Below are 143,460 nucleotides of genomic sequence, written 5' to 3' on the forward strand. Positions count from 1 at the left end.
TAATAAATACTGTTTTGAAGACCATTTGTTGACACATGGAGGTTTTGAATGTGCCAAATGTGATTTTGCAACTAATACTGAAAATAATTTTAAAAACCACTGGTTAATACATCAGATTTCAAAAGAATTTAAATGTAGCCAATGTGATTACGTAACTAGTAGTAAAGGCTATTTTAATACTCATCTGTTAACACACAAACGTTTGAAAGATATAAAATGTAACCAGTGTGACTATGTAACGAATAGTAAAGGTTGTATTAAAGCTCATGTGTTAATACACAAGATTTCCAAGGATTTAAAATGTGGCCAGTGTGACTATGCAACCAATGATAAATACAATTTTAAAAGCCATCTGCTGGTGCACGGTACTTCCAAGAACTTAAAATGCAGTGATTGTGATTACGTAACCAATAATAAACGTAGTATTAAAACACATGTGTTAATACACCGGGTTTCCAAGGATTTAATATGTAGCCAGTGTGACTATGCAACCAATAATAAAGGCAGTTTTAAAAACCATCTGTTAATACATAAAAGTTCAAAAGATCTAAAATGTACCCACTGCAATTACACAACCAATTATAAAGGCAGTATTAAAGCCCATCTGTTACTACACAACAGTTCCAAGCATTTAAAATGTAGTCAGTGTGAGTATGCCACCAATAATGAAGTCCGTTTCAAAAATCATTTGTTAATACACAAAAGTTCTAAGGATTTTAAGTGTAGCCAGTGTGATTACGTCACTAATTACCAACAGAACTTACAAAGGCATCTGTTAAGACACAAGATTTTCAAAGACTTTAAATGTAGCCAGTGCGATTATGGAACCAATTTTAAATACAAATTAAAATCTCACCTTTTAATACATCAAAGTTCTAAGCATTTAAAATGTAGCCAGTGTGATTACGCAACCAATAATAAGAGCAATTTTAATAAACATCTGTTAATACACAAAAGTTCTAAAGATTTACAGTGTAGCCAGTGTGATTACGCCACTCATAATAAAATCAATTTAAAAATGCATCTGTTAAATCACAAGATTTCCAAAGATTTAAAATGTAGCCAGTGTCATTATGAAACCAATAATAAGGGAAATTTTAATAAACATCAGTTAAAACACAAGGTTTCCAAAGATTTAAAATGTAGCCAGTGTGATTACGAAACCAATTATAAAACTCTATTTAACAGACATCTGTTACAACACAAGACTTCCAAAGATTTTAAATTGTGCTGATTGATGGAGCATGAGGTTAGTTAGGTTTAATACCTACCTGTAAGTGTACCAATTGTAATTCTATTACTTTTATGATTTTCCTGGTGTTATGGGTGCATCAATTGCAAACATGTAGCCATTAAACTCGCCAGGAGAGAAGGCCGGTCACAGAACACTTGGTGCCGATCTACAATCGTTTGCTTTAATATGAAAAGCATAAGATTGTAGATCGGAATCGGGTTTTCCGTGACCTGCATTTTCTCAATATAAATTACCCACAGATCGAAAGGGATACTATTCTATAACACTATAATTGGTTTAATAGGAGATATTATTAATAACTTATCTGCGCGCTGCTCAATAAACAAAGTTAAAGTTAATACAAGAGTAAAATGTTTTTATAGGATTGCTTTCTATTTTGCAACATGTAAGTCCATGTAAGTGTATCATCATGTTAAATTTTTTGTGTTTTTCTTTACCATTCTTATTGATATGCAGTAATTAGGTACGTACATTCATTTTATCTTTCTTTAATTTTTTTATGTTCTAATGCAGTAGGTATACGCTTCTATTTTTACTTTTATGATTGTTTATATATCATCAGTCTGTTGAACAATATAATATTAGCCATTTGCGGTGTTGCCACTTTTTAAACGTATAACAAGTGCACAGCAGTACATGTACAATGACCAAAATGACTTAAACTGTACATCTTCCTGTGGAACACCGTAACTTATTTCAGCTTAGCTATAGTAGTTCTAAAGTCACTAGATATAGAAAGTACCGCAACCATCCGCCATTTTTGGGCAAATTTGCTGCCAACTTAAAAAAATTGACAAATAAAATCTGAATAGCTGTCATTTTTTATAACCTAACTTCATAATACTGTCATGTTTTATAAAAATATGTACAGATATCTACGTTGAGATAAAAGGGCTAAACTCCGTACAATCTGCGCATGCGAAAGAAACGTCAATGTTGCAATGTTATTAATTAAAATGTAGGTTAGATTATTGTTTTCAATGTTTTCATCACAGGCCGTTATAATGAATAAACATATTCGTAAATCGTAATGTACATTTAAACTCGCACTTTTGAGGTTGTATACCAAGAGCCATGTTTCCCTGCAGCAGTATAAATTCCGAAAAGGACAGTATAAGCCCTATGTTCACAAATCGTAACCCAAGACATTTCAAATATCTACGAATCGCTCATAAACCGGACGGCTACTACGATGATAAAACTGGAACGCTCCTACTGGCATAAATATACAAATTTGCTTTCCTACCGCCTCCAATAAGATAGCCCGATTGTAGATGGCAATCGACACAAACAGGCCGTCACGTAACTTCATTGCTCGTGCATTACTTCAACGGACCCGACACTCACCACTAGCACGAAGGAATGGGCCATCAAAACCAGGCTGTATAAGACCATGCACCAAGTCATTGGCGTACGTGAATGTCACACGGTCACGTCCCTGCATTCAATTTAATGTTTGCTACTTGTAGATTTCAGTTGTTCGTACAAAGATGCCTTGCAAGCAGTCCGACAGATTTTATGTGCGATTGCAAACCCGAACACAACGTCAGTAAGGTCGCAAAGTTTCTAATGTGCTTCAAGATTTCAATTTGAAATTGCCAATTCACTATAACTAAGGTGCCCTTTTTATTATTGTGTAGTTTATTATTTAATGTTTAAAATATTGGTAAGCAATAAAAAGTTTACATATTTATCAAATTTATTGTTCTTGAAACCCATTAACTTCTTAAAAAATCAAATAAACGGTTTTTCATGCAATCTAGAAATTAGTAAAAAGCACCTTTTTTGGAAGAACCTTTGAGAACAGGGAAGCATCTCGGGAAACTGAACGTAGGGCTTTCTATCACTTCATTGGAGCGACCCAATACTCAGCCTTCTCTTTACAGAAACTATGGAAGCACAAGTACAAATAAAACTTTATTGTAAATTATGCAGCTATCTACCTAATAGGTACACAATTTAAGATCGATTCACATTATCTGTCAAGTCAGATTATATCCCACGGGTGTGGTAATCTTTCTCTCGTCCACGGCTCTCTTGACTACTCCGGCTCAGACAATTTCAAATTGAAATCTTGGAGCACGTTAGAAACTTTGCGACCTTATTGCCGTTGTGTTGGGGTTTGCAATCGTATATAAACTCTGTCGGACCGCTAGCAAGGCATCTTTGTACGAAGAACTGAAACCTACAAGTAGCAAACATTAAATTGAATGCAGGGACGTGACCATGTGACGTTCACGTACGCCAATGACTTGGTGCATGGTCTTATACAGCCTGGTTTTGATGGCCCATTCCTTCGTGCTAGCGGTGAGTGTCGGGTCCGATGAAGTAATGCACGAACAATGAAGTTACGTGACGGCCTGTTTGTGTCGATTGCCATCTACAATCGGGCTATCTTATTGGAGGCGGTAGGAAAGCAAATTTGTATATTTATGCCAGTAGGAGCGTTCCAGTTTTATCACAGTAGTAGCCGTCCGGTTTATGAGCGATTCGTAGGTATTTGAAATGTCTTGGGTTACGATTTGTGAACATGGGGCTTATACTGTCCTTTTCGGAAATTATACTGCTGCAGGGAAACATGGCTCTTGGTATACAACCTCAAAAGTGCGAGTTTAAATGTACATTACGATTTACGAATATGTTTATTCATTATAACGGCCTGTGATGAAAACAATAATCTAACCTACATTTTAATTAATAACATTGCAACATTGACGTTTCTTTCGCATGCGCAGATTGTACGGAGTTTAGCCCTTTTATCTCAACGTACAGATATCTCCAAACAGGTGGAACAATCCCTAACATTAAAGTTACTAGAATCTGGTAACTTCCGCCATTTTTGGGCAAAAATCATGCGTTCTCTCTCTAACACACGAGCCCAATGGAATGCGGTACTTTCTATATTTAGTGACTTTAAGTAGTTCAAACGTAACATCATAGTTCTATACACCAGTTTTTGAATTGTAGTTCTATTTGAAATGATTTCCTTTCTCTTCGTATGGAATGTTTAAGTTTTTCTCTGCAATTACATCCAGTGGGTTTTCCTTGCTATAAATAAGTAATTATAAGTACATTACATAGCGCTTAATCACGGCGTCCTTAATATGAGAGGTAGATAGTTGCATTAGTTAGTAATTATTTTGCTTTGTGGCAAGCGGAATTGCGTTTTGTGGTTTACTTTTTTGTGAGAGATTATCATGGATAGTATTATTAAAACAGAACTACAAGAAGAAGATGCGGAGGTCAGCTTGGAAATTAATGGACAACATCAGAAACAGATTGACGTGAAGCAAGAGGAGGATATAAACTGCTTTCTTAATGGCCAAGAGTTTACTATGAATGAAGGACGGGATTCCTGTCGGATGCAAAGAAAACGCAAATCTGATAGTGATGCCAACAACTTGAATTACCAACTTTTAAATCAACATCAGCTTAGTAACATTACAATGCCACCCGGCACCACAATAGTTTTTCTACCATTTGTAATACCTTTAGCCTCTTCAAACGGTTACAGCACGGAGTCTGTTTCAAATGAAAACCGACACAGTGCTAAGAGAAGAAAAGGTAACAATCCCACATTACAAGACATTGTAGTAATAAGTGATGACGAAGAAAATCACCTTTTCAATGAAGATTTAAGCTTAAATCAGGAGTCCAATTGTAGAATGGAAATAAACCGATTCGGCAATGATAGCAATAACTTATCAGACACGCATCATCAATCAATTGGTGCAGCGACAGTTTCTTCAAATAGTGGTCATTTGGGTGGTCGTAAATCAACAATGGACAATGTGAATTTCCACCGTTTACCTGAGCTTAAGCAAGAAGCTGAAATTAACTGTATGCTTACAGACCAAGATTTTAGTATAAATGAAGCACAAAACTGTAGCATGCAGAGACACGGCGAAGAAATTGGGTCACCCTTGGATCAAACCGGCCAAGTTTCAAATGATGCCACTGTGGCACAAATGTCGACTGTTTCAGATGAGCAACACTTGAATGATGAACAATGCGAAAACACAGTTGTTGAAGACGAGAATTTAACTTCGAATATCGGCCAACGAGTTAAATGCCATCACTGTAGCTTTACAACGAAATGGAAGACCAGCTTAATCAAGCATATAGAAGGACGTCATCGTTTGTACGAATTTAATTGTGCTCATTGTAGTTTCACGACGAATACAAAGTGGAACATAATTAGCCATATTCAGTTTCTTCATCCCCACGATTCTTTAGAAAATTTGAAATGTGACAAGTGCAAATATACCACGAAGCGAAAGAAGGGGTTAATGTTACATATGCTTACTGTTCATGGTACGAAACGGTATCGTTGTCAACAGTGCAGCTTCACTACAAAATATAAGTCATGTTTAAGTAACCATGTGAGGGGACGTCATGGTGCGGAGAAATATTATTGTCAGCAGTGTAGTTTCGTCACGAATGCGAAAGCTAATTTGGCAAGGCATGTGCGTGGACAACATGGTACGGAAAAATATGACTGTCAACAGTGCACTTTCACCACGAGGAATAGAAGAAATCTAAGCCGTCATGTGAAAATGCATCACTGTAAAGAAGGAATTCCATTGTCCGCGGAAAGAACTTTGACCAGTTGACAATAGTTGTTTATATGGGTGTCATCAATGACTGGAAATAACATTTGCATGATTTATGACCTGTGGTACTAGACAAACTGCAATGACGTTTCTGTAATCTGCCTTATAAGTAAGTAAAGTACAAGACAACTGTAAATATCTGCTACTATAATAGCTAATTGTAGTTTTATATTCCATTTTAGACAAATATGTTTATTGTATAAATATTGATGGTGCAATTATATACTTACACATATAGATCTTTCGTAATACCAAGACCTGCCTGAATGTCTGTCTGTGTTCTCACTTTCTCAGCACAGACCCCTAATTAGTACACTAGATAGAAAATTTTTCGGTTTTTTTGCAATAAATTCAGTAGTGTGCACCATAAAATTAGGTTGATGATAACTCAAGGAGAAACCAAACCCAGTCTGCGAAAAATAAATCATTTACCATTCCACTGCCTTAATATTATGCCTAAAAATGCATCACACCTCCCTGAACGTATGCAATCCAAACTACACGTACCGCAATGAAGAACCATGAGTTCAGTAGATCGAATAATGAGGGCGCCACTAAAAAAAAAGAAAACGTTGCAACAAGACGTGCATCCTTAGACCATATAGTACATGGACTGCTATTCGCCCTATGCTTTCAATACAAAATGGATGGTCACGGATAGAGGGCACTGTAGTCGTGGGTTGTGGGTATGTGAATCTCAGGGTAAACTAAAGTCGTGTAAACACCACTAGGATCGTTTAATTAGCAGATTTATAGTAACCGCGTAGTAGGGGAAGCTTTAAATACTCTTCATTATTTGCTATACGCTATACAAATAAGAATAAGTTTGCTTTTTTTGGGATATCTAGGCGATTAATTAATTGACGTTTGTTAATTTATAGGTTGACAGTCTCAAATCGTGCCTCATCGGACAACTTCGGGCAGACTCGTTTACCCTGAAACTCACATAGCCAGGCGATGTCCTTGACCATATTTTAGTTACAATTAGCAGTCCATGTACTATATGGTCTAAGCGTGCATCTCATGCATAGACATATGAGTATTATGTGTATGATCTCATGATACAACTCTGTGGTACTAACTGAAGGACCAAAGTGACAAAAAACAAATTAGCGACATCTGGCAGATCTTTGCATCTGGTGACAAGCTTTTAAAGCCATGAAGTGATTTCCCGCTATCCTATTCGATCTAATTAATAAAATAATATCGATAAAATTAAAAACACTTGAAAATCTTTGAGGAATTGAATTTATATTCAATGGTACAAGCACAGAGTTGTATACAGGGTGTAGAAAATGTTTACGCACCATAGGCACTTCAATGCTAATTTCTTTATATCGAAATATTTTCTTCCCTAATTAATTTAGAGCAAAGTTGTAAGTAGATTTCTTGTAGCTTGAAAAATTCTGCGTCTGCTCATGTTCTCATTTATTAACGAGCTCCTCGCGAGTTTATAATTTTGCGGTGTCTGTCCGTCCGTTAACACGATATATTTCGATAACGAAGGGACCGATTACGATGAACTTTTGTAGGTGGATTCTTTATCAAATTTGTAGATCGGAGTTCGTGAATTGGCAATGTAGCCCAAAAAATAAATTAGGCTTTATCGGTACCACTAAAAAACATTTTTCACTAGCTTTCCAACGATGTGTCACATGTTGCCATTTAGGATTTTTGAAGGGGGGGGGGGGGGGGATTATCACTCTTAACGTCAATTAGGTACCCGAAACAACACTGTTTCTCTATTTACTATATACAGCTTTGTGCATTATCCTTTAAAATACAATGCTGTTATTTTAAAGCTCAGAGTAACAAAATTTCTTACTCTGAGTTTTGTCACAATTCTTATATTAGCAACTATTTACAAATCATTTATTATTTGTGCCATAATCACAATCAGCACATTTAAAGTAGGTGTTTAGAAACGGTATGTTTTAAAAGGTACTGTTTCAGAGAAGGTTTATATATTTTGTCCCAAAATCAATGGTCACATTTAAAATCTTTAGAGACTTTATGCTTTGAAAGATGATGTTTCAAATTTCGTTTAACATTTGTCCCATAATCACAATTAGCACATTTAAAATCCTTAGAACTTTTATGTTTTAAAAGATGTCTGTTAAAGGAGTATTTGTTGTTTGTTCCATAATCACAATCTGTACATTTAAAAACCTTAGAAACTTTGTGTATTAAAAGATGTAGTTTGTAGTTGCCTTTAACATTTGTTCCATAATTACAATTAGCGCATTTAAACTCTTTAGAAACTCCGTGTTTTAAACGATGTTGTTTGAACAGGTGCTGTTTAAGAGAGCTTTTATATTTCGTTCCAAAATCACAATTAGCACATTTAAAATACTCAGAATCGGTATGTATTAAAAGATGCCGATTAAAGTTGGCTTTATCATTTGTCCCATAATCACAATCAGCGCACTTAAAATCTTTCCAAATTTTATGATTTAAAAGATGTCGTTTGAAATGGTGTTTGATATTTGTCCCATAATCACAATCGGCACATTTAAAATCCTTAGAAACAACTTTATGTGTTAGTAGATGTCGTTGGAAAGTGGTTTTATCATTTGTCTCATAATCACAATCAGCACATTTAAAATCCTTCAAAACTTTATGTTTTAAAAGATGTCGTTTGAAGTGGTGTTTGTTATTTGTCCCATAATCACAATTGGCACATTTAAAATTCTTAGAAACATCATGTTTTAAAACATGTTGTTTAAAGTTGCTTTTGCGATTTGTCCCATAATTACAAGTAGCACATCTAAAATCCTTAGAAACTTTATGTATTAAAAGATGTTGTTTAAAATTACCTTTAACACTTGTCCCATAATCACAATCCGTACATTTGAAATCTTTTAAAATTTTATGTTTTAAAATGTGTTGGTTCAAGTCATATTTATTGTTTATCATATAACCACAGTCAGAACATTTAAAATCCTTAGACACTGTTTTACACGGAGTTAAAAGGCGACTTTGAAAGTGTAGTTCTTCATTATCAGGAGATTTAGAACACAGTGTACTAATGGTAATTTCGTCCTTTATTGTCACCAAAGCTTCGTTGTTTACTGAAATGTGTTCCTGAAGAAAGGAATGGATTTCTTCTTCTTGTTTTGGTTCAATTTTAATGAGTATGGTGCCATCATCTCCATCCATACCTAACAACAAAAATGTTGTAAATAAATGTGTTAAAATCTGTTTTATCAAAAATCTATTTTGGTATTAAATAATACAGACCGAGATCCCAGGGCAACCAGACATTACTTACTTCCTGAGTAACAGAATTTGTTGAATAAGGTGTGCACTACGCCACTAGTAATTATTTGGTTATAATAAAAAAAAATTGTTTAGGTTAAGTTATAGAATAAATCAAATAAATGCAGAACAATAAATTTTATGAATAAATGTAAAGTATATAATATAATATAAATATATATAATCTAGTGAGTTGATCTTTGCTTTAAATAAATGCTAATCGCTAGCCCAGCTGGTGGGTGTACCGTGAACTAAAGGACAAAATTCATAGGAGCGACATCTGGTGACAAGCTTCTAAAGCCAATGATTTTTGGTCGGGATTAAATGAGTTGATTTAAAATGCCCCTGGCTCCCGGACTACTAGTAGTGCTTGGCTGCCAAAGTAAAGGGCTACCACTCAGAGGTCGTGGCGACGTACTATTATCCACACTGCACTCCCAACGCCACAGTAATTATTACATATTAAAATATACATTGCTCGAAAATGAGTTTATTATTTGTGCCATAATCACAATCAACACATTTGAAATAGATACCTACTACTTATGTGATCAAAAATGAGTACATAAACTGAACTTTCAAAAGCGACTCGACAACTCATTTTTGATCGCCCGTTATTTAGAAACGGTGTGTTTTAAAACGTGCTGTTTAAGAGAGGGTTTATATTTCGTCCCAAAATTACAATGAGCACATTTAAAATCTTTAAAAACTTTATGTTTTGAAAGATGTCGTTTGTAGAAGAATTTAACGTTTGTGCCATAATCACAATCAGCACATTTAAAATCTTTAGAAACTTTATGGTTTAAAAGATGATGTTTCAAGTTGCGTTTAACATTTGTCCTATAATCACAATCAGCACATTTAAAATAACTAGAATTTTTATGTTTTAAAAGATGTCGGTTAAAGGAATATTTGTTGTTTGTCCCATACTCGCAATCAGTACATTGAAAATCTTTACAAATCTTATGTGTTAAGAGATGTTGTTTGAAGAGGTGTTTATAATTTGTTTCATAATGACAAATAGCACAATTAAAATCCTTTGAAACCTTATGTTTCAAAAGATGTTTGTTAAAGGCATATTTGTTGTTTGTCCCATAATCACAATCAGTACATGTAAAAACCTTACAAACTTTATGTACTAAAAGATGTTGTTTGTAGTTGCCTTTAACATTTGTCCCATAATCACAATCAGCACATTTAAAATCCTGAGAAACTTTATGTTTTAAAAGGTGTCGTTTAAAGTACTTTCCAACATTTGTCTTATAATCACAATCACCACATTTAAAGTCGTTAGAAACTTTATGTGTTAGAAGATGTCGTTTGAACATGCTTTTATCATTTGTCCCATAATCACAATTAACACATTTAAAAGATTTAGAAACTATATGTTTTAAAAGGTGCTGCTTAAGAGAGCTTTTATATTTCGTCCCAAAATCACAATTAGCGCATTTAAAACCCTTATCATCTTTATGTGTTAAAAGATGTCGATTGAAGTTGGGTTTATCATTAGTCTCATAATCACAATCAGCACACTTGAAATCTTTCGAAATTTTATGATTGAAAAGGTGTTGCCTAAAATAATATTTATTGTTTGTCTCATAATCACAAAGACGACATTTCAAATCCTTGTAAGTTTTATGTTTTAAAAGATGTTGTTTAAAGCTGCTTTTATAATTTGTCTCATAATCACAATCAGCACATTTAAAATCCTTCAAAACCTTATGTTTTAAAAGATGTCGTTTGAAGTGGTGTTTATTATTTGTCCCGTAATCACAATCGGCACATTTAAAATCTTTAGAAACTTTATGTTTTAAAAGATGTTGTTTAAAGTTGCATTTATTGTTTGTCCCATAATCACAATCGGTACATTTAAACTCTTTAGACACTGTTTTACACTCAGGTAAAAGGTGAGGTTGAAAGTCAGAGTGGTGCCGTACTTCTTCATTATCAAGAGATTTAGAACACAGTGTACTAACACCAATTTCATCCTTTATTGTGACTAAAGCCTCATTGTTGACTGAAATGTGTTCCTGAAGAAAGGAATGAATTTCTTCTTCTTGTTTTGGTTCGATTTTAATAAGTAGTGTGTCATCCTCTCCATCCATACCTAACAACAATAATATAAATGAATGTTAAAAATCGGTTTTATCAAACATCTATTTTGGTATTAAACAATACAGACAGAGCGAGATTCTAGGGCAACCAGTAGTTTCTGAGTAACAGAATTTGTTAAATAACGACGCCACCAGAATTATTTGGTTATAAAAAAAACTCCTAATAAGGTTACGTTTTTTCTCGTTGAGAATTTCAGTGTGAATACAGGGTGTTCTTTGAAATATGATGTAAATACCGAAGGGACTAAAAGCACAGTCTCACTTTCTATGTAGACTAAGTTCATATAAACATAGGTCCCCAAACGCTGCGTTATCGATCTACAGGGTGTTAAAACTTCAAGATTTTTAAGTTTTTTCTTTATATCCTGCAGTTTTTGAGATATCTCGCTCAAATTTGAAATATAAGTTACGCTGTAGGGCTTACATCATTGGTCGCGTCAATGGTAGTGAGAATCTACAGGGTGTTGTTTTTTCAAGGATCATGTTCAATTTTCCACCCCTAAACTTTTTTTCGGTGCACCACTGGTAGATTGTGAAACAAAAATTTAATTTTCTGATTTGTTTAGAAACCAAATTTTGCAAACTTCTTCGGTATGAATTTTGAACAACTTTAAAACCTTTGCTGCTGGGTATAGGGAAATGATATCAAATGACGAAGATTTTCATGTAGATTTAAGGTGCTCTATTTAAAATAACTAAGTTGCTATCCATTTCTGATAATATCGGAAGTGAAACAATCATAATGTTTTTTTTCGATTGATCATGAAAAACTATGTTGGTGAGAGTTTGAATACTTTTAGGGTTTATACAATGGTTTTAGGTAACGGTTGGCATGAACATGCCTCGTATATGTATTATGTTTTCACGACATAGTGGATCAGCGCGCCTTTCGCATATGAAGTGCTATGTGGGCTCTTTCTCCCCCTGGTCGAAAGCAAATATTTTACGTAATATTTGCTGTGTCGGTAAGTCTGGATCAAATTTTTATTTATCAGAAAAACTGCATCGTTAAAGGTGTTGTCCCCTTGCCGCCTGGTACCTACTGATTGTGATTCTTCCGCTCCACGTTGGGGGCCACTTGTTGAAAGATGGAATACAAAACTCTCTTCCGCACAAGACTTGCTTGTGAGATTCTCGATGGTGCACACTCACACGGACGTACATGCAATACACATAGAAATGGCAAAGTAAAAATGTGACATAACGTACATGTACTGGATTCCAATAAGCGAGATATAGCCAGGGGTGGATGGGACCGGCGGAATACCGGGAACTTCCCCGGTGGGCCGGTAGGATCCATGAGCGCTTTGGGGCTGGCAGCATCACTCAAACGAAAACACAAAACAGAGAGAGTGCCAGGCTGCGCCGCCACTTGCAGGGAATTAATTTAATTTTTTATTGCAAGAGCGAAGACAGATGTGACGCAATCTTTCCGGGAAATACGACGTGTTTGTTAAAGAACATTTTAGAATACTCGGGAGCCTTCCAGAATGAACGGCGTTTGCTATATAAGCAAATCGAATTGCGTTTCACTCAGTTCCAATTTCAACGCCGAAGTAATGAATAGTTCGCGCTTATAATTACTGTTATAAATTAATCCATTTTAAGAATTACACATTAATTAATTGATTCTTATTCTTTCGTAATGCTGATAATGTATAATTTCGATTAAGGAACAGATTGTGCAACAATAATCTAGAAGCATTTATGTTGTTGGGAAATAATTATCAACAATCAGTGTTAGAAAAAGCATAAATTAGGGCGCATTGAGTACCCCCTCCCCCACCCGCTAAGTGGGCCGATACTCAAGTACATTTCACGGACCGGTTCATATGGTTCCCCTCCGCCCCTGGATATATAGCTATATATGCGCTTGAGGTGAGCGAGACAACTATACGTATAGCATGCTTTCGATATTCAATGGGCACCACAGATTTTCGATATTTTCATCCGATTTGCACGACCTGTAAATCGGATGGTAGGTCGAACAAGTACGACTCAGATCGGTTTGCTTGATATGACCAAAGAATAATTATTATTATTAGCATAGGCATAGAGTAAATATTTCCTATAATGCCTAAAATCCTATTAGTTACTGTTTGATATGAGTAAGAAACTTTGTAACTTGTAACTAACTATTTCTAAAGTCTAAACCCCAAACGAGGGAAGGAGGTGGGCGAGGGTAACTTGATTTCAGGGTATTCAGACCATAACGCCGTAAACGAGTAAAGCGCAAATCAATACAGTTTTAAATGCCTTGTCCGAATGTAAATCCAATTTCAGCGGTTTGAACTGTTGCGGATTGCGGGTTGTGATGTAACATTCACCCCCGCCGCGCCCTTTCTTCCGTTCCGATATAAATATCTTGTGCAGACGTACGCCAGTTAAAATTCAAAAATAGGAAAGGTAGACGTTCATTAATTTTTTTTAGAAAGAAAACTATAGAGAAACTCGCGTGCGTGCGCTCCTATAAATAACAGCGACCGAAACTACTGTGATTGATGGTAGGCATAAGTTTGGCGTAATTGATTGAATACGGGCGGAGATTGCGCAAATACGAAAAAGAAATATTAATAACGAAGTAATTTCTGGTATAACACTTCGAACGGGCACACGCGTTGAAAATGTAGAAGCAGATGTGCGGCTTTCATCTCGTCAGTGGGCGTCGCGACGCTGCAGCAACGACGGCGTTGAGCACCGCGACGATGGTGTTCTCCAGCAAATTACCTCACAAATAAAATTATGTGAGTAAACATTCGTTTAATTAGCTCCTTAATTTTTAGCGCCGATTGTGCACCCCTGTTAGAAAAAGTGCCAATTACACACAGTTCGGCAAAGTGCGTTAACCCCGTGTCATTCTTAATTTTTTTTTCGCACTTGTCCTGAAGATTTTGTTAGGCGTATTAGAAATCAATGACGCATGCAGTATTGGCGACCCAATTGCGACGATTCATTTATTTCCAAGTGAAACGCGTGTCTTCAATGGATCGAGCTTATCGTTGAGACGCAAATATTGATCGCTGGCTGGATGCTGTGTCCTTGAATTTGCAACTTACCTAGAGATTGATTTTTAATTGCGATTGTCATTGACCTAATTCGCTTGTCGGCGATATGCATTATTGATTTCTGAATTTGAGATGAAACGGTTGCATCCCATTCAATTAGTAACATTTTTCAGGCTAACCAGACGCACAACACTTTTTTTGTAATGGCCATTCAAATTTTGGACGAAGATCATTTTGCCATTAGCGCAATTGTTACCGTATCAATGCAGCTGACATTCTTTTTGATAGCAGCCACATTTCAATTAGATAAGTTAACCGATTTCGCTGGCGGAATTAATTTTATCACTCTGGCGCTGCTCACATTCTTTCTAGGACAAGGCGGAAAGGTATGGAGTGGTACCTAATGGTAGTTGCGAACTTGTCCAAAGCTGTTTGTTTCAGAAATCGTATGATAGTCGGCAACTCATGGTTACTGTTTGCGTATGCCTTTGGGGCGCAAGACTATCCGGCTACCTTCTGTACCGAATATTAAAAATTGGGAGAGATAAACAGTTTGATGATAGACGAAGTAACATAATACGTTTTGCAATTTTCTGGACGTTTCAGGTGAGCTTGTGAAATCTGCGTTCCCACAATTTAATCAGAAATAGAACGATAGAAGAAATTTTTACATGCTTCTTTTACCTACACGATCACTTAATTTTTTATTCCGCAACTGAAGCTGACAAAATTTCTACAGAAATAGTTCTATTCGATACAACATCCTATTCAAAATAAATTTACACGCCTCTGGATGCTAAATAAAATGTAACCCACACAAAAGAATGGTATCTATATGAACTTAAAATTCAATTTTTCAATTAATCAGAAAAACATTACCAATATCTTTGGTTTAGGTTCGCTTATCACTCATAAAAATACACAAATTTGTTCACGGGATAAACTCCCCGTGGGTCGACCAATGTTAAAATGGCTTTGAGCGTAAATCTTTTATACAAAATCCCCAAAACGATCGATTCCTATTGTTACACAACGCAAAATGTTCCCGAATTGACAGTTGATTTATTAGCTGAAATTTAGCTTATTCGCTGAATTAACTTACAAATGTGCCGCAGTATGAAAATGTCAAACTACTTAAGGATTTAACACCCAACAAACTCACGAATTAATTGTTTTCAACCTTTTTTTGCGGTTGCCACATTATTCAAAATCTTATTGGCACCTCATATAAACAAAATAGGTGCACAAATTTGATTGATAAACTGGTCTTTTCACGCAACTAACCACTCCAAATATAGCGCAATTAAAAATTTAACCACCACGCCTTCGTGGCGACAATTTATTTTTACTCAAATACGCTATTCTAACAATACAATCAAACGAATTTGTTCGCGTACGTTTTAAAAGTTAAGTGCCCCCTTGAAAATTATACCAACCGGCCCGTCAACTTCGTTTTGCATCAACCAGTCACTTATTATTAGCTTACTTGCAATAGCAAATCGTCACAAATTTAGAAAGCACACCCGACAATAATTTCGTCGAAATGGCGGCACAGTTTTTTCGATTCATTCCGGCAATTAGCTGCAACCACGTACGATACCGCAGCTAACAGTTCTTTCGTATTCTTCGATTATACGAACTCGTCTTCACTTTCAATTGAAAATAAATATTATACGTGCTTTCGAGCGCGTCTGATAAAGGTAAGGTGGGTTGACTACGTGTTAAAAAGTGTGCAGTTCAATAATCTGACGATTTGAGCGTAACGTGAGAGAGTGGGACGGTCATAAACTCGCAAAACAACGGTACCTTAACATTCTCGAGCGCGTTAGAATTTTTAGCGCATTTTTGAAAAAAATACGCTATTATATTCGTTATTGCTGGCAGGCCGGCTGTCCGCGTTAGATCTCCACAACTACAATAGCTAGAGACTTCAAATTTTCACTAAAAGCTTTTGCTATAGTGTAGATGTGCAGGCACTAGTCTATTTTGAGTTAGATTACTTGTGAGATCGATAATTGAAGAAAATAATTTCGATATGGGTTTCGGAGGTGATATAATTTTACCGTTAGATAGCGCTACTAGTATAAAAACTTATTATTTACTTTGTGATTTGTTTTACAAAATGAAGACGTACCGTCTTGAAATTAAATAAAATTAATTATTTAACGCAGCCAAAATTACTCGTGAGATCGATAATTTTAAACTTCGCTAATAAAATACCGACCTGCATTACCAAAAATGCGCTTTAATCATGCATATGCTGATTTACAACTTGTTTTATATTTGGAGGAACGTTATTAAAGAATAACAAAAGTAATATTATCTGCCCATTTTCACTTCACATGGAATAAATCGTCAATGACGTACTACTGTGTCCAAAAAGTACCCGTAATTGCGTTATAAAAATGAAAAACCTCTATTTATTCATCTAAATGTATTTCATTGCCTTTAAAGTACTCCAAGTGGAGCATATACACTATCATGTGACTATTTCTTCGTATATTATTAAAAAAGTGTAGCGCGCCGCCCCGCCGGTGGAGGGATGTACATCATATAACTTTTCTTTGCCGTATCTACAATGAAAATTTTCGCTTACTTACATGATCACTTGGAGATTTTCACGCAAGCTCCCGAATGAATATCAATTGTTAACAATCGGCAAACAATCAGTCTATATAAGTTGGGGTAGTGATTATTTGATTAAGTAAACTACGCACGGACCGGTTATAGAATCTATTTGAAAATTATTAAAAGGTCTACCCGTCTATTATATTAATAAATACCAGCTAGGTGACCTTCTCCTTAGACATGGCAGCAGGTATAGAATTTTAGCCCCAACGGGGATATGGCATTAACGACCTGCTATCAAAGTGTGCTTTTGACTCTTAACGCAAATACAACTGCACCTGTTGCAGGCAAAAGCAAAAGTGACGCAACATTACAATGAACCGGCATGAACCTACTTCATTCATATAAACGACTAGGTTGCAGATATCAAAATGAAACCTTAAATTCTTTCTTGCGGACTGAGAAGTTTTCGTATACTGATCTTTGATGATGCGCAAAAGGTGTGACGTCGCACTATATTTAGTTGACATCCTCTGATTTCTTCCTCAACCGGAAATGGTTTCTATTGTTGGTTTAGTGCTGACGACGCCAAATCTTGCTTTTGGTTGGCGATTATGTGGCTCGTAACCCCTTTTCGCAGTGAATGCAAGTCTGGCGCGACCTAACTCAGATTCGAAGACACCTGTTTGAAGTCCTTTCATTGCGAATCCGAATACTCCGAGTATAGGTGCGTAGGTATTAAATAAAAATAAAGCACATTTATTCAAATCATATTACTCGCTTACGACAGAAATGTATTGAACCATTTTTGGAGGAAATTTTATCAGTTTCGGAGCAGGTTAAGAGTGGGATAAGTGATTGTTTCCGAGAAAAATGGTACCTTTAACCTACTTCCTGTCCTCCTACTCCTCTAGCTCCCACCTCGCTCCTCCTCCCCAACGTTGGGGACTTCCAACAGAAACGTCTTCCAGCCTTCTGGTACATTATCTAATTTAACCAATTTTAGGCAGTTTGGGTGTACGTGGTAAGTTTACCGGTGATAATCATCAACTCACCGCGCCATGCAATTCCACTGGCACCTCGCACGATGACCACTCTGGATTCGACCGGTACAGGTCTTTTTGTGATTGGACTTTTGGCAGAAACGTACGCCGACTTGCAAAAATTCTCCTTCAAGCAGGATCCTCACAACCAAGGCAAATGGTGCAATGACGGTAAACGGACACTCACGAAACGAAAGAGAAACTATAAGCTTGTTGTAGGTTTATGGAGATTGTCCAGGCACCCCAATTATTTCGGCGAAATTCTTCTGTGGTGGGGAATTTTCGTAATATCCTTAAACGTCTTGGATGGAATCGAATGGATCGCCATAATGTCTCCTATTTTTACAACCTTCATTATACTATTCCTGTCCGGAATTCCATTGCTCGAGCGGTCTTCCGACGATAAATACGGAGAGTAGGTGATCAAATATTGTAGAAAACGAATTAAGTTGGATTTATTGCAGCGATTCGGAGTATCGATACTACAAAGCTTCGACCTCTCCGCTTATTCCTATACCGCCCGCAATTTATGTGGAGGTACCACAATTTTTGAAATTCATACTCTGTTGCGAATATCCGATTTACGATTCGGTCGACCTGCGAGGGAAAAGGGTGAAGGGGATAAGCGAGTCAATTAGTGCATCCTTAGGACCGGCGCAAACCTAGCCGTGCTCATCACACGGTTAGCAGTTTACGACCGACCTTTGTACTTCCAATTACGTTGTTACTTTAAGAGAACATATGTCCTTTAAAGAAACGAAAGACGTACCGAAAGTTGATGTTTTAGATCTACAGGAAACCACCAATGATATATTCTGTGTGTCAAATGAATTAATCATCTAAGAACCTATAGTTGAGTTTTCTACTTAGAGCCAAACCGTTTTCGAAACAGGAGCAAAAGTCAGAAATAGGTATTATAGTTCTTTTGCAACATTTGAAGATTTGTTAAATGTTAAAGTGGAAGGAGAAAATTACATGAATGCAAGATGCCAAGCATCACTCAAAAGCCTTCCTTCCTTTACTCTTCACATTCTCCTAAAGATATACTTTAGATTTTAGGCGTTTTTGTTATTAATCTTATTCTATCGAGAGCCCAACTGAATGACCAACTTTTTCACTGAAAGAACCTACTCCTCTTTGTGTCTTTGTGTATCTTGCACGACTATAATTATGTCAGCATTTTCGCAGATATTTGAAACTCTTTTGAGTAACTTACACCGTTTCTCTTGGAAACATGGCTTCTAAAGCTACAACAATTATAATGACGGTGTTCTTCCAGTTTTTTGTGTGTTATTCAGTTTATCTTTTCTCAAAAATATGTAAACGAGCATATCCGTTCGCAACTATTGTCTGTGATTGAAATTTAAACAGGAGAGCACGCTCAATTGAATAGTGGATTTGTTAACTCTCTCAAATGTGACATCAACACACCAACCAAAACTATTAGTGCAAGTATTTCATGTGTTCAAATTGAAATGAATCAGTAAAGTAACCCTACGTGCCATGGGAGCTAATCGCGAAAAATTAGTTTATAAGTATAATGTTATTATGGCGCATTAGAAACACTTATTGGGTAACATTTAACTGAACTATGTTATAAGAATATATGATTGTGATTAAAAGCAGTAATATGACAATATGGTGTTATTATATACCTATATACCTATTCCCATCTCATAAATGACAATGTCTGGAATCGCCCCCCATTCGGTCCACTAGATAAATAAAAAATATCCACTTGAGCGGTCAAGCGCCATGTCCACAATAACTGTAGGATTCTCTCCAGGCCTACAAAAGCCAATCGAGCGGGTAAGCAAACAATTATTAACATCAGGTAAGTACGTACATACAGTGCGCGGCTAAAATATGGAACAAATTCATTTAAAAATCAGGTGTTTGATTACAAAAGATGCTCGCACACGTTGTGATAATCGACCATTATGGTTAGGCAACACACCTTTACATCTGAAACAAAAATATGATACGGTCTGTATATAACCAATCTACCGTTCTGCGTAGATGTCGAAAACTAGGGGATTTTTAGTTTTCTAACTCAATGGGATTTTCGTATGATTTTCGTAACGAAGCTAAAAATAGAGGGTGCAGAATGAATAAGATGGCGACGGTGTCGACGGAGGGCATCACGCGTTCCTGGTTTTTCTTCTTCATTATTTTGGTTGTGGTGTTTTTCTAAAGATGTGAGCTACTTCCGGGGTAGGAGCGTGCCAATGTTGAACGAAAAGTCTTTTCGTTCAACATTGGCACGATCCTATTCCAGATGTTGCTCGCATCTTAAAAAAACATAGATTGTAAATTGACACAAGGTGTGCTATGACCGGCAATCTTTCCTGGCGAGAGTTATACTGATAAATTGCATGTACCTAAATAGCATCAAAATGGGCATGACTTTGTTGGTGAAAGTTTGACATGACTATCTCTTTTCGTTCTCGAGTTAGACAAGGAACATGCAGACAGACGGACAGGCAGGCGGGCAAAACCATCATACAAGGGGATTTTTTTCCTTTCAAAAATTCCCTGACAAATTGAGTTTAAAACAGCTTAAATAAAACAAAATTAAAAGCAGTTCTATGTACCTTGATAACGCTTGGAGAAATATCGAGCACTTAAATACAAAGAGCACAAAAACACAAGAAACATCTGCTTTACAACAAGACGGGACAACCTCACCCAGTGGTCGCAACGACACTACCCTCTGGCTTCCTCCGTTCTAACGCAACGTTAACGCGAACTTAGTTCACGCGCAACAAATAGGGTTTAATTAATTAATTGTAAGGTGTGTTGCCCTATCTATGGGGGTATATCATCACATATAATACTTTATTCGGCGATAATGCGTATTATCAGTCTGGTCATCACGTATTCTCTGCAATGTTTCCTCTATTGTTATATGGCAAAATTTTAACTTGTTTAAAAATCTGCTTATGTATAAGAATAAAATGGTCTGGGCCTACAGACCATTTTGTATTTTTCCCGTAGGGATTTTCTTTCTGCTCTGTAAGGGGTGTTGCCTAATCGTAGGGGTATGTCACTACAAAACTAAACAAGTTAAAAAGTAATCGTAAACGATTTGCAAAAAGCGCATTTCCACTAGTATTCATTTCCTATTTGTAAGATGCTACTTCCGTTAAAATCCGGCCACAAATATGAAAGATAGCGTTGCACATGCGCAATCCATTTTTGACGCGCTACTTCAATTTCTGTTTATAAGAAGAATTTCATTTCAATGCTTTTCTAAATAAGAAAGTTGGAACTGCGCATGTGCAAATCTAAATTTTGAAACTAACGTTAGATTTTCCTTTGTTCCAAGCGCCTATGTACCAAATTTCATTTAAATGTTTCCATAGATAAAAAAGTTGGCACTGCGCATACGCAAATTGAAACTGGTGTTAGATTTTCCTTTATTCCAAGCACCTATGTATCAAATGTCATTTAAATGCGTCCATAAATAAAAAAGTTGACACTGCGCATGCGCAAAACCAAATTTTGAAACTGGCGTTAGATTTTCATTTATTCCAAGTGCCTACGTATCAAATTTCATTTAAATGCTTCCATAAATAAAAAAAGTTGGCACTGCGCATGCGTATCAAATTTCATTTAAATGCTTCCATAAATAAAAAAGTTAGCAATGCGCAATTTGAAACTGGCGTTAGATTTTCATTTATTCCAAGTGGCTATGCGTCAAATTTCATTCAAATACTTTTATAAATAAAAAAGTTTGCAATTCGGTTTATAAATGCGAAAAGGGCACTGTGAATTTTGAATCGATCGACTCAACTTTTGGCATTGCGTATTATATGGCTAAAGCTATGCCCATATTGAATTTCATGCAATTCAGTTCATAACTAACGGAGATCTAAAAGAGATCGGACATTTCTAAACAAAATTATCGTTCACACGGACAGATAGAGAGACAGACAGACAAGGGAACAGACGGACAGACCAACAGACAGACGACAGACAGCAATACGAAATTATAAACGATCTCTAGGATCGTTAATAAACGGCAAAAGTGTAAAATTATGGAACATGTAAAAAACGGTTTGTTGGTTTTTTTGCAATAACTTTTTCAGCAATAAACGCAGAAAAAATGCCTTCCTTGGTGCAAGCCTCGACACCATAACGAACAATAGCTCTTAAGATAAAGAACTAGTAGCGTCTCATCGAACGAGCGGACGGACGGACGGACAAACTGGCCACAATAGCGCATTTTTTTATTTTTGTGGAAATGCGCTAAAAAAACAATAATGGTCCCAAAATTGGTCTCTGCGAAACACCACTTTTTATGGGCAATCTTATCCAAAGTATGGGTTATTTAATAAAACGCTCTGCGCCCTGTTAGTAATCAACAGCTTGAGTCTTTAATATTATAGATATGCATTAGCTGGTTTACCAACGTGTTATGAAAGACCTCGACATCTGGCCTGGATGATCATGAATTAAAAGGCGGTCTACAGCTTTTCATGCGGCAATCCAGGGACTAATGCCCCTAAAATCCGTTTCAACGTTCGTAAGCTCGCCCAGCTTTGGAGTAGACGTAAGAATATCGAAAGCTCTATAAATAGCCTTAGCTTTCGTTGAAGGATTACGGCTGTCTGAATACCACTGTTCAATGGTCATCAGGGTTACCGGAGCTATATCAAACAACTGCTTCAAAAGTCTCTAGCAAGTGTCAGCAGTTTGACTTAGGGGTGATTTCACATCCTCTAGTTTGCCTGGTGGTGTCTCCACGTATTTGGTGCCTCGATCCCGTAGGTATACAGGCACTTTAGATGGGTACTCTAAGTGGAGTGTGAAGTTTCAGGGACCAAACGAGAGGTCGCTGGAGTGCTGACTAATGCGATTTGCTGATAATAATAATCGAAGCGTATTGTGTATTGAAACATTTTATTTACAAAACTATTCACGATGACAGACTAATTGAGACAGAAATTCGACGAGGGTACGTGTTGGTCTACCGGACATGCCAACGCGTAGATATTCAAACGTCTCCCCGTCCGACCACTTCGTGCCAAATGTATCCAAATGCAACCAATCCCCGCATGGCAAGAATTCGTGCAGGAAAGCCGCCGCATTGCATAGTCCAGCGGTGTGACCGGGCCCTCGTCCGATTGTTTTGGTATCGCAATTTTCAAATGCGCGAATCGACTCCTTGTAGCAATTCCAGAGGGGAAATCTCCAAATTCGATCTCCCGTATGCATCGAGGCAGCCATCATGTAGTCCCATAGCGCTTCTGAATTACTAAAACCGATTGACGAGGCGTCGCCTAAAGTTTCAGTGGATTCCGGGGTCATCGTGCCGACACTTATGATAAACCTAGGCCAAAAGTTTTGGGCGTATACCAGCGCGTCCGCGAGGATTAGACGTCCAGCGCAGTCGGAATCTTGAATAAAAATGCTTTTCCCATTCATAGCTTTCACGATGTCTCCTGGTTTGAGGGCGGAACATCCTGTCATATTTTCACACAGCGGTATTAAACATCGAATGTTCAAAGGCAGTTGGAGTGCTGCCACCGCTCGACTTGCAGCTACAATACAGGCGGCTCCAGCCATATCACCGCGCATCAGCGCTTGATCCTTGCAGCTTTTTACACAAAGCCCCCCACTATTGTAAGTTACTCCTTTGCCAATCAAAACGACCGGTCGTTCATCTTTAGATGCTCCATAATAACTTAACTCCATAAATATGGGAGGTTCGCAAGATCCTTGAGAGGCCGCCAGAAATGCGTACATTTTTTGAGTTTCGGCCCATCCCTTCACTTTCACCTCAACGTTAACTCCAGATTTGCACAAGACTTCTACGGCGTTTTGCGCAAACGATGTTGGCGTCATTAAATTCGCGGGCGTATCGGTCAGTTGCCTTGCAAGATTTTGTGCGGCAGCTTTCTGTAACCCTATCTGCCACCCTGTCCAATCGCAGTCGTCGTACAGCTCCAACTGTGGAATAGACATTCTATTCGTCTTGTTTTTCTTTTCTTGATACAACCACACGCCCAACGCGGCGCCCTCGGCTGCAGATTCAGCGTGTCCGAAACTCTCCACCATTACCTTCGTAATACGCATGCCTTGTAAAGCCTGACATCCGACTGCAGCCGCAATCCTGATAGTCTCCTTGCCCTCATCAATTTGCTCGAACACATCGTACCCTTGACACTCCTTCCCCAACCCAACCAACGCGACCGCGTGATACTCATCGTCCAAATGATAAAACAACTTCACCTCGCCTCTCTTCGGTAACGGCCCCACGTATTTCAGCGTGTCAAATAATTTACAATTTACCAGCCGATTATACTTTTCGGCCGCGGCCGTAAACTTCCCGGGATCATCCGGTTCGTCCGGATCACAATAAATTCCTAGGAGGACGCCCTTCGTATATTTGGGATCGGCGCACGGGTCGTCCACCCTTTTACACGCAATCCGGCGCACGTAATTTCCGGCTAAATTGAAACATACCCTTAACAATTTTGGTGACAGAAATTTTTCCATAACGTTCTACATGCGAGGCTAAATGTTACACCATCGCTTCAATTTTCATATATCCATTTACCAAAATAACTATAAAATGTCAAAGTGTTGACGTATAATTAGGTACCTAATATTCGTAATCGAGTATTCGAGATTTAGATTGAATACGTGCAACAGTGTTCCGTACATTGTACAATGAGTGTTCCGAGTGTTGAATTGAAATGGATTAAGTCTATCTAGAATTAAGAGGTGTGCTTAGTCAACTCGATACTCTTAATGAAGATTTCGGTAAGGAATCGGGAAGGAAGACGATAGCTGTTAGGAATTACTTCCTTTGGTCTTGTCTTCAAGTACTTAATCTAAGAAAGATCTACACGAAATAAAATGACTGTCAATCTACTGCAGATTCTACTACCCACCTCCCGCAAGTTCACTCATACCATCTCTAGATCAGAGTGTCGGACTACTTCTAAAGTAAAAGAGCACGAAGTGGCGGAATAGGGTACTAACAATAGTGATGGGTTACCTATCCGCTGGTGAGGTGAAAACTTGAATATCTCGAGAAGTGAGAACAAGTAGGTACTTGCAAAGGTAAAATGAAGGGTAGGAGACGGGATGTATCGGTCGGTGGGGCCAAATGGTCAAATCATCGGATTTATGGCTCAGTGGTAGAGCATTGGGTTATAAATCCGGAGGTCGGGTGTTCGAACCTGGATTGAGGTGAATTTTTCATCTATGGCGGAGATGGAAATTACTTTAGACCAGTTCCGAGCATTCTACCGGCTACTCCGAATTAGGTTTTCCTGCAGTTTTCCTAATTCGTGAGGTAAATACAGGAGTAGTATAGACCAACTTAAGACCTTCTGCAGAGGCACTTCTAAATAGCATTATGCGGGTCACTCTGTAATTGGGCGCATGCCTGTTGAGGGCCCAAAACAAGAGAGGGATAATAATAATAATAATAAATATGAATAAGAATGGGTTGCCCGGTTTCCGTGAGATAGTAGTTGCAAAGTGGAAGCGGATGGTGACAATAAGCCATGTATCAGTCGGAAGGGCCTAATCCTAATACGCGAATATTATTTTAAAAGGGTCGAAATTTCAAATTCGAATACCTGGAGAACTTAACTGTCGAAAGAAGGGAAAATGGAGAATAGGGGCAATGTATTCGCACGTTAAGATCGCTTTTACACGGGAAGATACAGTCCCCGGATACCGGGTATCTCAGACACACTTGAAACATTGCGTCTTATGGAGCCGTTCACATACGCATACTTCCCGCATACAGTATCGGCGACTCAATTTTGGTCTCGATAGTCCCAGTCGCCCGGCGATTTTTCGATTTTGGGGGACTGATGGGGTATTGATTCATTGCAACTGATGTTTACATGAGGAGACTTTTTTCATTAACCCAACTGGGAATGGAATTCATTTTTGTACGCAAGAAACACGAAGACCAACAAGATCTGCGCAGCTATCAAAAAGAATCAGTACCGAAACCGGAACCGATTGCATTTAAAGTACCGGAACCGTTTTGAATCATTTATGATTAGGCGAACCAGTACCGGTACCGTTATGATTAATGCTAAAAAACAGTATTCTTCGGTTCCCTCTTCTCTGATTTTTCCACATATAGACACCACATGCATGATGCAAGAACCCCCCTACCTCTCCGTCGCGACGGTTTTTAGAACTGGCAACACAGTGCGAGGCAGGCGCTTATCTCTAGATACTAAAAACGGCCTGATTTTTAGTCAAAATGCGCGCCGATTATCCCTCTTGTCTCCCGACATACTTTTATTCACGTTTACTATGAAGCGGTACATTTTCCTATGTTTAACGAAATCCAAATTAATAATAATAATAATAATAATAATAACAATAATGTGCAGTAAATGTATTACAAATACAATGGCGGTCGTGAACACGTCGTTGCATAAATGTTTGTTGTTATTTTGTGTTATTTAATGCAGGTAGTAATTTTTGCATTTCTTTATATCGTATTTGCGTTTTGTATGCCGCATTTTATATTTTTGTGTGTGTTTGAATCTTTGTTTTTGAAATTTACTTGGTTTAACCGCAATGCAGAATCATATACAGTGAGTTTTTTTTAAATGCGAACATAGGAGTTTGCATGCAGTGTAATTTCCCTATGTTCGATTTTTAAAAAAACACATCAACCTATCAGGTGTGCGCGGTTCACATTCCCAAATCGCGCAACTTGTGTGACTATATGAACAGCAACTATAGTCTTTATGATGAAGAGCACTCGGTAAGATTTTTTTAAAGAAGCCACGTGAGGCCATAGCAACTTTAAGATACATTTTTCTTAAACTTACGATAACTTGACCTCACAGGCCACGCACTGACACGACAACTGATTGTGAACCAACCAATGAATAAAGAATACCAGGAAGGAGCATCAATCAAGTTGTATACGAGAGAGAGTGCGACGGAAGTCGGCCATTTGCAAAAGCCACTTATGAGTCATTGTTGTTGTGGCTGTTGCAGTGACATAAAAAGAATGGTTAGTTGTTGTGCTTGTGGTTGCTCCAAAACAGAAAAAAATAAAACTTTGGGAATTACATTTCATGTGTAAGTATTGATACCAATATTATTTTTACATAGTACATGTAAATTTACAAATTTTTTATCGGAATGTAGTTTGAGGTTAAGCTGAATTTATAGTTCCGTACCCGCAATGCCGTACCGTAACGTTTGGAATTAAGCCGGATTTATAGTTCCGTAGCCGTAAGACCGTAAGAACGGAACCGTAAAATCTTACGTTAACGAAAATAATAAGATTTATAGTTCCGTAGTGGCAAGTGCCAGCTTGCGCATTAGCGCGTAACGAATTCTGTCATTGTATGTCATCTGTCAGTAAGAGTAACGTGCATTTCAAAATAATAATAACCAACAAAGTGTCAATAATTATTGTAAATAAACGAAACGAACGTCAGGATAAACTCAACTGTTTGAATTATCCGAGTACTGCCGACGACAAACGCGTTAGCACGATTTACCGTAAGAAATAAGATTTGGGCATTTCCTACGTACCGTAACCGTTCTAACGCAACGTTAACGCGAACTATAAATGTTCACGCGCAACAAGTAGGGTTTAATTCCAAACGTTACGGTACGGCGTTGCGGGTACGGAACTATAAATTCAGCTTTAAACGCTACTTGTTGCGCGTGAACATTTATAGTTCGCGTTAACGTTGCGTTAGAACGGTTACGGTACGTAGGAAATGCCCAAATCTTATTTCTTACGGTAAATCGTGCTAACGCGCTTGTCTTCGGTAGTACTCGGATAATTCAAACAGTTGAGTTTATTCTGACGTTCGTTTCGTTTATTTACAATAATTATTGACACTTTGTTGGTTATTATTATTTTGAAATGCACGTTACTCTTACTGACAGATGACATACAATGACAGAATTCATTACGCGCTAATGCGCAAGCTGCCACTTGACACTACGGAACTATAAATCGTATTATTTTCGTTAACGTAAGACTTTACGGTTCCGTTCTTACGTTATTACGGCTACGGAACTATAAATCCGGCTTTAGTTAAACAAAAGTCATAGGCGGAGTAGACACATGGGGGTTTAGATTGTTTTCGTGTAAAATTCTTTATAATTGTATCCTTCTACAACTGTAAGGTAGGTACGCCACTGGAACAGGAAACTACTGTCCGCCATTTGCAAAAGCCATCGCGGTCGCACGTATATTGTTGATATGCTTCTTCCTGGTATTCTTTATTCATTGGAACCAACCTTCAATTATTTGTAGGTCATGTGCACCTGGTATCCTACTAATTTGATCTATTCAATACATAAATGAAGAAAATAAGAAAATAAATAACGAAAACAATTATAATAAATGTCCTCCTTGACATTCTAAGCAATAACCTAACCGATTTCGTAATTAAATTGGACGCCGGTATTTTTAAAAATATGACAGCTGTCAATTGTATCTACTACTCATTTGAACTACTCAATAGATTGATGTGTTTTTTTAAAAATCGAACATAGGGAAATTACATACAAACTCCTATGTTCGCATTTAAAAAAAATTCACTGTATGTGATACCGTTATGTTGTTGTTTGTAATTGTTTACGTTTTTGGTGTAATGCTTACTTAATTTATGTTTATTAATGTTGATTACTTGGTCTTGCCCCTGAAATAACATTCATATAAGTTTTGATCATTTTATTTTAATATGTGGATATTACCGATTCGTTTGATGTGTGTACTGACTTGTTGTTTGTTACTAACAATTTTCTCCGTGAATGAAGCAGTCACGAGGGTGGAAAAAAAACTGTAGTCAAAATTGAGTTACGACACCTAATTCCGTGATTGTCTTCGACATTCAACTGTAGGCTCGAAACCTCGAAACCAGAGGGCGGGTTACCTATCTTGCAGGAGATTACGCTAATCAAAGCTCTTCAGTTTAGAATATATGTGCGATAAATGAGTAGCGATTCAATAATTTTCACATATCTTGTTTTAGTTGAGTTTGCCTACAAGGCCATGTAATTTTCCATCTTGCAAAACAAAAGGACTTTATTGCACCAAAGATGAGTCACGTTCTGTGTATTTCCCCTTTCTTAGAATCTTGGTACCTGCTTACCTGACCCATATAATTCTCATAACTTGTTTTTAACCTTTTGTTACCTCTTGAAGTCTACATGCTACTTTTTGTGATGTTATAATTTTATGTTACGCATCCACATCATTACAAAACAAAAAACACAATTTAATATTAATTTGACGGCTGGTTTTTTTTTATTGGTAAGTTCTTTTTTCCCCACCCTATTTCTATTTTTATTCGGTGAACTCGGTAAACTTCCTATAGGCTACTTTTACATGATTAATGTCTCCTGAAAGACGCCTAATTTTATGCAACCAAAATAACATCTTGAAACAAAATAAAGATCTGGCTGTCATATTAATATGATTAATTTGAATATTGTTGCTTTAGCTTTACAGAAAATAAATCTCTTACGCTCGTTTAACTGTTATCGGCACTATACCAATTGGAAATATCAACTTTTTCTTTAGTTGAATACATCGCACACGAACATGACAGGCAGATCCTCATTTGATGTAGGCCGGTAGTTACTTTGGTTGCATAAAATTAGGCGTCTTTCAGGAGACTTTTTATCATGTAAAAGTGGGAAATCTGTATACTTCTACATGAATGTCACTGTATATGAGTACGTACATAAATACTAACTTGGAGCGAAGATCATGTGTAGTACGTATCATCCTGGCTTGCAAGTTTTTATTGACTGGCATTTCTAATACAATTGCGAATGAAACTTCATCCTAGAAAGTGTAGGTACTAAAAACTAACATTGTACATATGTAGGAGAATGTCATACTCCCTTTAGCCATTGCATTCCAGCACCCTAATTTCAATGAAAACCACTTTTTTACATTTCTTTTATTTTTTCTAACTTTTGAGTATTAAAAACAAAACACTGGATATAAAATACATGAATATATTAAAATATTACATTTACAAAAACTAGTTACAGACATTAACACATTTTACAATTCTTCAGTCTTCTTGTGCATTAAAATCCATGGATGACACAAGATACCATCCAAGTCTAAACGACAATTAGGATTAACGACTAACAAACTCTTAATCAAATGCTTAGCACCTTCAGACACATGAGACGGAAAAGTAACAATAGCTTTACTAATCTTCCTATAAGTGTCATTGTAAGATTTCGACTCGAACGGTGGCCTTCCCACTAAAAATTCGTAACAGAGAACGCCTATACTCCAGAGATCGACTTTCTCATCGTGAGTTTGTCCGTTTACCATTTCGGGAGATAAATAATCTAGGGTTCCGCACAGTGTGGTGCGTCGTGATGACGGCGCGTGTACCGACCATCCGAAGTCTGCGATTTTAATTTCGCCCTTAGAGCCGATTAGTAGGTTTTCGGGCTTAATGTCTCTATGTATGACCTTCTTTGAATGGCAATATTTTACGGCGTCCGTTATTTGAGCAATATAATTGGCGGCTGTCGGCTCGGAAAAACGTTTATTTTCGGAACCCAATAGTTCGTTATAACATGCACCTGGAAAGAGTCGAATAAGATACTGTGTCCTAAAATATCTCATTTTGTGTTATTTGATTGAATGCATTTTTAGAGCTGTACGTTTCTTTAGAAAAATGAACTCTCTCATACAGATTCCAATAAAAGGTAAAAATATGCTCCAAAAATCCATTCAGACGGTTTAATTGGAGCCGATGTGAATGTCTTACCCTTTGGTGCATATTCGAGAATGAGATAAACCCTAGCGTCATCGTGGAAATAACCGTACATTCGTAAAATATTCGGATGACGCAAATGACTTTGAATTTCCACTTCTCGTCGCACTTGGTGTTCGTTATTGCAACTTGTGATCGTATGTTTAAAAAGTACCTTTAAAGCTACAATGAATTTAGACTTTTTTTCTCTCGCTAAGAACACATTTCCAAACTTTCCCTTTCCTAAAGGTTTTCCGATATCAAAATCGGCTAGTGACCACTTATGCCGCACTTCACTATCTGCTTGCTTTTCGCTTGTTCTTTGTGTGGACACGGCTCCCACTTTTGCCTCCGACATTTCTGGACAATTTTTCACTACCTTATTGGTATCCTTTTGGGTATTTAAAGCTTTTAATTTTATATTCGGATCTATTCTACTCTTGTGCACAGTTTTCCCTTGATTGCCTTGTTCACGTGGATTAGGATTGCAGTTTTCTTTATCGACGCTACATGCAGACTTTGGCTTGTTTACAGCTGAAATTTGCGCTCTTTGGGACATATTTTATTTTTTTGATAAGAAGAATTGTCATCTGTTCACCTTTCAAATCGACCGTTTAACGGTTTTTCATTCGATCAAATTCGTTAAGGTTCGTGATCGTGTGCGATCTGTCACTGCTCTTATATACAGGGTGTAACGTACGTATATAAGTATAGTGGGTTGCCTAACAATCATATGCACGCATTTATGTCGTACTTGATTAATAAACGTTACAATGATAAAGTGTAATTATTCGTGATAAACACAAGCATATTATATCGTGTGAACATTAAGCGAAAAGATCAAGCTTAGTTAATTTGTAAGTATAGAATCAAAAATTAATAACTTAACAACAATCGCCCAATGTCTAGGATAAAACCACCGAGATCACTTATTATCGGGGTAGATGCAGCCATAAATTGGAAGAAACTGGTCTAAACAGTTTCAGTGGTATGCGGTTCAATTGGATGAACATTGGAAAAAAATTCAAGCGGCGATAATAAGAAAAGGGCACTTAGAGAGGCGTATTGTAGCGTAGTAGTGATAATATTGACAAAGTATGGAGAATGGAATGATGCATTAAAAGGTAACTATTCGTGTAAATCATCAAAAATTGCTAGCTAAATTGAGAACTGGTGTAGAAGTTAACGTTCTGTGAAACGCTCGGCCAAATGTACCTAAGTAATAGATCGAGAAAATTAAACCTACCAATTTCATCTGTTTGGGTTTAGCATTTGACGCAATATATACAGGGTGTGAACAAATCGAAAACTTTTCTGAAAATGGTGGATCAAATGTAATTAAGGGTTTGGAGACTCAAAATCGAAACTATACCTATACCATTGATTATTATGTATAATCGATGCCTACACCAACAAAACTTCATTTGCAATACAACGTCAAACGTGGCAGCAATTTTGGAACTGATTCCGAATTAACATCGCTCCTTGACATAGCCGCTCAAGACAGCTGTATATAGAGTTTATAGTTCTAAAATCAACATAAATTCTTTTGTAAGCCCAGGAGTAATCCTCAAATTTTGTTTTGTCAGTCGCGACCTCTATTAATCTTCACAAATACTACACTTTCCTGCATGTTCAATCACTGAACACTCCCATATGTGTTTGTAAAATTTTGAAGTTTTGTACTTGTAGGTTATGTTAATTCGCTTCTCTTATATATATGGTTCTCAAATGATTATGAACTTTTGGTAAACAACAAAATGCACTTTATTTTGATAGGAAAAGATGGTAAGAAATGAATGATTATGCAATTACTTAATTAATAACCTTTTAGGTGCAAAGTTTTATTTGCTACCAAACACTTCGTATACTGTCGGACGAAAAGACTGTGATTTACTAATTGTGAGGGACGAGTCAATTAGTCGCAGACATGCGGAATTAGTAGTAACGGTTGTTGTTGTTATTTAAAATTCCCATTTGTTATGTTTTCTTTTTACAGAATGACAAAGTGAGTATTATGGACGTTGGTTCGCGATACGGTACCTTTATCAACAATACAAAACTTACGATCAATGCCAGCTCAGTATTACAAGATGGTGCTACAGTCAAATTCGGAATGCTCCAGTCGATCTATAAGTACGTAGTTTACTGTGCGCCTTAATTCTTTTAATTCAGAATAGATTTCAAGCGGTGTCAATAGTGAATACGACCTCCGGAATTAAAAGCGAACACAAAACTCAATTGAAAGACAATATGGTGACTCTCGGTGGACTGCTGGTGCAAAACTGGAAAAAGGACTGCAATTATGTTACAGTGGAAGAGATGATGCTAACAGTTAAGGTCCTTTCCGCCGTAATAGCCGGCGTTCCCATTGTAAATGTGAGCTACTGGGATGACTATGTCAAGTGCGTAAAAGCGCACGAACCGCTTCCCGACGTTAAGAACTACGTACCGAAATGTTCAGAGGTGATTATCAACGACAATATCTCATTTGAGTACAAGGAGGAAAGAAGAGAGCTGTTTAAAAATAAACTGTTCGTGTTTCCCAAAAAGAGTGATAATGAGAAAATGGTTGGTTTAATTAATTTAGCAGGTAATGACCCTTATAGTTGTCCTCTGGTTTTCCTTGTCATTCCCTAGGTCTTTCTTTATTTTTTTTATAACTTCCATTTATACCGGGCACCTCGCCGGGCACTTTCAAATTATCTTCTTTTTTTATTTCACTTCTCTATATTTGATTTGATTATAATTTTGTGGATGTGTGATAGTAGGTATTGTAGTTTCCCAATCTGTTAGGATCTTTGTCACACTGTCAAGGTCATAGCAATTTTGCAAAACCTTTAGCAATTTTTTTAGTGAAACAGACTTAAAATACTATTTTAAAGCTTTTTATTCAATGACCATAATATCCATTTATTCATTTATTTAAAAAAAATAGTAATATATGGGTCTTGCTTTTACTAGTGTGAAGTTGGGAATAACCGGTCAGTGAGGTATACAAAGTATACCTTACCGGTCAGTAATCTGTTTTACATATTTCATATTACTGTAGCAATAATGCTACGAGAAATGTCCAAAAATATGCACATTAACTGGTGTTTTGACACTAACTACCCTGAATGTTGCGACACAAACAACGTCACTCCTTAGTGAGGGAATCCCATTCGCCAAGGCCGCGACCTTGTGACGTCACCAAAAAAAAAGTTCAGTTTCAAGAATTACTAGGTGTTTATTACAGGTGGTGACTCTGTGTCTTGGGATACGCATCCTGTAAGTGTTGATGAAATAGTGAACGGGAAATCAAAGGAGTATATAGTCATGCAAATGAGTAATATTCATGACAGTATTCAACTAAGTCAATTATTGACGGATTTTGTGCATAATTACACAAAATTGGGATATCGAACAATTCCCTTAGCAGAAATAGCATTGGCTATAATTAAATGTTCTTGTATAAAACATTGCAATCCGAAATTTAAACGAAAAACGTGCGTTTTTAAGACCTGCACTGGACAGGTGATATGCAGGTATGTATTAGCATTCCATGGATGTAACTAGTGAATCGGTAAATTTTGAAAGTGATGTTGGCATGAATATGACTGAAGCGTCAATGGAAGTAAACTCGCTGCCGAACAAAGAAAATGACTTGGAGTATAATGAGAAGGAGAGTAAACGAATAAAGGTAGACAATTGGTCATCTGAAGAATCAAAGTATAATTGCTTTTTGTGTCATTCATTTATCTCAATCACATTTTTTAGGGGAAACATTCAGAAGCCGGTTGCGAAGAAATCCCTGTTTACTTTTACTCACTCCAACATCTTAACTGCGAATTTGAACTCTTTTTCATCTTTTTTTGTTCAACATGTTTCTCTTTCTTGCGCCATCCTTTTGACTTCGTTTCAGTTTATGCCCCCTCCTTTTAATTGCTTGTCCTATTTATTCTTCCCTTCTTACCTTTTATGTTTGTTAATTTCATTTGTTTGTTTAGTTTTAAATGTTTTAGTGTGCTATAGAATAATTATTTGAATAACTTTGTTTATTTGTGTGTCAATTTCTATTGCGTTTTTTTTTGTTTTTGCTTTGTTCTGTTTTTTTGTGTTCAACAATTGTTCTGGTAGTAGTTGGCTGTGGTTTTCTCTATGTGGCATGAACGTAGGGTCGCTGGTAAGTTTCTGTCGTGTGATGTCAAGTATGAATGGTAACCATACATACATTTTTGAGGGGAAATCATACCTGGACCAAATGTTTAACCCATCCCGTTGTGCCCTTTTCTGGCCCGAAAAGTGAATTTACGAGTTTTGAAAATAATCGCGATATCTGGGACCTGGAACGTCAAATTCTCAAAATTACGCCCGAATAATTTAAGAAGCGGAAATGTACTAAAACGGCACGGGATAGTAGCTACGGCCCCTTCTGGTGATCTCGTATATGTTTCGCTTATTGTATCAAAAACGCCAAACCTTGGTCGTCTTACGAATTCAACCGCGAAAGTGATTTCATTTTAAAAGCGACACAAAGGTCGAACTTCCACCCACCTCAAGGGAGGGGTCCGACGATCATTTAATAATCACAGTAAGTGTTGTGGGTGTAGCGACAAGTCAAAGAAGTTTCCCCAAAATGTTACGAGTTAGGCCATTATAAGCGGGACTGTAAGAATTTCAAGTTTAAGAGGAGTCCGGAAGGGTCAGCGTTTATTAGCCAATCGGATATCGTCAAATCTGCGGATTCCCCAAAATGATTGGATCGCAGATTCTGGTGCAAAGCACATGACCATGAACCGTAATTGGTTTTCTACTTTTGAGGTGTTTTTCCCAGAAAAGTATGTTCAAGTCGAAAACGGTCAATTAATGAAGGCAAGGGCATTGTCAACATTGAAATGATTGTCAATGGTAAGGCCAAAAAGGGTAACCTTAAGGATGTGATTTAGTCTTAAGCGCTATTAAACGGTTCCGCAAAAACACTGTAAAGACGAAATTGTTGCAAATAAATAATTGTTAAAGTCATTAGTCATCACATACCATCACCAAGGAGAGCTTAACGAGCCTTTCGCATTACTACCTATTTCCACATTCCATTGAGCTAGACTACCCAACTTAAAAAGCGTCAACATTTTAGAAGTATAGTAGTTCCAATGTTCAAGGAGGAAGAGGCGTCAATCCGGGAAGCATAATTTAAGAAGGTACCTATTGTTAATTACTGCTAATTTTCATTTATTTTTGAAAAAGTCAAGAAGAATTAATTTTTGTTTAAGAATTCCAATATCAAGAGAAATTTGGTTGAAGTCATTTGTTGGAGAATATTTTTGCTTGGATATTAAACGGTACTAGTTTGTGTAAATTGTCTCATTAAAGCTTGGGGGTATCCTGTTTTAAGAAACATTGTTATTTAAGGCCCCTTTAAATTATTGAGAAGGTCCATGTAAATCGATATAAACTTAATAGCTGGTTAAGTTGTCTTTTATTGTGCGGAATTCAAGTGTATGCAGGGTGTAAACGGAGCTACGGAACGCGATTTTTCTCGGAAGTTATTAGAGATGCAAAAAATCTTTCAAATAAAATGTTTAGTGTTTTTAGTAAACTACATAAATTAATGTAACTCTGAAAAAAGAATTTTCGGAAATATACCTACTTTGGACCTTTTTTTAAGAGTACGTCCTGTATATTTTTATAATTTTTGCTTTAAAAAAGTTTCATAAGTTATACCTTCTAAACTTAATAGAATTCAAGAGATTAAAGAAAATATGAAATCAAATGTTGGTTCAATAGCCAGCGATTATTTCAAGTAAAATTATTTTAATAATTCTATTAAGTTTAGAAGGTATAACTTATGAAACTTTTTTAAAGCAAAAATTATTTTCTTCCAAATAGTATAAAAATATACAGGGCGTACCATTTCAAAAAAAAAGGCAAAAATAGGTATATCTCCGAAAATTAAAATATTTTTTTTCTCATTTACATTCATTTATATAAATTACTAGAAACACTAACAATTTTATTTGAAAGATTTTTTTGTATCTCTAATTGCCGAGAAAAATCGCGTTCCCTAGTTCCGTTTACACCCTGTATATCTTTAGATTCTTTATGGATGTTTGAGATAAGGGAAACTACGTGGCAACGGCGTAAATCAAGTTAAGAATAGTGTAAATCGGGCATGTCAAACTCATTTATCATCAAGGGCCATTTTAAAGTTTCCACTTATAACTGAGAGCAACATCATAAAAAAGTTCACATAAACAAATTTTGATTTTTTTATTAAGAAAATAATACAAAATATTTTTTAAATGCAACACCCTGTATTGTATGTTAACGTCAATTTTGTTGCATTCATTTTCGTGATTACATTAATGTATCATCCTATATTTATTTACTTGAAATGACGTGTACTGTCAGCCATTTTTGTCGATTGGTATCGACTGCTATTTAGTTACAATGGAGACAATAAACAAAACGAAATCTCCCAATGGCCTAGTATTTAAAGAAGTAAAAAAGTTTTTTATTGTTTCATTGCTAAAATTAAAAAAAAAATAGGTTGTGATAAATCAATGTAATCAGGAAAAGGAATGATAAGAAATTGACGTTAAGATATACAGAGTTTTGCATTTACTAAATACCAACTTTGGGTCAAACCTCAAAAATTTTTCGTTTTCACCCTCTATCTCAGAAACAAATGCAGCTAGATTGGTTCTGTTTGTGGTATTATACGTTTCACAAAACCGCAAGTCTATCTTTAAAAACAGCTGAGATACACTGCAGCAGTCTCAACCAAAATAGGGCACACTGTACCTACAATTAAATTTTATAATTTACAAAAATCGTGATTGGCCGCAGGTTTCAGAACGGGGGCCGCATGTGGCCCGCGAGATTTAAATTTGTTTCTTTATCAATATGTTGGTGTTTCTACCACGATGAAGTATTTATTGCCTACTATCGAAGGAATTAGAAATTAAATGCAACAAGTTCACTAAGAGAAGTTCAAGGTTTGTTTCAAAATATATACGTGCCATAACGGACGGTCAAACCCTTTATGTACAAAACCCTATTATATTATTTAAGCAACCTTGGGTCTTAAAATAAAGGTCCTGTTACACCACGCTCGTTATGCTATTACGCTGTTTCAGTTCTTGAAAATATAAATAATAATTGCAAGCCATATTTTGCGATAACTATTAAACGCAGACAATCTGACTAGAACAATTATTGAACGCACGTTATTTCTAAACATATCTACTTGTGATCAATTCCCATTTTTCTTCTCTTTGGGATTTGGGCATTTTACAAGAGAACAACTGATGGAACAAAAAAGTGAAAAATGCTATAAAAAAATCACAGAAAAAAAACTAAACAAACTATATCTATATGCCCAAAGGGCGCGAAGTTCACAAAAAAGATATCTTTTTCGTGCTCTTCCACAATTTAATCCATATGTATAATGTATATATTTTTTATATTTTTTCTATGTATTAAAGTGTTGTTTACACTTAAAAATAAATCACCAGGTACTACTGCCATAGTTTATAATTAATTTTTTTCTAGCTTATGATATGTAAGTTGTATTTGTCAATGGTGCTCCATACGAACTCTGTCAGCTTTACCTGCACCATTACCATGATTTGCTTTTTCACAATTGTTTCTATCATATGTTTGAGGGTTATTATATCTCATCTATTTTTATCTTTCCGCTTGGTTATTATTATCTTTTTCTTTTCTAATCCGTAAGTTACAGTTACTAGGAACCAGCCGAATTTTCATTCATATATTGCTTACAGGTGGCGACTCTGTGTCTTGGGATATACATCCTATAAGTGTTGAGAAAATAGCGAATGAAGATTCGAAGGATTATATAGTAATGCAAACAAGTAACATTAATGACAATATTAAACAAAATCCATCGTTGGCCGATTTTCTGCACCATTACACGAAACTGGGAAATCGAACAATTCCCTTACAAGAAATAGCGTTGGCGATCATCAATTGCTCGTGCGAAAAAGACTGTAACCCGAAATTCAATCGAAAAGCGTGCGTTTTTAAGGCTAGCACTCAACAGGTGGCGCGCAGTGAGGCGTGTTTGGCTATGCCCACGCAGTCGATGGATGTAATGAGCGAACAAGTAAATTTTAAAAGCGAGACCGTGATCCCTCAGTCTTACGATGTTGACATGAACGTAACCAATAAAACTGAGCTTAGTGACGATGTCGTATATGAAGAGACCACCGACGATCGTAAAGCGGTAGTGGTAATAAGCGATTCATCGTCCCCTGTGAAAAGAGAAAGTGACTCGAATCATAACGAGAGGGAAAGTAAACGAATTAAAGTTGACGAAAGCCTTAAAGAAGACCAATCGGAGACACTCCAAGAGCAAAAGTAAAATTGCATTTTATGTCATTCATTTGTCAATAGATTTTTTTAGGGTAAACACTCAGAAGCCGGTCTCAGGAAAGTCCCTTTTCGCTTTTGCTCACACGAATATCGCAGCGGAAAATTCAAATTCGAGCGCGGTAAGTTACATCTTTTACAACACATTTAAAGATAGCAATTTCAGATCATCAATCCTTTTTCACGAAAACGCAAAGCGGAGCCGAATGTCCAGGCAAACTCGTCAAAAGGACAGACTGGTGTAGATAACGCAACCTCGCCCGTATCAGGTAATAAGGTGTTGAATCCCTTTTCGAACCTCTTCCAAAAACAATCGACAAACATAGACCAAAGGCAGACTGTGGACAGTACGAAGGTGACGTCGACACCTAAACCAAAACCAAAGGGAAGTGTACCCGCAAACGAGCTCAACAGTTTAGAGGTCGACTTCTCGGCAATTCCCGTCGTCGACAGCGGGCTTGAAAAGAGTTTCCAATGGTATACGAGATCGGCGGACAAATCAATGGATTCCACAACCAAATCGGAAGATGATATGGACGAAGATATGTTGCGTTTTATTAATTCATTTAAGGATGCGATTATCGTCGAGACCGAGGATATGGTTATTAAGAAGGAAAAAGTTGTGGGGAATGGCGTCAGTTGTTTGAGTGATGTGACAAACTTTAAAAGGTTTAAAAAGGTATGTACAGGTACATGTACGACAGGTAAGTAAGAGGGTAGTTTTTCATTGTACACCGCGTTCATTCAAGCTTGTCCATTTTTGACTCTGCTGCTAATAAATTTCACATATCTTTCTCACAAAAGCACTAGTATTTTAAGATTTCGAAAAATTATCCTATAGCCTTATTATCGAATTTTCAACTTTTGCAACTCAATAATATGTCCCTTTTTTCCGGTCCATATAAAAATATGAAGTTGATGATGGTTTCTCAAAGACGAAACGTCGCCTTGAAAATTTGCGAGTATCATCTTGTAGAGCTTAAAAAGTGCCTATGAGGAAATGTTATTTTAAATATCTTTGCAAGCCGAGTCAGAAAAACAAATATGGTTAATTTCGGATTTTTTCGAATATCATTTCACTAAGCCTTAAAATACGCAATTTTTTTCTAATTTAACCAACTTTGTATTTCTTATCAAACTGTATATTATCCTCCTTTGAAATTGTTGTTTACAGCTGTAGAGGGCAAGTGCCCGGTGGAGTTCAGAACCACCAGATGGCTGTCTTGCACAACGTGAAAATAAATCTGCCTGAGCAAACGATTGGTGGTTGGGGAATTTGCCTGAATTGCTACTTTTTGACTTTCGCTTAGGCAACAGAGTTTACAGCTAGGGAGATACAACTTTGAATTTTTGGTGTACACCCCTCTGCATGAATTAATATGAATTAACGTGAATTAATTTGAATTAACATGAATTAATCTGAATTAACGTGAATCAATTTGAATTAACGAGAATCAATTTGAATTAACGTGAATTAATTTGAATTTGAATTTTTGGTCTACACCAAAAATGGTACTTGTTTCCCCCTAGGTTTACAGAATAAAATTGCCAAATTTTGGCATATTTTTTTCATATTTAGGACACATTGCGTGTTTGTGAAATCCCCCTAACTCTAATTAACTAGCGCGCACCGTTTTATCGAAGCGCTGGGCGCCGTCCCTAGGTGATCTAGCTTTTTAAAATTTAGTACACAACGAAAAGGAAGTGCCTTTACTTAATGCCAATATATTACGCTTTTCTAGGTTCAACCGTTACACAAGCAAAAGATTATTATTCCCGAATCGAAGTATGTGAGCATCGTCTGTAGTAACAATAACGAAGGGGAGGAATACGTTCAAGATTTGGCCGAAGAACAAGAAACTGACAATATGGATAGCGAACCTATAAGGCCAGTCGGAAGGCAATACGTGTTTTAGGTCGATTGTATTTTTCCTCAATAATTCCACATGTTTTCGCCCGAGCCTCCAAGATCTGTGTTATCAATGCGCGTATTATGTTTTGTATGTTTAGTAACTGTAAGACAACTTCGTGTATTAAAATCTTTGGAACGTTTGCTGTTTTTAATCTGTTTGCCTTTGTATATTGCTACTGATAAGTTAGTGATTAGCTGAATGACTGAAAAATCTGAAAGAAATTTAGATTTTAGACACAATATTCTAGATTATCCATGTTTGTTGTCCCTTACTTACTTTGGAACATTCTGCTTCAATTTGTTACAATATTTTTGTAGAAATTTAATGTCAAACTAAAATTCTGAAGTTCAATTTTTAAAATTTTTGTATATATGGAAGTAGGCTATAGATATTATTTTTAATTCTTATCATTACTCATAAAGATTGGCTTTGAAAGTTAACAATCTTGGCAACGTGTGCATTAGGTCCCATTTTTAGATATTGAAAGGGTTTTTGATAACACCTCTAAAATCTATCAAAAGATGTGTTGAAAACAGGCGATTGTGGAACACAGGAATATTCATACTGCTGCTAATCAGAATGTACCATAAGGGGTACTATCCCCCCCTGTTGTGGACGACTTATTGCAGGCTCCAGAACACAGCAGGATTGAAAACTATAGGTTATGCAGATGACATAACTGTAATAGTCTGTGGAAAGCTTGAGGGCACCATGTGTGGCAAAATGCAAGGGGCCGTTAAATTGGTACAAAGGTGATGTGAGAATTAGGAACTCTCTGTTAATCCAACAAAGACCTCTTTTCCTCTATCGGGGGGTCTAACGTAAAAAAAATGTAAAACCTATCACTATGTATGCTGCATTGGTGTGATGGAGACGAACCGAGGCACAAGAAGAGTTAAACTAAACACTGGAGACCCTTTTAAATCTACCGTCTCTACACCTTGCGGTGAAGGTGGAGGAAATGAAAGGGGTTTACAGATTAAAAATAAACTGATGAGGAGGGGTATTCAAATTACGCAATTCTTGATGAAGTCCAAGGTATTGGAGAGATTCCACCCTGTATATACAACCTATGATAATGCAGATTACCCTAACGTTTCTAAGTTATTTTATATATAAGTTTACTAAACGTAATTTATTCACAACAAAACATAGATTCACGGACCTCACACATCCGAATCTGGAGGAAACATGGCGCATCAGCCAATAAAAAACATTTTTTTTCTGTTTTTATTACAATAATGATACGTGTTGGTCCCAACTTAGATGGTATCTGTAAATTAACAGTCTTCGCCTTGAAGAGACAGTCTCAGACAGGGGGGGTAACGGTAAGTAATTGTAATCACATTAGTTACCACACCTAGTGCTGGGACTGTTCTCGAATCTCAACTGTAGGTTGGGAAATCCCGCACGAGAGCCCATTGTTACCTGTCTCAGGAGCGAGATTCTGCTAACCAAAATAACTCTTCGGTTTAGAATCTTTGTATGATATATGAGTTGCGATTCACTAATTTCTAGATGTTCTGTAGTTTTAAACGTTGAATTTGCCCTCTAAAACTATGCAATTTTCCATGTTTCTTTTATCAAAAAGGTTTTATTGCACCATAAGATGAGTCATCTGTTGTACAGCTACCTATATGTTTTGCTACCTGCTTGTGCCCCAACCAGTTCTTTGTGAATTGATTTATATTTATCATGCTTTTATTATCAAACAATTGTGACAAATTATGTCTTATACATTGATAACAGTTCACTATTTTTCATTCGAAATTATTTATCACTATTAAATAACTGATCAAAATGCAAAGACATTCAAAATAGCCAATATATTGTTTTATTTTGTGTTCCTTTCTTACGACACTTCAGGTCATAGCGTTGTTTACAACTACCGTAATAGTCCGAGAGCTGGTAGACATATTTTTGGCTAGGTATTTGAGGCACGCTAACAACTTGTCCAAATCTTCTCCAATAATACCCAAACACAGAAATGCAGACCTGGCTGGGGAGAAGCGGGGCTAAATCAACCCCTTATACTTTTAAAGATACAAATTAAGTATGCCAGACCATTTAGTCGGGCCTCACACTTTGCCAGGTGCCTTCAAAACTTGAAAGAAGATCTATTGGCTGTCATACACCAGTTGATCACTTTTGATGAAACTTATTGGAGAAGCATTGGACAAGTTTCCAGTGTGCCTCAAATACCTACCCAAAAATGTCGTATCAGCTCTCCTACTATAAGGGGGCCCTGCTTTAAATGTTTGATTACGTGCCACTTTCTGGTTTCAAATTAAAGCGAAATCCGTTTGGCTTTAGGAGAGAATAACCATTTGATGTAAACCGGGTTGATTTTATTTCCGTGTTGTTCTAGCATGGCAATGACAAGCACTATCGAATGCAAAGACGCCTACTGTACAAAATGGGTCTCAAATTAGACTTTTTGTATATATAGTGTAGGGGATACAGATAGGAAGAAACGCCTCTCCATCTGTGTCATTGTGAGGCGTATAATACTTCAAGACTCAGACTCCTGATGATAAAAGAAGGAAGATGCGCCCAGTGATGCATAAAAATGCTTATTTCAATGTTTCTTTTTAAATTTTCGCTTTTGAAAATTATTCCATTTAGATAAGCTGTTAGAAGTATATACATTTGGTCCAGTTTGCTTTATTTAAAAAAAAAAAGGCTACATCTGGTCGTTTGCGATAAGAAGTTTTGTCAGGCAAAAATTAATTAACGCATGTGTTCAGGAGCTGCCATAACAAAGGCGCAGGTGTAGAATTGCGCATTTCATGTGGGTACGATTGGCACGTTCCGTCGTGATTGGCGATTCGTAGATGATTTTATGGTGGAATTCGTGTTTCTTTAAATACCTGGAAACAGCTAGAAAACGAGGCTGCTGCTAGAAGGTTAAAGAGCGTGTAAATTTGTTTACGCTAAATTCTTGAGCAGTCAGCCCTATTTGTTTGACGCAGTTGATTTTTATAATTCTGTGCAGAAGCAAGATCATTAAAGTGGTAACGATTTAACGCGTGTTGTTCGATTGCACAGCGAGGAATTTTGTTAAGGTTGTCTTCTTATTAGGTTAAAAATTCTTACCGTTCGAACAGCCACCGAAAATTCTTAATGCCAGTTTTGTTCGCGATCTAATTCTGTGTTATAAAAAGTGTTGTGCGCCTAGTATTGCAAACCTTGTACGACCAAATTATTTGATTAAGAAAAAAACTGTAAATTTAAGATTTCTTTAATTGTTAACCGCATATGAGCAGGGTAATAATTATCTTCACACAAGCTCTCTCTCTCTCTCTCTCTCTTGTAGGGATTTTGTTCATTTGTTTCGGAATAAATGTTTCTCATTGTCAATCAATTAATTGTGTGTTTATTCGAACCCATTGCATGATCCAGCTATACTCGGTAACATGAAATGATATTATCTATTGTAAATAACTTTCAATCGCGGTAGTAATAGGAACTTGAAATGCTTTTATTTAAAAAAAATATACCCATACATGTCAACATATCATTAGAATATTTAAAATGTTAAGTATTTTAATTTTGCACTATTTAACCGAATTTTGACTCATGTCACAGAAAGGAATAAAAGCCGGCAAAGTCCCCAGCCGAGGTCTTACAGGTATACAAGACGACATGCTTTCCACTTGAACTCTATTACCAACTACTAGATCTTTATCCAGTTTTGAGTCATCATAATATCGCAGATTTGCATCTGATGCTAATGCACAATCCAAAGCAGTATCAGAATGCTCAACTTTCCTCTTGCCAACTTTATGCTTCACTTTACCCTGCAAGGTTGGAAGAATTAGTTTGGAATTGTTAGATTTTCTTACCGCAGGTCCGTGAGGGTAATGACAGTTGCTCTTCGAGCACTGTCCAGAGCGTTCATAATTAGGGCACAAATATTCGTGCCGTTTTTCGCACTGCAACCGAAAACACAAATTAATTGTCAACTACACGAGACAACAAACCTCAGCGGCCTTTCTACAAAAGCCTTCGAGGAAATCCTTACAAATCTCTGCTTTACTGTTGATTTTCACATGCAAATATGGGCAGTCGTCCTTCGCACACAACCCTTCTAGGAAAAATTTACAAGTCGGCATTTTCTCTGCGGACACCTTGTGCGATAGGAGACATTTACTGTTCGTACAAGCACCCTGTAGAAACCTACGACAACTAGATAGAAACTAGAAATCAAACTCGACAAAAATACCTCGGGCAGAGCGAGATTTGGTCCGGATTATGCAACCGAATACACTTTCCAGAGTCTTTACCTCTACACTTGCCAAACTTATGGTAGAGCGGGCAGGGAATATTCGACTTTCTTAACTTGTTTGTCAACGTATTTATACTTCTCTGCTTTGCTTGACTAAAAGACATACATGTTTACCATTTTGTATACAAGTAGTTCCATTACCTTAATAACGCAAATTTTTTATGCATATTCGTTTTCACATAAATATTTGGTTCCTTCTGTCTAAACGCCATTCTGCCAACATAAATGGTTTTAAATGAGGGCTTCGGTTTTTCCGTTTGGTTGTTCATGAGGGTCAGCGTATGGTGTCCAGAATCCAACTTATATTTTTGACCGCGAATTGTTAAGATTTGAACCTTCAGAGCACTTCCTACAGTCCGCTTTCTTTTAACTTTGGTAATGTTACGCACATGACTTTTTTTATAAACCAAACCGTTTCCAGTTAAATTATTTTTAGAGTAAACGTTTGGCACTTTTAACTTATTTTTATTAAAGGAGAAATGCTTCAATTTGGTGGCTGGTGACCGATTATCGATGGCAAATTTGTTTTTGACTCTGTTGGAAGGATTAGCTCGTTGAGTTTTTGTAGAGGCTGTACTTCGAATTATTTTGTATTTGCTATGTATAGATGACCGACGTTTAGAGTGCAAACCACTCTGAGTATTAGGAGATCGTACAATCTTCGTAGGGGTGGATACTACCAATGGTTGCTTTTTCACCTCCTTGTTTGCTACTACCTTTCCGTCGTCTACTAAAACAACTGTTCGGTGACTGTCGCACTTTTGCTTTATGACATTTGGATTAATATGTATCGATTGATTGCGTAAGAATTGTTTGTTAATGTGAGGTCTGACGATAGCTGCATTCACGAAATTTGGATTAATTAGCACCTTTCCTTGGTTTTGTCTCAGATTGTTCAGTAGCTCTTGCTTAACATACATAAACCGTTGACCCTCCATTTGGTGTCTTTAATGTTGCAAAGCAGTAGCAGGAATCGCTTAAAAGATTCAGGAAGCATAAAACATATTCAAAAATAATACTAATTGAAAGACATACCCTTTCTTAAAGAATTATTACACACGCTCTCAAAAAATTATCTGCCCTTACAAAAATATGCAACCTTGAAATCAATAACAGTATGAATGACGTCAACTAGTGTCTCCGATATGGCGATAATGTACAGAGTGCGTAAGAACAAAGAACTTGTAAGCCTAGAATTTGTATAACAAAGGTGACAAGCTTGCTTATCATGTCGTATGAAACATTTTTATCAATCCACTTAAATGGTGAATACGTATGAACTTTTCCTTCAAAAGTGAGAAATATACCTCTATTATGCGCTATTTAAAGAACATTTTAGTTTAAATATACCTACACATAAACTGCAAATATGAATAACGGATTTCAAAATATATTAAGTGTATGATGATTTGGACGGTACTGGCGATAACGATGATTGTAGGAAAAGGGTCATTGTCATTGAATTATTATCCTTTTACTGGGGGGTTTTCACTATGTTGCATTCTACCCCAAAAACGCGTCTGCTTGGCCACTCTCATTAGTTTTTGGAAAAGCACCATCGAATGTAACACCCGGGGGGGGGGGGGATGGTGTATGGAATATCCACCAGCACACGAAGATTTTATCTTTATGGCCATACAATATGGTCTCATAGTCTCATTGAATTTCCCCTTCTACCTACCTATACAGGGTGGTTCCTATAGTACCTGCCACCGTTTGGGAGCGTGTAGGTGGTGCGTAGGGGAGTATTTTGATATAGGACACTTGGGGTCGGAAATCTAAAATAAGGGTGCCAGAGCCAAATTTACCTTCTGGAATTTCGCGCCTGTAGGTAGGCAACCCAACCGGCGGCGGTGCACACGGAGCGATCTCAGGCGGCGATGTGTGGCTGACACTTGATCAGAATTTTGTTTAAACCCACGAAATCCCGTCTGCAACGACGCGTATCAAGTGAATAAACACTATGGCACGTTTCACTAACACGGAATACGCGGACATGCACTTCATGTACGGATTGGCAAATGGTAACGCACGAGCTGCACGACGAGCGTACGCTGAGCGGTATCCAAACCGTCAGTTACCCTGCAGACAGGTCTTTCAAGAAGTTCACTTCCGACTGTGCGAGACAGGGCAATTGCAGGTAAGCTGACGGAGGCTTAACTTTACACACAGATTCGTGATGCACATCGATACTTGGGGCATTTAAGCACCCATTTCGAAAAGTTTGTTTGTTTACACCGACCTCCTCCTATTTCGCAGCCCACTAGCGCCCGTGATCGCGATCGCCCGTTGGTAAATGCCTTAGAGGAGGATGTGTTGGAACGTTTCGAGGCAAACCCGCGTACTAGCACTCGACTTGTAGCAGATCAGGTGGGTTGTAGTCAACACACAGTGTGGAACATCGCCAACAACAACAACTTACACCCCTGTAAGTTTAAGAAAGTGCAAGAGTTACGGCCGGGTGACCATGAAAGGAGGCTGGAATTCTGCAACTTAGTCGTCCAGGAGGAAGAAGCTAATCCGAACTTTCTGAGGAGCGTGCTAGTTACTGACGAGAAAGGATTCTCAAGAGAGGGGACCTTCAATCCTCGTAACAGCCACTACTGGGCGGAGCACAATCCTCATGAAACGTTTACGCGAGGATACCAGGACAAGTTTTCTTTAAACGTTTGGGCTGGCATCCTGGGGGACAACCTACTGGGGCCTTACATCCTCCCTCCGCGTCTAAATGCCCATAATTACCTGATTTTCCTGCGCGAGGTGCTACCAGAACTTTTAATGGATGTTCCAGTGAACTTGTACTGGGACCACTGGTTCCAGCACGATGGGTGCCCTGCTCACTACGGGCGGCAGGTGAGGGAACACTTGGACCAAACCTATCCGGACAGATGGATCGGCCGTGGAGGTGCGGTGGAGTGGCCTGCCCGCTCGCCCGACATCACCCCATTAGATTTTTACTTGTGGGGTGTGATGGAAGCGCACGTCTACGAGACTCCCGTCGAATCCGAAGAGGACTTAATTGCGCGCGTCGTCATGGCCGGAGAGGCTGTTCGCCAGGACATAGGAGTCTTCACGCGAGTTCGAGGGGAGTGGTTGGCTAGATGTAGGAAGTGCATTGAGAACAACGGTGGCCACGTTGAACACTTGTAAACGTTATTGCTTTTGACTGTCGTTTTCCCTCCTTCCCTCCCATGTCGCTTCCTCGCGCTAACTCGCTCTGCATCGCTCCGCGCGAAACGTCGGTCGGTTGGGTTGCCTACATACAGGCGTGAAATTCCAGAAGATAAATTTGGTTCTGGCGCCCTTATTTTGGATTTCCGACCCCAAGTGTCCTATATGAAAAGACTTCCCCTAGGCACCCCCTATACGCTCCCAAACGGTGGCAGGTACTATAGGAATCACCCTGTATAAAGAAGTAGATGAAAGCTATTTACGCATATGTACAAACTCCTTATATCTGATACAATTTATAGTAGCCACAAAGTAATATGTATAATTAACAATAAGTTTAAATTAATTTTATTTACTGGGAATGTATAATAAATACACTTTAAATGTGTATATCATAATTTTCAAAGACAAATCGACGATTTTAGATGCCATATACTTCCTTTCAAATGAAATGAAAGATTCCAAAATCAAACTAAAAATAACCAGTATCTTGTGAACACTAAGACATCCAGAGATCAAAATTAAATAAAATTAAGCCATAAGGTTTTGTCTTTATTTAAAATATAAAAGATTATATTACAAATTATTTTGCTTTAACCGCCTTCTTAGGCTTGGCTTGTTTCTTATCGGTTTTGGGTTTGGCGTCCCCCTTTTTCAAATATTTTTCTCTCTGCTTTTTGGACATTTTATGTTTGCCATACAATGTACCGTTTTCTGCAGCGATATTCTTCATACGGTTGAACACACGCGTACGCATCTTGTTCCTAATTATACGCGCTTTGCCAAGTTTAAAACGATCAAAGTCGGTAAGGGTCTGCCTCTAAAATTAAAATGCCAATTAGTGGAAATTATCGCAAAGCAAGCTATGATAATGCAACAAGCTATCAGAAAAAAAAAGAGGGCTTCATATATGTATCAGACGGCAATTCCTATCGTTAAGGATCATCATACATTTAATAGAAAGGGAACAAAGAAGTATTAGTAAGTACCTTTTCTTTTGCCAAAAGTTTTTTGGCCCAAGTAGAGTTCGCCCATCTCTCATTTACATTGTATTTGGCCCACGCCTTACGGACGATTGAAGTGGGAGCGGTGTACGGAAACTTGATACGGAAGTTTGTTAATTGTAACTGATTTAATCGCAATCCTCCACGACGTACTCCCGTTTCCGGCCCATCAATCAGAACCTGAAATGCAAATCTTATAACTTCTGATCTCGCAACAGGAGGCCGACGTGTTGTTAAAGTTTTCAGTACACAATAGGCTTCATATATGTATCAGACGGCAATTCCTATCACTAACTGTATCATCATTTAATGATACTTGTTAAAATACGACCGCAATGTATACATACCCGAGTTTGATCGATGACATCAATAATTGAGACCAATTTTCCTTTGGAAGGACCATCGGTGATTAGGGCTATACGACCAGTTTCAACAAACCTCTTGAACGGCTGAAAAAAAGTGAAATTAATATTTTGCCTTGTTGGGGCATGTGGTGGCACGATAAAAGTGAGGTTATTGTCGGGGTACCATTCCATTTACTTATTACAGCAAAGAAAAAAAACTTATGCGTTTATTATTACTAATTGTACAAGCTATCACTAGAGTTTTATTAAAGTTTTTATTTAATTTAATAAGAAGAAAAACGCTAAGAACGGTACCTACCATGTTGCGCGGAAGTAAAAGAACTTTTGACAGTTCCGAGCGCCACCATTCATGTTTGTCGAATTAGCAGTAAGTCAAATCATTATCTTCCAAATAAAAATATTAGTTTGAATGTAATATGTTTTATAAATTCAACTACATAAATTATGCTTTAATTTCATTTAATACAACGACAATTAATATAAGTTAATTTCTGCTGTCTATATTTTTGTTAATCATTGTATTGACTATGAATGTATATGTACATGGTGAGTCCAAAGATTGGTAAGTCCGAGACGTTTTTGAAGCGCCTTTACACGGAGCGTCGCATCCGCGCGACTTCCGCTACACAGTAACGCGCGCGGCTCGTAGCGCGAGCTCTTCACATGGCGTAATTTAGAAGCACCACCCCTTAATTTTTCCGAAATATGATCGCTTTAACGCTGATAAAAAAAGAAAGAAATAGACTGGTCATTGAATACTTTATCCCTTTTTGGCGGCAACGGATCTCGAGATGTGGTTCATAAACAGCTAGTTGTAATGAAGTAGTCGTATGCCGAAGATTGGGCTGTGGTAATTGTCCACTTCAGTTTCCCGGAAATAATCGTGAACAACGCAAGCCCTAAACAAAAGGCGGGCGTTAAACTAGGTAGCCGATTCATTAGTTCATTGACTTTCACACCATCTATTGAAATTCAATTGATGCGCGCAGCTCCGCTCTCTATCTCGCTTCCATCTAACTTTTCTTGCCGGTAAATATTGGGTGCAAAAGATGCATAGACAAAGCACATGTCTATGAAAAGATGATACAATTTCTCCTGCTGTTATCAGCACGTTTATTTGGCATTTATACGATCTAAGATAGAAATTAACTAAGTATTCCTTGGAGGGAGTACTGCATGCAGTTCGATTTTACACTGTATATGACTATATGTTGTTCCTTCATCTCGTGTGGAGTGCAACTCGCTTATGTCTCTTAGCATATACGAGAAGGCGGATCCTTTAATTTGATGTTTCTCTGTATGAGTCGTATAACTATATAAGTAGTACCTACTCGCGCCACCTGGGTCTGGTCGACTGCTACCAAGAGTCGAAAGAACGGCGAAACGTCCATATTAGGACACCTTACTAAATAGCGAAGGACACAAGCACCTGAGGCAGGTATATACCACACCACCTCGCGCTTATAGCGAGGAACCGTGATATTGTTGTATATTTATTTTATTACATAATACAATGGTTGTATCAAAGAAAATGATTAAAACAGCCTTTGAGTTGGGACTGCGAGTTAAGGGAAGGGAAAGATAATAGGAGAATTTTCCAATTTTCATGCATTGATCAGTACTTCCCACAAGTTGGCATTGCACACATCTGATTTTTACTATAGCGATGTTGTCCTTTATTAGAAGCATGTGGTTAAAATTTTAAAAAAATCTAAAAAAAAAAATTGACTGCGTCTGCGCACGCGTATAATAATCGTCAGGATTTTTATTTTTTATTTTTATTGGCTTCAAGCTTCCACATTCAAAAATAACGAAGTAAATATATTTAAAATTGTAGGAGTAATTTACCCCTCTGACGAACAGAGAAAACAAGTGCAATAGCGCACACAGGAGAAAATATTAAGGTAAAAGAGAATATTCCGAAAGAAGAACAAAGAATTATACCAGACGGTAATATATACAGCTTATAAAATATAGACAAGAGTACTAAAGAGCAAAAAAGAAGAGCAGACCAAGATCCAATGGAGATAGGTAGGTGGTATTGGAAAATATAAAAGCAGAAAGCAGAGGACTTGACATTAAAAGATGAATGAAAGGTTATAATAGAAAAACAATTTTCCCTGAATTTAATCAGTATTATCTCATTCTATCTTTGATGGAATAATGAAGCAAAATGACAAACATAGCATACAATTATAATCCAAAATGGTATGGTGGCTTTCAAATTAATCAATGAAACGATTACAAATTATATCATCCACTGTATTTGTTAGTTTGATTTTATAAAATCTATTATAGGTTTTACTATCGCTGAGTACATACACAACATGTTTTTATAAATGTATACAACCGTTATTAATTTTGAATTAATAAATTAACAAAGTTTCGACCTACAAAATATTGCAGCAAGTGTACTTAAGAAGTTTTTGCACGAATGGCAGCACGTTTTGCTGTAACGGCCTAAAAAAAGATTACAATAAGTAAAAACGGCTAAAAGAACGAAAATGAAAATTTACCTGAAAACCGGACTTGATGCTTGTAACGGAACATCTCGATCCGCACGTTTCGCACTGTAGGAAAAAAAGTCGCGTGTCTTTTTGTAAAATTGTATCCGGCGAACGACACGTGTGACAGGTCACGTATTCTTTTATATATCTTCTCAAGACGTTCTCAATTTGTTTCTGTTGAAATCGACCTTTAATAATCAATTGGCTATTTCCGTCCACAGATCCACTAGTACCCAACTCGGCAAGCAAGAAATCAAGTAAATGTTTCGGCTGCCGATGAAGCGTTTTACAAATTTCCGTGAAATTCGCGAAGGAAGTCTTTTTCGTTCCAATTTTGACAACCTGCGGAGGTCTCATGACGAATTTCTGCTTCTTACCGGCTACCATATCAGGATTTTTATCTCTCATAATTTCAAAAACTCGGTTTAATAGCTCGTCGTACGTATAATCTCGATCGGAACCCGTCCACGAGACCGTAGAATCTTCAACTGCAACCAAAATTTGGCTTAGTAATTGAAATGTTAAAATGCGCAGCAAAGAAGCGCTTACCGGCTTCGGGGATACTTTCCACTAAATAGCAGCATGTGTTAGAATGTTATTTGTTACGTTTTAAAGTTAAATAAACGGAAACTCACCATTTTCCTTATCATCTTGCTTATCATCAGCTTCGGCTATGAGCTCATCTAAATCTTTCTTCTTTTTCTTCTTCTTCTTCGTTTTACTGAAGTCTAAATCGAAATTGTCATCCATTATCGAATCATCTTGGTTCGTGATGTTATCTAAAGCGGAATCCTCTTTATCCTTTCCATCGGGGAGAGTACTTTCTAATTCTTCCATATTGAACGGTTTCTTCTTCTTTTTCTTTTTTTTACTAAAATCTAAGTCGATATCAACATTATCGTCAATATCTTCCTCTTTGTTATCGTCTGCCACATTATTGGAGATTGAGTTGTTTACATTTTCGATGGCATCCCCAGAGCCTTCTGCTAAAGCCGCATCGATATCAAAAGCAGTCTTCTTCTTCTTCTTTTTCTTTATGAGAGTAGGATCGAACATCTGTACAATGCAAATTATGTATTAATTCGAAAAGACTGGATGACCAGGGGAGGTGCTTAATTAAAGGTAATTATAACCTATACTTACCGCATCTTCTTCTGCCATTTTTTAAGTGATTATTTTTAAACTGTAGCAAAAAAATTAGTATAGCAAGAATATTTACGAAATTGTACTAAATTCAATATTGCATCAGCCAAAATTTTTCCATATTCATTTGCCAGTGCCACATGCGGTGCTCTCAAAAACTGGTTTGTAACTTTGGAGATCGAAACAGATTCAGCGCCATCTATCCAACCCATCCAACCTTTTTTTTTCGGAAGACTGTACAGGATGCCCGGTAAGTTTTGTGATGCGAAGTGATTATGAGTGTCACACATTTAAAATGGAGAACGCTAAGGAAAATGAACTACACAATGAAGCATTTGGTAATGAAATAAATACTTAATAAATAATATAAAGGCATAGCCATAGAAAGGCACAGATTGCTAACAGAATGCATTTCATGAATAAAAGCCGCAGTACACCATCCAAGGACGTGGGTGGGGGCGGAATCCCGGAACGGGAGGGGAAAGACAAGGGGGGTCCGGGGGTCCTTTTGATTTGATTTGATTTTGAAAAAAATACCTTAAAAAGTATAGGATTTAGTGGTTCTGGACCGACAATTTATATGTAAAGAAATATTAGCTTGAACTACTGGAAATGCAAATATTTCAAAGAAAAACAATATTTTGCCGATCACAGTCATTTATAGAAAATCAAGGAATTACCTATTTGGGAAAATTATATCGCAAAATGCAGGGAATGAAACATACAACTCTGGAATTATGAATCAATACTACACAATTACTAAAGCCCTTTTTGATATTACATCAAAATTTCAAAATTAATATACCTACTATTTACTCGTAATTTTTTTCGTTTGATTTATTTAAAAGAACATTTATTAGAAACTCAAACTAAAATTGAATGAGCAAGGTACATTTTTTGTGAAAATACAAATAAAATATTGCCTTGTTAAAGAAACTGGTAAACGCAGAAGAGTAGTTATTCTTGAACTCGAAAAGCACTGGTGGAATAACCTACAAAATAACTTACTGACCAACTCCGCTGAATTAGGTACACATTTTTGTGTCATTTTGTTCTCCCTCTCGGTGGGCCCCCACCGCCCCCCCCCTTTAATCCGTCACTGACACCATCATAAATTACATGTATTTTTCATGAATTTGGAAGAAAATGCCAATTTTATCATGTATTGTCACCGTGAATTTTTACATTCAATTTTACGCGTCATAAATTGAATAAATGGGTTTTGTTCTATTTTTGAGGGTCATTGTCATGAATTTTTAGATGAGTGGAGTACATAGACATATGAATATGTCTATGCCTTTGACATGTAGGTAATGACTGAATATTGGTTTTATCTTCACCTCTTGCAATAAGTCTGTGAAAATATGCCACCTTTCGAAGCTAATATTTTGTTTAAGTTTATGTCCGAGTATGTCGATGGTTGCTCTGTTAATATTAAGTTGTTATAATTTTATGTTATGCATCATGTCATTACAAACAAGTAATTTTTCTATATAATATAATATTAATTTTTTTGCTGTTTTTCCCAACCTATTTTTACTCAGTGGGGCGCTAAAAATCTACAATAATTAATAAACAAACTTTTTGAGTGTTTTATTTTGTGTTCTTTCCTTACGGTACTTTAGGTCTTACGTTCTTTACAACTAAGTACGGGGGTGGCCGGTAGTGGCCCTGCCTGATGTTTGATCACGTACCACTTTTCGATTTCCAATTTCAGGGGATCCGCGTTAAGCGCGGTTTAGACGCTACGATAAATTGTAACAATTTATCGTAACGATCGAATCGTTACGATTTATCGTTGCGTGTGAACAGGGATTGTAGCGATTTATCGGAATTGGAATTGGATTGGATGGTTGATGGCGGCCGGCTTCAATTTCTGCGAATCGTAGCGATAAATTGGAACGTGTAAACAATAACACCGATTTATCGCTACGATTTGTGATTAATGTTGCCAACGTGAACCATTTTTGTATCCATTTGGGCTACTTATAGACTGTCTCTAGCGCACCCAAAAAAAATATTTAGCGACACATGGCTACTCATAAATCATAATCGAGATTAAGAGTCTATTGTAAGCAAGCAATGTAAGCAATAAAATGCGAGTGTAATTTATATTAGAACCAAAAGACAAGTTGAAAAGTAAAAAAATAAAAACTGTATTAAACCGTGATCGACAATGAGATTGGAACAAGAAATCGTTACATTACATGTAAACAGTACGCACTCTTTCGATTTATTGAACGATAAATTGGACAATCAGATCGTTACGATTTATGGAAGCCAAGATCGTAGCGTCTAAACCGCGCTTTAGATTTTGGAGGGAATAGCTGTTCCTTTGGTCATTTCAAACGTTGCCGGTTGTTTTATTTTCGTGTTACTGTAGTGTGAAGTTAGCGTACAAACTAGGGATTAGGTACACTCATTTATTGTTTAAAAGTGCTCAAAAATTACTATCGCTGTTGAACATAATATTCATTTTGGGAATAGTTTTAATGAAAAATTGGCACTGGAAAAACCCAGACCGCGCGCCCTCAACGACGCGAAGTTACGCCCCTGTCTGCAATGGATCCACTGAAATTTCTCACACAACAAAGTGGTGTTTTCTTACTTTAATCACGGTCAAAAACCTGTGTCTGTGTTGTCAATTTCAGCTGTAGACAGCCAAAAATGTTTGCCAAAACACATTGGTTAATTTAAGTGTTTATAACATTTAATTTTTTTTGAAATAGCGGTAATTGTGCTTTCAAAAAATGTTATCATCTTCATATCATTTTGTTACAAGGCTGGACTGCAATACAGAAATGTGAGTATTTCAATTTGGGGCACCACATTTCACATTATTCTACTGTATTATTTGCAAATAAATAATTAGGATTTCCTTTTTGTAAATGTAATAAGGCTCCAGTGATTATACAAGTGTAGAGCGTGTTACTGTTAGGTTTTTCTGGAGATTATTCCATTTTTCCTATGCTTCTAAAAATACTCAAAATTAAATAAATGCTTTTCACTTTGAAGGGAATCATTTGGTCTCTACAATGCTAGATTAAAATATCCGGTTTATCAGCAGTTGATAAATCTTTGTGTTGCAGACCTCTTTAAAATGTTTGGTTTATTTAATGGAGCCTTCTCCTCACCTTCCGGCTCCGGTTATATACCGGAAATGGAACAGATCATTAGCCAGCTGGAAAGGGGAACACTAGTCACAAAGTTCTCTTGGCGGAGAAAAGCGGAACGTAAAACTTTGGCTATACGTAGAGAAACCAGGCAAGTCGTCTGGAGTAAGACGGTCTCGGGCGTGAAACCCTCTTTTGACGGGTTCGTAGATTTAAGAGAAATTAAGGAGATACGCATAGGAAAGAATTCTAAGGATTTCGATAAGTGGCCTGAAGATTCTAAAAAAATCGACAACGCCAAATGTTTCGTCGTTTTTTACGGATCTGAATTTAAACTTAGGGTTCTAAGCATCACTGGTACGTATAAAACCCATTGGTTCTCCAACCTAACCGAGACTCTACAGCGTTCTCGGAGAAAGAATGCGAATTGTGGGTGAAAGGTCTTAGGTATCTCGTTCGTGACACGATCAACAGTCCATATCCTTTGCAAGTACAAACGTGGCTTCGGCGAGAGTTTTATTCAATGGAAACTCCCAGAGAATCGTAAGGACCGGCATTTATAATTAATTTAGTGATCATTATATTTTTAGGGTTTCCCTGAAGGAAGTCAAAGGTTTTTTACCGAGGTTAAATTCGAAAATACCGACTAACCGATTGAGAGAAATCTTTAATGAAGTCGATACGAGGAAGCGTGGAGAAATCGGATTTGATGATTTTGCCACTTTGTATCACAAAATCATCTTCGATGAAAATGTAAGTTAGGATTCCAGAACTTTTTGCGTGCGTAAATGCAGTGTGTACCGGGTGACCCAATAAGACTGTTCCTCAGCCATATCTCGAGAACCGTTCGTCATATGACTTAGGGGTAAAAAAAATTATTTGGTAAATCGGTCATGAAGAATCGCTGGAAAATATTTTCAAGTTTTAAAAATGACCAACAGATGGCGTAACTGCCATCTTAAATTTTAAAATTGCATTTTCTTTAAATTTCGCATAATGAACTAAACATTTTTTTTCACATTTTTAAAGAGAACCAGTGTATTCTATAATTTTCTTAAAAACAAAAACTCAGTTATTTCAAAAACAAAGATGGTGTGGGGCGTTCAATTGTTTTTGCAATAACCTGCTTTAACTTCTTAACCGTTTGACCGATTTTAACTGGTGTGGTTGAAAAGAGCATTCCTTGTACAATGAGAATCAACCAAAATATAGTTAATTTAGTTGAATCCTTCTCCACCAGGGGGCTAGTTTTACCACTATGACTCAAAATGTTTTGCATGTTACAAATCTAGCACAATAGTTTGAAGGGAAATGGACCCTAATCTGTATACTTGGAAGAAAATTACACTTGCCACTTGATTGCAGATAATAAAGAAAAATCAAAATATTTATGTATATTGAATGAGATTAAAGTCTTTGCTAATATAAATTTTACTTCAAATTCCAGTACTAAAGTCGTACCTAAGTGGCAACTCTTTTTGTCACTCCCACGCTTGAACATAACTACAAACCATTTTGTACAAACAGTTCACAATCTTAAAAATAGATTATATTGAACTCAGCTGTAGGATGTTTATTATCTAATGTTAAATTCTATACCAAATTTTAATTCCTCCTAAATTGGCCTGTACATAAAGTATACTGACATGTGGACGTTTTTATTGGTATCAGCACCTATAGTAATAATGGGTCATCACACATGCACAACATATTTATACACACCGTATAACTAAACTTTGCATTCATTCAAGAAATATTATCACTTGAATGAAATCCCCAACTAATTAAAAAAATAAAATTCAATTGTAATGACTGAATGCAATAGCAATTTGTTTCATGCAATTAATTTTCACAGATGGGTTCCTTTAAGGATATTATGATTACCTTAAATAAACATATGCTGCAATGCAAATTCTTAAAGATAACGGACCAATACAATTGAAAAAAGTTAAAGTAACTTACAATCTTCGCTGAATAGTCCTTGTTTTCTTTAGGTTGTAAATAGTCGACCCGCCTTTAAAAAAAGGCTCCCTCCATGAAAAATTGGAAACTGGATCGCTTTGGAGTGATACAGTAAAATTTATCAATGCCATCTCATATCTGATCCAATATCAATTAATTCTAGGCGTCTCTGACATCGACCGCATTAAAAACTTGCGTTAAATTCTCGAAGATATAGTGGATATTAGGGCACAAGAATTTAAAAAAAAATCCAAACCCTGCACACGCTAATTTTTCCGCTTATTAGCGTAACATAACGAAGTTGGGGTAACGCTTATGTGCTCGATTGTCCGTCGTCTGGCTGTCTATTCCGTAGAGATCTCAACCCCTGGGCCACCTAAAGACTTCAGGTGTTCTCTAATTTATAGCTGCTATGGTCTATATTTGTCAGTTACTCATAATTTACAGTTGTGTTACGCGGCAACAACCCACGAGTGGGTTTTGAAACATTTTTATTTGAGTTTTTTCGTGCGCAAGATACGATGTAAGCGTCTCCGGCAATTTCGAGGTGCGTCACTGAACGTTAGGTGAATTTCACTTTCCCCGTGAAACAACTGAGTTAATATCACTTGCGAGGAAACGGTTGGAATACGTTTACGCGCTGGACTAGAGCGAATGACCTTTATCGGACTATAATTGACACTGGAACTGCGTTACGCCCCACGCTGGGCGCCAAAATTTACAACGCCAACTTGGCTAATAATCGAGGCAGACAAATGCGAGGATATCTGGCGCAAACACCCTACCTCACGTTTCCCTTGTCGCTTTCGCCTAGAATATGTCAACAGCGCACCCCTTTATCTCTAGCTCAGTGGAGCCGAATTGGGTCCTCGTTGGCCAGAGCCTACTATACCTAAGTAAAACGAAAAATACCAAAAGAATGTGGGCGCTACCAGCTATGATTTCACACCGCTGCTATATCTGACGGAAGCTGGACCGTAGATAGTAAAAAATCTGGCAACAACTCTCAAACTCCCAAAGGGACCACACACGCACAAATATTGCCAATCAAAACACAAGCGTACAGCTGACTAGCCCTTGTTTATTTACAGCCAGAACCAACAAGCAAAAACAATAGATATATATCCTATTAATAAGTATGTATGTATGTATTTATCATAGCGCGATGCGCACTATAAATCTATATTAGCATTCTTGCTTTTCAAGTGCTGGTTTAGTGAAAATCGCACATTTTATTTTGTTTCCCACTTTCAAGTTAATTTCACAACCCTTCAGAGTTCAATCCAACTAAGTGGGCAGGGGTGGTTAACCCTCGGACCCAGAGGCCTTCCATTCCCTGAGTACTTGTGTCAATAATATCATCTTTAACAAGACATGGTCAAGTTCGATTTCTCGAAACTCGACTCCTGTATCGGAAAATAGCAATCGACCTTTTACCAGAAAGAGTGGAATCCGAAGTTGTTCAAATGTTATCTACCTAATCCAAAAATATCACAGTTAACAACAATATCATAGTTAAGCAAGCAATCAAAATTTGACCAACAATACTATTATGTGGGTCGCCGAATTAAGTCAGGCAACTCCCCATCCCCCCTTCATTATGAAACCAGAAACCCGCTCGTGTGGCACAGTTCAGTTAAAGCTGGACTGTGGTGTTAAGGGTCCCTGGTTCGAATCCAGGTTCGGGCGTGGATATTTGTAAATGTATAGTGGGGTGGGTTGGTAGAGCAGCCTTGGCTGAAATCCCGCCCACTCAAAAATAAAGGCAAAATAAAAAATTAAATAAATGCATAAATATCTTACCTTTATCCCGTATGACTTCGATAGCGATCTTTGTACCGCGTAGTAGGGAACTATATCTGCCACAACAGCGCACCAAAACCCAGTACGCAGTACGATTTGGTTATACCTGACACAAACATACAAAATAGTACCTAAAAAAAGGTATTGACCCGGACACGAAATCACAGCAAGTTAAATGTTGACGATTACCAAGCATGCACACTATTATTTGCAAAACCCAATATACTTAGTATATTGTTTAGCAAGGACAAGAAGTGAGTTTTCGCTGACAAGTCAGAAGTCTATTCTGTATATTATCTTTAACAAACGATATCGTAATGGTACCGACAGCTACATTCAGTATCACTGTTATATGTTATATTTCATACAGAATGGAGAAAGTCGTTGCTGAACGATAACCGCTGTGTAACGACATCGTTACGCTTTAGAGAATAGGCCCCTTAATACTTCAATTTAATCATATGTCAACTTGACATAAATGCGGTCAGAAACAAGGATAGTATCGATAGTATTATCGAAGAATGACGCAAACTCGTAAGAGACGCAATTAGTACCTAAGACCCCATACTATATCTGGAGGTACGAACGCGCTATAGGTATTCATTAGCGCCGCCTACTTTTTCAAACCGACCAATCATCGTTGTTGCATTTGGTTATGTAGACGTAAACACGTGTAGAATGTCACGAACGCATGTCGATAACTCGTCCCATTCTCTCCAGTCTAAGGCGAAAATGAGTTTTTTTGACGTAAGCAACATTGTTACAGAATATCCAAGAAACGTTCGATAGATACACATTATACTCTGCAAATTTAAAAACGGTAACGCTACAAGAATTTCAGAGTTTCCTAATACAAGAGCAACTGGACGAGTTAGGAAACGACGAGCGTAAAGTATCCGAATTTATACGGGAATTTTTGAAGGTAAGTGACCTGCTGTCTGGTATTAAGTTAAAAGCATTGTTCGTAATAGGACCCACAAAGAGACGTACAGGAACCGTACTTTGCAATGGCGGAGTTTCTAGATTTCCTGTTTTCTAAACAAAACGATTTGTGGGATACCTCGAAGGATATCGTCTATCAGGATATGACGAAACCGTTAGCTCATTACTACATCTCCTCGTCGCATAACACGTGAGTCTCCCCATTTGGTCGTTTGCGGTGTACCTAAATATGTTTTTTTTTAGATATTTAACGGGCGATCAGTTCTCGAGCGAGTCTTCCGTAGAAGCTTACGTACGTTGCCTTCGAATGGGTTGTCGATGTATAGAGTTGGACTGTTGGGATGGTCCCGACGGTATGCCCTTTATTTACCACGGTCATACTTTGACGACGAAAATTAAGTTTCTCGACGTTATACGTACAATTAAGGAGCACGCATTTTCCACCTCCGAGTATCCGGTAATATTATCGATCGAGGACAACTGCTCTCTGCCCCAACAAAGGAAAATGGCTACCGCTATGCAAGTATGCTTACCATTTTTACTTTCGGCCTTAAAAATGTGGGCTATTTTCGCAGGAAGTTTTTGGAGATATGTTGCTGACGCATCCGATGGAAAAAAATGAAAAGCAGCTTCCATCGCCCTTCCAATTGAGGCGACGTATAATTTTGAAACACAAAAAGTTACCAGAAGGTCAGGACGAGAGCTCTTTTATTATACGGAACGATTCGAATGAGATGGACCTTCGAAATTCCATCAAAAATGGTATCATGTACATAGAAGATGCTGTCGACCACGAGTGGAGTCCGCATTTCTTTGTGTTGACCCAAAATAAATTATTCTACACGGATAGTTATAGACCTGACCAGGTACCGTGACTTCGTATGTATAGCAAATGTTTCAATGCTACTTGTAGGATTCAGAGAGGTCAGAGGACGAAGATGACCCGATCACATCTCACCGGCCGAAAAGTGACGTACCCAATGAAGAATTGCACTTTAGTGAAAAGTGGTTCCACGGCAGACTTCCGAAGGGTCGCGAGGAAGCCGAACACCTACTGGAAACTTACTCGCACTTGGGGGACGGGACGTTTTTAGTTCGTACTAGCGTAACATTCGTCGGCGAATACTGTCTGTCGTTCTGGCGAAACGGTTCTGTTAACCACTGTAGAATTAAGTCTAAGCAAGATAAACAGCAAACGAAATATTATTTAACAGACACCAAGTATTTTGATAGCTTATACAGTTTAATTACGCATTATCGCACGCATCCCTTAGTTACGGCGGAATTTTCAATTACTCTTCAAGAACCCGTCCCGCAACCAAATAAACACGAAGGGAAGGAGTGGTATCACAAGAACACCAGTCGGGTTCAAAGCGAAGAAATGCTGAAGAGGATCAGAATGGAGGGGGCGTTTCTGGTTAGACCGAGCGAAAACGGTGCCAATTCCTACACTATTAGTTTTAGGTAAGTATCAAATACCTTTATTATTCTGATCTAGTTTATATTTATGAATTTAACAAAAGGTTACAACATTAACATATTGCAAATAAAATTGTAAGTTAAGGTGGGTTCATACCTCTCCGTTTATCCGTTGCGTTGATCCGTCAAACGGATAGTGCAATTTGTTAAGGTTCATAGCAATCCGTCCATATCGTACGTTTACAAGGTATAACCATAACCTAAATTTTATTTTGTACTGTACCCATCGTGATCTTCAGTACGTAGAAACTACTATCCGATTATCACCGCGAAGAACGTAATAGGCGAACACTGTTAAATTTGCTCTTAAACGTCAACAATATAACAAACATAACCTTACTCTTGTTAAAAAACGGACCAACGGAAACGTAAATGTTAAACTTCAACAAACTTTCCCGTTGTAAATGGACGACGTACGGTTTAAAAATTTACTGTGTTCTGATTGGCTAACGGACAAACGGAAACGAATAAACGGAGAGCTATGAACCCACCTTTAATGAGTTTAGACAGGGACGATAAGTGCACGCTTGATTTCTTTCAGAGCGGATAAAAAAATCAAACATTGTCGAATAAAATTGGAGGGTCGCCTCTACACCATAGGGAACGTCGAATTCGAAAGTCTCGTCGAGCTGATTAGTTACTACGAGCATCACCCCTTGTATCATAAGGTCAAACTGTGCTATCCCGTCACAGAAGAGATCGTGAGAAGGATTGGTCTGGTAAGTGAATCATTTTCTAATTTTAAGTTGTAAATTAGAACAAGAGTTTTTGCAATTTTTATTGGGTAAAATGAAGTACAATGCAAGGATCGCGCGCAGAACATGTAACTAATTCAACTTTCCACAAAAATAACGCGACCTTGAACAGTCTGAGAATAATAAGCACTTATAATGTGCTTTCGCATTGACGTCCGCGATTTTTTAAACGATAGAACAAAATTTCATAGTAGTTTCTTGTACATGTACAGATTAAATGTCATCTCATCTGTTAACGCCGTCTTATTTTTTGAATTATTACTATGTACGTTAGATGGAGTACCTAAGTGTGGCTCTGTTAACAAATAGAAAATGCTAGTCAATTCACTGAGGCGGGTGGACTCGTCGGACACAACGGACGCGCCATGAAATACTATTATTTAAATTGCATTGAATAAAAAGTTAAGAAGCCTAACCTTATGGAAAAGATATAAGATATAAGATTTTGTCACCGACATGATATTATATATGCATTCGATATATTTAGCCAACCTTGATAATAAGGTGGGTCAGGAAAACTTATACGAGGTAAGGTATCATGTTGCCGATCTCGTGAATTCCACTTATTATTTGAAATGAAGATATTAGCGTACCATGCTAACTATACAGGGTAGCGGCACAGCGTTAGGATGGGGTTTCATTATGAGAAAAAAAATTGTAAAGGAAAAAATTCTATACATTTACACGTAGAAATCAGTGGGGTAGAAATAATTTTGATACCACTACAACTATTTTTTAATGGAGGCAGTATTTTATATTATGGTTGTTAAATGGAGTATTTTAGCTATTCAGCGATATAAAGTTGTTTTTAAAATATTGGACAAATGTGCCCAAAAACGAATTTTATACAGGGTGAGTTTTTGTTTCATTTTAAACATTCTGAACATTTCTGAATCCGTAAGACATAGAGATTCGGTTAAATGAGGAAAGAGTTGTCGTTTTAAGAGCTTAGTCAAGATATGCTTTTGTTTTTTGAAAAAAATTCACAGTTTACTAGACACTAGACAGTAGATATGAGCGAAAAATAAATTGATGATGATTTTTCTTTTAAATGTTGTTGAATCGTTAGTATTAGAAATACAATAATATGCAAAGAACACCTTCTGCAGAGGCACCTCTAAATAGCATTATGCGGGTCACTCTGTAATTGGGCGCATGCCTGTTGAGGGCCCAAAACAAGAGAGGGATAATAATAATAATAATAATAACAAAAAATTGTAGATCTTTTTTCGCGTAATAAGATCTTTTTAATAATTTCCATTCTTCTTTTATAATTTTCGAATTATAACGCAAACTTAAATTTTTTTAAATGGCAACCATGGTTGCTTGTGACATTTTTAAAAATTATTGTTTTCCATGGCATGATACGATTTACTTTGAATAATGCACTGAATATGATTATTAATTTAACTTTAATAGTACATTTTCGAAGATGGCCTTTAAATATGTTAAATGTGCCACAGTTACATTATTACCTATCTCACTTGATATTGTTTTCCATGGCAAACTGTTTTTATTTACCTCTCAATAATACGAAAATTCCTGCAGTGCGTTTATTTATTAACGTACGTTTAGCAAGCCTTATATCACTATAAAGAGAAAAATTTTTCCTTTTCAAAAATGTCAAAGCCAACTATGACTACCATTAAAAAAATTAAAGTTTGTGTCGTAACTCAAAAATCGTAAAATATAGAAGGAAAATAGTATGTTTATGATATTAAGCATTAAAATGTCTAAAACTTTTATTCGTGTCATTTTGTCGTATTTCTAATACTAACGATTCTACAACATTTAAAAGAAAAATCACATAATCTATTTTTCGCTCATATCTAGTAAACTGTGGATTTTTTTCAAAAAATAAAAGCATATCTTGAATAAACTCTTAAAACGACAACTCTTCCTCATTTAAGCGAATCTCTGTCTTATGGTTTCCGAAATCCCAATGCTTAAAATGAAAAAAAACTCACCCTGTATATAATAAACAAGCATGCCATAAAAATAAGTGAACATGAAAAACCCAACGTTTGTGCTATTTTTTTAAATTACATACCTACTCTTGAAATCGGGGCTCTGTGACTCTGCGTCATTGATTTATCAATCAATTTCATACATATGGTAAAACACTATAGCATCTTTCAAGTGTGCGAAATCGATAAAAAAAACTTGCCACTTAGGGCCACAGGGCACAAACGCTTGATTTCAAGTGTATGTTCTATAATTCTGTGCACGCGAGTTACCATGTACACAGACGGACGGATGGGCGGACCGAGAGACGACAGAAAATCATGAACTTGCTTTTTGTCGCTCGTCAAATGTCAAGTATCACTAACTGTGATTTATTCCGACAAAAGGTCTTGTTAACGTGTAACAGATGATCAACAAACCTTAAGAACACGTTTTGGATCCTTCCACTAACGCGAGATTGTATGTTTCCCTAATCACCAGTGGCGTAGCGTTGGGGGAGGGGCGGTTCACCGCGGGTGTCACTTTAGTAGAGGCGGCACGGTCATGCCTGCCAATAATAATATTCCGGGCGCTTTTGAAAATAGCTAATGTAGGAGACCATACAAAAATCGTGTGACATTTAAATTTTGATTTTGTAAGCAACGACGATGACCATCGACGGACTTGAAGAGGCTTTATCTGACAAAAACTGAGGCGAAAATACACAACGAAGATACTCCAATCTTTTAAATGCAATGTCTATCAAGCAATTCAAATATCATTATCTTCCTTGATTCTTGCGTTTCTAGGTTCGACTTCAGGAGCAGTGTTGGGTAAATCTTTTTTACAGCATTACAAAACAATTGAAAAATACGCTGTTTTCTGTCTGTCTGTCTTTATTGTAGTGTGTGTGTTTTTTTTAATAAACTATAGGGAACTCAAAATGTTCACCAGCTCCTAAAATATGTATATAGGGCGGCAAATGTGGTACGCTACGCCACTGCTAGTTACTGCCATCACAGATCTGTGCTACTATGAATATCGACATGCATAATCATAAATCAAAACCAAAGAAATAACTAATCCTTTTGTCAGTAATTCTGTTTTACTGCCTAGTTCGATCACAGTAGGCATATATGTGCAGTTTGGACACCTATCGCTACAGATCTACACTGAATTAACTGAATAATGGAACATCAGTGCACTTCGCCCTCATCACTTTCAATGGAATGTTTGAAATCTAGGAGTCACTAATAGAACCAGGGATACTTACTGTCAATTTAATCGAGCACAGTGCTGTGCATGGAAAGGAAAGCAACGCCTAAGTAAAACCATTGACTAAAAACACTATTTATTCAATGGCAAAACCGAGGGTAAAACTGAAAACTCAATCAATGCCCTAATACAATAACAATATTGTCCCTTTAAAACCAACTGCACTGTAATAATTTATGGCATAAAAACACTTTCTCTCTTCCAAAAATTAGAGGAAAACACAATCGTTCACTAACATGTCCTTGTGGACGTATTGTCCGATAAGCAAAGCAGTGATTTGAATCATTGGTGATTTACGAGACGATTTTTAAGTGAATAATCTGCATATGTAAAGATCTAAATGGATTTATACGAGTTGTGAAAAACATACAATTATATATCTGAGGTGATTCAACCTAGATGTTTATGTCACTCAAGCTACCTGTTAAATGCTGATTCGGTAAAGAAAGCACATCCGCAGATAAGAGTTAAAGAGTTTAAAAGACTTGCACAACGACCTGAAAAGCGCGCTACTGCTGCTCCGCCTATAAGTTGTGGATGTAATACGAACAAATTCTGACTGTAATAAAAAGTGGCGCCATCTATATTTCACTGTAATTTTTTAGGGACAAATATGTTCGCCACATTTCTGCAACTGCACGTACTTTTTGTGGTAAGAGGAATAGTTTTCTCTCTTTCATGCTGCGAAACTGGATATGGCGTAGACAGTGTAGGAAATATTATTCTTTTCTGAAAGTGAGGAAGAAAGTATAGAGTTGTAGGAATACAAAGGATATGAGCAATTTTCGAAGAATTAGAAACATTCGAAATATTCTAAAGGTGAAGAATTAAAGGTTTGAACAATTTTAGGAGTCGGAATGATTTGAGGATTTTAAGAATTTGAGGAAAAATTCTGAAAATCAAAAGAATCTGATAAATTTGAAGCATTTCCAAAATCAGAAGACTTGAACAAACAAAGAATTCAAAGAAATTTGAAAATCTGAGGGATCCTCAGAAAATGATGAATCCAAATACAGAATTCGGTTACTATGAACACGGCGAGACAAAATTACATGTTCATTATAAAAGGTTTTTCGTTATATGTACCGTACCTAATAAAAGTTTGTTAAATATGACCTCCCAGAAAATGTATAAACTCGTCCCTCACAACTAAATTGGAATCCACAAAACATAGGTTCAATCGCCAGAAATCATTATAGTGGAAATTGCAATTCGAACCTCATGGCTTTCGCCCTACTTGCTTAACGTGTCGAACTAAGGCGCACTTGTACTCGAATGCGAATAAGGACATTGAAAAACAAAGAACATGCTTTGCGTGGAAAATTCCACCGACATGTGGTGTCATAATTTAGGTATGCCAGCGAATCTCAAACAATTAATTACCGTGACCGTAAACCAAAAATAACTAATACGTACTTACGAAAATAAACTGTTACAATGTATATAGTGCTATTTATTAAGAAGTAGACATAGGGATTTACGTGTATTGTTTTTCATTTTGTCTACTTTTATATGACAAAATCCCTTCTAAATTTATGTATCCAAAATAACTGCTTAAAACAGATAAAGATCTGACTGCCATATTAATTAATTTGAATATTGTTGCTTTGGGTTCCGTAATTTTATTTCCTTCATAACTTGCATAATCGACATTGCAGTATCTAATCAAATTTGCATCTCGCAAATGTCAATTTGTAATCTACAGCTTCATCAGATATCGAAAAATGCCTTTAACTGCTTACCCATGTGCGCTTCCTGGAGGGTGGGTAATACGACTAATAGCAGGACCGGATATTAGGATCATTTACTCTTTAAGGTATTTAAAATTTCTTTTTAAATGATTTGTGTCCATCGATCGCATGTGCGTAGTATATTGTTTGTGGACCTTGAGCACCTTTCTTTATTTTCAGCAGTATTAGTTCTTTGTGTATGTCGAATAAATTAATTTTGTTTGTCAATGATCAACTGTGTTTTATCGAACCCAAATTACGACCCAGGATGTAAGAGTTCTAAAGATTAATTTTCTGTTCATACCCGGGATTATGTTAGGTGTTTAAATAAAAACTTGTTATATAATTCTTTGGAATTGTGAGGAAGCGGTCAAGGCGGCTGAGTTTCTCATTCATAATTAAATTTAAGTCAATGTCGAGATTTTCGTTTCTCCTCTTGATATCCGTTCTTAAGATATGAGGAATTATCACTCATCTCGATAAATGGCAAAGAAAGAAGGCAGTAGTGGGTAGAAGTTCGATTTTTTTCTTTGAGATTACCGTTCATTATCATGAATGATAAAACCAGGTTTTAACTCCCCCTCTCCCCACCCCACCACAATCCGGAAATTGTTTATTATCGTTTTCAAAATAAGTATACAAGGTCATGTAAAAAATTATCGGACCTAATCTAATTTTTTTAAACAGGACACCCTATATATTTTAATCTAAAAAGATAGCATGCTAGATTCTTGTTTAAAAAATATAACATTAAAAAATTCAAAGTACTTAATATTGATTCAAAAAAGATTTTTTGAAATATGAATTTTTTTGTATTTTTTATTTTTTTAAAAATATTTTTAATATCATCTTTGGTGTGTTATATTTTCGAAAAAAGAATTTAATGTTGTCTGTTTAGATTAAAATATACAGGGTGTTCCATACGTTAGGTCCGATAGGTTTTTTACTTGATTCCATATTATTTAATATTTTGAAAACATCAGATGATGCATCACTCATTACAAAGAAAGTTTGGGAATAAACACATTTGCCATAACTTAATAAACAAAGAAGTTCTAGGCTTGTATCTAAAATTGAAAAATACACTTTTGTCCATAACTCAAAAACATACATCAAGGTCCATTTTTTCTATTACTCATAGTTCCGTCCTGTCCCCGGCATGTTTGAGGAGGGCACCTACCGTTTGCGGCGCCCGGCGAAAAGTCAATGTGTGTAATTCAACCTAAGGTATTCATTTTTCAACTAAACATTTATTTCAATTAAAAATTATAATAATAATACGAAATGAATACATGAATTGTTTATAACAGCTTAAACGTACTCATATAAATAATTGCACTAAACCGACCCCTACAACCCGCCAAGGTTTGCTCGTTTTACCTAATCATACGAAAATTATATACAAAGATTCACTTAGAACTAGAGTGTATTAGTGCAATTGGTTACATTATGTGCCGATTAAAATGATTTTTAATCATTGAAGAGTTAGTGAGGGACTTAAATCTACTGAACATACATTTAATGTGCTGAGGTAGAGAGTTAGGAACAACTGTTACAATTACATGATACTAACTACGATTTGTTTACATTTCCCGGAATGGTTAGGGTTCTGATCATGTGAAACATCGGCACGTACGGTACCGGCACCCTTACGGTCAACGGTTGAAGTGGTTTCGGATAGTAGGCGTACGGATCGAATTCCCAAGGGTAACGCTTTAAAATTTCGACGCCATCTGTCGGGTACTGTATGGGAATGACGAACTTCATTTGTTGCTTCGCCGGGCTCTCCTTTTGCGCAGAGCTGTATTGGATTTCGTAATGGGGTGTGATTTTCTGCGTAGGCAATGGCGTCGAGGTAGGTGGCGCACTTGTCGTCGTTTCGGGTACTTGTGGGAGATATTGAGAGTTTAAATCCGGACTTCTGTACCAATAGAGTAATTCTTGTCCGTCATTTAAAACCATTTTCTGCAACATCACAGGTTCTAGTTGCACGTATTTGATGTCGGGCGATGGGAAAGCTTGACCATTATGAAGCTGCGCAGGCGGGGGGTTACCGGTCCTGCTCGTGAATACATTCACGGAATTTGTGTTCAACTCCAAATTGTTTTTGTGACTGCTGCTGTACTGGTAAGGAAACAGTTGGCTATTTACAGGCTGCGAAGCATTTCGTGTTATGTAGAAGTAATTAAATGGTCGTTGCTGATTTGGCGTTTCAGTTGTTGATCTGTCGTGGTTGTGTGTTTTTGGTTCACTTTTTTCCTTTTCTTTTAGTTGTTCACATTTTTTGTGTAGATCTTCGACGGTTTCATGTTGAATTCGCGTGTTGGGATCGCTTATTTTGTCTTTCTCGCTCGATATAATTTTTTTTATTATATCGGTCTGATCCTGAACTAATTTTTGTATTGTTTTGTTCTCATTTCTATTCTCATTGACTTTTCCAATATCACCCACATTGATTAAAAATTTTTCTGGGGTGACCGATGTTGTCCATACAGTGGGCAGTGTAGTGATAAATATCTAAAAATAAATAACAATTACGAATTGCGTTTAAATTCCAAAATAATAGTAATTCATAGATGAAAATTGTACTGCGCAATCGCTCGTAAGTATGTAGGTAATTTTAAAAAGAAGGAACTCTAAAGTCATGGTAAATTTTAGCAGAATAAGTTCTCTATTTTATGTGTATTTTAATAAGAACTAAACTGGGGAAGTTATTTATTGATCTATTTGGATATTTATCGTATTAAATTTTCAGTTTTTGATGCTTCTCCCATTTAAGTACAAAATTGTGTCAGCGCCTTAGGAGTAAGATTATTAAATTTTCAACATGATCTTTTTATTACGCAATCGAATCCATAGAATTGCTATTCATTTTTATTATTATTATTAATTCATTACCCCACGTCATGGGAAGCGAACTAGTATTTTGTTGTACGTAGAATAAGGAATAATTTATTTATTCCTTTATTTAATATAGGCAGCCATTTAGTAAAGTTAACGACCAGATTCAGCAGTGATTTCCTGTGTTAATGGAGATTGAGTGGAATTGCCTTTTTTAGGCAAAAAAGAACAATTACAAAGAGTTTTCATCGCTTTGAAACTAATAATGTAAGGTAAATTATTTTTTTTATTGAGCTAGTTTTAACACGGCAGAAGTGGATCCAGACGGACGGACAAAACGCAAACAATAGCGTATTTTTTTAATTCTTAAAAAATGCGCTAAAAATTAATTTTGGAAAAATTATCCATTTTAAAAACTTAACAAGAACTGGCCTGTCAAATAAAGGACACAGTTTGTTTGAGGTACTTGCAAGCTCATGGAGACTGTTTGCGACCATTAAGTGCTCTTGAAAATAAGGTAAAACAGTTATTGGACCTAATCTGATTTTTTAAATGGAACACCCCGTATATTTTAATCTAAAAACATAGCATATTGATTCACTTTTCAAAAATATAACACTAAAAAAATCAAAAAGGATTTAAAGAAATTAAAAATTCAAAAAGGAGTTTTAATCGTTTGAACTATTTTTTTAAATATTTTTTTAATCTTATTGAATCTTCTTTTTTTTTAGAAAAAAAAGGTAAATAAGTTAATTACTTCATTTTTTCAAATGAAACATCGATTATATTTTAATTTAAAAACATAGCATATCAATTCTCTATTCAAAAATATAATACCAAAAAATTAAAAAATTTAATATTGATTCAAAAGATTTAAAAAAATTTAAAAATTCCATAAAAATTGTAATCATTTGATCTTTTTAAATAATTTTTTTTGTCTTTTTGAATATCATGCCTGGTGTGTTATATTTCTGAAAAGAGAATTTACTGTTATCTTTCTAGATTAAAATATACAGGGTGCTCCATTAAAAAAATGAAATTATTTACCTGACACCGCGCAGTATCCTTTTTTGAAAATAACAGATTATTCAATAATCATTATACAGAAACTTTTCTAATAAACATTTTTCTGTATCTCTTTTAACTGAGAAAATATATGACTATTCTGAAATTGCGAATTTTTTGATATTACTATTTACAGTTTGAACTAAAAAGAGCACAGGACGCCTATGATATATGTAAAAACCGTTTTTCAGTGAATTTTTTGAAAGAAAAAATGCCCCTTATGTGATGGTTTTGCCTGTCCGTCTGCTCCTTGTCTAACTAGAGAACGAAAAGAGTAGACGCTGCACGCGGACAAAAAAATTTCATTAAAAATTTTTTAGGCCAGTACTTAGGAGTAGACAAACATTAAAAATGAAAAAAGGTTTTCGGCCCAAGGCGAGTAACTATAGTGCATTTTCCATGAATTGGTCAGTATTTCCCGAAAGGTTATAAATATTCTTATCAATAAGAAATTTAGTATTTTGCGAGCTGCGCATGCACCCACTCGATGTTTGAAGTCTGCGATATGTCTGTCTTTACTAGAAGAATCTAAAATTTCAAAACCATATCTTCATAAATAAGAAAGTTCACAGAATTCAAAAAGAACAAACTAAATATCTTGAAAACTGAAGGAGTCTAAGACCTCGGACCGACGGGAAAAGTGGCCATAAACATGGAAAACCTAGGTAGAGGTGCTTCTACACTATGTCCAAGATAAGGATGTCTATCATGGAGAATTCGGAAACCATAGAAGATACGACTATGGTTAAATAAGGAAAAGTTGTGCAATTAAACTCGTATTATTATGCTGCAAAAAAAGAGAACCTTCGATTACTTCTGAAGATATGCCAGAAAAACCGAAATTTGCCGATTTTGTTGTTACACTTTTTGAGCTACACAAGACAGCCTTGAGTGATTTTTTATACAACGTTTCGTTTAGGAGAATTTATCATCAACTTTATTTTTTTATATGGCCCGTAAAAAATTACATACTTACTGTATTAAGTGTATTTTCCTTGTTAGATAAAAAAAAATGTTTATTACAAAGGTGTGTCACTAATGATTGTTTAATAATCTGCCGTTTCGAAACTAAGTATACGGGGGAAGATAAAAAAAGTTATGGGAACTAGCCTCATTTTTTAAATGGAACGCCCTGTATATTTTAATCTCTATAGCACTTTATATTCTCTCTTCAAAATATAACAAAAAACCAATATTGATTCAAAAGCATTTAAAAAAATGTTATAAATCATTTGAACTTTCATTAGAGTACCATGAAAGATAAAACCAATCTCTATCACCCCCTCCCCCCGTTTATCCATTGATCTGGAAAAGGAGTCGCGAAGGAGAGCTATAGTTTGTAGAACCTAAATCCTTTCGATGAGACCTTAAATTAGAGAAGGTATACCGCAAAATTCGTGAAATTCTATCGATTCTTGTTTTATTTTCAAAAACTCGTTTTGAATTTGTGATTCTCATGTTGAAAATATCGAATTTGGTCGAAGGCGATGTACAAATGTACTCGCGTACAAGAAAAGTGGGACTTTATATTTGGGGTATGAACCCAAAAGCTTAATTTAGCTTATCTTTTACTCAAGTGAACATTTTGCATGTAGAGCACTTGTGGTTTGAATAAAATCGTACAGTGACTAGAATAATTTAATCAATATTTTAAAAACGGCACAGTTTAATGTTTGTTTTGACTAAAATTAGATCAATGGTGAATTATGATCAAAATTAACGATCGTATCGCATAATTTAGAGAGCGCACGGCTTTACGCGAAATTAAATTCGAATTAGTAACATTTGGTACCTAACTTATGAATTTTTAACCGCGATACCAAATTTTTGTGCAAATACCAAAACATCCCAATAAAATTGCTACACGCTTCAGTTCAAAATTCGTAATTTTACTGCAGAAACTTACCAAAATAAAAATTTTGCGAGTCATTGTCTTTATAACACTGAATCGGTTCTTGTTCTTTAAAATGCACCTGAACAACTAAAGTCACTTGTTACTCTGCCCTTTAAAAATGTACTGTAAAACCTGTTCCGAACTAGACATTCCCACAATAGATTTAAAAATCAGTGTCTGTGACTCCCTTTACAGTTTTTTCACCCTAGATTGGTATGCAGGTCTATTTAATTCTTTCCCCTCTTCGCTTCGAGAAACATCATCCAACCATCTATTAAGCGAAGGGTGCATAATGTTCCATTAGGAAAGTAATTTTGATACTAATGACATTGTTGCACTAAATCCCGATCGTTGAGGGAGGCATCGATTTTTTTTTTCTTTTGATACAACGGGATCCATTTTCTACTGATGAAATCAAGAATTTTAAACGCAACGGTCGTAAACCTTTTTCTTAATGCGTACTTATCTGTAACTAATCAGAATTAGAATGTTAACACTATTGTCAGTTTTCCTACTCTCCACTTAAAGTTAATGTTTTTTGTGCAGGAAAATGAAGATGCTAATAATTATAATGGAACTCCGGCGTATATGGATCCTACATCGTTCTCGTCTCCCAAGGTAAGTTAACATTCAAAATTTGCAGCTGATTTTCTCACCACTGCCGATCGCACCTTATTACTACGGAAGGAACGGGGGGCGCAAACAATTGTCCCAAAGCGTGAATTTTTGCTCGAAAGTGTATCGCGAACTTCAAAATTTTAAGAATGCATCACGCTGAATATTTTTTAGCGCATTTCAATAAAAGTGCGAAAAACGAGCAACGTGTTGTTGATCTTTCTGTCTTTATACAGGATGATTCATGTAGCCCGTTCGTTAGAAGTTTTTAAACTTGCAGTTGAAATATAAACTTAAATTTTGATTCACAGCCATACTCGACCATTGCGAATTGAAATAAAATAATCTCAAGATGGCGCCGCTTCCGTAAATAGCAGAAGTTTTTTTTAAAGAAACATACCATTTTGTATTTTTTCATAAATGCTCCATTGTATTCTGAATTCAACGCACCTATTTAAGATTTGCTTGCGTATCTGTTATAGTTTTTGACATATGTCAATTTTTGAGAGATGCAAGGGCCATTCAAAAATTCTCTCAAAATCTCTTGCTCTGAATCCTTAAAACTCCAAGGAATTTTTTTGAGTGACCGTAAAAGTCTTAAAAAAAAGTTTCCAGAGCAGCTACGATTTTTCAAAATTACCAATAAAAAAAATGTCAAATGGCCACTTTTATTAACATTCTGTATGCCTATACCCACCATAGTTTTTAAAATATTGTCATTTTTTGAAAGAAATATTCCTATTTATTCATTAGATGTGGTAAGCTTTGGAAGCAATCATTAATTTCATTTGAAATGTCATTCGGATCAAATGTCAAACAATATTATCTTAGTAACCACATATGTCTTTTTCTCTATTAAACCGTTTACTCAAAGAATTCCGTAGACTTTAAGGATTCGATTGTAAAAAAAGAGCACGAATTTTAGAATGGACCCTTGCATTTTTAGAGAAAAATGGACATAAATGTCGAAAACTATGACAGATATGTACTTAAATCTTAATTGCGTTGAATTCAAAATAAAAGAACGCATTTAGAAAAATATAAAAAACGGTATGTTTCTATTTTTCGATAGAGTGCTTTTGTATTATGATATGGTTGAATATTCTCCACATAAACATTAAAAATATAGCTTACAGGGTGTTTCTTTAGATCCAAAGTTACAAAAGTTCATATTAAAAAATCGCACTTTTTTTAAATGAAACACCCTGTATATTTTTCTGTCATCATTTAGCTCCTCCAAAAACCTTTAACTTTTGATAATAATGTCCTATACCTATCTACCTACCTATTGGTTTTCCTGGTTTTTATATTCTAATCTTAAATAAGTTATATGTAATTTACATAATAGTGAGGTGGCCATGCAAACAAAAGGCAATTTTTATCTGCCTCGTTCAAAGCTAAAATCATATTTATTAATTCATTTTTCTAATAATTCATTTAAGTCTACAAAAACTGGAGAATAAATTTGATAGTAAAAACATAAACAAATATCTTGGTTTTTCTACTTTTTATATTGTAATCTGAAATAAGTTCAAATTTACATAATAATGATATGAACATAAAAAAAAAATTAAACTAATATCACTAACTGGATGACGTTAGGAGTTAAATTAAATTTGCTTTGTAGTCAAATGTTTTTACTTATTCTCCAGTTTTTGGACTTGAAATAAGTTGTTTGAAAAATACATTAATCCATATGATTTTCTTTTTGGACAAGATAGATAAAAATTGCCTTTTTTTGCATGTCCACCTCACTATTATCTAAATTTTTTTTTAAATCAAAATAATATATTTATGAATTTAACAAAAAGTTACAAATTAAAATATTACAAATAAAATTGTTTAAAAAACATTTAAAAAAAAATTTACCGTATACTTAAAATATAAAAAATTTCATTAAATGCTGTCTGTTGCGGTAAAGTGCCTAAAATACAAGCCGCATTTCCCTGCTGAACAGCTAAACTAAATCTATTTGTTTTAAAAATTCAAAACAACGTTTCTCTTGTTTTTTCAAAATTTTTTTACTAATTTCTGAAGTAATTTTTTTGCAGATGGACTCCAAGCGCCAAGTTATATTATAACTATATAAAACCCATTTATTTCGAAAACTATCAGAAATAGCTATAGGACATTATTATCAAAAGTTGAAGGTTTTTGGAGGAGCTAAATGATGACAGAAAAATATACAGGGTGTTCCATTTTAAAAAAGTGAGATTTTTTAATATGAAGTTTTGCAACTTTAGACCTACCAAAAAACAGTCTGTAAGCTGTATTTTTATAGTAGATGTATTTATTTGACTTTTACTTAACCCAGGATAAGATATAAAACCTGGAATCAAAATTTAAATAATAATTTTGACAATATATACTGACGCTTTTCGGATATTGACCATATAATAAAAAAGACGTACAATTACACGTAGAATTCAAAAATGCATTCAAATACAGAGGGTTCTATTTTAAAAATGTACCATTTGGGGCCCTACTTTGTGGGCGCACCCTGTATAATTCCAAATATTTTTAAAATATGGAGAATATTCAATCATATCATAATACAAAAGCCAAAAGTCATTAAGTTACTCCGCGCAATCGTTGATTCTCCCTGTACAACACGTCTCGGCCAGATTTTTCATCGTTGGGAATACTTTCTTCCGTGTAACGGTAGCTCTAGTTTTTGGATCTAGTTTTTTTTTAGAAATTTGTGTGGTAAAGTTCGGAGTTCGGGATGTGGTAGTAGAATTGTAAGAATAAACAAGAGAGCATTCGGTGGAAATGAAGATTGTCGTTTTTGCATCTTTTAAAGTTTATAGAGCATTGTTTTTATAATGGGCGCCGGATGTCTAGAATCGAAATATCGGGGATTTGAATCATATTAATCTTAATTAGGGTTGTTCATTACAACTGCGAATTCGGTATGAGGTTATTTCAGCACCGTGGAAACTACAACGTAGTACATGTTGCGGTCGTATTTGGGAATTGTGTCTTAGCTTTTATTTAATTCGTAGGGCGGAAATTCACTATTAAAGATGGCCGTACGCGTTAATAAGAAGCCATTTGGTAGGAGTTCTTTAATTTAATAAGGAATAGAGGGTATTAGTTTTGGGGAAAAAATTTGAAGATTCGTAGTTAGCACGCCACCAATTAGTATCCCCCCTAAAATATTGATTATTTCGCGTCTGAACTACGAAAAGTGTACATTTTTTATCGTCAATCGCGATAAATGTCTATTGGTTAAGGTTTTTTGTTACTACCAATCCCAAATGATTTTAAAAATCAATCCCACGCAACTCAAGCTGCAGTTCCCAAACTCGTGGTTTTTTTTTATTGCGCTGAACTCTGAAATGTAATCCTTATATCCACAAACTTCAAACGTGATTAAAGAACAAAATCCCATACAAAATGAATAGCTCGAAATGACGCATGCGACATTTCTACTTTACTTTTTTCTGCAAAAAATGAAAAAATTCAAATGCAAATTAGTTACCGTCAAAACTATCGTATTAACTAGAAATGATGCAATTTTGTAAATCTAATCCTAGATTACCGTGAAAGCCATTTACGATTACAAGGCACAGCAACCAGACGAGCTATCCTTTTGCAAGCACGCCATAATCACTAACGTCACAAAACCGGATCCTTCCGAGGGATGGTGGAAAGGTGATTATGGTGGAAAAAAGCAACTATTTTTCCCCGCGAATTACGTTGAAGAAATCGATCGAAGCGATCATCACGAAAGTGGCGAGGATGGGGTATTATCCTCGAAAATGTTAGTTTCTTAGGATAATAACTATATTTCTTAGTCGGATGAGTCGATGCTTCAGGGCTGTTTAGATATGAACGGCGCGTTTGCCGATATGCATCACTGCCCTTCGCGGCCCAGCTTGGAATGGGAATTGCGCATTGTGACGTCGACAGCTTGCGCTCCTTTGGATGTGGCGGTGCAATCGCGAGAAATGGTTTGGGCATTGCCTGTCGTGTGATGTTTAGTAAATTTGTTTCTGTAGGCACTTGAATGGTTGGAAGCCATTAAAGAAGCAGCTCAAAAGGCGAACGTGCTCGAAACGCAGCATCGAGAAATGGAACGAGCCTTTCGAATCGCGAAGGAAATGTCAAACTTGATTATTTACTGTCGCTCGGTCGCCTTCTCCATCGAAAGAGCGAAGCAAAACTTTATTTTCTACGAAATGTCATCGTTTCCTGAAAATAAGGCGGAAAAATTAATATGCCAACAAGAAAACAAATTCTTCCTGAAGTATCACAAGGTATCCAACGAACGCGCCTTTTAGTTCATTTGCCTAACCGTGTTTTTGACAGATTCAATTCTCGCGGGTTTATCCAAAAGGTCAACGAATCGACTCGTCCAATTACAACCCGATAAACCTGTGGAATTCGGGCTCGCAGATGGTGGCGCTAAATTTCCAAACCGGAGACAAGCCGATGCAACTAAATCAGGCGAAGTTTCGCGACAACGGCAATTCCGGTTACCTCCTGAAGCCTCGTTTTATGTTCAGGGACGAGTTCGATCCATATGATAAGAACACGCTGGTGGACGTCGAGCCGATGACTATTTCGATACGGATAATCGCGGCGAGACATTTGAGCAAATCGAAGAAGGGAATGGCGAGCCCGTTCGTCGAAGTGGAAATTGTGGGAGCCGAGTTCGATTCGGGGGTCAAACTTACGACGAAGCCGATTTGTGAGATCGCCGACGTGCGGCGCGATGACGAATTTAAGTTTCTGATTTTAGCCGACAACGGTTTTAATCCGGTGTGGAATGAGATTTGTGAATTTGACGTTTGCAATCCCGATTTTGCCTTGCTAAGGTTTTTGGTTCAGGACGAGGACGTTTTTGGTGATCCGAATTTTATTGGACAGGCAACCTACCCGGTGAGTAGTTTGTGTGTTTTCTGATTATTTCATTTGGTTTTTGCGTTTTAGGTCACTTGTCTAAGGACGGGGTATAGAAGTGTTTGCCTGAAGAATATGTACAATGAGGATGTAGAACTGGGATCACTACTTATTCATATTAGCAAACGAAATCCTATGGTAAGTGTGTGTGGGTGGGGGAGGGGAGGTTGAGTCAAATAGGATCGTGGTGTTAAGGGGGCGACAATGTTCTTTTCTAACTATTTTTGCATTTATTTTGACAGAGGCGAGTAGAAAAGAGACTAGTCAGTAAATGAGTGCGGGTTTGGAATATTGGACGGGATTATCATTTCAAAAGGAATCATTTTGATGAAAAATCAAAAATTGCACAAACACGTCCATTTGGATAGGTAGGAGGAAGTTTTACCATCGTTTTCGCATTCACCTCCCACACTAAAAGCTGCCCCCCTCTTAAAACTATAATATGCTGCCCCCATTGAGTGACACATCATGAGATGGTACTTGAATATATATTTTTTTGAATTACCGTGTATATAAAAATTGCAATCAAACGTTGCAGCGAATACCTACCTTCTCATTTTAAAAAATTTAAATGAAGTTGCTTTTTGGTTGTTTCGGTGAGTGGAGGAGGGCACATGCGATGATGAGGAGGGAGAGACAGTTGAGAGGTACGCAAGACGAGCTTGCTGTATTCGCGTTAATTTATTAGTGTTTAGTGGAAAAAGTACTAAATATTGTTCCACAAGTGCTTTTATAAATGCGTTGACTTACTTTCCACTTCACGTGCTTAGAGAAGAAACCAGCCATTACATATTGCTACGAACTTCGGTAGTAAGTCCGCGCACAAATTGCATGAAAAATAAATAAATTTACAAAATATAGTGATTAAATCATGTGAGTGGACGAAAGTAGCAGCAGTCGACGGCAACCTGGGTGTTCGGCTGGCGGAACGAACGGACTCGAGCGCCAACTCGCGCCTAGTCAAGGTCGGTGGTTGTAGCGGTTTTGCGGGTTCGGTCCCGGAAGCCGGATACTAGTGAATGCTAAAACAAAATAAAAGCGCACAGCAATTTCCCTAAGTTGGAACAGTAAATAATCGGATTCGGTAGCGGTATCTACGGGAAAGCAAATGCATGAAAGCGAAACAATCTCGCCCCCCCCCCCCCCCCCCATAATTAATAAAGTAACAAAAAGGTGCGCTAAACTTATTGTAAAATCAAAAATTAAACTACTTGCGGAAGGCAGGAAACGATCCCCTCTTAAACAACTGCTTTACTTTTTATAAAAGTCGGCTATGCCTTAGAGGGATCAAGGGTTTTTCCAGCCAACACAGCGTATTCAGAGAACGTCCAATAATTAAACTTTAATTAATTGTGCGGCCTGCTGACGTCCTAAAAATTTGTAGTTAAGTCTTAAAATTCTAATTAATTAAGAGCGCTTGTTTTGATACCCCACACGACCATGTGGAATGACGTTTACTGCAACATATTTATTTAGCTAGGTACTGTTAATTTCAGTTTAATTGGCCGAATTGAGGTTTCTAAATTCCTACCTCTAATTAACCCCCATTGTTTCTTGTAATTTCTGCATAAAGGTTTTTGAACCTGATAGCGACGTTGCGCGGCTTTGTAATTTTAATGCTGGTTTTCATGTACTATTAGAAATTAAAATCGATTAATGGGTAATTAAGGAGCCTAAAACTTAACAAGATTGATTCTCTCCCACCTTCCCTGGGAGAAAGCTTTCTGCGACTGTAAAAACAATTTAAATATTCCTACCGGAACGGTTGCAAGCGGCAAATTACATACGGCCTCTTAGTTTTCCTTAACGAGCGACTCTACAAATTAATCCACGAATTTGTGCCTTATATTTCCAACTTCTAAACAGAAATAAATATTTTGCTACATAGGTCGAGTATTGCTCTGAAAAGGATGTAAGGAGGTCTTGGTTGTTCTAATACTGCCTTTGTCGTTATACTTTTCTGTACTTGTTGGAAATCTGGGTCTTATTACCTACATATACCAGGTGACCCAATAAGACTGTTCCTCGGCTATATCTCGGGAACTGTTCGTCGTATGACTTAAGGGTAAAAAGAATTGTTGGGTAAATCGGTTATGAAGAATCGCTGGAAAATAGTTCTAAAAATGACCACCAGGGGGCGTAACTGCCATCTTAAATTTTAAAATTTCATTTTCTTTAAATTTCGCATAATAAACCAAACATTATTTTTTCACATTTTTAAAGAGAACCAGTTTATCTATCATTTTCGTAAAAACAGAAACTCATTACAAAAACAAAGATGGTGTGGGGCGTTCAATTGTTTTTGCAATAACCTGCTTTAACTTCTTAACCGTTTGACCGATTGTAACAAATTTGGTATCGTTGAAAAGAGCATTCCTTGGGCAACAAGAATCAACCAAATATAGTTAATTTAGTTGAATCCTTCTCCGCCAGGGTGCTAGTTATGACACCATGACCCAAAATCCTAAAAAAATCAAATGGAATGGTATGACTTTTTCTTTATGAAAAAGTAGCCAAATAACATCCAAAGAGGCCAGTGAAAACCGTTTTTCAAAATCTCGTTCCTATCAAATATTGGGACAATAAGATTAATTAATTAATTAATTAAAATGCTGAAATTGTATCTTATTTGACGTATTTCCGGTAGATGTCGATGGCGCGAAAGATTTTTTGGAAAAGGACCCTACACTTTTAGGTAGGCCTTGGAAAATTAAACAAATGAAACACGATGCATTATAAAATAATAACTGCCGTAATTTGTAAATTATTCTGCTGTGTTTAGATTCAGAAAGTGCAGTTTTTTGAATTTGTAATCTTTTCTAAAATGCCGATTTCTAACCAAGAAGCATTTAATTGATTCTCATTGCCCAAGGAATGCTCTTTTCAACCATACCAAACTTCTTACAGTCGGTCAAACGGTTAAGAAATTAAAGCAGGTTATTGCAAAAACAATTGAACGCCCCACACCATCTTTGTTTTTGAAATAACTGAGTTTTTGTTTTTACGAAAATGATAGATAAACTGGTTCTCTTTAAAAATGTGAAAAAATAATGCTTAGTTTATTATGCGAAATTTAAAGAAAATGCAATTTTAAAATTTAAAATGGCAGTTACGCCCTCTGGTGGTCATTTTTAGAACTTGAAAATATTTTACAGCGATTCTTCATCACCTATTTACCCAATAATTTTTTTTAGCCCTAAGTCATACCAACGGTTCCCGAGATGTGACCGAGGAACAGTCTTATTGGGTCACCCGGAACCTGTGTGAAGTCATACCGACCGGTTCAAGGTAAAGATACCTTTCCAATCTTGACAGTTTCGATCCACTTCGGCTGCGCTGTCCCGCCACGATCGCGACCTGGCTATGCTTCCCGGTGGCGCGACGTAGTCGACTGGATCGGAGAGCGCCCTTAGAGCAGTGCCCCGCGACCACGTTGGAGCTGCTGGGTTCCGACTGCCAATATTGGAATGGTACCTTCAGATAGGCTTTGCACGACGCGTTTAATAAACTGAATTGCGTGCGCGTTTCTCTGAACAATCATTTATACTTTTTGCGCGTAAGACTTTAATTGTATTATTTTATTAATTTTAAAATAGCGTTCTTAGTTTAGGAAACTTGCATTCAATTGTTTATTTCGTTAAATTGTACCCTATAACTTTTGCATCATAAATCCAGCAGCCTGCATTTGATAATATTTATTGATTTAAAAGTATAATTCAGGTAACGTATCAATTTTAATCTTGGGGGAATGTTTTATTTGAGCAGGACGTTTTCAATTTTTTTTGTCATTCTATGGCACCTTCTCTGCCAATTAGCGTTGGGCAAAAAAATCGATTAATCGATTATAATCAAACGATAATCGATAATCGGGTTTGATTATTCTATTAAATTAATCGATTAATCGATTTGATTTCGATTGTTTGATTAATCGATTATTTGATTAATCGGTTATTTGATTAATCGATTGTTTGATTAATCAATTATTAAGTAAATTTTAATTGATTATTATTAGCTGGATCATCAGTTTACGCAAAAAGGAGCACTCACAGCTCACAAGTATTATTTTATTTTATAGCGGATGTTAAAACGTCACTTTAAGCAGCTAAAATGAATTAAGATTGTATCATCAAAACTAATAAGCACACCTCATCGGAGAGTAAGCTGCCTAATCATTTATTTTTATTTATTTATTTTTATTTTTGAACTTCATTTTCAAATGGGCAGGGTTTCAGCCAAGGCTGTTCTACCAACCAACCCACTATGCATTTGCAAATATCCATGCCCGAACCCGGATTCGAACCAGGGACACTTTGTTGATTATTGATTAATCGATCTGCCTAGTAATGAACGATTTGATGAAAAGAATAATGGAATTATTTTTTATTTTTATTATTAAATAATTAACGTATTAATGCATACAAACAGATATTTATCACTCCTTGTATGTGACAATCGACTTTTGATTAAACGATTAGGTGATTAATCGATGATTTGATTAATCGATTATTTGATTAAACGATTATTTGATTAAACGATTATTTGATTAATCGATTATTTGATTAATCGATTAATCAGTGTAATCGATTATTTTTCATTATCGATTATTCAAACCCGTAATCGCCCAGCCCTACTGCCAATCCATTTACCATGATACAGTTGATTGGGTCACTGCCTATCAGCCAGAGCATAATGTGGTTAAGCCCCATCTTATTTATTATCCCTCTATTCTTTGTCTAGTTTAGAAGCTTGTCTCTTCCCAATTTCTTATAAAACTTGTTCTTTCACAGTTTTATGAACTGGTGAGGGATGCATACTATAATTTTAAATTGATGTAGTTGGAGGTGTGGTGATAGGTACTTGTTCCATTAAACTTCCCCGTTACTATCTAAATGGTTGTGTTTTTGCAATTTTTATTTATTTATTAAACTACAATCAGTGGCTCTCTTTTAATAAAAGCTCTTTACGCTCATACTTGTCACCTTTGCACGCTTGCATGCAATATCAAAATCAGTGACAAAAATCACATGAAGGTGTCTCCAAACCATATGTATATATGCATTTCAAGACACTTAATTTTAGTGCCTACTTTGTTTAGAAGGTTGGAAATGGATATTACTCTTTAGTGTCCAATCAGTAACACATAAAAATTTTTTGACTAGTGATTACAAAGTACTGTTATAATAATATCCTTTTTTAGGAATCAACAAACAACTTACATTCCAACACTTTAAGTCACCGACATTCGGATGGTCATACATTTTAACGATAACTCTCCACTTTGAAAGATAATGATAAAGCTCAATGAGAATATCACTGAAACGACTTGATACGAATTACCTACTGTCTCTGTATCATACGACTCGAGAGAGACTAATATCAGCACGCTGTGATTTACAAAGAATGATAAAAAAATATATATATTTATTTTGTTGTGGTCTTACAATAATATTATAATTAATGTTCATGTTATGATTGCCAAAAGAAGTATACTAAAAATTTGAATTTTATTATAGGCAGTTGATTAAATTAATATTTAAAGGTGCGATATGCAATAATGGCCTCGCATATGCGATTCGTGTTTAAATTATTGTGCAGAGGAACCAATGAAAGAAAAAAACATAGTGATAATACAATAAAACAACATCAAAAAATACTGAGCCGACAGTATCTCACAAAATCTGTACAAATCATTATCAGTTAATTCAAAATTTATTCCCATAAGTATATACACTTTGTATATTTTTTTTTACTTTATCATAGATCCAATAAAATTCGCATATCTATAATTTATTTAAACATATCATTGTACCTAAAGCCAAAAAGTATGGGTATTTTTAGTAGCATTGCTATGTCTATAAGCTCAATTATACTACTGACTTGTATTGTCTATGAATGTTTATAGTTTATTATAATATGTATACACATAATATGAGATTTATTGTGAGGAATTTAATTTTTATAAGTTGGTCTTGTTAATCTTTTAACCTGTTAGATTGAAATAAAAAGTGTACTTATTTGTAGTTCTTATTGAAAAACGCGTAATGTACAACACTCGATACAATATCTAAGATCCTACACTTGTAGCTCCTCAAAAAGTGTTTACTAAGCATCAAAGCGGAACTAAGTTTAAAAAAAATGGATAGTAGCAATGGGAAAAGGCAGTGACAAATTTGTAGAATGGTAAGTGAACCTTGTAAAATAGAAGTACCTGTAAACCACAACGAATTACAATAAAGCCAACAAAATGTTTCAGGTTCCTCAGAATTTATTAGTTCCAATTTAGTTTACTTATTATGAGAAAAATTACCAATATTCCACAGTATGATAATGTCCAAAATAACCCTTATTACATTGGGTGTTGATAGCTACCAAAAACACAAATTTATTGCCTTTAACCTTCTTACCGGTTGGCGTTTTATTTATAAGGTTATGAGCACCTCATAAATAGTTATTTTTCTGACGAGTTTTTTTGTTAAATTTTACATGAAATTGCCCTTTTTTTCATAGAACTTTTAAATGTGGTGTCACACTATGCGTTTTTACCGCTCCTGCTAAAACGCAAGAAGATATCCTGTCAAACCACATCCGCTTTAGCAGGAGCGGTAAAAACCATATATATAAGAAACGCATAGTGCATGTTATACGGATAACGCCATTAGTTACTGGTTTATTAACGTCTGACATGCGCAATTCAAACTGGAACAAACTTCTTCTATCTCATTTTTTTTCACTGAAAAATTATAGCTGTCTGGGTTGCACGAATTGGAAACACGGGTTGTACTGTTCTATATCAATAGAATGCGCTATCCAGTAAATATATAATCAAAGCCCACAACTTTGAATAATAAAACTGGTTTTTTAGGTAACTTGCCACTACAAATTGGCGAAACGGAAATGTTTTGCACCTTGGACCTGAGCACTTTCGTAGTAACACCTTATTTAAGCGAGAACGCCTTATCCCAATAATGCACCGAAACGAAAATTCGTGATTCAGATTAACACTAGACGCGCTAGTTGATGTTTTCTACAAATGGCCTGGTTTCGTGCTAACGGACAGACACCGCAAAATTATAAACTCGCTAGGAGCTTGTTAATCAACAGAAATAAGTCATAATAACAAACGACAGAATAAAAACAAACATCAAATGAGGTTTTGTTCTACGTGGCCACCGTTTTTTTCAATACATTAGTGAATTAGTCACATCCCTCTAATGAACGCAGTAGGTACCATTTAAAAAATCAACTTTTTACGGTTTGAAGTTGGTAAAATTGATCATTAGTTTTAAACACCCTGTAAAAGGGCGATCAAAATTTAAATCATTTTCATGTAGCAAGTCAGTATTGTTGATTTTGGAAAACTTTTTCTCAAAAGAAAAACAGTCAAAACGTCAAAAAATTTAAAAACCTTAAATAACTTGAAAACCTTTGATGCTGGGTATACCTATAGGGAAATGTGGTATCAATTAACGACGTAGATGTTCATGTAGATTTCGAATGCAATACAGAGTCTTTTATTTAAAATAAAATAAAAAAGAAAGTTGCTATCCATTTCTGGTAAAACCAGAAGTGAAATAATCATGGTAATATTTTCTTTCGATAGATCATGAAAAACTATGTCGGTATGCGAAATTTTTAATGGGAGCCTGAAAACTTTTAGGTAACGGTTTCCGTGAAACAGCTTGCATAAGTAAAGAAAGAGATTTATTTTAGGTGTTTGAAGTGCCGATCTACCATATCTAAGTGAATTCATTCATGAACATGTTTACCTACCTAATAATTATAAATTAGTAAAATTCATTACAACAAACGACAGGAAATGAAGGTGCAATTAAAAATGGAAACAAACATTGCTAATTTTGTCCATTAATTATCCTAGAACCAGGTAATTTGCAGAAGGTGTCTTTATAGGAAAATTCAGTAAAAGCCTTTTGAATAAAGAAAATGGTAAAAGCATTGAATGAGTAATTTTTTCAATGGTAAAAGAAATAGGAATTTGTGCATATTCATACAAATATTGTACAACTTTTCGATAAACTTTTTTAGCTAATTAGTCCTTAATCATTATACATGGTCTATGGTGGCGTTTACAAAAAGTGAAAAAGTTGCCTTGCGATTTCCTTAATAACTTTGTTTCGAGGTAAAAAAAAATGAACTTTTGTTAACGACCGATGGTTGCTAAAAGGTTTTAGCTTGTGAATGAAGTTAAATTTGGTAACAATAAATTATTATCAGTGTGTGATAAAAATGAAAGATGTATATTTTATATGGGAGTTTTTTAAGAACTTCTTTTCCGAAATAACGGCGAAAGTACAGAAATTAGCTGAATAATTTTTGTTTCATGCAAATGTTGGAACATTATAATATTTCCTTCTCTAAGATATATTTGAATGAAATGAATGTTGTTTCAACCAAAACTGTATACTCAGAAGGAAGTTATTGTGGAAACAAATTTCCACTTTTTCAATGTAAACGCCACCTTAAACAATAAATGAAGATAATATCATTGAGTAATTAAATAATCCTTCACTCAACGATAATATACAAAACTGGGAACACACCGTTGACCTCACTCAACGAGTATAGGTACATCATCTGTTATCTGTATTGTTGGTTGGTCTAACCAATTGCAATAACATTGAAATGCAAATTGACTACAGATTTGTTGGTGCAAACGGTCATAAATGCGTTTGTTTTGAATATTAATTTATAATCTGAAAGCCGGCCCATATAAGACATCTTTTATAGCGTTTTCGATTGGCAAAATTCGTGCTTCACGAGTGCAATTTTTACGTTCTATTGGTAATTTTAGGGCAATTTTCTGTGTTCCATTGGCAAATGTGATGCAACAATTACGCACTAAATGCAAATTTTGACGCACGAGATCGGAGAGCTCGTGGAGCAAATTTTCAAAATAAAAGTGCGACAATTTGAATTTGTTTCTTGCGTTAGAGAGTTTTTTGTTGTCATCTAGCGATAGCGAAGATGATAAACTAGCCATATAACATCTACTTTAGACTTTACAAAAAGTTGCATTTACTATTTAAAGTGAACGCCAAAAATTGGTTCTTTACAGGAATTTCAAATTTATATTCCTCATTGTTTATCATAAATAATAGTGAAATCGTTTCAGTCATTTTTTAGAATACAGATTTGTCGATTACCTAAATCATTGTATAAATACAAATCTAAAATTAGGTTATGGACAAATGATAACAAATATTTATGTTCCATTGAGAGCAATTTTCACATGCATTTCTTCAGTTTCTCGTGCAACACTCGTGCAGCACGAGTTTTGCCAATCGAAAACGCTATTAAATAGCGGACATTTTCAAGAGGGGTCTCTCACTGTCCGCAATTATCTCACAGTACATCCCAATGTTCCATATTTCTGTCAATAGGTACCTCTACCATTGAATTTATAACTATCATAAATTCAATGCTGATAGTTATAAATTCAATGCCTCTACCCTTAGAATACTCTGAGCCTCTACCTAATATCACACCAGAGTCCCGGGCTGGATTTGTTTGCGTGATCGACCCAGAGGATCGACGGTAACCTTTGTAAGGGCCCAGTTTATACAGTTGAGTGTTTACTGTGTTTGTTTTCCATTTTAGTCCAACACATCTTGAGGAAGGTGAGTCAATATTAATTTATTATGCATTTGCCAATTTTTACGCCCAATAATAAATGTGCAGGTTACAAATTTTCGAAAACTCCCAATACTTACAAATTTATTTTAAAAAATCCTCACAAACCTAAGAAAAAACTAAATTGTCGGATGGTTAACATAAACAGTAACATATTACTACAGAAACTAGTTTTGGATTGTCTTTTTTAATGTTCTAAAATAAGCAAAGGAAAAAAGAATTGTTCAGAAAAAATGGAAAATTGTGCATGAGTCTTTGTCCCATATATGACATAATTATGATATACCTTTACCTATCTGACTAATTTTTTATTTTAGTAATGGCGAACTTCCCCACGGATCACGAGATCGATCAAGTACTTGACCAAATTTTAATCACAGTCAAACTACCTGTGACATATTTGCCTACCAACATAAAGAAAGTACTTTTGATTCAAGGCTTAACAACGTTAGATGTACTTTCAACAATAACTAATTCAGATATTTGTGAAATTGAAACATTTTTCAAGGAGAAGTTGCACCAAGTCCTGTGTAATGACACTATTAAAAGAGAATATTATGTATTGTTTTATGCAGAACCTGAACTTTTCGAACTAGGTATAGGAAATAAAAGGAAAATTCTTAAGGTGGCATCACTATGTAAAAAAACTTGTAATAGAGGAATATAATAAAGGTGGTACATTATGTGATGTATGCAAAAAAAAAGTAACGAACCAGTGAAATTTAAAAAAAAATGAAAATCTGATTTTATCTACTTTAAGACCAAAAGTTTCCATAGAATAAGAAGACTGATGTATGTCGAATATTTTAGGATTGTCAGTTCAATGCCAAGCAATTTATGTATAAAATGGTAAACATCAATACATTAAAAGAATGTTAAAGTGTTTGAAGTTTTATTTTTTTTAACAGAATATGTAATGTGCTGTACGGTGTGGTCTAATTTCGATGGGATTAAATGCGTAACTTTCTTATTAGCGCAGATAAACGAAAAAGGTTTAAATACTTGTGACCTCTTTTTTCATGCTTATTCCATTACCGTTGCCAGAAATAAGCCGCCGTCTTTTGTTTTTTCACTAGAGAGAAAAACTGAAAAGTGGCAGATTCCTTCAATTTGCTGTAACTCCTTTATTATTTTTGAAGCTAGAACAAAATAGGTTGAGGCACTTTTTAACGTAGAAATCAATGCCGTCAGTCGTTTATTTCTAGTCCTTTTAGTAGCTGAGTTGTAATGAAAAGTTAATTTTTTAAATGGAATCGTTACACAGTTTAGAGGTTACAACGGTTTTGAAAGATTTATTGTTTTACAAGCTTTCCCAAAATGTATAATATATCATACTTATTTTCAATAATAAGTTTTCTACAATAAATATTGCTTATTAATACATCTTGTGTGAAAGTAAATAACAAAACTATAATTTTCATTTAAAAAATCAACTTTTAGTTGCAGCGCAGTTACTAAAAGGTATAGAAACAAACGACTGACGGCATTGATTTCTACTTTAAAAAGTGTCTGAATAATGCTAAAGCCATTTTGTTCTAGCTTCAAAAATAACGGAGGTACAGCAAATTGAAGGAATCGGCGATTTTTGGGTTTTTCGCTCTAGGGAAAAAACAAAAGACGGCAGCTTATATCTGGCAACGGTAATGGAATAAGCATGAAAAAAGAGGCCAGAGTACCTAAACCGTTTTCGTTTATCTGCGCTAATAAGAAAGTTACCCATTTAATCCCATCGAAATTAGACCACACTGTATATTGCTTGTTTGTCTTCCACTGTCAAATAGTACTAGTAAAGCAATGAATAATATTCATCAGTAGACTTAGACCATATAGTCCAGGCTAAATAGCTCTAAAATAATTTATTTTCAAAAAAATTAGTTACTGGGCGAAATCGGGTTTTTCAAGCAGGTGAAATGAATAGAAATTGGGAAAAAATAATTAAAACAGCTGAATTTTTCCGCGGGTGAAATCCCGGGGGTTGAAAGGGGTGGAAAGTGGTGTTTTGCAAATTGTGGCAAAACTATTAATTATAGAGATTAAAAAAATGAGCAACTTTTTGTATCGGCACTATTTTCACATAACCTCCAATTTTCCTAAAAAAAACCGGGACAACTTTTTTTTCGTTTTTTATTCTTATTTTTGCGAAAAAAATGTCGTAAGGGTTTGAAATTTGGAGGAAACATAGCTTGTTTTATGATAAAAAAGAAGATAATTTTTTAGAACTGTAAAGATGAACCGTTTCCAAGATCTCACGATTTCTGAAAAAAACCACCTCTTTTTCAAGGGGATGAAAAATCTATTTTTTTTTCATGGTACAGAGGTGCGCGGAGTAGTAACATTTTCGTAACGACTTACATTTTAATAATCAAAAATAAAAAATATTCCAATAGAAAAATTTTAAGAAAAGCGGCAAAAACGGGGGGAACAGTTTTAAAATATACCGTTTTGAAAGTAGGTAAACAGGTCTTTTGACAAATAAATTAACGTATTGGATCCGCGCTAATAAAAAGTTTTTGAAATCTGTCTTCTCTCTCCTCTTTAATGTTGCTAAAATATTCTTTTTTGTTTCCTAGTGCCCAACTGCCTTAATTAAAACATCTTTATTATTTCTTTTTTCTGCATTTTTACCGCAATAAAAGCAATTTGAAGTAAAATACGAATTCTTTTGCTTCCTGAACAATTTGTTTTTGTCTTCTTCCTGCCTGTTTTACAGCTGATGAGATTAAGCTGAGCCTATATATTGATCGTTAATTTACAGAAATTATGAATAAAATCCTCATAGTTTATTCCAGGTTTTACCTCTCAAATTATCATTTGCTTTGGCCGGTAAAACTAACGTTCTTATTGCAGATTTTGCAAGTTTATCAACAGGCCCAACGCATTTGCATCCGCATAAAACAGGCAGGAATAAGAAGTCAGTGAACAAAAAGAAATTGTTCAGAAATCAGGAAGCAAGATAATCCGATTTTATTTCGAATTGCTTTATTGCGGTAAAAATGCAGAAAAAAGAAATAATAAAGATGTTTTAACTAAAACAGTTGACCATAAGATAACAAAAGAGAATATTTAAGCGAACATTAAAGAGAAGCAAGAAGACAGATTTCGAAAAAATCTTTATTAACATCCAACATGTTGATTTATATCATGTCACTGTATATCTTAAAACTGTTTTTCCAGTTTTTGGCGATTTTCTCGAATTTTTTGTTATAGGAATGTTTTTTTACTTTTGTTTATTAAAATATAAGCATTCCCGGAGCCGAGCGTATTTGTCATCAAACCCAAAAAATGATAATAAAATTTAAAAAATCTTATGTCGAAAATTTTGCTACCCCGCGCACGTCTGTACGATGAAAAAAATAGATTTTTCATCCCCTTGAAAAAAGGTGGTTTTTTCAGAAATCGTGAGATCTTGGAAACGGTTCAATTTTATGGGCCCAAAAATTATCTTCTTTTTTATCATAAAACAAGCTATGTTTTCTCCAAATTTCAAACCCCTACTACATTTTTTCGCAAAAATAGGAATAAAAATCGAAAAAAACAGTTTTTCCGAATTTTCTAGGAAAATTGGAGGTTATGTGAAAATAGTGCAGATACAAAAGTTGCTCAATTTTTTAATCTCTATAACTTTTACATTTAACATTTTCGTCTAAAATTAATAGTTTTGCCACAATTTGCAAAACACCACTTTCCACCCCTTTCAGCCCCCGGGATTTCACCGGCGGAAAAATTCAGCTGTTTTAAATATTTTTTCCCAATTTCTATTCATTTCACCTGCCTGAAAAACCCGGTTTCGCCCGGTAACTAATTTTTTTTGTAAAAAATATTATATATAACCTGTACAAAAATAATATAGTAGGTACATGGACTGCTATTAGCCCTATGCTTTCAATACAAAATGGGTGGTCACGGATAGAGGGGTCCACAAATAAGAACAAGTTTGCTTTTTTTGCCATATCTATTTATAGGCGATTAATTAATTGACGTTTTTTAATTTACAGATTGACAGCCTCAAATTGTGTCTGATCGGACAATTTCGGGCAGACTTGTTTACTCTGAAACGCACATACCCAGGCGATGTCCTTGACCATATTTTAGTTACAATTAGCAGTCCATGTACTATATGGTCTAAGAGACTGACTACATTTGATACTTTGAAATCGAGTTTGAAATGCAAGGTTACACAGTTACCTACTCACCGAGTCACCAATCTGGAAGTGGTGAGTGTGAGCTCCACAAGTGCATTCCACTGCATACTGATATGGCAGATGGTTTTTGACTGAAAAGTAATGTGAAACCTAGAAGTTAGTACTATTAAATAGCCATATATGTTCAACAGTAAGTTTTATAATGTACAAAATCTACATAGATAGATTACTTAAAACTAATTCAGCTCGTTCAAAACTCTGGTTTTTGATAACCAAGCAGTATATTATAATCAGCAGGCAGCCTAAAATATTCCTCCAGCATGATAACTTTGCACTTCTTATCAATCACAAATTTGTGGTCCCTCCACGGTAGTAGCGGGCTACTGCTTTCCACCTTCCGCACCTCATTTAATTTACAAAACACAGCTCTTCGTGATGTAGGCAACAGTCCGTAAAATATGAATACGTACTGTCCCTTCTCCGCAAAATTGTAAATACGAATTGGCATCGTGTTAACTAGTATATGTAAAACTACGCAGATAACCAACAGTCCAGAAAGTAAAACATACAAATGCTCTTCTTGCGGTTTGCGCTGCTCGTTTCCCCATTCAATCACCTTGGTCGTTGTAGCCGGTGCAAATAAATTTATATACAAAGCTCCCGCACATAAACAAAGTACTATTCCAAATGTACAAATACGAGTGAGTAGTAAGTATTTACTCATGCCATTTTTGTAAATGACATCGAAATAGGAAGGAATCTTGTCCCGTATTTTTACTTCTGCGTCCGAAGGCCGCTTGAAGAACTTTAAGAAATATGTTCTGGTTGTGACATTTTTTGGTTTAAAAACTGGAACCCTCTTCAATACAGAAAGCGGACGGTAACAGGGTACAAAGAAAACTTTTTGCATATTATATACAAACTTTATATTAGGACATAATCGCGAGAATAAAAATGCCGACATTATTTTTGTTAGATTTTTTGGTTATTTCTAAAAATAACCAAACATAATTTGTATAAGTAGTTCCCAATTATATGAGTAGTTCCAATGTACTCGTGAGAATGTTTCTTGTTGTCTACAGGATGCAACAAAATTAGGTAATAGGTATGTCAAAAAAATTTGGCGAAGAGACCAAAGCAAGTATTTTTTCCAGTTAAACTGAGGGTCTAAAATGTGACGTTTGTTACGTTAGTTAGAGGATTTTTGGACGCTTACGCGCAATTGCCGGGAATGGTGCATTTCCTATTAAATTCATTGACATCCAGTTCATAAAATACCGTGACAATTCAAGGTTTCCCGATTATCGCGTCTTGTCGCCAACCCCTAATTATATGACTGAGGCATTGGCGGCAAGCAGTCAATATTAATTTAGGTATCTATCAACCCAATAGGTAAAAGATTGATTATTATTATTTACACCACGAAACTTTTATTGTACCACAATTTGAATTAAACTCAAACACAATAACACAAAAAACAAACAACTCAATAACGACCCAACAGTTTTTCTGATGTAGTGTTATATCATTAAATTTGTTCCTTTCAATGTGATCTCAGGAGATTTGAAGATAAACGCCTAGTGTACCCCCAAAAATTGTTGCTCAAAGTTAAATTTATTATTTGTCGCAAGTAGCACATTAAAAAAACTTAAACATTTTTATGTGTAATAAAGAATTTATTTGAAGAGATGTTTATTTTGTGTCCTATAATCACGAGTCGTACATCCGAGCAGATCCTTAGAAACTTTTATGTGTTAAAAGATGTTGTTTGATGTTGCGTTTATGATTTGTCTCATAATCACAATCGGCACATTTAAAATCCTTCAAAACTTTATGTGTTAAAAGATGTGGTCGGAGGTTGCGTTTATGTTTTGTTTTATACTCGCAATGAAGACATTTAAAATCCTTAAAAACTTTATGGGTTATAAGATGTTGTTTGAAGAGCTGTTTATCATTTGTCCCATAATTACATTCGGCACATTTAAAATCCTTAGAAACTTTATGATTTAAAATATGTTGTTTGATGTAGCGTTTATGATTTGTCCCATAATCACAATAGTCACATTTAAAATCTTTCAAAACTTTATGTGTTAAAAGATGTTGTTTGAAGTTGCTTTTATTATTTGTCCCATAGTCACAATTACCACATTTAAACTCCTTGGAAACTTTATGTGCTAAAAGATGTTGTTTGAAGTTGAACTTATTATTTGTCTTATAATCACAATTACAACATTTCAAATCCTTTGAAGTTTTATGTTGTAAAACGTGTCTGTTAAAGTTATATTTATTGTTTGTTTTATAATCACAATCATCACATTTAAAATCTTTACAAATTTTATGTTTTAAAATATGTCGTTTGAAGTTACGTTTACTATTTGTTCCATAATCACAATCAGCACATTTAAAATCCGTTGAAACTTTATGTTTTGAAAGATGTCGAATGAAGTGTTGTTTATTATTTGTCTCATAATGACAATTAGCACATTTAAAATCCTTCAAAGCTTTATGTGTTAAAAGATGTTGTTTAAAGTTGCTTTTATTATTTGTTCCATACTCACAATTACCACATTTCAAATCCTTCGAAACTTTATGTTGTGAAAGGTGTCGGTTAAAATTAAATTTATTGTTTGTCTCATAATAACAATCACCACACTTAAAATGTTTCGAAACTTTATGTTTTAAAAGGTGTCGGTTAAAGATATATTTATTATTTGTCCCATAATCACAATCAGCACATGTAAAATCCTTAGAGACTGTTTGACACAGAGTTAAAAGGTTACATTGAAAGTCAGAGTGTTGCTGCACTTCTTCTTTATAAATTTTAGAACACTGTACATTAATAGTAATTTCATCTTTTATATCGTCTTTTATTATACCAAAAGCATCGTTGCCCACCCAAATATTTCCCTGAAGAGAGGAATGGATTCCTTCTTCCTGTTTTGGTTCGATTTTAACAAATTGTGTCCCACCATCTCCGTCCATATCTAAGAATAATAACTTTATCAAAAAGTATGTTACACTCTATTTTATTTTTGTAGGTCTAAAATCTGTTTAGGTACAGCATTAATAGTAACATAAGTATTTACCTACAGGCATTGAATATGTTATGCATACTTGTTTTGTTAGCTTGGGCCATTGACGTGGTATTTTTTTAACGTCCTTGGTTTGAGCATGGCTAATTTACAGAGGTGCCAAGTGCTACAGGTACCTACAATACTAATGTGTATTATTTTAAACAAATGTTATTCCAGATTGTTAATACTGTACGTACTGTGACTGTGAAGTGATATTACCTTACCTTCATCTCTGCCCTTCGCCCCTTTCGCTCCTTATGGTAATGTAATATATATACAGTGTGTCCAATATAAGAAGGAAAAGCAAGTAAGTCAAATGATATTTTAAAAATTTGTAAATTCCGATCAGTTCCGAAAAAAAAACGAAATTAATCATATTCGGTTTTATTTTTTGCCGGCCCTGTTTGAAAAGATATCAAAAAACAAATAACACTTCCTCATAGGAACTTTTTAAGCTGTACAATTGGCGTCTTTCAGAAACCATCAACCACGATGGATTAATAACATTCAATCAAATCAATAACATTCTTTATCACCTATACATCATTTAATTTTAAAGGAACCATATCAATGAATTATTTGATATTTTGTCAACGACTACGTACTACAGTAAAATGTTAAAAATTATTTATTATGTAGCTCAGAAAAATGGCTTGTTACTAAATTTTTAACATTTTTGGTTTAGTAGGCGTTGACAAAATGTCAAAATAATTTGTTCTTCTAAATGACAAATTATACCATACATAATTGTATTCGTAATAAAAAATCCTACTCAATACATTATGTACTTTTTTCCGGTCCATATAAAAATATGAAGTTGATGATGGTTTCTCAAAGACGAAACGTCGCAGCGAAAATCTTGTAAAATGGTGAGCTTAAACAGTTACTTTCGGTTTTTTTAAATATCTTCGGAACTGATCGGAATTTCCACATTTTTAAAACATCGTTTTCCTAATCCTTATTACTCAACGGTTTTATTAAGCCCTAAAATGCACAACACTTTCTAATTTAACCAACTGTGTACTTCTTATGGTTTCCGATGTGTCCATGATGTTCATTCTTATCTTGAACACTCTGTATTTTGTAATCTTTTCTCCATGTTTTAAAGAAGCGCAATCTCGGATCAAAAAGCTCCAAACCTTGAACTTAAAAAAATTTTCGGAGAAGGACCTTCCGGTCCTTACATTTTTGTTGGGGGGTATTTAATACCTCCACGCGCAGGTGGGGGGGGGGGCGCAAACTTGAAGTGCCGCCAAGGGCGCGGTCATATCTAGTTACGGCCCTGGCCCCACCTTGAACAAACATTTTGAAACAGAGGGATAACGGATAACCGCATATGATACGTAATTATTAGGTCTTAAATCATTATAGATATATCCACAAAACACTGTTTTGTTTGTGGCAAGGTCCGTGGTTTGTGGCGGATGTAGCGTTTCATTATTTTTCTTTGATTATGTAGGTAGTACATCTACATATATAATCAAAGTTAGTTTCATTAGAAGCATATGTGCCAACGTATCTAACAAAGACAGAGATATAGTTTGCACCATAAGTAAAACACCGCACATGCGCAATAGCATTTTAACACGAAACTACCAAGAATTTAATATGTGTCCAGTGTGTGTAACATTCAACGAATCTTGGAGGATTCACATACAAGGTCACCAACGATTTAAAAGTGTGCCCAGTGTGATGTCGTCATCAACCATAAAGCCTTAAAGCACCTCCAATCATCTAACATTTGTAAAAACATGAACCCGCTCGCCCAGCATTTAAAATGTGTCCGGCGTGATTTGAACGAAATGCGGTGTTCTGTGGTTGGACGTATCACAGCTAATTTATTCCCCTTTTTATAGTGCGTTTCATAAAGGAACACTTTGATTTACAGAGACCAAGGTTGTGGAGTAAGCGCGTGGTTGCTATGAATTCAAGATCAAGTGCGCCATCGGAAAGAGTTGCTGTCAAGTCACCTTTCGAATTTTTGTATACATGGGAAATCATATTTAATTTGAACCCTTCCAAAGGAGACTTGACGTCATTTTAAGCCTTCATTTACCGTTTGAGTTTAAAGTTTTAAAACCATAGTAACCAATCCAGAAGGGCAAGCCTAGCGTACCGATCTAAAATCTACCTTGGAAAATTGATAAAAACAATGAATGGAAAACCTCGTAACAATTTAGACATTCATTGGGTCGAATATAATACGAAATTGGATAAGTTAGCTTCAGCTATAAACCTATAATACAAAGTTATCATAACTTTGTGAATTGACATTTTATTATGAAACGGTAGGAGTTAAAAGAAACACAATTAAATTTACAAGACATTTACTGCGTTTCCACCATTGTTTCATTCTTTCTCACCACGTAGATCCATTTGGAAATGGCATATTAACCAATTAGCTGTGGCCTGTGACTGGCACAGATACCATCCCTACACCTGCGCATGCGCGCGATTCTGTCCAAAAGCGTTACAGCACTTTCCGAATATGTGTACAAAGTTTGGTTCAACCTTTAGCCGGAAATGAAAGTACAGACAGACGACCGACATCCTCAAGATTTGTGCGATTCAGAATCCTGGTGCTTCAATACGTGTATTTCTGTGAAAAAAGTGAGGGGTCCTACAAAGCCTAAGTAAAAACATATTTTTTTTTGAATATTTTAAGAATTCTCCATTACTAATTAATTATGTCACATTGATTGTTTACAGTAAAACTTTAACTAACATCTAAAGTACTACCATTGTTTACATACTTGTACTACCTATATTTACAAATACATATAACAAAATTATTTATTTAAAACATCTTTTCTATAGCGCTTGTATCTGCTGCCCTTCCTAGTGCACGCAAGATTCTTAGGAACATTGCATAAATCCATCGATCTATTTTATTCTTCCTGAAATAATCTCTGAATTATGATTACCTACACCTCTCATTTCAGATCTCACAATAATTTAATTTCAAAATACACCATTGTTGGAATGTTGTAAATTTTTGAAAGGACACTATGCGAACTTGCAAATGCACGCCTAGTTGCACATCGAGCAAGTATCTCGTATCGGTCAATTGGATTTCCATGTTCCTGAGCAATACTTCGTATAGTATTAAGGTTTCTGAAAGTAAAAAAATAACGCATAAGTCTCATGAAGTGGAGTAGGTATACTGTTATTGGAGTAAAGCAAAGGTTACCTAAGCACCAAAAGAAGAGAAGGTGGTATATGCTTCAATACTGACATCACCATATCAAATCGTTTTGCAGCGAATTCTTTCATGTAACTAACGTCCTCTTCGGTTACTCTTGTTGTTAATTTAAAATTTGTCCGCTTTAGTGGCGTTTGCGTGAGTATTTCAGCAAACATTACATAATCTGCAATTATAGATTACTCTTACAACAAGATCAGTTGTCCTAATATTTGCACAAAACCACCTTACAACATTACCTAGGTTTATGGTATCCTATTTTGTAAAAAAATTAAATTTTGGGACTCAAATAGTAGGGGAGCCCAATAAGGGACTTTGGGATTTACTCGAGCGCGTCAGATTAAAGTAAGGTGGGTTGACTACGTGTTGAAAAGTGTGCATTTCAATAATCTGACGATCATAATCGTTTCTTTACATTACTAAAAACCTTTAGTAGATACGCCCCCCACAACTGGAGGGATGTAAATCATATGTATAACTTTTTTTCTTTCTGCTCTAATCTACAAAGTTTCAATAGGTCCCTACGACGCTCGAGTAAATACCCACTTAAACGAAACGAAACATTTGGTACCGTCCCCCCTGCAACTTTTTTGACATGCCCCACGTTCTCACCATCAACGCCTAATTCTTTAGAATACTTCCTCATTTGATCATGATCTTGTAACACAATAGCTTTCCACATACAACTTAACGACGTTCGATCCCTTTCACTAATCGTCTCGTACAATCCATGATCCAAAAGCACAAGCTGAGCGTCTTTACCATTCTTACGAATAATCACTGCGACAGTTACATGTTACAAACGCGAAACTATGTGCGTTTTATACCGTTCCCAGAATGTGGATCAGCGTGAACAAAACCAGTTTGGAAAATCTGCTCACCGAACGCTTCAAATAATTTTTTATTAATGTCCGCCAAATCAAAACCGTTACTGATCAATTTTTTAACTTCGGAGATTTTGTAACCTTCGATGTATTCTGCAACAAGAACCCTCTATAACAAATTTGTAGATATGTCTTTACCATCCATACAGTAGTTAAGGGCCAGTTCGCCCCTAGGGTTTTCGTGACGAACTACGATGTTATGGGTCACGCCTAATTTGTATTTAGGATATGCTAAGCTCTCGATTATTTTTTGGTTAATTTAATATGTGACATATTGTTGTAGTAATGTAGACGGAGGATTATAAAAGGGTTATGTTTTGGTATCATGGTATAGATAATTAAAAAATGAATATATTTTCATTGTAATATTTACTGCAATTGGTATTTTTAGTTGCAGAAAATCCACTTAAGAGCTGTAATCGCCAAAAAATCTTAAGAAAAAAGACCCCTTATACGAATATTGTACGAATAAAAGTAAAAATACGATTACCCAAACTCGATAATCGAGAGGAAAGACTATATGTGATATTATCGTGAATGCGTGCAGCGCTCTTATCTTAATACAACTCAGTTGTAATAAAGTCAGCATTTCTCGTCGAAAGTCGCTGCACAAGATTTACATTTTCACCAAAAAAGAGGTAACATCAGTCCCTCCGACCGCTTTACGAAGAGAAGATTTGACATCGTCCGCACCAAATCAGCAACAGAAAGTACTTTCAGTGAGAGAAAAAAGCAGAAAGTTTAATCCTCGGAAGACCTTCGACTAATAGCGAGTCGCGCCTGTTTTATATACAGAGCGCAGTTTACGAAAAGCTCGCAACGTATTTACATTGGTCATCGGGCAATTGGCCATCTATGTGCAAGTGTACTGAATTGTAAAAAATGTACTGGAACCAGATTACTGTTTCCCAATTCGCGCAGTCAATTACGAGGATATTCATTGATAGACATTACTATGGATTGGATTACATTTGCTTGTTTCTAAATATTTGCGGGAACAGAATAATTTCCTCTTATATTGCGTTTGTAATTTCGCCGCATCGGCAGTCAGCCGCGTTATAAATATTTTGTTGTCATTTAGCGAAATTTGTTTTCAAAGTTTCAGTTATCTATTTCAGCTGCCTCAATGCTCATTCCTTAACGTGTGTTCTGTAAATCATAAATGGACATCGAGCGTATGTAATTATTGTTGGACAGATAGAGAATTCAAAATAAACGTGTGAGAAATGAAAAAACTAAAAAATTTAAAGCAAGCGAAAAATTAAAAATAGAAAAAAATAAAATGATAAACCTTAATAATCCGAAGAATTGTATGCATCTAGCAGTTATGAGTCAGCTCGATCTGGGTGGTACAAATAGTACTCCTACGTTGTACTATACTATGTATATTGCGTTCTTTTTATGTGAAAAGACATGAGGCACAATCGGGAAGGGATTGGAATAAAACTTAGTTTTGTACGTAAGAAAATATTGTATTAGGTACGCACGAAAATGGGCAGGAAAACAACCTTTATTGGACAGGAAAACAACCTTTATTGGACAATAAAAAACCTGGCATGTACACACACGAACACCCTCCCACAAATACAAGACATAAAACAATTATAGAGACTATAGAGTCAAATACAGTTAAAGATATTAATAAAAGGAGTACATGCGGCATAATAAATATACAAATGGTAAACAAATTAATCAGTTTAATATAAAAACACAACTAAGGTTCAATTTAGCCAAAACAAAACAACCCGTTGAAAGGTTCCACTGTATATACAACTTGCGACGATACATATAGCGTTTTCGATTGGCAAAATTCGTGCTGCACGAGTGCAATTTTTACGTTCTATTGGTAATTTTAGGGCAATTTTCTGTGTTCCATTGGCAAATGTGATGCAGCAATTACGCATTCAGTGCAAATTTTGACGCACGAGGTCGGAGAGCTCGTGGAGCAAATTTTCAAAATAAAAGTGCGACAATTTGAATTTGTTTCTTGCGTTGGAGAGTTTTTTGTTGTCATCTAGCGATAGCGAAGATGATGAACTAGCCATATAACTTCTACTTTACGAAAAGTTGCATTTACTATTTAAACTGAACGCCAAAAATTGGTTCTTTACAGGAATTTCAAATTTATATTCCTCATTGTTTATCATAAATAATAGTGAAATCGTTTCAGGCATTTTTTAGAATACAGATTTGTCGATTACCTAAATCATTGTATAAATACAAATCTAAAATGAGGTTATGGACAAATGATAACAAATATTTATGTTCCATTGAGAGCAATTTTCACATGCATTTCTTCAGTTTCTCGTGCAACACTCGTGCAGTACGAGTTTTGCCAATCGAAAACGCTAATACATTGTTGAGAGTTGGCAACCATGCAATTTCTAGGTGGGAAAAAGCTGCCTGCGCCACCTAAAAAGCATGAACAGGGGTTACGTTTGGGTTTGGCATCTTGTCTTGAATGGCGGTCGTGAACGCGACGCTTCATAAATGTTTGTTGTTATTTTGTGTTATTTAATGTAGGCATTTCTTTATATCGTATTTGTCTTTTGTATACCGCATTTTATATTTTTTGTGTGTTTCAATCTGTTTTTGAAATTTACTTGGTTTAACCGCAATGTAGAATCATATGTAATACCGTTATGCTATTGTTTGTAATTGTTTACGTTTTTAGTGTATTGCTTGCTCAATTTATGTTTATTGATGTTGGTTACTTGGTCTTGTCCCTGAAGTAATATTCATATAAGTTTGGATCATTTTATTTTAATATGTGGAAATTACCGGTTCGTTTGTTGTATGTACTGACTTGTTGTTTGTAACTAACATTTTCTCTGCGAATGAAGCAGTCACGGTGGTGGTAAAAACTGTAATCAAAATTGAGCTACAACACCTAATTCCGTGATTGTCTTCGACCCCGAACGAGTGGCGACGCTACCTATCTTGCGGGGGCGAGATTATACTAATCAAAACAGTTTAGACTCTATATGTGCGTAAATGAGTTACGATTCGTAATTTCCACATATCTTGTTTTTAGTTAAATTTGTATTTCCCCCTTTCTTAGAATCTTAGTACCTGCTTATCTGACCCATAATTCCCAAAACTTGTTTTTAACCTAGATGTTATCTCTTGAAATTTACCTGCTACTTTTTGTATTGTTATAATTTTATGTTACGCATTCACATCATTACAAAACAATTAATTTTACTACACAATTTAATATTAATTTGACGGCTGGTTTTTTTTATTGGTAAGTTCTTTTTGTCCCAGTCTATTTCTATTTTTATTCGGTGTACTACCATTTTCAAAGTTTATTTTTGCAATGTAATTTATTTTGGATTTAAATTTCCAAGCTTTTACAATCATAATAATTACGATCATTATTAAACAAACTTTTCACAATTTCAGTGTTTTATTTAACGTTCCTTCCCTACTGTGCTTCAGGTCAAAGCGTTGTCTACAACTAACGCAAGGGCCCTGCCTATGTTTTATCACGTGCCACTTTTCAAATTTAAGCGGGATTTTGTTTAGTTTTGGAGGGAATAGTCATTCGGGTGGCAATTTTTAAACGTTGCCGGGTTGACTTTATTTCCGTGTTCTTGTACTGTGAAGTTAGCGTAGAACCTGGGGGTTAAGTACACTACACCGTGAAATGATAAATTGCATATACATAAAAAATAATATCAAATGGCATCGCTCTACCCCAGCATCAGCTTCCATTAATTTAACACGAAAAACTACAGATGAAAACGCAAGCAGTATTCATGTTAAAGTCAATTATCACAAGTAGAACCACATACTAAACAGAAGAAAAGTGAATTAGAGGGCACCCCTTCTGTAATTGCTAAGACACAAGGGCTGCAGTCCACACAAGATGAGAGAGCAACATGTATGAGGTACTCACTCCACGGAGTAAAAGGTAAGTCGAACCGTACAGGGCAACACTACACCAATAATACACTTCCACACGAATAAATGCTTAATAAAACATCCTGTACATGATTCAGTAATGGTACCTACATATAAAACAAAGCTTGGAGCACGCTATGCTTTTGAATAAACAAATAACATGCAATGTAAATAATAACACATTGCGACACGAAATTTCAGATTTACGGTTACTACCAGAAAGAATAAAATGATTATTAACTTCTTTGCGAAAATCCCTGTTTTTCGGCAGTTGCACAGAACGCGCAGGATTGGTGTATACAGAACGTTTTGTATTTTATTCCATGGCGCGCTATTCCTTCTGATGTAAAGTGTGTTGCCTAACCGTAGAGGTATATCCACAGTTTCAAAAATTATATAGGGAGGTGATGAAAAATAAAGTGCTAACTCCCTAGAAATTACCAAGGCCATTTCATATAATAATAAGTTTCATATTAAGGCCGTTCCATGTTCTGGGATGCATTGCATGTTCTATATGGTACATTGAACACCTAGAGACTACCACCAAAGAGTAAGGGTACTCTTTGCTACCCCACCCAAACCTATAGACATAATCCTACTGTAGAACGTGTTGCGTTAAAAAAATGGGAGGAGCAAGCTGGCCTTTAACTACTACCAATAGACTTACCGAACTGCACAGGTCCCAGTAAACTTTTGGAACGTGGACGTACCTTAAGTGACTTAGATCTCTGGCGCACTTTTCCGAATTGCGGCCCTCATTTATAAAATCTAATTCTTGCCGTAAAGAGTCTTTTAAATCGTCAACCACCCACTTAAAATTAAAATCGGAATGTAAAAGTCCAATAATGTTCATTATAAACTCGATGGTAGCAATATCGCCGTCGAAACGTTTTTGCAAGTCGATGTATTGCACTTTTACGGCCACTTTCTTATTATCCTTAGTCGTGGCTTTGAAAACCTACAATTGATTGGTACACCATTCATATTGATAGAGCAAACCTGAGCTAAACTGGCAGCTGCGATAGGCTCGTGATCAAACTCCCTGAACATATCGTCAGGTGTTTTCTTGAAGTCTTCCAAAAACAAAACGCGCACCTCGTCGGGTTTGCGCTTTAGACATTTGTCTTGCAACTGCTTTAACGTCTCTGTATACTGAGGGGGTAAAATATGGTTCATGCAGACTAATCCTTGGCCAAGTTTGATGTAACTTCCGCCGTTAATTAGGCAGCCGTTTAGCAAACGGTCTGCGGCTCTTTGATGTATTCGTCCCATCATTACGTTATAGTTGGGCATCGCTTCATTTAGGCCTAGTTGTGAAAATGTGTAATCAAACGAGATGATCAAACCTATTTTCATCGAGCTAAAAATCATTGGGATAAACTAAAGGTTTAGGTATTAACGCTAAATTACCGTAAGAATCTCAAAAGGCCGCTGACGACTGGTATTTGATCCCTTGCAGTTGGAGCTTCTGTGGAGGATATCGCTAGGGCTCCTCCACCGGCTGCGCATAATGTGGACAACTTGTAAAGCTTTGAGGATCGTCTGACAGTGGAGTTGGCGAGTCCTCGCCATATATTGTTAGTTGGCTGACTATGCAAGAACTTCATAATCTGAAAAATAAGTCATCATTTTGTAAGTAAAGTGCGATTTACATTATATCACTTTTGATGTACATCCAAAGTGAATCACTCAGAGTGAAATCATCCAGGATGATCATCCTCGTTTACATATTTTCATCCAGTTTGCTGGTTTCACAGTGTCAGTGAAAAGTGAAAGGCTAGTGTAGGGGCGATGTCTCGTGCTCGTTCAAGAAGGAATCAAAAAAAATTACGCAGAGGCATTGCGTTAATTTCACATGGACTGCTACATGAAGTTAACGCAATGTTATCGACACGTAAACGTGCTCAAAGACGTTGGTGGGTGAAGCCATGGGTTTCAAGGAGAACAAAGCTTCGTCAACCCTGTTAAGAGAATGGGCAGAGGAAAATCCTGAGGTGTATAGAAATCACTTAAGAATGACCGAGGAGCAATTCGCATATCTTCTAGACAAAGTAACTCCGTTTATAAGCAAAAAAGATACTTGGTTCCGAGAAGCTTTAAGCCCTAAAATAAAACTACAAATGACACTACGATATCTAGCGACTGGAGATAATATAGGTACCTTAAGTGCACTGTACAGAATTCCAAGAAGCACATTTTCACGGTTTTTGCCTGAGGTATGCAAGGCTATATACAACGCTTTGGCAGATTTTATAATGGAAATTTAACATCTTGTAGTTTAATTAATTCATAGGTTAACAGAATAAAAAGTTTATAGTATAAAAAGTTTCAAATAGTTAAGTTATTTTGAAAATATTTTTTATTTCTATAAAATAACGTAATTTATTATAAAGGCATTAATTCATCACCAACTATTAATCCCGCTGAAGAAAGGGCATCGGACAAAACATCACTGGTATATTGAGTGCTTTCATAATCGTCATCTTTTTCGGTAGATTGGTAGTAATGGTTTTGTGACTGCCGTGAATGTGTGCTGCTTTGCCCTGATGACATCGCAGAGTACCGGCCTGAAGTTGGTATGGACTGTTGATAATCAGCAGGTGACATGGATGAGTGAGACTGAGGGTTTGATGTGAGTTGGAAGGGTCGTTCTTGCGTCATCACTTTCTGTAGATGTTCTTGACAGATAAGAGCCCTATTTAAAGGCATTTTTTTCAACTGTATAGCAAGGCTCTCACAAAACACGTCGAATTCGTTCAGATCCTCCTTATTTTCTTCCGATAGTGTCTTCAATTGTTTTATTGCGTCCTGAACCCCCGAAATAGTAGTATTGAGGGAACGTTTACGCCCCTTTGTGTTTTTTGGAGTATTCGTAATTACCGCCGAAGACGTTGCAATCGTATTTGGAGATGTTGCCTCAGTGTCTTGAATGTGTGCTGTTTGCTCAGTTTGCTGTTCAGTGTCCTGAATGTGTGCCGTTTGCCCAGTTTGCTGTTCACGTTCTTCCAAATGTTGGCTATCATCGGTTGCTTTTCCAGAAATGCCCTTTCTCGTCGATTCTAACTCCTGAAACAAAGTACATGAAATTACATGAAATCAGTCATTCCAGAAAGCAATTGAAAGTTGATACAGATACAAAGCTCTAAAAATAGAATAATGTACACTGTCTAATAATTATTGCTTGATACAGGTCCCTAACACAGTTGAAAGCTGGGAAAATGTGATGCGAGACTACGAAACTTTGTGGAATTTCCCAAATGTGTGTGGGGCTATGGACGGTAAGCACGTTACCATCAGGTGTCCTCCAAACACTGGTTCACAGTATTTTAATTACAAGAAAGACTTCAGTACGATACTATTCGCAATTGTTGATGCCAATTATAATTTCATATACATCGATGTGGGAACCAATGGAAGAGTAAATGACGCTGCAGTATTTGCGAAATCAACTTTTAATGAGGCCTTGCAAAATAATTCACTGAATATACCGGAACAAGGAATTTTCGTCGCTGACGATGCCTTCCCATTGAGAACCAATATTTTAAAACCCTATTCCAGATGTGGTCCGCTAACGGAAAAACAAAAAATATTCAATTACAGACTTTCAAGAGCTCGTCGCGTTGTGGAAAACACATTCGGCATACTTGTGTCGAAATTTAGAATCTTTGAGAAACCTATTCCACTATCCATACAAACAACGGAACAAGTGGTAAAGACTACATGCGCTCTTCACAACTGGTTGCGAAAGACTTCAACTCCCATATACCCATACATCCCGAGAGATATGCTGGATGTTGAAAACTGGGAAGAAGGAAGGGTTCAACCAGGTACCGCTACCCAACATCCACATAGTGGTCTTGAGGAAATATCCCACGGTGCATTAAATAACTACTGCAGGGCAGCAAGAGACGTACGAAATTATTATGCTGAACGTTTTGTTACAACAGACATTGTACCATGGCAATTGAAAATGATTTAGTAATCAACAAATTTAAAAAAAATAAATAAATATCTTGTTTTTGGCTTTGAAATTGATATTTCATTTGGTTTGTGAATTATTATTAGCAAAAATTAATCATACATCATTTTGTGAAAAAGAAATAATTACGTAAGTATATGTATGTACCTATTTCTATTTGAGAGTACTCACCTTCAAGTTTGATGAACTTTCTTTTGGAGTGCATATGCTGCGGAGAAACACGTCTGCAAGTTTAAACCAGAATAGTCTGGGCTCATAAACGTCATCAGCACTAGCTCCACTTCTTTCTGAATTTTTTATCTTGCAAAGTTCTGCCCCATAACGTGTTCTAATAGTTTTTATTTTTGCCTTGATGTCGGGTACAGTTAATCCAGGCAAATTTAAATCGGCCAGCATTGATAAGTACGCTTTTTCCCGTACGTTTGATTTGCTGTAATCACTGCATTTATTATTCCACAAGCACTCATACCGCTGATAACTTTCTAGGAATAGTTCCATGTGTTTATCTTGCCACCTGAATGAGATTGCCACGACAATAGGTATGCACAAAACTCGGCACAAAACTCCTACAATAATTTAAATCAAATAAAACTACCTACTTAAAACTACGCGAATACCAAAACCCAAAACAATCAACTAGTGTTTGTGAAGTGAACGTGCGTCGGCAGTTTACATTTGTCACTGGGCATTCACTCTCGATGAATCATCGCTTCGATGAACGACTCTTTCATCAAAAGTTGGTCGTCTTTCATCTTTAGTGTACACTTTGGATGAAATCACAATGAAAGGCAATTTATACTTGTCACTTTGGATGATTCCTCCAAGATGATCATCAAAAGTGACAAATGTAATTGGGCCTTAAGTGAATGCAAGGAAAGCCATTGGAAAATTGAATTGAATCAGTCAAATGGAAAAGTATGAAATACACATAATAAACAATAAGGCTTTTTCAATGCCAGATCAGAGGTTTCCACGGTCATCTGATGGCTTTTTACTGGTGTTGTCGATGCTCCAGAATATTAATAATAATAATATGCATTTATTGGCAAATGGAGTTCACAACTAACAAAATTAATACATCCATTACAAAATTATTCTCGAATAATTGCGACCATATTGCTTTTATCATGTACAGTAGATAATGTATCGGCGTGACTCGCAGAGAACACGAACAACTTTCACATAAAAAAGTTATGAACGCTTTTAAGCAGTTTTTAGAACCATATAATTCTTGTTTTCACAGTAACACTTTCATAAATGTTTAACATTTATGAAATTGTTACTGTCTAAATGAACAGGAGGAGGAAAAACAAGCTGAAGAAAATACTGTAGCGAATTTTCTAGAAATCACGATAGACATCAAACCGCCATAAAAGATTAATCATCGGCAATAAGAAACTAAAGCCAACATTACACGAAATCCGACAGTTGCGGCACGTTGCGTTGACGTAGATAGGTATATGGCAAACAAACGCATCATACATTCCAGCGGTAGTTTGTAATATGGTGATCAGCGCGTGAGTAAATGAGGTAGGTATTGCCTTGAGGTAAAAAATAACTCCCCCCCCTACTTTTTTCACGGAAATACACGTTTTGAAACACCCGCAATCCGAATCAAACGAAATCTCGATGATGTCGGTCCGTCTGTAGTCTCATGTCCGGCTAAACGGATGAATAGATTGGAAGCAAATTTGGCACACATATTTTTAGACATAAAAGAAAAGCTTTTGGACAGAACGTGCGGGTGGTATATCTGTGCTAGCCACAACAATTTTTATTTTTCATTTGCCTATTATATGTCAATTATATCTGTCATATGTGATATATGAAGCAGTCTATTACGCCCAAGGGCATAATGAGAGGGCATAATGGATTGTCATCTCATTATGCCCTCAAACGGCCTGTCAAATTGATTGACGGAGTTATATTATATCATAAAAAAGAGGCAACTTGATTCGTATTGAGCACTTTAATGTTGGGCAAACAATAATCATGACATTTGTATATTGGAAATGCATTCTTTGGAATGATGAAAAATAAAATGTTGTATGCACCTCAGCCATTACTCAATATTTAACCCTCGGGCCGGAGGCCCTCGGGCTCTGTCGCCCTCGGCATAAATATCGCCTTAATGCCCTTGATGCATAAATAACTATTTTTACTTACAATGGGCAAAAGTAATCAATATTGTAGTGTTTACGGATGTAAAAGTAATACACTTGCAAAAATTTCATTCGCAATCAATATAATTGCACTTTAAAGAGCAAGTATAGTAAAACGTCACAGTACTTTCAAAAGTTTTAAATCTGACCAGTGTATAATAATTATGCAACCACAAAAATAAGGATAATTTAAAATTACCATTGTCCAACGCATAACATGGCCAAAATTGTGAACAGTGCAATTAAAAAAAAAAAAAGTGATATAACGACATTCTTTGATACTTACCTACACTTAAGCTGCTATCAGTGTAATTACGCTGCAATTAATAGTGTTCGCTTAAAGGGTCACCTATTAACAGCATTAACACACAACCTTCTAAAAAATTTCATTTGTGATCAGTGTAATTATAAAGCACAACTTAAAATGGCATATTTTAAAGCATGCCTCATTCAAGAATTTAGGTGCAGTCTGTGCGACAATGCAACAAATAGTAAGAAATAATCGACGTAAGGGAATGTCGGTGAGTTGTTGTAAAGTTGAACGAGTGCGCTAAACATTGAATGATAAATTGCTATCTTTATTTTTAATTGGACTATTAAGTTAAATGCGGGTTCGAGCGGCGATTCGCACGCTTATATCGCTGTAGAAATATATCCCGCAGCCGCTCTCGTTCCCGCATTCCCACATCGATTTGAGTGGACCTTTAATCTGATTCGCGAAAGAAGACCAGTCTCAAACAGGGGTTTCCGGGTTTCCAGATCTGTGTGTATACGACCGTGATTAATTGTGAACCTACCAGGCTGTAGCTCTTCTCCCGCAACTCTTAACCTATTTAATTGGCCACGTTCAGTGCTTCGATCCACATTCTACAGGGCAATAGGAACACCCGTATAGTTTCTAATTGAAGTGAAAATAATTTAACCAGTGGAAATTGCCCCGACTACTGTCATAACAATTATGGGACCAGAGATATAGATCTACGTCACTGTATGGGACGTATCCAGGCTGTACTATGGTAGCATACATTTACATTAAGAACATACTATTACTGCTTTCCATTTGAGTGCGTGAAGCTTTGGTGCAGTTCGTTCGAGCAGCTCATTTTGCAAGTTGTTCATTTTTAACACATTTGAATTGACATTCACAGTACGTAAATAACCACAAACGTGTTTCAAGCCCCAAGCAAATAGGTGGTGCATGAGGGGACAAGGGAAATCCAATTTCGGGCGCGTCAGAGCTCGAAGCTTTCTTAAAAGGAACACAGGGCATCGTGCACGGTACAGCTTAGAGCTCCTCTTTCACTCAAATGGAAAGCAGTAAGTGTGTCTATGTTTAAAAAAGTAGTACAGAGTAAAACGCATAAGTTTGTCGAAAAAGTATCGATGACACGTTTCTGGAAAAGGGTTATTTTTTGCCTTGAAAATTTGCTCTGAAGTGCTACATTGTTGATCCAAAACTCTGCAAGTCAAAAAACATGTAACGGGCGATCAAAAATGAGTTGCTGTCGAGTCGCCTTTGGAAGTTCAAGTAACAAGTTAAGTACGATTTCCCATGTAAACAAAAATTCCAAAGGTGACTCGACAGCAACTCATTTTTGATCGCATAGTATAATGCCGCGCATTTTGGAGCACGTATCATAAATTCTTTGGGACTACTACTTCTTTACTTGTAATATTTTTATGAATGGAACTTTTTTAAACTTCGGTCCTTTGCAAGGAATTCAGTCACCCCAGCTTGATCAATTTTAAATATTCTCACAAAACGACACACCTCAAAGGATTTACTCTTTGATAACAGCATATCAGTAACAAAGGAAAGACTTATTGACATAATTGCAAGGAACAAAAGATTACCAACTCGCCGACAAGAAAATAACGCAATGTGTTTGGTTTTGATAAAGTTAATTAAACACGGCTGACTTATCATTATTATTTAAATATTGTTTATCCTAGTAAGCGTAATAATTGCTATTTAGTCTTGATATTCCGAGGAAAATGTGAAAGAAAAGAACCTCCTGGATCCAAAAATAAGTTATTAGCTATTTGTTGTATCTTTAGATTGTCTTAGCGTTGTACCGGGTGACCCAATGAGACTGTTCCTCGGCTATATCTCGAGAACCGTTCGTCATATGACTTAGGGATAAAAAAAATTATTGGGTAAATCGGTTATGAAGAATCGCTGGAATAGTATATTGGAAGACAAGTGTTACAATGTGACCTATTGTAATACGACTATTTTGTCCACAAGATAGAAGTGTTACAATAAAGCATTGTAACACGTGTTTTTCATACTATTTTATGGTGGATGTGTAAACTGCTGATTTGGAATGTATTAAGTTCTTCGTGTACCAAAAATCAAGGAAAACACATAAATTTTACGTACGTAATTTGATTTCACTTTCACATCTGATAATTTGACGTTGACGTCTTGGCAAACTACCAACTTAGAGATGAAAAGTTACCAAAAACAATGTTACAATGGAACTCATTGAAACACTGTTTTTACCGAAAACAGTTGCACAAAATTCTCATTGTAACACCGAAATAGAAAACATATTTTCAAGTTCTAAAAATGACCAACAGAGGGCGTAATTGCCATCTTAAATTTTAACTTTGCATTTTCTTTAAATTTCGCATAAACTCAAAAATTTTTTTTCACATTTTTAAAGAGAACCAGTTTATCTATGATTTTCGTAAAAACAAAAACTCAGTTATTTCAAAAACCAAGATGGTGTGGGGCGTTCAATTGCTTTTGCAATAACCTTCTTAACCGTTTGAACGATAAAGCTCAAATTTGAATTAAAGAGGCTTCCATCTTATTCCCTTAGCATGAGTATCTATCCCACTACAAAATATAAAAGCATTACGAATCGGGGTGTGATTTGAAATCTCATTCCCTTGGAATAGTTTGAAAACTAATCAGTAATATTATCTTCTATTGAATCAAGTGAAGGACATCGTTAAAGTTAGGCTTGGTTAGAAAATTAAATAAACTTTCAAATGACGTAACATGCAACATCATGCGCCATCAAAGTAAATGAAATGTGAAGATAAATTTGGTACAGCTCAGTACAAATTTGACGAATCCTAAATTTGGTCATCAGTATAACCGCTGATTTAAAATGAATGATTTTTATTTAAATATCACTTGATTCAAGTCCCAAAAAAAGCGCGCCAAGTGAAATCAAAGGCTAGAACAATGCTAATTTGTTACCTACTTCGATTGCAGATGTTTTGTTGCAAGCGTAGTTCGTTCCACCACTTCAAACAGTTGTAACGTTCTATTCATATTCCATTTAAGTAATTTGGTCTTACGTACAGTTGTACCTATTCCGCGAGAAGATTTGGCATTCACAGTGGGTTCGTTGCAAATTTTTCTCGATACGCCATTACTGTTACTTGACTTATTGTCTGCAAGCAAAGGGCTCTTTGTAGCGGATATCACCATATTTCTTAGGAGTGCTTTTCTCTATTTGTGATGTCTTGTGGCTCCTCCATTCAATACGCTGTGTAATCAATGCGAAGGCAGGATCTTCACTGAAAAGGAAGAAGTACGGCGAATGCGTACGCAGAAAGAAAAGAAGGAACAGAATTAGATGTCCCACGGAAAACATCTGCACGACCTCCGTCGGCGAAGTAAAGAACTATTGTAAAAAAAACCTATAACGGCAAAAATAAAGAACTAAGCAAAATAATTCGATTACAAAACTAACTTACATCTTTAAACTAGTGGATTACAAAGAAGATAGCGTAAGAATTTAAATAAGAGCACAAATCAAATAGATACTTAAATGAAATGCGAATCAGGAATATCAATCGGTAAGAAAATAACGTTACAACCACATGCCTGAATTCTAACCTCATATTTGTGTTTACATCGTGAAACGTATCGGAAGTGTTTAATAAATTTAACATGAACATAGAAATTGATGTCAAATTTACAAATATAAACCAAAACAATGAACACTAGCACAACACCACAATTAGAAACATGCGGATCCGACTTTATCCGATGCGAAATTGTCGTTTATAGCGTTACCACGACGATTACGGCTTTTATAAACCAGCCTTTACATTTTATAACGGATGGTATCAAATTTTCCTTCCATCCTTTCGAAAGCAGCTAGACGTAGGTAAAGAATAAAACTATCTTCCGGGGCATCGTCTGTCGGTGCCCCAAATGAGAGTATGATTGGCGTCTCCGCAAATGTAAAATACCTAAAAATTTTTACTGCAAATTTTCAAGTTTTTTTGCTCAAGCGCCAAAACGCAACTTAAATTAGGTAGTACACATTCTGCGGGTTCTGCTCCTACAGTCTTGACTAAATGCATTCGCGCACCTATCCGTAAAAAAGAAGTTCGTCCAACCAACCCAATGTTGCCAAAAAGTCATTAACGTCTTTTTCGACTTCAAAAATAGAAGAATGTGCCTACCCTCTTTCCGAACTCACGATCTGCCACTGCTTTCAAGTAGGTATTTGGTCATTTGCAGTGCAGGAGTAACCGTGACTTCCTTTGTATCAGTTCAGTTTTAATAACTTGTAAGTGACATTAACAGTCGAAATGAAAAGACATTGTAATATTTTATGTTTATTTTGTTAATAATAAGATGCGCGATTTTTTTAGTCACAATTATCAATATTATTAATAATATAATCACAAATATTAATAAAATAATAAGCAAAAGGTGGTGGAGAAGCTGGGGCACAAATCTCTGCGTAACGGCAAAATGATTGAATCTTTTTCGAAAGTTCAATAGCTATTGTACTATTTTAGGTTCACCGGTCTTTATAGACACAAATGGTACAAGTTTTTACGATGACTGGACAAAGAAGACAATGAGAAGGAATGTCAAAGAAAAATGCCTGTTGTGTAAGAACATCATCGCGGCTACACATCACACACACTCTGTGGTTTTTCTAATTACCGCGGTATTTTCGAGTTTTACCAAATTTCGATTAAGAACCCGAACATTTCCAGTCTTGGCGAAACGCAAATTCGCCGCGTCAAATTTATAGAATACTTTTTCGTGGTCAGGAAATAGAAGTCGACAACCTCGCTCCCAGTCTGACAAATTGGTGGCTGTTATTAAAAATAATGTTCGTTTCTTTTTGAAGTTGAAAGTTCTGACAGCGTTATACAATGAAAAAGTCATGGACTAGCAAATCCAAATGCGTAACTAAAAATTTTTAAATTCAGAGCTGTACGTCTAAACAATCGCGCGCGCGAAGGTTGCAAATCCTACAAAGCGGAAAATTCATGCAAATCTAATTGCGACCTTACATAACGTGCGATAATTACTACAACAAATATCAAAAATATAAAACTGTACGTGCAGATGCGCAGTAGGTACACCCAACATTTATTCCTTATTTGTAAAAGAGGAGGAAGGGATGTCAAGGGCTAACTTGGTTCAGCAGTTCAGTAGGTAGTCAGCTGGGCTGGATGTTTGGTATATTCGGTTCGAGAGTGTGTCTTAATAATTTTTTTTTCGGCCCCCTGGCCCTTTTACCCGCCCTTTTTTGTAACGCGAATACGGTAAGTGTTTGAATAACTACTCCATTTTTGTAAATCGCTATTAGTGTATTTATCGGGGTTTTGAAGGTCGACGATCAGCTGATCAATTTAAAGGGCCGTTCGTCTTCCGGAAGTAGGGCTGACAAAGAAAAACATACCCGTATTGAGTATTAAATTCGCAGCAGGTGCATTTCTTTGTTGGGAAATAAACTTCTTTGTCCTTTCTTTCGAGCTATTCACAACAAGCATTTCGATCGATGATAGAATTGCGTAGGGTTGACAGAGATACCTAATATCGCTACATGAAAAAGGGATAGTTTGTGCGCAGGTTAAACTAGCCCGGTGTTCCTGCAAGCGGGGGGTTTGTCTTTTTAAAATAGAATTTCAGTCTTTCTAAGCTGATAAGTGAAAATCTGACCGTGACATTTTTGTAAACGTTGATTAATAAAACATCTCGGTGCAGATAGTTGTATAAATAGCAAAAAAAGGGGTTGTCAAGGGCAACCGCTGATGCCATCAAAGTCGTAAAGTTAGCAATTGCGAAATCGAAATGTAATCGTCTACTTTATAGCTAATAGTCGACGCTCATTTCTCATTAAAGCCAACTTTTAAGCTAAACAAAAACGACGTAATCATCAGATATGAACTTAATGAACTATTATACAATTTATGGTACCTACGCCTGTAGCATATTATGCCCTATTAAAGTTGCGCCAAAATTGTAACGCAAATGCAAACATGCAATCCCTACGATAGTAGCTAATCGCTTATTGAATGATTTTTCGTGGGGAGCTACTATGCCTTAGAAAGTGGCATCTTTCAAAATGGACGTGACGTAGACGTAGACAGATAAAAATGCCATTGTTAGATTTAATGATTCTTTTCTAATTTCCTCATAAGTTGAAAAAATTTATTTTTTCTCCAACCACCTGAATAAGACGCTATTTTGTGACAGTGTTCGGTACCTAAAATTGACGTTTTGCGGATTAATTGCTTTCACCATGGCAACTGTACAAAAAGTGGATACTTTTGGTCCTAGTACCAAAAAGAAATTGACCTTGAAAATTGGCCAATTAAAAAATTACAATCACGGAGATATGTCACATTGACATCGTTTTACATTGCAGGTTGTAAGATATTTCTATACATACAAATCAAATATTTTTGCATATTCAATGCAAATAATGATGTTACCTATACGTATGTACATGTATTGAAAATGATTTACGCTCGCTATTTTTATTTAAACCATGTGTAACGTAATTTAGATATTCCGTGAATGTAATTTTAATACGTATACAACCCGCCGTCGCGCGTAACGCCATCTACTTCAGACCCATTGCACTATTATCTGTCATTTTGAATTCAAAATTTGAAAAAGTTAATTGCAATTAATTTTAATTAAAAAACTGTATGGTAAGTATTTTATTTCAATACAAAATATAACAATATTAATTGTGTATACAATAAAATGACTGAAACTGATAGCGACATGGATTGCACTCCGCCAGAGATTATAGAAACGGCAGAACATGCTACCTCAAGATTTGCTCCCTACAAAGTCGCGAGAGGTGAGAAGTAAGAAGTAAGAACGAATAGGTTATAAGTTAACCTAAAAACTAGAGTGGCATGACACGTGAGGACAAGAAAGCAGAAGTTCTTATACTATAGTAGTGAAACTGTGACTGAATCTAAATTCGAATATAATTTGAAGTACAGGGGGTTGGAGAAAAAATTTTATGTTTTATTCGTACAAAAAATGCGTTTTCGGGACTCGGAAGGTTGCTGGACTCCGCTAACGCGTCGTCCAGCAACTATCTTCCTCGTCCCGAAAACTGACATTTTTTGTACTAATGAAACAAATAACTATTGTAGTAGATGTTAATTGGCATTTTAACAGTAATGGTAGATAAACTGAAACAAATGATTGTGCATTCTAATGACATCTGTCATGTGGCCGCGGGGCACGAAATAAAATGAAGTTCAGAATAGAATACAATATTGTTGCGATGTAAAAGACCTACGCTTGGTTTGACATCTAAAGTAAATTCAGAATTTTCAGAAGATCTTAGTAATGATTTCTATATTGGTTTTCGTGATGAGTGTAGGCGTATTTTTTCTACACTAGGAATTCTATCATGCATATTTATTTTAGACTGTGTGAGTTATGTCAAATACAAATTTGAACAATATGCATTAGTTTCGAAAGTACACAGCCATAATACATCTGTGCCAACATATGTGAAAGAGATAACCAACAGTAGAATATCGATCATGCGCACTGAGTAAATCCAAACGGGTTACCTGACGCTAATAAGCCCCCCAGGTGCGATCCACAATCTTAATTGAAAGTTCAATTCATTTCGTCGAAAGTGAGGTTATATTAGTCCAAATTTCATGTTTTTTTTCAGTTGGTAGTGGTGTTCTTAACATTCCTGAGTGCCAACTTTAATTTTTTAAGAGGTTATGTTTTTTTCACGATTTAATAAACGTTAAACAATGATATACAACTATTATACATGTGCTTTTAATTATACCATAATAGCAGAAAGTAGTTCTCTACATGAGGTATTCCTTCCCCTCTCAACTGTATAAGGCGGTGGATGCTAAGCAGGGATTCATACGGAAAAGGCGTTCCAAGTTAATCGGTGATCGCTAACAAAGAGGCGATCTATGGAAGGTGCATGAGATGTTCCTTCCCCTCTCGACTGTAGAAGGCGGTGGATGCAGGGATACATACGGAAAAGGCGTTAATCGGCGGCCGATACGAACGAATTGGTATATGAAACTTTGAAACATGTAGGAAGTGCCCGAGTTCCCCTCTCGGTGATCGATGCAGAGAATTCGATCTTTGCCAAATGCAACTTGTAACCTTCTCTACGACATTGTTCTTCCCTAAAGCTTTCAAGTTTACACTGACGCTTCGAAAAGTGGCGTTATTAAAGTGTATCCACATGTGACATGGAAGTGTCGCTTATTTGACGTTTAAGTCGAACATAACCTAAAATTGTATTGCGTATTATACCTGCTAGGCTGTTATAACACTTTTATTACATTAACTGTTAATATACACGTTAAATTAAGCATATTTCAATTTAGTAGACCAAGTAAACACAACCTCTTACGAAAATTAGCTGGCACCTTTTGTTTATAAAGAATAAAGAAAGCTGTCACTTAATTTTTCGGTTTAGCCAACTTCAGAATGACGAAATATGAGTAAAATAACACCAGATTTCCAGGAACCGATGAGAACGTTTAATTAAGATTGTAGAAAATTATTTTTTTATTGAAAACGCCTAATTAGTAATTAAGGTGCCCTCTAACCATTTTTATTAATTTCATGATCATACCTGGGGGGCTTATTAGTGTCATGTACGCACTTAACACTTTCCCTGCATTTCACTGGCCTGTGGCGTGTTCTTTTCTCATAAAGAGGTTTACGGTGATGTATGAGTAGTTCACATCTGGCGCATTTGAAATTCTTACTTGTCTTGTGTATTAATAAATGTGTTTTAAAATTGGATTTTTACTTGGAGACATAATCACACCGGTTACATTTTAAATCCTTGGCAGGTTCATGTCTTAACAAAACTAAATAGATGTGCTTTAAGACTGGATTTCTGTTTGGTGACTGAGCAACTGTAAATCCTTGGTGATCTATTAAATGTGTTTTATAATTAGATTTATCATTCGTTGCGTAGTCACACTGGACACATTTTTAATTCTTGGCAGTCTCGTGCGTTAAAATGCTATTCCGCATGCGCACTATTCTACTTACGGTGCAAAATATATCTTTCTCTGTGTTCGGGTATGTTGGCACAGATGCTCCTTATTGAAAGTAAATTAGAGGCTACAATTATGTTTGTAATTATGGTCTAAGCCTGGGTCAAACGAGCGAACAAACTAATTGAACACTGTCCAATAGCTAGAAAATAATGTCACAAACCCTCGTGGTACACAGTGTATATTTTAGCAATGGAATAATTTGGGCGAGGACTTTGACGTGCAGACACTATACACACAGCCTTGGTGACTTAATATATTATTAACCCTACACGAATTATAATCGGTGGCTTGCGTCCTGAACACAATAAAATATTAATTGGTGTTTTGATGATAACCTTTTGACCACATCCTCTCACGATAGGAATATTTTGACGGTAAGCAGTGAACTATTAATTTGAAGGTGAAAGAAAATTCATCTATCGAAAATAGTACTAATGTGTCATATCCTTTCCAGGACTAAGCATGCAATGATAATGTTAATAGGTCAATCACGTTCATTGCACTTACCTATATTCGTAGTAATGGCCTCGTGTTTTTGTAGCTCCCCGTCTGAAAATAACACCTTCGTTATTACGTTTGATTCTGTATTTAAGGGTGCATATTTAATCGTCCCTCTTTCATTAAATGGCACATTTCACAATGAATGTCGTTGATTATTGGGGCGGTGCGTAAGTAGTTAACTAGACGTGTACTGGGGTTGTATTGTTTTTCTTGGTGTGCGGTCAATAAATGCCGAGAACTTAAGGGCAGTGACCATAGACAGGGCCGCATTATCCTCGCATTGTGCAATGTATTGAAACTCATGTAGTTTTATTTATTTTTATAGTTAAAAAAAACAATTCTATAACGTTTTCGAATTCTTCCTAACCTTGGATACCATTTCGCCAACTTGCATTTATGCCATTTTGTGTAAACAAGAAGTATGAAATGCATACAGGTAGACAAAATAATGCATGCACCAATGCATAACCTTGAAAATAAGGTGAAACAGGGGTTATGCTATTTAAAAATGTTGGGGTCATCACACCCTAAAGAAACTCCCCAGTGTATGAAAGTTTTAAACCATCTCAAAATGTAGTTTTTATGATCCTTTAGACCCTTACCACAAATTTTGAGATTTGTCTTCGCTCGTTTGAAACTTATTAGACCGTTTCGGGACTTTTCGAAAACCTTATATTTTATATATCGATTGTTCAATATTTCGTGAGTGGAGCGCTGCTACAGGGCTGTTGGTCACTAATTTCAACACGTTGTTGCCAATTTCGGTAAGCATAGCTCGACAGCGGTGCTACCCCTTCTTTCTTTGCATTGATATGTCAGGGTTGGAACGTATGTACATAGGTCGGTGTCACCTTGTCCTGTAGTCGAGCGCATCAAAATGTCAAACACTCAAAACTTAAGGAAGTTAGGCTTAGACCCATGTGAATTTGGCCCCGCAACTTGACAAAAATGTGTCGACAGTTAGTGTTACTGCTACATTAGTGCTCTTTAGTGTTCGAAGCTTATCGTTAGTGCTGCTATATAATATGAGAAAAATTAAAAAATCCGGAGCGGGGCCAACTTCACACTCAGCATTTCATCTTTCCAAGAAAAACGAAAAAAACTAAAATTTTGTGAATTTGGCTCGACCAATGACTCGTTTACAAAAAAAAACTAATGCGATCGTTAGTGCTGTTTTGTGCTCAAAGATTACGATTCCAACGTTTTTCGTTTCCGAGAAAAAAAAATAATATAAAATATTGTGTGAAGTTTACCAAATTTATGACTGGTTTAAAAAAACATATCAGCAGTCACATTATAATTCTGGGTTGTAATTATACTTTATGAACAAAATTTATACGTATTGGGTGACCCAATAAGTCTGTTCCTCGGCCATATCTCGAGAACCGTTCGTCATATGACTTAGCGGTAAAAAATTATTGGGTAAATCGGTCATGAAGAATCGTTGGAAAATATTTTCAAGGTCTAAAAATGACCAACAGAGGGCGTAACTGCCATCTTAAATTTTAAAATTGCATTTTCTTTAAATTTCGCATAATAAACTAAAAATTTTTTTTAACATTTTTAAAGAGAACCAGTTTACCTATCATTTTCGTAAAAACAAAAACTCAGTTATTTCAAAAACAAAGATGGTGTGGGGCGTTCAATTGTTTTTGCAGTATCCTGCTTTAACTTCTTAACCGTTTGACCGATTTTAACAAATTTGGTATGGGTGAAAAGCGCATTCTTTGGGCAATGAGAATCAACCAAAATATAGTTAATTTAGTTGAATCCTTCTCCGCCAGGGTGCTAGTTTTGACACCATGACCCAAAATCCTAAAAAAATTAAATGGAATGATATGACTTTTTCTTTATGAAAAAATAGCCAAATAACATCCAAAGAGGCCAGTGAAAACCGTTTCTCAAAATCTCGTTCCTAACCTCAAATATTGGGAAAATGAGATTAATTAATTAATTAATAACAATGCTTAAATTGTATCTTAAATTTACTTTTTACGTATTTCCGGTGTTTGTCGATTGCGCGAAATAAAAGCACCCTACACTTTTAGGTAGGCTTTGGAAAATTAAACAAATGAAACACTTGTAATCTTTTCTAAAATGCCGATTTCTAACCAAGAAGCATTTAATATGCTGGCGATATATTTTGAGTATTTTCAAAATGCGACCATCGCACCACATCTTCTATTGGCGTTATCCGAATCGACCACGAACCATCGCCCCCAGCATATTAAATGCTTCTTGGTTAGAAATCGGCATTTTAGAAAGGATTACAAATTCAAAAAACTGCACTTTCTGAATGTAAACACAGCAGAATAATTTCCAAATTACGGCTGTTATTATTTTATAATGCATCGTGTTTCATTTGTTTAATTTTCCAAGGCCTACCTAAAAGTGCAGGGTCCTTTTCCAAACAATCTTTCGCGCCATCGACAAATACCGGAAATACGTCAAATAAGATACAATTTAGGCATTTTTATTTCATTTTCCCAATATTTGAGGTTAGGAACGAGATTTTGAAAAAGGGTTTTCACTGGCCTCTTTGGATTTTATTTGGCTACTTTTTCATAAAGAAAAAGTCATATCATTCCATTTGATTTTTTAAGGATTTTGGGCCATGGTGTCAAAACTAGCCCCCTGACGGAGAAGGATTCAACTAAATTAAATATATTTTGGTTGATTCTCATTGCCCAAGGAATGCTCTTTTCAACCATACCAAATTTGTTAAAATCGGTGGAACGGTTAAGAAGTTAAAGCAGGTTATTGCAAAAACAATTGAACGCCCCACGCCATCTTTGTTTTTGAAATAACTGAGTTTTTGTTTTTACCAAAATGATAAACTGGTTCTCTTTGAAAATGTCAAAAAAATTTTTTAGTTTATTATGCGAAATTTAAAGTTACGCCCTCTGTTGGTCATTTTTAGAACTTGAAAATATTTTCCAGCGATTCTTCATAACCGATTTACCCAATAATTTTTACCCCTAAGTCATACGACGAACGGTTCCCGAAATATGTCCGAGGAACAGTCATTAGGTCACCCGGTACCCTGCCCGGTACACAGTAACCCATGGCAGATAATTATTGCTGTATTCATGTTACGTCATGATAAATTTAATTGTAAAACTAGATCTTTCTCAAAATAAACCGTACAAAATATTAGAAAACATTGAAAGACTTTATCTATCGATCTTGATTGAAGAGATATTCGGAATCGTAATCTTTGAGCACAAAACAGCACTAACGATCATATTTTTTTTCTTAAAAACCAGTCATGGGTGGGGCCAACTTCACACAATACTTTAGTTTTTTTCGTTTTTCTTGGAAAGATAAAATGCTGGAATTGCAATTTTAAGCAGAAAACAGCACTAACCTAGCACTAACAATCACATGTGGTTTCATCTAATTAAAAATGTATGGGCGGGGCTAACTTCACACTTGACTTTTTTAGGAACAGCGAAAAAGTTTGAGATACTGGGTGTCTGGCATTTAATAGCACTAACATACCACTACCGCCGTGTGCGTTCGATATTTCGATAAATAAAAGTTTTTTAGTGTGAAGTTGCCCCCCCCCCCCCCCCGTTTTTTCCGCTTCCGTTAGAGGAATATGCCATAACAATTTAAGAAAATCGTTTCTCCAATGAAGTTATTAGATTCTGCGTAATGCGATTTTTGACCTATATGTACGTTTTATTTGCGTTTATTAGAAAGACGTAAACGTTTCAAAAAATTGCTCTACACATGCAGAAATTGGTTTCTGCAGATGTTAGCAAAGGGCCTGAACTCGATAGCCATTGCCGTTCGCGAGAACGTGTAATTAGACCAGCTTGTAAATATACTTCGAAACTCCTCTCTTCTAAGAACACGTGCGTGAATTAAATTTCGTCTGATAAAAACTAAATACATAAATCTAAATAATCAATTTACAAAAGCGATAAGATTTAAACAAGAAAATAATAGGCAATTACAAGCAATTCTAAAAGGAAAAATAGATACTGAGATAACACATTCAAGTAAAGTAACCCAACCTTGTGCTATTATTTACACTTAATAAATTGAACTATTATCACATACAGGGTGGTAAGAACAGGATTAGTTATGGGTGTTTGGACTCAATCCTAGACACGCCATCGCTTGACCCGGATGCCAAGTAAGATTGAATGTTATTTCCACCCCTCTCACCCCCTCCCCCTCCCCCATTCACGAGTGCAAATTATGCTAATATTTTATGATCATTTTACCGCCTTTTTGTTTGTTTGTTTGTTTGTTTTTTGTACATTCTTCGCCCGTTGGACCCTAGCATGCTCCTTTACATAAACAGCCTTAATTGGTAAATACATTGATTTCCGTGAAATGTGGTGGCAGATGACTACCGTAATATTTTAAATATCAATGTTGTATCAATGAAGATCCAAGAGGTAATCTCAGTTATGTGACGATTTGTGTTGTTAATACATTTGTAATGTGGACACCCTGTATAGTAAATATGACATTGACACTATTTTCTGAAAGTTGTTTTGTTTGCATTCATAAATTTACTGTTCCGAATCCATCCTAATTTGCCAAGTGCAATTAGTGCACAATAAAGCGGCCTTGATACAGAATCTACCTGGTAACGGAGAAAATTTAGCGTTTAATGACCCGTTATCTTATCGTGTGTCAAATTCATTTTTTGCTGTCGTATTATTACACTCATCAAACGTTATTACGCCTAATAACCTTTATTAAACTTTCCGCAGTTCGCGCAATGCCTAGCAATCTTTAATTTCATTGGAAGTCGACCGAGCGTGTATGTGGGTTACGAGTGAATATATAAACAAACAAATAAATTTGAACACATTAAAAAAGTCCAAACACGGAGAGAAACCATTAATAAATTTCAATAATTCTATTCGAAAGATGTTCACGTTGGCGATCGTCTGTAGTCCACGCAAAAGGTGCGTGTCACTAACGCTTTTTATAGTAGTACCATTCGTGCGATGCGTGATTTATCGCGAACAAAGAGACTTTAATTAGGACAAAATAATTAAAATTTCGCGTCGCGCGCCCAAAACCACTAACGCCCTCTACGTCCACGAGCGATCGTTTCGCATCGGACCAGCCGTCTGCGGGCCTTAAATCATCTCAGGGTTTTCCTAAATTTAGTGCGAAACCTCAAGGTGATCGAGTGTATGTCTTTAATTAAGCTGTCACAGTCCCTTTTTATTCAACAATTCGGAGAAATTTGCCGATGATTGACGTCAAAATTCCATTGGCTGAGGCTCAGTTCTCATCCTCGCTGACAAGTGAAATGAATAAAACGATTTGCGTATACACGAGCGCATTTGGTAGGTAATTTTGGCACAGTTGTTGCATTTTTTGAAATCTCAACCAGCAAGTCTGATTTTAGGTTGGACCATTGCTCATTTTCAGCATTACAAATCGCGTATATCAACAACACATATTAAATCCGCTCTTTTTTGGCATACAAAGATGTACATGATTACATTAATTTTTGGGTCAAAATCAGCGTCGGATTAAGGGGCGAGGTAGGGGGGTTGCACCCCCGTGATCCCAGCTTTCCAATCCACACACCTCAAGTTACGAGTAGGTACCTATTTTTAAGATTGCAAATGTATTTATGTATTATGAAAGGTACAAATTAAAAATGTGCAAAATCCGTAGCATTATTTAACTATTTATTGACCATTTCCAACTCGTGACAAAAACCATGCAACAAGCGATCGATTAATTTATTATTAATCAAAAGAAATGTTAATTACCTTAAGTGTTAATGTAAAATTCCGTTGTACCTGCGATTTTCAACGAGCAGACGCACTTCTTGAAGACCTGCAAGCTCGAGACCACTGCTTTAGGTTTGATTCCTCTCGAACCGGGTGCATTACAAATACCAACTCCGGCAATAGATCGACCAGGAGCAATATGGTCAAATTGAATCACCGCCTTGGCGCCTTTAGAACAAACTACTTTGTTGGGGTCTGTAGATGCTTGTGCTGAGAGGACATTATTTCGTTTTAGGCTTAATTAAAGCAAAGTAAAAACGGGAACTTATAGTTAGGTAGTGAAATTAATATTGTTACATTAGATTTGGCACTTCCGCAACAGTATCCTTATCCAAGGGCACCTCCCCATTCAATTTTAATTAGAGTTACACACTTACTTTAAACGACATATTACATCAATCTCTCCAATTTTCTTCTGTAAAACTTTACAGTTAAACAAGACTGACTGTCTTTTCGATAATACGCTCAAATAACGGCAAATCTGACAAACACGCAAAAAATAATAAACGGCTACGTTTCAAACGTCCTACAAACCAAACACGCAAATTTCCGTTTCCAATTTCTTAACAAATTAATGCGGCATTGAACGTTAAGTTGCACCTGTGTTTACTTATTTTAAAACTAATTAGCTTACGCCGCGATAACAAAACTTTTTATCTACAACCGGAGATCAACTATTACAAATCCTACGTAATTATTTCCAGATGTTTAAATCTAGTCTTTTAATAACACTTAATAAAATTGAAAAAATAAATAAAATACAATTCACCTGTCATATAGGGTGATCCATCGCGTTATAGGTGCTGAAGCCTATTATATGGGGAAAACGGAGATAGAAATCGCAAAAACTAAAAAGAAGTGTGCCTTTAAGATAAATCCTTATAAAGCATTTTCCCGTATCTTTGCAAAACGTTGCTCTTGTAAGCAGCTTTGAAAAGAATTGCTTTAAATATGCAAATATCGTGGTACAGAGACAAAAAAATTAAAATATGTACAGGGTGGCCAACTAAGAAAGCGAGGTACTGTACGTGAGAACCTATCCATCGTAGAGGCTTGCGGTAAAAACAGTTATTACTAAAACGGCCACGAGAAAAACCTGAAAATATTTTTAAGTTTCTGAAATGGCCGCTAGGGGGCGTCACTGCAATCTGGAATCTAAAAAAATGATGTTTCTGTGAATTCCGCTATATTAACAAAAAAATGCCCGGTCTTTGAAGTCGACGATAATGTGAACCTTTTTTGTTTGACAATTATTGCTGTATCTCTAAAAATGAAGTGGTTTCCGTAAAGAACACGCTGTATCTTCCAAACGGCTAAGCCGATTTAAACAAACTCGGGTTAGTTCAAAAGAGCTATTCTTCAGCTACAAATATTATATTTGAAGTTTTGTTAGTTTCACATATCACCGCTTGAGGGCTTTTTTAGACATTCCAACAGAAATGATTTGATTAATTTTCTCAAAAAAATTAAATGCATTGGTTCGATTTTTTGAAAAAGTAGCCTAAACAAGCTCGCGAAAACTGCATGTCGATATCTCGAGATATTTATTGGTCAGCATTTCGAGCATTTACGGCGGCATTAAAAGTTTCCTTTTTTAAATCAATCCACTTTAGGGCCATAAATTATATGATAAAAATAATTCCGAAAAAATTAGCTTAAAAAAATAAAAATTTGAGGGTATACAATTTTTTTTTGGCCTGAATTTTAGGTTAGGAACAAGATATCGAGATGCGGTTTTTAAGAAAATTAACCATTTCTGTCGGAATGTCGTAAAAAGCCCTCAAGCGGCGATTATGTGAAACTAACAAATCTTCAAATATTATATTTGTAGCCGAAGAATAACTCTTTTCAATTAAACCGAGTTTGTTAAAATTCGCTCACCCCCCACTTCATGTTTAGAGATACAGCAATAATTGTCAAACAAAAAAGGATCACATTATCGTCGACTTCAAAGACCGGGAATTTTTTTAGTTAGGTTAATATAGCGGAATTCACAGAAACATCACTTTTTTAGATTCCAATAAAGTCACTAGATATAGAAAGTACCGCAATCATCCGCCATTTTTGGGCAAATTTGCTGCCAACTTAAAAAAATTGACAAATAAAATCTGAATAGCTGTCATTTTTTATAACCTAACTTCATAGTACTGTCATGTTTTATAAAAATATATACAGATATCTCTAAAAAGGTGGAACAATCCCTAACATTAAAGTTACTAGGATCTGGTAACTTCTGCCATTTTTGGGCAAAAATCATGCGTTCTCTCTCTAACACACGAGCCCAATAGATTGCGATACTTTCTATATTTAGTGACTTTAGATTCCAGAGTGCAGTTACGCCCCCTAGCGGCCATTTCAGAAACTTAAAAATATATTCCAGGTTTTTCTCGTGACCGTTTTAGTAATAACACACACAGTCCCTCGCATTCTTAGTTGGCCACCCTGTACACGTAAAAAAATGCCGCCACTTGCTGGCGATTACTCTTGGAGGAAAACCATGTTGACCAATGCCTTGAGTAAAAAACAAATTTTAAGCGCTAAATTCAACCTGTCCCCAAATACCCGATAATACTTTTTCAAAACCGAATCTTTAAGAGTTCTTTACCATTTTTTCAAAACCGAATCTTTAAGAGTTCTTTACCATTTCCATCCAAATGGTTGAAAAGGATGGTCTGTACAACATTCTAGGCCTCGTAAAATGAATGGCTCCTTTGATTTGAAGTTGAAATAGGGTCACACGGCCATCGTAAAAAATTACATGATCCGACGTCAAACTCTCAATGCCATGTAGATATTACTAGAAATACCAGAACAGAGCGCAATCGACTACTTCAGACGTGCGGAGAATTAACTCATAAAGGTCGCTTGTTCGTAGTTCTACTTTATTCAAGGTTACACGATTTTGGTTCATTGTGGATTAAAAACTTCCACTAATGTTCGTATTTAACGTAATCATTTTTCAGTCGTAAATTACTTTGTCACTAAAAACCTTAAGTTTTAAGTACTCGCTACTGTAAGCGCTCAAAATTTCTTCGCAAATAATGCACACTCTCGATTATTAGAGTTGTCATACCAATATATCAAAAAACACTGCAGCAAAACGCCTTAATTGCGCCAACGGCTCGAAGAGTTTGAATAACGCGAAATAAAACCCACCCTACGATACACTACCGGTGGTAATTTAACTTCACACGCAGCTCAACTTGAATTTTGCCCTAATAAAGAAATCCTACACTAATTTACACGTGACCCTGGTCGCTTTACGCTAATTGACGGTTCTTCGTTGGTTCTAGAGCTCTCGCGATTCGACACGAATTCTCTCACGGTCCTATGCCAATTGTCTCCTGAAATCAAATTACTTAGCGGCTTAGCGCCAATAAATCGACTCAACGTGGAGTCATTTCAGGAGGGTCTTGCAAAACTCGCACTACGTAGCAGCCTCGATAACGACCACTGCAAATTAAACAATGTCTTACCTGTAATCCAAACTAATCATGCCACTTCCCACGACTCACCGGCGCCGTAAGCTTTCAAACGCACTTAAATAGTCAGAACCGCGTATTTTAGGATCCCATACCACATCGAAAAAAATTAATCAAATCTGATAACATCCGTTACAATGGACAGTAATGAAGGACGAAAAAATAGAAGCCTTGGAAATAGTGTGGGGAAGGATTTTGAAGATCGATTGGAAAAACAGAGAGGAGATCAATCATCGGCACCATTAACAAAAGAAATAGAAATTGATTTGGTCACGTGTTGAGACACAATTGTTTGTTAAGATGGGAGGAACTGTGGCTGGAAGAAGGAGCAGAAGAAGGAGAAAGGTGAAGATGATGAACGACCTGAAGGAAGGGAGAAAAGTTTACGTAATAATGAAGTGGAAGATACAAGATGATGATGAGAACTTCTATGAAAAGAAATTGATAAGAGACATTACTGGTGTCTCTCGTTGACTACCCGACCCGCAGAAGGTATTTCAGAAGCCTAAATGTTGTAACATTGCCTTGTTTGTATATTTTTGAAATTTGTGTACACTTACAATGGAGAAGTATAGAACAGGAACTCAAAGCACAATGAGAACTTCTAAAAATCTTTACATTCCATTTTCAAAGTGTGATATTTTTTTATAATTTGAAAAACCTGACTAATCCTATAAAAAAAATTCAAAAAGGATTAAATTATTATTATGGTCGGTGTTTCTTGTGAGAACTCAGGCTAGCCTGGTTAACTAATCGCACGGATTAAAATCAAGTAACGATTAGCGTTCGTCTGTACGGCGTTCGTATAGATAATAATATTATTATTATTACTACAGTTACTGCTCCATGTACAGGGTGAGTCAACGATTACGCGGAGTTACTTAATTTCTTGAAGATAAGATTTCTCGATAGAGTGCTTTTGTATTATGATATGGTTGAATATTCTCTACATTTTAAAAATATTTGGAATTATACAGGGTACGCACACAAAAAAGGGTGCCAAAATGGACCATTTTTTAAAATAGAACTTCCTGTATTTGAATGCATTTTTGAATTCTACGCGTAATTGTACGTCTTTTTTATTATATGGTTAATATCCGAAAAACTAGTAGTTTTAAAGATAATTCGATTTGTAAGAAAAATTGGGCATTTCCAATTGTTAGTATATTGTCAAAATTATTACTTAAATTTTGATTCCAGGTTTTATATTTTTTATCCTGGGTTAAGTAAAAGTCAAATAAATACATCTACTATGAAACATTAAAAAAATAGCTTACAGGGTGTTTTGTTTTGTAGATCCAAAGTTACAAAAGTTCATATTAAAAAAATCTCACTTTTTTTTAATGGAACAACCTGTATATTTTTCTGTCATCTTTTAGCTCTTCCAAAAACCTTCCAACTTTTGGTAATAATGTCCTATACCTATCTCTGATATTTTTCTGGTTTTTATATTCTAATCTTAAATAAGTTATATCTATGTAATTTACATAATAACGAGGTGGCCATGCAAAAAAAAGGCAATTTTTATCTGCCTCGTCCAAAGCTAAAATCATATTTATTAAATCATTTTTCGAATAATTCATTTAAGTCTAAAAACTGGAGAATAAATTTGATAGTAAAAACATAAACAAATATCGTGGTTTTCCTAGTTTTTATATTTTAATCTGAAATAAGTTCTAATTTACATAACGAGGTGAATATGAAAAAAAATGAAACTAATATCACTCACTGGATGACATTAGGAGTTTAAATTTGCTTTGTAGTCAAATCTTTTTACTTATTCTCCAGTTTTTGTACTTAAAATAAATTGTTTGAAAACTAAATTAATCGATATAATTTTCGTTTTGGACGAGATAGATAAAAATTGCATTTTTTTGCATGGCCACCTCGCTATTAAGTAAATTACATATAACTTATTTCAGATTAGAATATAAAAACCAGGAAAACCAAGATATTTAGAAAAATATACAGGGTGTTTCATTTAAAAAAAGTGAGATTTTTTAATGTGAAGTTTTGCAACTTTGGCTCTACCAAAAAAACACCCTGTAAGCTATTTGTTTAATGTTTAATAGTAGATGTTTGACTTTTACTTAACCCAGGATAAAAGATATAAAACCAGGAATCAAAATTTACTTTGTGGGCAACCCTGTATAATTCCACATACTTTTTAAATGTGGAGAATATTCAACTATATCATAATACAAAAGCACTATCGAAAAATCTTGTCTTCAATGGATTAAGTTACTCCGCGCAATCGTTGACTCACCCTGTACTTACGATTCATAGTTGTAGTTGACCCACTAGACAAATCCTGGTTGAGCTGCAAATATATCCAATGGCGGCTGGTAGAAATTCTAGCCAATGGTGGCCGAAAAACATGAGTACATATGTGACGCTATGTTGCTAGGAGATTAATGCGCACTGGTGTTTGAGCCCTGTAGAGCTGTACTTTCAAAACCAATTCCATATACAAACATAGCTTTTTATTGTATTAACTACTTTAACCTCATTCCTAACCATTTACTTAAGGCGAAGTTTTATTACTTTGGCGCCTATTGTAGGCTCTCTGTCTTCTTACCATAAAATAGGTACAAGATTTCTGAAAGTTCCTTTCTGGATACCTACATTTCGGCCATGGGTTTGTTCCATTTCGATTTGAGCACCAATCATCATTTCAACAGGATGGAGTAACTAGGCATACATCCCATTTTCCTAAACTAAAAAGGTATAATTTTTGCACCAATCTCGCTCACCTGATCTAACGTGGGTACAATTTTCTATAGCAATAGATGCTCTGACTAAAAGCGCCAGCAAATACCGGGAGCTTAATTTTTGGGATTTCCATTTTGGCATAAAGAATCGCTAAAATACGTATTACAAAACCTGTTTAATGGAACGGCGACGAAAACAAATTGTAATATCTTTTCGGAAATGCCTTCAAAATAAAACGTATTTTTATTTACCTAATTTGTTGATAAACACTTGACGATAAGATATTATTGTAAATAAACAACGCGACATTGCTGTCTATACGTAAATTCATCGACACACCTCCTCACTGCGTTAATACAACTTTTGGACATGCGATTTCGGAACATTTCGCATACAACTGGAGTAATTCTGCTGCATCAGGGAATTTTACATACACCCCCGGTCGTAAGTGCGTTCGATATTATCGAATCAGGTGATATCAAATCAAGATCAGGTATAACGCGATTACGTTTTATTTACAATGTTGGTTCTCAAAAAACAACGAGCATCATCGGATGAAAGTTCACCTAACATTTCCGCACTTAATAAAAAAGTACGAGTTTTATTCGAGAAGTAGCGTCTCGCTATATCTAATCTATGAATGAAAAATTCCATTATGATTAATCTAGAGCTAGACTGCGCGACGCTGTATCCAGTCATACAGTAGGTACCTATACGTTTATTTGTCGCGAACAAAGGAATTAAAATTTGCGCAATTTGAGTTGTTGTTGCTTAGTGGAAGTCTCACCAGCGTCAGTCATAAAACACGCTTAAAGTAGAATAGACGCAATTTATGTAAACGATTAACGTGCCGTAAATTAATCATAAATCGAGTTAGAAGAAAACACGCAGCTTATAATTAATTTTGGGTAAGTTTTTAATTGTAAATTAATTAAGACGACGAAATAGTTTGCGGGATGGCGCTCGCACATGTCCTCCCATTTACAGTTAATTCAAAAATTTGGACCGATGCTTTTAAGTCATGCACTTAATTAAAGATAAAAAGGTGATTTACCTCTTTTTTTAATTAAATTTATAATTAGGCATTCTGAATATATGTAGGATGTTATCGTGGTAGGAAACATTTTTTTAATTTCTGTTCTAAATTTGATTTTCACGCAGAGTATAATTCGTACCAGCCTGAAGTTACATTCGCTTTTTTTTTAAGGACATTCGCTTTTGGGGTAGTACCAACCTAAACGGGAAAACAAAAAATAACTAGGACCGGGCTGAAGTTACATTCGTTTTTTTTTTTTTTATCAATGGCCATCGAAAGTGATGGCACCGGGACCAATTCTCATCCCCTTTTCGGAAAATAGCCCTAAACCCCCGACAAATCCGTCCCCGAAGTTGACAAATTCCGCAAGTGAGTTAGTGAGTGAGTTTTGCACGCGGAGGATAAGGACGCCGTGGAGGCCCAAGGGCCCACCTAAAACCCCCTACCTGTAGTTTTTCGAAAAGTGCCCCACAGTTCGAGAAATTCCCTTTTGTTTGGTCAATGGCGCGGTATACGAATAATGCAAGTTGCAATTCAAAATTGATTTATTAAAATTGAGTGAGTTTTGCACGCGGAGGATAAGTACACCGTGGAGGCCCAAGGGCCCACCTAAAACCCCCTATCTGTAGTTTTTCGAAAAGTGCCCCACAGTTCGAGAAATTCCCTTTTGTTTGGTCAATGGCGCGGTATACGAATAATGCAAGTTGCAATTCAAAATTGATTTATTAAAATTGAGTGAGTTTTGCACGCGGAGGATAAGTACACCGTGGAGGCCCAAGGGCCCACCTAAAACCCCCTATCTGTAGTTTTTCGAAAAGTGCCCCACAGTTCGAGAAATTCCCTTTTGTTTGGTCAATGGCGCGGTATACTGCAAGTTGCAATTCAAAATTGATTTATTAAAATTGAGTGAGTTTTGCACGCGGAGGATAAGTACACCGTGGAGGCCCAAGGGCCCACCTAAAAACCCCTACCTGTAGTTTTTCGAAAAGTGCCCCACAGTTCGAGAAATTCCCTTTTGTTTGGTCAATGGCGCGGTATACGAATAATGCAAGTTGCAATTCAAAATTGATTTACTAAAATTGAGTGAGTTTTGCACGCGGAGGATAAGTACACCGTGGAGGCCCAAGGGCCCACCTAAAACCCCCTACCTGTAGTTTTTCGAAAAGTGCCCCACAGTTCGAGAAATTCCCTTTTGTTTGGTCAATGGCGCGGTATACGAATAATGCAAGTTGCAATTCAAAATTGATTTATTAAAATTGAGTGAGTTTTGCACGCGGAGGATAAGTACACCGTGGAGGCCCAAGGGCCCACCTAAAACCCCCTACCTGTAGTTTTTCGAAAAGTGCCCCACAGTTCGAGAAATTCCCTTTTGTTTGGTCAATGGCGCGGTATACGAATAATGCAAGTTGCAATTCAAAATTGATTTATTAAAATTGAGCGAGTTTTGCACGCGGAGGATAAGGACGCCGTGGAGGCCCAAGGGCCCACCTAAAACCCTCTACCTATCGTTTCATACGATCAGCGGTTCTTATTATCTTAGAAATTTAGATTTGTGGCCCTGTAAAGGGCCGTTTTTTATCAGCAGAACGCCGGCCGGCTAAGCCTTTATGGCACGTCTTATCTCGCGTTCCATGGCGCGCAACCCTAATACGTTGGGATGGATTCCGTCCGTGTCAAACCAATGGATGCCTGGCCGATGGAAAATTCGGTTTAGGTCAGCAAGAACTAGACCCTGTTTTTCAGCTAGAGCTGTAACAGCTTTGTTGATGGCGGCAACGTTGTGGTCACTTCTGGTTGTGCGTCTATTGGGTGGAATTGTGCACAAGACGATTCTTACGGACGGTTTCATCCGCTTGAAGTCCCGGATCAGCCACTTCAGCGTTCTTCTAAATTTCGGTTCGTGGAACTCCTTCCTCGCTGCGTCATTGGTCCCTATCATAATGACAGCGGTGTTCACGTCGCTGGGGATACTCCACACGCTTCCTTTTGCAGCTGAAGAACTCAAACGGCGCCTTAATTGATCAATTGTCTGCCCACCTACACACAATTCCGCACACCACTTTCCTTCTTCATTTTTGAAAGAGTTGATCTCACTCACTTTGCAGAGCATCCTTCGCAATATGCTGTCCCCCAGGTGAAACGTCATGATCAACTATCTCTCATCAACTGTTTCCAACGACTGGTTGTAGGTCCAAAATAAATTAATTTGAGATATGATATAATGACAGGGTCATTAGGTAACTGTCAATTATTATTTCAAGTACCGTACCTACTTAATTACTGATATGGAAATTACACATTCCAATTGTTTATGCAGTTTTGCATTTGAGCTTAATTGGTGTATATTCATTAAAGGTATCATTAGCGGAAACAATACTAATGTTCTCATTACTTTCCTATTTATCTGCATAATATCTACATATTCGAAAATAAAGGTAGATTTATTTATAATAGGTAGGTACTTGAAATAATAATTGACACCATTACCTAATGACCCTGACCCTGTCATTATATCTCAAATTAATTTATTTTGGACCTACAACCAGTCGTTGGAAACAGTTGATGAGAGATAGTTGATCATGACGTTTCACCTGGGGGACAGCATATTGCGAAGGATGCTCTGCAAAGTGAGTGAGATCAACTCTTTCAAAAATGAAGAAGGAAAGTGGTGTGCGGAATTGTGTGTAGGTGGGCAGACAATTGATCAATTAAGGCGCCGTTTGAGTTCTTCAGCTGCAAAAGGAAGCGTGTGGAGTATCCCCAGCGACGTGAACACCGCTGTCATTATGATAGGGACCAATGACGCAGCGAGGAAGGAGTTCCACGAACCGAAATTTAGAAGAACGCTGAAGTGGCTGATCCGGGACTTCAAGCGGATGAAACCGTCCGTAAGAATCGTCTTGTGCACAATTCCACCCAATAGACGCACAACCAGAAGTGACCACAACGTTGCCGCCATCAACAAAGCTGTTACAGCTCTAGCTGAAAAACAGGGTCTAGTTCTTGCTGACCTAAACCGAATTTTCCATCGGCCAGGCATCCATTGGTTTGACACGGACGGAATCCATCCCAACGTATTAGGGTTGCGCGCCATGGAACGCGAGATAAGACGTGCCATAAAGGCTTAGCCGGCCGGCGTTCTGCTGATAAAAAACGGCCCTTTTCAGGGCCACAAATCTAAATTTCTAAGATAATAAGAACCGCTGATCGTATGAAACGATAGGTAGAGGGTTTTAGGTGGGCCCTTGGGCCTCCACGGTGTACTTATCCTCCGCGTGCAAAACTCACTCAATTTTAATAAATCAATTTTGAATTGCAACTTGCATTATTCGTATACCGCGCCATTGACCAAACAAAAGGGAATTTCTCGAACTGTGGGGCACTTTTCGAAAAACTACAGGTAGGGGGTTTTAGGTGGGCCCTTGGGCCTCCACGGCGTCCTTATCCTCCGCGTGCAAAACTCACTCAATTTTAATAAATCAATTTTGAATTGCAACTTGCATTATTCGTATACCGCGCCATTGACCAAACAAAAGGGAATTTCTCGAACTGTGGGGCACTTTTCGAAAAACTACAGGTAGGGGGGTTTAGGTGGGCCCTTGGGCCTCCACGGCGTCCTTATCCTCCGCGTGCAAAACTCACTCACTCACACACTTGCGGAATTTGTCAACTTCGGGGACGAATTTGTCGGGGGTTTAGGGCTATTTTCCGAAAAGGGGATGAGAATTGGTCCCGGTGCCATCACTTTCGATGGCCATTGATAAAAAAAAAACAAAAAAAAAAACGAATGTAACTTCAGCCCGGTCCTAGTTATTTTTTGTTTTCCCGTTTAGGTTGGTACTACCCCAAAAGCGAATGTCCTTAAAAAAAAAAGCGAATGTAACTTCAGGCTGGTTACTTTTCTTGTCTTCTGGCACCCCAAATATTGTAAAGGCGCTTTCCAATCTCATCAGCCACCTGTCGAACTGCTTCGTTGTATCGTAATTTTCAATAGAAAACACTGTATGTATAGAATGTAATGTAGATGTTTGTTTTTGCTGTTCGTCCATTTTGTATTCGGAATGAGAACAAGCACGTGTAGTCGCGTAGTAATGTACGAGTAAATTACCCGCTGTTTTCTTTTTTTATCCTCGTCGCCAATTTGTTGTGTTTGTAAACACCCAATTAAGTAAATGTAGACAATATTTACCTTATATTAAAATAAACAAATATTACAACGATAGAAACATCTTACTCGTGTGAAGGTCGATCGAAGAAGCAGGCAGATGTCGCTTGATTTTTCCAATCTCTACTTTAACATAAATCAGTGGCGTAACATACTTAGGGTTAAGTCATAACACCCTGGAATCCCAAAATCCCCAATTGAGCCCCCCTACTATATTTATGAGAAGCTGGGTTTTGTTTTATTTGAGCGTGTGCGTGGTACTACAAGATTCATTTGCAGTCAGCATTTTCCAATTTCTACTATAGAAGATAGGCGTGTCTACTGCGCGGCTTAGAGCAAAGCGTCACTGTCTTGCAATTAAAGTAAAGTGCAATAATTGATACTTGTTACACGCCATTGTCGAACGTCTGAAATTTATTGAAAAAAAAATATGAAAGATCCCTTAGTCTACATTGGAAACAAATTTGCGTAAGTATGACGATTAAAAGGTTAAGTTGTCCAAGAAAAAAGTCATTTATGAAAAAGTCCGGGGTTCCGTGAAGTTACCTGGGCCTAAACTAATTTTTGATCTAACTTATTTGCGTCCAATTATCTATTCGATTTAACCAAATGAATCGCAAAATGACCCGACTCAGTTCACATAGCTGCACAATTGAGAACCAGGACCAGAAATAATAATTAAAATATAATAATAATACATGATTTTATGTCTTTAAGTGGTGTGATACATTTCTTGGTGTACAAGAATACCTTGTGAATGAAAATAATGACTATGAATCAGCAAAGGTGTATGTGAATGTATCTATATTTTTATTTTGTTTGTCACCGTGCCCATGTTTATTTATACAAGTCAGAAGATACGCACAGTGGCAGCTCCTCAACTTGCAATATTTCAAAGGTCATTTTCATACAACGTATATCTTTATTACAACTGTTTGTCAATCGAATTAGTAAATTGTTCCCCCAAAACATTTAAATTTAAAGTCTTAAATTCGTATATGCTAATGAACGAGCATATTTCTAATTTTCTATTTGACCGTATTTTTGTTTGAGGCTAATTCTACTGTTTAAGTTATTATAAATTGGTAAACTCCGTTCATTTTTTCCGTTAATTTACTTTTGTTTCACTTATGTCGTCTTTAAATCTTGATTTTGCACAGTAAAATAATATTTCGAATCACAGAATTATGGGTTTAGTTAGTAATAGCAAGGTTTTTTGTTATTTGATTCAGGATTTAGGACCTTAGGTGGAAGAACCTCGCTCTGAGTCTTAATATATTTGGCCTAATAAAGCATATTTATTATTATTATTATCAATAGTAGCTTGTTATTGTACGTTGTTTCTAAACTATGCATAGCCCCTTATGTTCCAGAGTAACATATGAAGACGGAAGAGGTTTCAAGTATGACATCGCATGTCGCCATTGTGCTAACGTTATTAATAGCAGTTACATAATTTCTGTAATAAATAATCCGACAAATGCTGCGTTTCTCCTAACATTTTGGTCTTCTATTGAATGCATTGATGAACCATCAGAATCGCTTGCTGCTTTCATAAAAAGATATTCCTTTCATAAATTCATTTAATCTAAATATTTATTTTTCATTAATTGGATGTGGTAACCCACTTTCAATAAACCAGCGCAATGTATGGCCGAAAACATAATGGAGCTGTCAATTAAAAATGAAAACAGCACCGCTGTTAATTAATCAAGTGGTTTAAATTACTAATATCCAAAAAGTAAGTGAAAGGTCTATTTTTCCTAATTAACTTTCAATTCAATAAGAATTTATCACACCCGCACCGTATGTTTTGCACGGTAGATAAAATAAATTGGTTTTTTCTTTGCATTAGAGTAGCGTCAAATGCGGATAATATTCAAGACTGTGTACCGTTATCGATCAGTAGTGGGTAAAAATCCCTCGTCAGGTTGACTGAACTAGACTGCATAATCTTTTTTTCTAAATTGAACAGATTCTTGGCCATGGTTTGCAATTGCGTATATAAAAATGAACCCCTAATTTCTTCTGGTCACGCAATAAGTTTAGAACGACTTTACCGATTTCATTCATCTTTTAGCATTGGAAACGCTTATGTTTTGTGTGTGGGTTACTAGGTTTGTCAAGCAGAAAAGAAGACAGTGATGTCGCGTCAAATGATGATTGTACCGTATTCGGCCGCAATCGGTAGATTAAAAAAAGTCGCGGATACTGTCGATGCGGTACTTGCTTAACAATATGTAATTGTTTTGATTTCTCGCACATCTCCTTTAATCTGTAAATTTTTGCGCAGTGTTTGTGAGATCAATTTGGAAAATCCATGTTTTACACATGGCTATGGAATGCCGTTTTAGTAAAAAGGCATGAAATTATCAAAAAACAATTTATACAACATTCATAAAACATATTAAAAAATTGTTAAATCATATTCGAACATTTCAACAAATTGTGAGTTGTAAAATATTTAAATACAAATTTATAACATTCTTTAAATTTCTGGCATTTTTACTAAAACGGCGTTCCAAAGTATTACCTGTAAAATTATTAGAAATTGGATTTGGCTGAATATAATTGCAAACAACACAAATTGACCAACTACAAAATGTTGGTGTTTTAATTTATTGGAAAAGATAAAAACGATTGAAAATTTCATAAATATCGCAAAACTTTAAGTTAAAAATAGGTTCAAATAAAACATATGAACATATTTTTTTAACTGTTGTAGAAAAACGTTTGGGGTGCTTTGAAATGCATACTTTTGGCACACGGATCATCAAATATAATATTACTTAAAAAAAGATCTTAACGTTTCATAGAATACAATTTTGTTTCTCAAAAATAACATCATAAATATAACACTTGTAGAAAATTTGTATTCACAACACGGGTTTAATATTTTTACATTTTGAAAGATATGATTTACATATATACAAATTATTATACGTATAAAATAAAGAGTTGATGAAAAAATGAACCTTAACACAAAATTTGATGTAAAGTAAGATTTAGAGATCGACGATACGCCAAAAAAATAACACTGTTAAAAATGAAGTTCAAGTATGAAAGTTTCTTTAAATGTTATTGAAAAAATTTAAGTTGAATTTGTTCGAGTGTTATAAAAACGAAAATTGTAGAGTTAAATAATTTAAGATTATAAAAATATTTAAGTGTAGTGTTTTTACATTTCAGGAAATTAAATTCTAAAGATATACAAAATAACGTTTATAGTTTTTTATTTCAGTAGATCTTAAATGTTGTAGATTGAACATTTGAGAAATATAAAATAATGATCTTAAAAAGTTAAACTAATATTTTTTTAAGTTCAATATTTTAGAGTGTTATAAAAATAACAGTCGATAATTTTCAACTTGCATTTTCACTAAAACGGCGTGGTAAGTATCGACGCCATCTACCGTTACGAAGATATGCAGACTTCTACCACCGTTGACCGTAATATACTGAAATAATATTACAGATTCCTTTGATTTTCACCCTAACGGATACTGAGCTATACGATCAGCTGTTTTTTTTTAAATTTAAATTTTGTAAAGGCAGGCGTTACTTGTTTTATTTAACTTCCTTTATGAAATTTGGGCAAAATGAATGAAATTAATGAACGTGACAATAACATTCTGTTAATAAAACGAAGAATTAGGCGGGAATTGATGGATGCAGAATGCAAAATTGTTTTACCACATGTTATCGTTTACTACACTTATTTGTGGTAAAGGTCCAAGTTATCTAAAGACACCGCTTTGGTTACACGCATACTGGTTATGACCGTTAGGGTTAAGATCAAAAGAATCTGTAAAGCCGCGAAATCTCCATCAATTCCCGCCTAATTCTTCGTTTTATTAACAGAATGTTAATGGCCCGTATGAATAAAAGTAAGCAAATGCTTATACTTGCAAAATTCAAAGTAAATACTCGTAACTGCCCCTTCATACTGGTCTATTTAGCAGCGCTGCAATGCGTCCTGTCCTTCTGCTTAGCAGCGCTGCTAAGTCGCCCAGTGCGAAGGAGCACTTATGAGTATTTACTTTGAATTTTGCAAGTATAAGTATTTGCTTATTTTTATTCATACGGGCCAATGTCACGTTCATTAATTTCATTCATTTTGCCCAAATTTCATAAAGGAAGTTAAATAAAACAATTAACGGCTGCCTTTACAAAATTTAAATTTAAAAAAAAACAGCTGATCGTATTGCTCAATGTGTATCCGTTAGGGTGAAAATCAAAGGAATGTGTAATATTATTTCAGTATATTACGGTCAACGGTGGTAGAAGTCTGCATATGTTCGTAACAGTAGATGGCGTCGATACTTACCACGCCGTTTTAGTAAAAATGCAAGTTGAAAAATATCGACTGTTATTTTTATAACACTCTAAAATATTGAACTTAAAAAAATATTAGTTTAACTTTTTAAGATCATTATTTTATATTTCTCAAATGTTTAATCTACGATATTTAAGATCTCCTGAAATAAAAAAACTATAAACGTTATTTTGTATATCTTTACAATTTAATTTCCTGAAATGTAAAAACACCACATTTAAATATTTTTATACTCTTAAATTATTTAACTCTACAATTGTCGTTTTTATAACACTCGAACAAATTCAACTTAAATTTTTTTTAATAACATTTAAAGAAACTTTCATACTTGAACTTCATTTTTAGCAGTGTTATTTTTTTGGCGTATCGTCGATTTCTAAATCTTACTTTACATCAAATTTTGTGTTAAGGTTCATTTTTTCATCAACTCTTTATTTTATACGTAGAATAATTTGTATATATGTAAATCATATCTTTCAAAATGTAAAAATATTAAACCAGTGTTGTGAATACAAAGTGTTATATTTATGATGTTATTTTTGTGAAACAAAATTAAATTCGATAACACTTCGAGATTTTTCTTTATTCGGTATAACATTTGGAGAAGTTAATTATATTTGAATATATGTTAGAGTAATGTGACTATAAATGTTTTAAAATGCTAAATATTTATAGTTGAAAAATTTAGTACTTTTTACTAAAACGGCATTCCATACATGGCCAATTGTACATATGTTGCCTGTTCCTATGTCGGAAAACTTTCAATTTTATTTACGCGCCAGAAAACAAAGCTAACAATGTTGTGTATCAAAAAGCATTACAATAAGCACTACCTATGTTTTTGAAATAATTATTTTTATTATTTATTCCAATTCGAAAACATCTGTCGGGCCAACTCGTTATTATGTAAATCTGATGAGACTTTCATTAAGTAGTTTGTTGTGCAGTGCTAGACATTCCTACACTTTTATTTTCCCAAAAACCTATTGGTAGTTTGATTTAATGGGGCGTATACGCTTATTAAAACTGAATTAGTAGAATTCTTTTTTTGCTTGTATTCCAAGAAACTAAGTATTAAATTTCATTTAAATGCTTCCGTAAATAAGGAAGTTGGCCTTGCGCATACGCAAAACCGAATTTTGCAACTGGTGTTAGATTTGTCTTTATTCCAAATGCCCATGTATAAAATGTCAGTTAAATACTTTCAGAAATAAGAAAGTTGACATTGCGCATGCGCAAAACAACATTTTTAAAACGTCGTTAATCTTACTTATATTCGTAGTGTTTACATACAAAGTTTCATTTAAATATCTTCATAAATAAAAAAGTTAGCATTGCACATGCGTTAAACCAAATTTTTGACACTGTGCAAACGCAAAATCAAAAAATATCGGTATGCACGGAATCCTTGGACCAAGCTCTTTTAAATGAGCCCTATATCGCCCAAATCGGT

General features: G+C 36.0%; 11 protein-coding genes, 3 long non-coding RNA genes and 1 pseudogene across 22 annotated transcripts; 6 read left to right on the forward strand and 9 right to left on the reverse strand.

Moving 5' to 3' along the window:
- Nucleotides 1-2,243: 2,243 nt before the first annotated feature.
- On the forward strand, nucleotides 2,244-2,946 carry LOC116173150. The gene is made up of 2 exons (XR_004145882.1): nucleotides 2,244-2,666; nucleotides 2,725-2,946. It is a non-coding gene; the product is annotated as an uncharacterized LOC116173150 (long non-coding RNA).
- A 1,506-nt stretch (nucleotides 2,947-4,452) lies between these two features.
- Nucleotides 4,453-5,868, forward strand: LOC116174633 (zinc finger protein 845-like). The gene has a single exon (XM_031492573.1). It carries the CDS (start codon nucleotides 4,453-4,455, stop codon nucleotides 5,866-5,868), a length of 1,416 nt encoding a protein of 471 aa, XP_031348433.1.
- Nucleotides 5,869-13,580: 7,712 nt separating this feature from the next.
- On the forward strand, nucleotides 13,581-19,493 carry LOC116173820. The gene is made up of 6 exons (XM_031491530.1): nucleotides 13,581-13,984; nucleotides 14,419-14,631; nucleotides 14,687-14,851; nucleotides 17,820-18,027; nucleotides 18,076-18,271; nucleotides 18,321-19,493. The coding sequence occupies exons 2-6, from the start codon at nucleotides 14,449-14,451 to the stop codon at nucleotides 18,520-18,522; spliced, it is 954 nt and encodes a 317-aa protein (XP_031347390.1). The 5' UTR covers nucleotides 13,581-13,984; nucleotides 14,419-14,448; the 3' UTR covers nucleotides 18,523-19,493.
- Nucleotides 19,494-22,773: 3,280 nt separating this feature from the next.
- LOC116173819 lies at nucleotides 22,774-25,054 on the reverse strand (annotated as a pseudogene).
- Nucleotides 25,055-29,833: 4,779 nt separating this feature from the next.
- LOC116173768 (aurora kinase B-like) lies at nucleotides 29,834-31,223 on the reverse strand. Its single transcript, XM_031491453.1, has 2 exons — nucleotides 30,624-31,223; nucleotides 29,834-30,435 (listed from the first exon to the last, which is right to left on the reverse strand). Exons 1-2 carry the CDS (start codon nucleotides 31,165-31,167, stop codon nucleotides 29,897-29,899), a joined length of 1,083 nt encoding a protein of 360 aa, XP_031347313.1. The 5' UTR covers nucleotides 31,168-31,223; the 3' UTR covers nucleotides 29,834-29,896.
- Nucleotides 31,224-32,274: 1,051 nt separating this feature from the next.
- Nucleotides 32,275-41,033, forward strand: LOC116173767 (nibrin). Of its 2 annotated transcripts, XM_031491452.1 has the most exons (9): nucleotides 32,275-32,396; nucleotides 32,443-32,558; nucleotides 32,608-32,744; nucleotides 32,789-33,201; nucleotides 38,375-38,969; nucleotides 39,016-39,103; nucleotides 39,148-39,250; nucleotides 39,308-39,660; nucleotides 40,724-41,033. In XM_031491452.1, exons 1-9 carry the CDS (start codon nucleotides 32,369-32,371, stop codon nucleotides 40,895-40,897), a joined length of 2,007 nt encoding a protein of 668 aa, XP_031347312.1. In that variant the 5' UTR covers nucleotides 32,275-32,368; the 3' UTR covers nucleotides 40,898-41,033. The 2 variants fall into 2 exon arrangements, with proteins under 2 accessions (XP_031347312.1, XP_031347311.1); XM_031491451.1 differs by having other exon boundaries at nucleotides 39,148-39,660.
- Nucleotides 41,034-44,354: 3,321 nt separating this feature from the next.
- LOC116173769 (zinc finger CCCH domain-containing protein 3) lies at nucleotides 44,355-46,336 on the reverse strand. Its single transcript, XM_031491454.1, has 5 exons — nucleotides 46,218-46,336; nucleotides 45,324-46,158; nucleotides 45,120-45,275; nucleotides 44,878-45,073; nucleotides 44,355-44,829 (listed from the first exon to the last, which is right to left on the reverse strand). Exons 2-5 carry the CDS (start codon nucleotides 46,118-46,120, stop codon nucleotides 44,452-44,454), a joined length of 1,527 nt encoding a protein of 508 aa, XP_031347314.1. The 5' UTR covers nucleotides 46,121-46,158; nucleotides 46,218-46,336; the 3' UTR covers nucleotides 44,355-44,451.
- Nucleotides 46,337-48,884: 2,548 nt separating this feature from the next.
- On the reverse strand, nucleotides 48,885-50,138 carry LOC116173770 (60S ribosomal protein L14). Its single transcript, XM_031491455.1, has 4 exons — nucleotides 50,021-50,138; nucleotides 49,705-49,806; nucleotides 49,343-49,537; nucleotides 48,885-49,173 (listed from the first exon to the last, which is right to left on the reverse strand). The coding sequence occupies exons 1-4, from the start codon at nucleotides 50,021-50,023 to the stop codon at nucleotides 48,937-48,939; spliced, it is 537 nt and encodes a 178-aa protein (XP_031347315.1). The 5' UTR covers nucleotides 50,024-50,138; the 3' UTR covers nucleotides 48,885-48,936.
- Nucleotides 50,139-51,968: 1,830 nt separating this feature from the next.
- LOC116173772 (eukaryotic translation initiation factor 2 subunit 2) lies at nucleotides 51,969-53,549 on the reverse strand. Of its 2 annotated transcripts, XM_031491456.1 has the most exons (5): nucleotides 53,373-53,549; nucleotides 52,865-53,285; nucleotides 52,779-52,799; nucleotides 52,239-52,717; nucleotides 51,969-52,182 (listed from the first exon to the last, which is right to left on the reverse strand). In XM_031491456.1, exons 1-5 carry the CDS (start codon nucleotides 53,388-53,390, stop codon nucleotides 52,138-52,140), a joined length of 984 nt encoding a protein of 327 aa, XP_031347316.1. In that variant the 5' UTR covers nucleotides 53,391-53,549; the 3' UTR covers nucleotides 51,969-52,137. The 2 variants fall into 2 exon arrangements, with proteins under 2 accessions (XP_031347316.1, XP_031347317.1); XM_031491457.1 differs by lacking the exon at nucleotides 52,779-52,799 and having other exon boundaries at nucleotides 53,373-53,548.
- A 2,314-nt stretch (nucleotides 53,550-55,863) lies between these two features.
- On the forward strand, nucleotides 55,864-85,712 carry LOC116173773 (1-phosphatidylinositol 4,5-bisphosphate phosphodiesterase gamma-1). The gene is made up of 18 exons (XM_031491458.1): nucleotides 55,864-56,175; nucleotides 56,462-56,842; nucleotides 56,890-57,028; nucleotides 57,076-57,238; nucleotides 61,017-61,172; nucleotides 61,222-61,382; nucleotides 61,436-61,715; nucleotides 61,768-62,058; nucleotides 62,106-62,656; nucleotides 63,213-63,390; nucleotides 74,722-74,793; nucleotides 78,330-78,539; nucleotides 78,591-78,746; nucleotides 78,795-79,052; nucleotides 79,105-79,486; nucleotides 79,538-79,677; nucleotides 79,729-79,836; nucleotides 84,896-85,712. Exons 2-18 carry the CDS (start codon nucleotides 56,473-56,475, stop codon nucleotides 84,959-84,961), a joined length of 3,681 nt encoding a protein of 1,226 aa, XP_031347318.1. The 5' UTR covers nucleotides 55,864-56,175; nucleotides 56,462-56,472; the 3' UTR covers nucleotides 84,962-85,712.
- Nucleotides 69,606-74,341, reverse strand: LOC116173774. The gene is made up of 2 exons (XM_031491460.1): nucleotides 74,188-74,341; nucleotides 69,606-70,892 (listed from the first exon to the last, which is right to left on the reverse strand). The coding sequence occupies exons 1-2, from the start codon at nucleotides 74,209-74,211 to the stop codon at nucleotides 69,948-69,950; spliced, it is 969 nt and encodes a 322-aa protein (XP_031347320.1). The 5' UTR covers nucleotides 74,212-74,341; the 3' UTR covers nucleotides 69,606-69,947.
- Nucleotides 85,713-96,358: 10,646 nt separating the features above from the next.
- On the reverse strand, nucleotides 96,359-96,949 carry LOC116174036. 3 transcript variants are annotated; one of them, XR_004146019.1, is made up of 2 exons: nucleotides 96,787-96,949; nucleotides 96,359-96,696 (listed from the first exon to the last, which is right to left on the reverse strand). It is a non-coding gene; the product is annotated as an uncharacterized LOC116174036 (long non-coding RNA). The 3 variants fall into 3 exon arrangements; XR_004146017.1 differs by having other exon boundaries at nucleotides 96,359-96,704; XR_004146018.1 differs by having other exon boundaries at nucleotides 96,359-96,704; nucleotides 96,760-96,949.
- A 1,923-nt stretch (nucleotides 96,950-98,872) lies between these two features.
- Nucleotides 98,873-133,053, reverse strand: LOC116173145 (uncharacterized aarF domain-containing protein kinase 5). 4 transcript variants are annotated; one of them, XM_031490436.1, is made up of 10 exons: nucleotides 132,722-133,053; nucleotides 120,506-120,547; nucleotides 105,965-106,164; nucleotides 105,554-105,914; nucleotides 105,222-105,512; nucleotides 100,592-100,757; nucleotides 100,377-100,544; nucleotides 99,753-99,930; nucleotides 99,512-99,676; nucleotides 98,873-99,459 (listed from the first exon to the last, which is right to left on the reverse strand). In XM_031490436.1, exons 3-10 carry the CDS (start codon nucleotides 106,159-106,161, stop codon nucleotides 99,360-99,362), a joined length of 1,626 nt encoding a protein of 541 aa, XP_031346296.1. In that variant the 5' UTR covers nucleotides 106,162-106,164; nucleotides 120,506-120,547; nucleotides 132,722-133,053; the 3' UTR covers nucleotides 98,873-99,359. The 4 variants fall into 4 exon arrangements, with proteins under 4 accessions (XP_031346296.1, XP_031346298.1, XP_031346297.1 ...); XM_031490438.1 differs by lacking the exon at nucleotides 132,722-133,053 and adding an exon at nucleotides 129,753-130,825; XM_031490437.1 differs by lacking the exon at nucleotides 132,722-133,053 and adding an exon at nucleotides 126,256-127,287.
- Nucleotides 106,884-110,271, reverse strand: LOC116173146. Of its 2 annotated transcripts, XM_031490441.1 has the most exons (3): nucleotides 109,151-110,271; nucleotides 108,705-109,099; nucleotides 106,884-107,620 (listed from the first exon to the last, which is right to left on the reverse strand). In XM_031490441.1, the coding sequence occupies exons 2-3, from the start codon at nucleotides 109,029-109,031 to the stop codon at nucleotides 106,940-106,942; spliced, it is 1,008 nt and encodes a 335-aa protein (XP_031346301.1). In that variant the 5' UTR covers nucleotides 109,032-109,099; nucleotides 109,151-110,271; the 3' UTR covers nucleotides 106,884-106,939. The 2 variants fall into 2 exon arrangements, with proteins under 2 accessions (XP_031346301.1, XP_031346300.1); XM_031490440.1 differs by having other exon boundaries at nucleotides 108,705-110,271.
- On the forward strand, nucleotides 124,116-126,152 carry LOC116173148. Its single transcript, XR_004145881.1, has 2 exons — nucleotides 124,116-125,820; nucleotides 125,883-126,152. It is a non-coding gene; the product is annotated as an uncharacterized LOC116173148 (long non-coding RNA).
- Nucleotides 133,054-143,460: the final 10,407 nt, after the last annotated feature.

This window comes from Photinus pyralis, unplaced genomic scaffold, assembly GCF_008802855.1.
Source record: "Photinus pyralis isolate 1611_PpyrPB1 unplaced genomic scaffold, Ppyr1.3 Ppyr1.4_LG6, whole genome shotgun sequence".
Classification (NCBI taxonomy): Eukaryota; Metazoa; Arthropoda; class Insecta; order Coleoptera; family Lampyridae; genus Photinus; species Photinus pyralis.

Coding starts and splice junctions, on each gene's coding strand:
- LOC116173770 (XM_031491455.1), bottom strand. Junction 49,538..49,704: donor ATGTCATCGATCAAACTCGG/GTATGTATACAT, acceptor TTTGCATTTCAG/GTTCTGATTGATGGGCCGGA. Junction 49,174..49,342: donor AACTTTTGGCAAAAGAAAAG/GTACTTACTAAT, acceptor TTTTAATTTTAG/AGGCAGACCCTTACCGACTT.
- LOC116174633 (XM_031492573.1), top strand. CDS start 4,453: ATGGATAGTATTATTAAAACAGAACTACAAGAAGAAGATGCGGAGGTC.
- LOC116173772 (XM_031491456.1), bottom strand. Junction 52,800..52,864: donor GCAAGATGATAAGGAAAATG/GTGAGTTTCCGT, acceptor GCTGCTATTTAG/TGGAAAGTATCCCCGAAGCC. Junction 52,183..52,238: donor GCATCAAGTCCGGTTTTCAG/GTAAATTTTCAT, acceptor ATCTTTTTTTAG/GCCGTTACAGCAAAACGTGC.
- LOC116173769 (XM_031491454.1), bottom strand. CDS start 46,120: ATGGAGGGTCAACGGTTTATGTATGTTAAGCAAGAGCTACTGAACAAT. Junction 45,074..45,119: donor CAAATCTCGCTCTGCCCGAG/GTATTTTTGTCG, acceptor TAGTTGTCGTAG/GTTTCTACAGGGTGCTTGTA. Junction 44,830..44,877: donor TTTGTAGAAAGGCCGCTGAG/GTTTGTTGTCTC, acceptor TTTCGGTTGCAG/TGCGAAAAACGGCACGAATA.
- LOC116173820 (XM_031491530.1), top strand. CDS start 14,449: ATGGCCATTCAAATTTTGGACGAAGATCATTTTGCCATTAGCGCAATT. Junction 14,852..17,819: donor CAATTTTCTGGACGTTTCAG/GTGAGCTTGTGA, acceptor AACCAATTTTAG/GCAGTTTGGGTGTACGTGGT. Junction 18,028..18,075: donor AGGCAAATGGTGCAATGACG/GTAAACGGACAC, acceptor AGCTTGTTGTAG/GTTTATGGAGATTGTCCAGG.
- LOC116173773 (XM_031491458.1), top strand. CDS start 56,473: ATGTTTGGTTTATTTAATGGAGCCTTCTCCTCACCTTCCGGCTCCGGT. Junction 62,657..63,212: donor TCCTACACTATTAGTTTTAG/GTAAGTATCAAA, acceptor GATTTCTTTCAG/AGCGGATAAAAAAATCAAAC. Junction 63,391..74,721: donor TCGTGAGAAGGATTGGTCTG/GTAAGTGAATCA, acceptor TTTTTTGTGCAG/GAAAATGAAGATGCTAATAA.
- LOC116173768 (XM_031491453.1), bottom strand. CDS start 31,167: ATGTCCCAAAGAGCGCAAATTTCAGCTGTAAACAAGCCAAAGTCTGCA. Junction 30,436..30,623: donor TCTCGAATATGCACCAAAGG/GTAAGACATTCA, acceptor GACTCTTTCCAG/GTGCATGTTATAACGAACTA.
- LOC116173774 (XM_031491460.1), bottom strand. CDS start 74,211: ATGACTCGCAAAATTTTTATTTTG. Junction 70,893..74,187: donor CTCGCAAAATTTTTATTTTG/GTAAGTTTCTGC, acceptor ATTTATTTTTAG/ATATTTATCACTACACTGCC.
- LOC116173146 (XM_031490441.1), bottom strand. CDS start 109,031: ATGGAACTATTCCTAGAAAGTTATCAGCGGTATGAGTGCTTGTGGAAT. Junction 107,621..108,704: donor AAAGTTCATCAAACTTGAAG/GTGAGTACTCTC, acceptor ACTTTGTTTCAG/GAGTTAGAATCGACGAGAAA.
- LOC116173767 (XM_031491451.1), top strand. CDS start 32,369: ATGCACTTTATTTTGATAGGAAAAGATG. Junction 32,559..32,607: donor ATGCGGAATTAGTAGTAACG/GTTGTTGTTGTT, acceptor TTCTTTTTACAG/AATGACAAAGTGAGTATTAT. Junction 33,202..38,374: donor TGGTTTAATTAATTTAGCAG/GTAATGACCCTT, acceptor TATTGCTTACAG/GTGGCGACTCTGTGTCTTGG.
- LOC116173145 (XM_031490436.1), bottom strand. CDS start 106,161: ATGAAGTTCTTGCATAGTCAGCCAACTAACAATATATGGCGAGGACTC. Junction 100,758..105,221: donor ACTGGGACCTGTGCAGTTCG/GTAAGTCTATTG, acceptor AATTTGTTATAG/AGGGTTCTTGTTGCAGAATA. Junction 100,545..100,591: donor TGATCCACATTCTGGGAACG/GTATAAAACGCA, acceptor TAACTGTCGCAG/TGATTATTCGTAAGAATGGT.